General features: G+C 45.5%; 1 protein-coding gene across 1 annotated transcript; it reads right to left on the minus strand.

The window, feature by feature from the left end:
• Positions 1–11,343: 11,343 nt before the first annotated feature.
• KCNJ6 (potassium inwardly rectifying channel subfamily J member 6) lies at positions 11,344–99,068 on the minus strand. The gene is made up of 3 exons (XM_060149086.1): positions 99,041–99,068; positions 97,728–98,648; positions 11,344–11,669 (listed from the first exon to the last, which is right to left on the minus strand). Exons 1-3 carry the CDS (start codon positions 99,066–99,068, stop codon positions 11,344–11,346), a joined length of 1,275 nt encoding a protein of 424 aa, XP_060005069.1.
• Between the last annotated feature and the right edge of the window lie 45,111 nt (positions 99,069–144,179).

A 144,179-nucleotide genomic window follows, 5' to 3' on the forward strand; every position in this document is an offset into this window, starting at 1 on the left:
CCAGACCGGGACACGAACCCGTGTCCCCTGCATCGGCAGGTGGACTGTCAACCACTGCGCCACCAGGGAAGCCCAGTGAACTCCTATTAGAATGGCCAAAATCTAAAACACTGACAATTCCAGATGCTGGCATGGATGTGGAGCAACAAGAATTATCACTCACGGTTGGTGGCAATGCAAAACGGTGCAGCCACTTTTGAAGGCAGTTGGGCAGTTTCTTATGAAACTAAACATAGTTTCATCATATGATCCAGCCTTCATGTTCCTTGGTATTTACCCACATGGAAAAAAAAAAACCTTTGATGTCTACATAAAAAACCTGCACACAAATATCTACAACAGCTTTATTCATCGTTGTCAAAACTTGGAAGCAACCAAGATGTCCTTTGGTACATGAATGGATAAATAAACTATGGTACATCCAGACAATGGAATAGTATTCAGCACTAAAAATAAATGAGCTACCAAGCCACGAAAAGATGTGGAGGAACTTAACATGTGTATTACTAAAGGAAAGAAGCTAATCTGAAAAGGTTATATACTGTATGATTCCAACGATATGACATTATGGAAAAGGCAAAACTATGGAGACAGTAAAAAGACTAGTGGTTGCTAAGGTTTAGGGGGAGGCAGAGCACAGAAGATGTTTAGGCAGTGAAACTATTCTGTATGATTCTACAATAGTGGATACATGTCGTTATACATCACACATTTGTCAAAACTCATAGAATGTACAACACCACGAGTGAACCTTAATGTAAACTATGGACTGTAGGTGATAACGACAATCAAAATAGGTTCATCAATTGTAACAAATGTAGCCACTCTGATGGGGGATGTTGATAACGTGGGAGGTTGTACATGTGCAGGGACAGGGGGTATATGGGAAGTCTCTATATTTTTCGCTCAGTTTTGCTGTGGACCTAAAACTGCTCTAAGAAAATAATGTATATTAATTTTTAAAAAGATGAGAAAACTGTTTCAAAGCAGTTCATTTATTTATCCAAGATCACACGGCCCATCTGGGGATGGAACCAGGACCAGAATCCCAGTCTGCTCAGACTGAATCCAGGTTTCCTACATACCAGTGAAAAAAAGGCTACTTTATGTATGACCCGTTGCCTGTGGCTTCAGGGAAGCATATGGTACATTTCAGAAAGAATATCACAGTGATGGTGAGGGGGGTCCGGGAGGAAGTGATTATTATTGTTATGGCTTTGGCTTTCTGGAAATTCACTTATGTGGACCAGCTCATAACGGATTGGGAAGGATAAGTGTGTGTGTGTGTGTGTGTGTGTGTGTGTGTGTGCGTGCGCGTGCGTGTATATAAGTGCATGTATATTTGTGTATATGTGTGTATGTATTTGTCAGTTGATGTGTTAGTTACAAAAGACTGGAAACTCCCACTGCATTGTGTACGTTTAGCGGAGTCTTTTAGAAAAGGAAAACAAGCATATGAAGATACAAATAGAGAGGAACCACAGGAGAAGAGCCCACACGTCTTGTTGATGCCTGTTGTAATAGAATTAAAAAATAAGATGGAAGTCAAGCTGCTCAGGTTGTGGAAAGTTCTCACTTATTCCCTAACACCCATCTGAACACGGCCAGCTGACCCAATGTAATGCAAACTCTGGGATCTGATCTGGCCTGACTTGTACAGTTTGGGCATGACTTAGAGATTTGAATGTTAAGATCATCTCTCTGAAAGCAGGCCATCATCTTGAGTACCACAATATCCAAAGTTTCCGTGAGGTCAGTGTCCAGCGGGATTGCTGCTGAGACATTCCTGGTTAGCAGAGTTTATTCCAGCCTGATTTATGGGGCCAGACTGAATTGAACTCTAAGAGCTTCAGTGTTAAATTCCACTTCACCTTTCATACCAATGTCAAGGAGTTTTTTTCTCAGTTTCAAAGCCAGATGGAAAATGGCAAGTTCAAGGAGAAATAGTACTGGGGGGACTTTGCATCCTGGCGGCAAAAATGAATATCTCTGATTTGAAATTAGGGCTTCTAAAGGAATTTGTAAGTAAATTTTAAAAATCGCCTTTGTTTGTACTTGAGCTTATTATTGAAACACTATTGTGGACCAATTTTAATCTTTTAAGCAGAGATTAATAAGATGGCAGCTCTTTGGATATCTATTACATCAGATGATGTGAATTTAGTTTTGGTTTTGGAACCTTTTTTTTTTTTTTAAAGGCAAATGTGATTTGGGTGTGAGAGTGTGTGTATGGGGATGCTGGCTTAAAGAATAGCTTTTTTTTTTTTGGCGGTACGTGGGCCTCTCACTGTTGTGGCCTCTCCCGTTACGGAGCACAGGCTCCGGACGCGCAGGCTCAGCGGCCCTGGCTCACGGGCCCAGCCGCTCCACGACATGTGGGATCCTCCCGGACAGGGGCACAAACCCGTGTCCCCTGCATCGGCAGGCGGACTCTCAACCACTGTGCCACCAGGGAAGCCCTTAAAGAATAGCTTTTTAAGGAGGAGTTTGGCCACCTAAGTGCATGCCATCCTAGGAGGAATGGGTAGGAATAGCTCACACCTGGCATGCTGAATGAATACCTATTTATTTGCCTGGGCACTGTCCCATGTGTCCTTGGTTTCCCCCAAGGCTATCTACAGGTGGAGCAGTCCTGGGGGGCCTCAGCCCCCTGGGGCCTCTGCCAATTCTCACCAAAGACTCCATGGAGTGGTCAGTACCAATAGGCTATGGTTGCCATGGCAGCAGCCATGAATGTCCTGGGTAACCAGGCACCACATAGGTGCTGGGTTTTTCCCCAGAGCACAGTCTGTGCAGATGGTGAGGGAGGAAAGGCCACTTTGCACAGGCAGATTTTGGGGTCATTGTTTCAGAATCCTGTACACGCTTGATAGTTCACTGTTGTCCCTGCGTGGCTCTCACTTTAGATGCAGAATCATTGGGTGGAATAAAGATATTCAGGACTATCTTTGGTAAGCTGGCTAACCTAGTCACAAGGACAAGAAAGTTTCCCTGGAAAAATACAGCTGTCTCTTCCGCACAAGACTTCACTGATGTTCTGTTCAGTTATGGGCTGTTGTTAAAATGCCCGACCATCACTCGTGGGCTCTCAATAGCGCATGTTTATGCAGCAGGAGCAAAATATTGTACGTTTTGGTCTCAGGTAGTCAGACTATGAACATAGTATATGCTCAATTAAAACTGGTGGTGGACAATGAAGTGGTAAGAAATAGGACTAGCCCCAATAATAAGTTCTCTGCTACTGCTCAAGAATGGAATGAACATTCAGAGGAAGGTGCCAGGAAAGATGACTGTTAGTGGTTAGCTGAGGGAGGAAATTCAGAAAGAGGAGCAGGGTAGAAGGCTTGGATGACCACCTGAGGTGACGTGAAAGCTGGGTGGGCACCTGGGAATAGCACAAGTTGTGCCTCCAAGAGTTGCAATCCAGAGGCGTTCCTTGCAAATAAAAAGAAAAATCCAAAACATTGCTGCCACATTTGGTGGCTCTGCTAGAGGAAAGAGAAGGGATGTAAAGTTTCTTGACTGGGGCAGCATTTGTTTGGTTGTGGGGTAGATTTGTGGTGACAGATCAAGACCTCTCACTTAACAAGAGGAGACAAGGTCAGACCATCTAGGGAGATGGCTGAAAAGTGAGGATTTCTAGAGGCTGAAGAAAGATATGTAAAGGAAAACAAAGCAGTGAGGTAATCACCATGGGAAATAAGAACTCTGTTGGACTTCCTTACACTTACTTCATTTATGCATTAGTATTGTTTGATTTTGACTTACATATGGGAGGGGCATCCCTGTGCATAAGGGACTCAAAAGGTCTTACTTCAGTTCTTCTAGGGAGAGTCATCATCCCTAAGCCACGTGGGTGCTCTGTGGGGTCGAGTGTGCTGGCCAAGAGAAGCTCAAAAGATACAGGCTTCCCAGCAGACACTGCTGGGGGGTCATTGTCTAAATGGGCAGAAACCAGGGCTGGAGGGAGAGGCCACCCAGAGAGGTGGTGGGTATGAACAAGGCTTCTGGACTACCCAAGGCTGAGCCAATGGACAAGGGAGGGAATAGCTCATGCCCACCACCCCCCCCCCCCATCAGCCAAGCTGAGAGATGATGCCAGAACGGCACCTGCTGTGCCTGGATCTTAGAACAGTGTTTGTCTCCTTCTCTAAGAAGGCTGGCGAAAGACCAAGAGGTTCCAGTCATGCACAGCTGTCGACAGCCCAGCTCTGTGCACTATAGCTGATCCAGTTCCGCTACTTGTGTTTAGTGGTGATAGACCCAATATTGAAATATTCCATAAGGCATTCAGCTTGGACTGGGGTTTTAGTAGCCAAAGAGATCCGATCCTGGACTCCAGGGACGTTTGCTCCTTTGGATGGATATTTTGTGGTTTCCATTAGAATTTTAGAGATGATGATGAATTACATGTTTATTTCACTAGTGCCTGTTGGTAGCAGATATTTACATTGCCTGAGAGAAACAGCCCTTCCTATTCTTATAAAGATTGGCTGGTTGATATCACAGTATTCATGATCCCTGTTAATACAACGGGTATGTAGCCTTAATCTTGAAATGGTCAATTACGCTTTGTTAGTAGGAAGATTTAGTTCTCTGAAATCAAGCTCTGTTGCTTGTGTGGTCACAAATCTCTAGCTGACCACAGGGCACGTTAGGATTGATGTCTAGGGAGGGTAGTGTCTAAAATTAACTTTACAAATACCATTTTCACTGGTGGTAAATCTCAATCACTTAGTCATGCTGACTACTTCAATTAGCTATTCTCTGAGTGCTAAAGTATTTTGTCCTCTTTCCCCTACGACTCTCCTATTTGAATTAGGTGGATGCATGAAGCTTTCTTTCACCAAGGTAATGAGGCCAAGTAACAGTTTGACTCCTTTTAACATTTATTTAAGTTTTATGGTGTTGAACTTTGAGATTTTTTCCCCTCCCACTTAGTTATGCCGTTCCATGCAGTTGCAAGATCGCAAGCTTTTTGCACGATTGCAGATACCATCAACTACTTAGTTTCAGACACAGGACCAAATTCATCTCAATTTCCATCATTTATCTGTCAGCAATACAACATCACAATGATTTATTACAAAATTTTTTCTTTTCCACCTAACTTCCAGGAAAGCACTCATAAGAGAACTTGATATATTTTTCAATAGAACTAAAGAGATAAAAAACGTAACTTGGCTGACCTATGTCTGGATTTGGAAATGCTTCCTTAGAATACAAGTGAGTTCAGCTTAGTGATACTAAAGAATGTCATTTAGTATTGATTTATCTCAAAACTCCATGGTCTGAATTTCTTTGATCCAATTGGTAACTACAGAGTTACCAATTTTTATCTTGTGCTTCAGATTCAGGAAGCAGCAAACAATGCAATAACCCTTTACTATGCTTCTGTTTCTTCCTGAGCTCTTTCACAGAACCGGTTTGTTTTCTAAGAGAAGCATTTAGTTTTTATTTGCATGTTAAACTTTTAGCTGAGTACCTAGAGGGAGCCAGAACAAGTACAACTAAACAGGAGTGGTGGTTTAAGATTCTTCTTATCACGCTGATCAATTGTGAGCTAGAGGAAACTAGCAAGGGAAGATGGAGAGACAGCTCAGCAGTCTAGTTAGTTCTATTCCAGGAAAAAATTAGAAGGAAGGCATGTAGGGGAGGGGAATTTGTTTGGATGTGTGACAACTACTGCAAGTCTAGTTCATCCCACTCAGCAGAGGCCCAGGCCCCAGCTGTCTACATATTTAAATACCTATGCATGTCAGCGAAGCAATAGCTCAGTCCCTGGAATTCCCATTTTTTAAAATTGTTCATTAATGAGTAGTTGTACCACATCACTTTCTGAGCTGGCCACTGGCTCTTGCCTGACTGTTTACTCTATTTACCACTCTTGGGGGAATGGTTATGAAAAGAAAGGAGCTTTTCTTTGAGACTCAACTCAAAGTCCTGTGAAGCAGTTGTCTCTCTTACAAAAAAATGAGTTATTTTTCCTTGAACAAACCTAAGCACAATACTGGAAAATAGAGTTATACTGGAAAAGAATGTCATCATTCTAATTTGCCCAGGAATATTTTAATAGTACAGTACAATATGTAATAGTACTTAATGGTATTAATAGTAGTTAATAGCACAGTACTGGGGTTGGCAAACTTTTCCTGTAAAGGGTCAGAGAGTAAATAGTCTTCTGGCTATGTGACCTCTGTTTTAATTACTCAACTCTGCTGTGTATTGTGAAAGCAGTCATAGAAACAGATAAACCAATGGGTGTGCCTGTGTTCCAATAAAACTTTATTTATGGACACAGAAATTTGAATTTGATATAATTTTCGCATGTCACCAAGTATCCTTCTCTTGTTTCTTTTTTTTTTCTTTTTCCCAGTCATTTAAAAATGTAAAATCAGTCTTAGCTCGCAAGTGGTGCAAAAACAGGCAGTGGGCCAGATTCTGTGCGCAGATTTGGTTTGCTGACCCTTTTTGTAGTAAAAAGAGCCCATGGTTTTAGCCTCAGCACCTGGATTTGAGACCAGGATCTGTGATTGACTTGCCTTGTAGCCTTGGGGAAGTTACTAAGTTTGCCCAAACCCTAGTTTTCCGTCTATAAAACGTAAATTATAATACTCAAGCTCTGATGGTGGATTAAAATTAAATGAGAAAACTTGTGCAAGTACTCTGAATGCTCCAAAACACCACACAACGTAGGGTGGAATATTGTTTGGTTATTATTGTACATACTGTGCTTTGTCAAAATCAAATAGTAGCCTGACAGAGCTTGGACTGCTAGATGACATTCTACATCAAAAGCTCTCCAAGACGTTGAGGGCAGAGATATTAGGAAGAGGTATGCTTTACTCAATTTTAAATTAAAGGATAACATTTTCTTAAATGCGGGGTGGCCATAGAGTCTAGAAACAAGGTCTTATTAGTTGATTATATTGTAATGCAATATCAATGAATCGTCTATTATGTATATGTTGCCTATGTTTTTTGACTTTATAGCCATCCATTGAAATGAAACCATAGAGGGTAATGTTTACCATCTATGTAGGACATTTAATCTTCAACTACCCTTATGACTCTTCTGAATCACATAGAGTATCACCCAAGTCAAGGAAAGAAAGACTGTAAAGTAGTCAGACCCTTGGCAAACTGTTTTGGAAATGACTATGAATATATATATATATATATATATATATATATATATATATATATATATATATATATATATATAAAATTTAAAATCTTGTATCACTTAGCTAAGCAAATGATTTCACATTATTTTGCTGAGTTAAAGTAGTTTTCTAATGGAATTTTTAGAGTCTCTTTCTCTGTCCACCAGCTCCCATATTTATAAACAGTTTCTGAACATCCCAAAGATACTGGCTTCAATCTAAATAAAAAAGCAAAGGGGAAAAAGTAAGAAACCTGAAATGGAAGAAAATGTAGGAAGGGAAAACATAAGAATGTTGCTTGGAGACTTCAAAACTTAGGCTTTTAAATGACGTCATAAATAATTTTTAAATTAGAGTATAATGAAAAACAGACATTTCAGAGCCCTAGTTTGGTTAAACCAGCAAGAGAAAATTGTGCTTAAGAAATAGATTGACCTTTTTAGAAACAGTAGCTGGATTTCTGTTAGGGAACATAAGATATTGAACTAAATCAATGGAACTGGAACTGGAGAACTAGGGAAAGAGAAAAAGAGAGGGACAGATGGAGGAAGGGAGTGGGGAAAGAGAGGTTTCCTTCTCCTGGACATAGAGTGTCTATGTATTGGACCAACCAAGCTAAAAGGCCATATTTCGAAGGGATGGAAAAGTAATGACCTGACATTACAGTGATTGCAAAGGTGTTAATCCAAAAGAGTATAGTTTGCGCATGGGACATCCAAGGACATAAACAATTTTATCAGTTACATAAAGCTGACATAAATAAATAGGTACTCTTCCAGTTGGAAAGCATGTTGAGGTGGGTGGAAATGACAATCTGAGGGTCTTGTCAGCCCTTGGGGAGGTCATGCTCCCAGCTGAGTCTGCCCTTTCCTCCAAACTGGAGTCAATTGTGGCAAACTGTAACCCTTTAGCCCAAAGTTCTTATCTGGCTAATGGATACTGCCATGCTTTTATGGGAAAGGGACTCAAATACACCATCAAACAGACCAAAATATCAAGTTGAGTGTGATCCTCATTCATTATGAGTATTGGTGCATTAAAATAGGCTTATTTATTTCCATAGCTCTGGATTTGCTAACAAAGCGACTGAGTGATTGGAGCCTGGATATGGTGGAATAGAATGGGTAGAAATTGTAGGGTCATCTTTGCTGAACTGTTAATGAAAAACACCATTCAATACTTGCTACTTAGAAAATTCAGTCTTAATGAGCTTTTTTCAGTTCCAAATTTTAACAGTTGACACAAAATACACTGTTAAACTGTGTTATCAATAATTGTAGAAAAATAGACATGTTTGATAAGGACATTCTAATAAAAGGTTCTTCTGGAGCATCCTCATTTAAAGATTCAGAGGCTCACATTACAAAAATGAGATTTGGTTCATGTTCCATCTCCAACCACATTGACACCAAAGACAGTGAGAAATAGGGAAAGACCTCATACCTGGGTGCCCTGTCACAGATACAGAACTGACGTGTGTGTCTGACCAAAGGGTTGTCAAGGCTCTTCATTCAGTTGTGCTCAAGGGCCCCCAACTGCTCTTCCAACCAGACAACAGGGTGTGTGTTGTCCTTTAAGCCTTAGTAATGGACTTAGAAAAGCCCACTGAGTCTTTAGGAGCTAAATTAGCAGACTTTTTGCAACCCCAGCTGATCTTGCTTTGTGCTACCATGCCTGGCCCTGCAACTCTGGTGAGGCTGCAGGGATAGCGCCCCCAAGGCAAGAGGGCCCTTCCTAAGGCTACACTGAGGTAAGGCCACAGTACCTCCCCACAGCCTGGCAAGAAGTGTATGGGGCTCCCTCCTCCTCCTCAACTACAACCTCCTCTTTGGAGTATGTGGAATGAATAAATGATTCAACAAATATTCAATGCGAAAAGTGAAATGTTGGCAAAAGGAAAGAGTTATGGCCAACAGTTTTGTTTTCCATACCGTCAGTACCAAGAAGCAGTTGTCTTGATACAAGGTGTCAGAAGTGGGAGAAGAGAGACCCACCCCCCATATCAAATTGAGGAGTTACTTTCCTTATCTCTGGGACATGCTTTTTAGTAGACAAGGTCCCCAAACTACAGTGTGAAGGCCTGTGATATCTGGTCAGGGAAGGCAAGGGCAGCAGGGAGGGACAGCTAGTTTGAGCTCTTTGACCTCCATGGTGCAAAGCCTCAAACTGAGCACAGCTGTAGAAGTTGAAAATGAACTTGGATCCAGTCAATGAATATTTATGATGGATGATTATGTTAGGGAACAAACAGTTTATAAATGCCAACTTAATGTGAAAGATCTGTTTCAGTGCAAAATCTCCACCTGCCCTTGAGGTTTTGTCTAAGATTCTCTTCCTTTTCTTATTTTTTCATTTGAAAATTTTTTCATTTTGAAAATTAGATTTTCAGTACAAAATACTATTCCTTCCTTCCCTCCTCCTCTCCTCTCCTTCCTTCCTTTCTTTCTTTCTTTCTTTCTTTCTTTCTTTCTTTCTTTCTTTCTTTCTTTCTTTCTTTCTTTCTTCTTTCTTTTTATCTTTGCAGATTAAAATGAATTAAGGCTGTAGTTTTTTGTTTTCTTTGATTGGGAGACACTTTGGATTTGATTTCTAACCTGTGGCATACTCTAGAAATATTTCTTAGACAGTCACCAAGATTGTTGATCTAATCTTTAAATATTGAACTCTGGAAATTTCATAATAATAAACTAATAATAATAATAATAATAATAATAATAATAAAAAATACCAATGCAAGGAATGCTGATGGATAAGCCCCCCAGGTATAGGAAGAGTGCCAGATGGAGTCAAGGTGTGTGAGATCAGTGACTACAGTATACTTCGCCCATTACATGCCATTATGAATTTCATGACTTTAGACCCAAACCACCTTTTACTAATTTAACATGTCTCATTTTTTAACTGTGATTATAGAGTGAAAATAGTTGGAGAGTCAATGGTTTTGTAGAAAAAAGTTTCTCAAACTGTGGTACTACAAAGGGTGAGAGCTAACTTGAAAAGCATAAACACATAATTCCCGTCATTGGTGGGAATTCCCTGGTGGTCCAGTGGTTAGGAGTTGGCACTCTCACTGCTGGGGCCTTAGGTTTGATCCCTGGTCAGGGAACTAAGATCCTATAAGCTACGAGGTGTGGCAGAAAACAAAAACAAAACAAAACCAAAAAACACACATCATTGGTGACATGCCAGAGCATGTCCTCCTCCTGAAATTCTGCCCCAGGCTAGTCAGTGAGGTCTTGTTACTTAAAAAAGAGACCTCAGTTTTGTAAACATTTCACAGTATATCAGCATACTGGTGGTGTGTTTTGCCATCTACTGAACCTCCAAACTTCTCCCAGACCTATGGCTTATTAGATTCAATTAAAGGGAACAGTGAGGTACCCAAACGGCTGCCAGTCTGGGACACAGAGCAAGGGCCATGCACTAAAGGGCCAGCGGTCAATGGGACCAAAGAAATCCAGAAAACAGGACATCAGAACAGAAATGCCTACTGTACTTTGGGAATCCTTTTTTTTTCTTTTAATCTTATTTCTAAAGTTATATATCTAAACCTACATTAATTTTACATCTATGTACATTATTTAGAAGTTTTGTTCTACAGTACTTTTGTACATGCTGGGTTTTATTACTAACTGCAAAAGAAAATAATTACATAAGGCATATATATGTACAGTATTTTGTCATTACCTCACCTGGGTCCTGTAAATGCAATGCCCGCAGAGGGCAAGCACCTCGCCCTGTAGATGAAATTTATTGAGATGTATAAAACTGAGGGCTCAACTCTATGTCTCACTGCATGAATGAATAGGCACCAGAGACCTTCCTCATCATATCCCAGGTAAACTCTTTGATGCACTCTTTTGAGTGATCTGGTATTGTACAACACATGCAGGTAAGTAGCAGAAATCTCTAGGACTTGGATGTGTCGTATTCAGGGAGGAGACCAGGCTTGGGTCACAAATGAGGGCACATGACACCTTAACCCAATCTGAATCTGCCTTGTCAATCTGAATAGCTGAGAGGGCAGGTAGATATTTTACACCTTGAAGATTTGTTTTCTGGTAATGCCAAACTTCAATATAAGGAAAGAACAAAGTAAGAGAGACAGAAAAGAAAGAGAATGAGAGACAAGGGAAGGTTGTGGGCGGAGAGGAGAAGGGGTGGCCCAGCCAGGGGACTAAACTTTGGATTCGTTCTCTAGATTCGCCACATCACCATTCCTCTCCGTCTGCTCCTCAGGGTTCTTTTCTTCCTCCTCAGTCTCCAGTTCTGCGTGTTGGTTGAGTTTGCTGGAGACGGACCAGCTCAGGGGCAGCTCAGCCCTGCTGGCTAACTCGGCCAGCTCTTTGGCACTGAGAGATGGGGTGCTGGTCTCGTAGGTCTCGTGGAAGCTGTTGTAGTCGACTTCGTAGAACCCGTCCTCCAGCGTCAGAACAGGGGTGAACCGGTACCCCCAGAGGATCTCACTAGTGATGTAGGAGCTTCGAGCTTGGCATGTCATCCCTGCAGAGAGGAGAACAGAGGCTTTAGTGTGTGTGTCTGTGGGCTTTGTATCGCCCAGGGGACTCAGGGAGACAGGCAGGACTGCTGCATGTGATGTTGAGACTGTGACCCACATAGGCTGCTATAATAGGGAAGAACAGAATCTGACTCCATATTAAATCTGCTTCTTTTACTTTAACCTTGTATTCAATTGCTTTTGCTACAAGTTAAGAATGTTGCCTATAGCCTGAAATATACAGGATAGCCCATTCTCAAAACTCTGACCTTTAAAGGTATAACACTTTCCCATTCATATAGAGGTAAAAAGTTGCAGAACAGAGGATAACATTTGTCTTGTTGGAGGTTTACAGGGGCATTATGACCTGACCTACATGGACAGCTGCAAGAACAAAGGATTCTGACACCAAGAAGTCTGCAACAACCAGCCACACCCCCTCCTCTTTTAGTATAAAAGAAGCCCGAATTCTAACTCAGGTAAGATGGTTCTTTGGGACACTAGTCCACCATCTTCTCAGTCTGCTGGCTTTCGAATAAAGTTGCTATTTCTTGCCTCAATGACTCATCTCTTGATTTATTGGCCTGACGTGAGGTGAGCAGTACAAGTTTGGACTTGGTAACACTGTCACAACTACAAGGAGGTGTCTTTCTTGTTGTAGACATGTGCTACCATGCAGGAGGGCATGTGGTGGAGATACCAGGCTTCCGCATGGAATCCCAGGGAGCAACGTGAAAGTTCTGGCTCACACCAGGCACTTGCAGGCACTTGCCTGCAAGGTCAGGCACACACACAGGAAAGCATGTGTGCACATGCACACAGGTGCACACTCATGTGGTTGTGCCTTGTCCACTTTTTACTCCAGGATCATCTGAGTCATGATTTTGTCTCACACTGCTTTTAGAGGTTTTGCCTGAGCCCTGCTGGGATTTGAGTCTTGGTTTTGGCCACAGACTTAGAATGAAATTTGACATTTTAAACTAAACTTATGCTGCCTTTCAGCTGGAGGCCACGGATTTGTGTTACCCTCCCATTGCCGTGACACAGAGGCAGCTACTGTGGTCACCCAGATGAGGTTGGAAGGGATGCTGATCTGAATGTGTACTTTCCCCAGGACCAGTGGAGATGGTTGTTCAGATCGTGTGATAATATAATACTTTAACGTCGCCCCCCATCTCACCCGCCCTTCCTGCTTATAGACAAGAAGACTTTTTCTAATTTGCACAAAAATGCCATATGAGCTACTGGCAGCCCAGGAGCCAGGGATAGCTTCCTTTTAAATGTGAAAAGGCAGAACAAGGGAAATCCCACCCACCTCCTTAGAAAAGGAAACTAGGCAACAGGCTTGGTGTAAAATACGGGGAAGCCATTGGTGCATTTTTTTTCTGAGGTCGAAGAATTCTCTTATGAAACTTCTCAGGAAATGGAAGCGTTCATTCAGCCATTCCTTCAGGGCTGATTTTCCATTAGCTCAGTAGGTCCAGTACCAAGGGCCCACAGTGCTTTTAGGGGCCCATCGTAAAGTATATTACATATTACATAAGGTAGATTATATACTTATTATATTATATAATTATATAAAAATATAATTAGAAAATTTTTAAATGGAATAAAGGGCCCGCAAAGGTAAAACCACGTAGGACTCACCATAGTCCTACTGCAGCCCTGTATTCATTCATCCAGGGAAGCAGCCAGCCAGTCAGTCAATATATTATTCCTTAGGACAGCCTATAATATATATTAGGCAATTGCTTTATGCTGAATGCAGGTGTGGTAAGGAGAAGAGGGCACATGTAGGTTTTACACAGAAGGTTTTACACAGTAGGTTTTTCAGATCTACAAAATATTCCCACAGCAGTGCACCTGTTCCTCGTGGCTAGAAGAAGAATGTTGGGGCCCAGGGACTGAAGTGACTGACCCACTGCAGCTGGCAGAGTCTGAGCCCATACAGCCCTCATTCACATTCTGCTCTTCCTCTGAACCTCAAAACTGAATGCTACCCTTCTTCAATGTTTCCCTGATTACCCAATTATTTGGTCTGCCCACCTCTGAAACAAGTAGAGCAGGGTTACTGGGCATTGCAAAGCAAAGAACAACAGCATCTTGCTTTTATTTCTCAACGTTTCTCTTCTGAGTTACCAACTCTTTATCTGTGTTTGGGAGTGATGGGGGAAGACAGGTGATGACAGGGTTCTGTGGGCTCAGAGTGAGGCACAAACAGGAAGTCAAAAAGAAAAGGTGATAAAATGACTTTCAAATTTTTCTTCCCATTGAGGAAGCATATGTTTATTGTGACATGACTAGAAAACAGAGACAGGCATATAAAATAAAATTCACCTAGATTTTGATTTCTGGCTATGTAAATGGCCAAATGGAACTAGAAATTAAAAATACAATTATTAAAATTAAAATCTATATGGAGGTTTAACATCCAATTGGAATTGACTGAAGAGAGAATTAGAAACTTGGGACACAGGTATGAAGAAACAACACAGGATGAAGCCAAGAGGTTGTCATTGGGACTGCTGGAGAAAGGACCTCTGAAAACCCTCTCCTCCATGAAAGCAATGAGAACGCTGGCAGAAACGGACAAAGCAAACTCTTTTAGAACTCTGTAAATGAACTCCAGGAGTGTTTGCTCAAGAAAAATGGCTGAATTGCAGTAAGAACCCTGAGCTTTGGGAAATTTAAATTTTCCCCCTGCTCAGCTTTACGTTAGCCTTAAAAATCAACAGCCTGCAATCATGGTGCAAAAGAGCAGTCTAGCAACTGCTGGAGGGGTCAGAACAGGATTGGAGCTCTTTCAAAGCCTCATGCTCAGAATTGTCATCAGTTGAAGTTTCTAGCAGTTCCCTAGAAAATCCCATTTACAAGGCTTGTCTCTTTGTGACTTGGGACAGAGTTTGCCCAATGCAAATAACTTGTTCCCTTGGGCTGTTTGTCAAAAACAAACAGTGGTTAAACTTTGTACTCTCCCCCAGCCCAAATTCCTATGTTGTTCTAACCCCCAGTACCTCAGACTGTGACTTGTTTGAGAGAGGGTCTTTAAAGAGGTAATTAAGTTAAAATGAGGTCATTGGGAGGGGGTCCTAATTCAATATGACTGGTGTTGTTATAAGAAGAGGAGATAAGTTACACAGACATGTGTAGAGGAAATACCGTGTGAGGACATAGGGAGAAGATGGTCATCTCCATCTGTAAGCCGGGGAGAGAGCAACCAACCCTGCCAACACCTTGATCTTGAACTTCCAGCCTCCAGAATTAGGAGACAATAAATTCCTGTTTAAGCCGCCCAAGTCTGTGGTACTTTGTTATGGCAGCCCTAGCAAATGAATGTGCTTATTGAATTCCACAGGGATAGTAAAATACCTTTTCATAGTACCACTTTAATAGGATTAATTTATGTAATTAAAAATGAATAAGAGAGATTTAAACAAATGTTTGTGGATGCTTTCCCAATTTTTATTCACCTTTGGTGTCCTGATTCATTTGAAAAGAGATGAAAAGAATATTAATATATTTGTCTAACAATATCGAAAAGTATTTCTAGTATAAGCTGATAATTTCCATTTTCTTCAGAAAGATTCCTGTCTTACATGTTGACATTGGTCCCAGTCCATTCTTAGAAAAATTGTGATTTTTACTGATGTTGAAAAAGTAACAAAATAAAACCAACTAAGGTGCAGCCACCAAAATTACATCAGTGTGTGACAGTGGAGCCCTTGTGATTTTCGATGTCACTTAACTCACTGAAGTGTGACCGTGACTCTGAGACCAATTTTTCACGGATTGTGTTTCAGGCTTTGAAATGAGTGTGAGCTGAGGATGCAGAATTTTCTTTGCTTAATAAAAAAGATTAAAAATGAAAAACATGAAAATATCCACAACACTAATAATGGAAAACAGGAATGACACATGTATATTTACCACGCACATAAAAGTTTAGATACTACCTGTCTATGTATGTACAGAAATATAAAGTAAAAGGAGACCGCCTGGTCATCAGAAAAAAAAAAAAGATTCAATCAGTGTGTATGCAAGTTGTGTTTGTTTTTCATATCAGAAAGATCATTACGGTGTCCTGAGGTAGGTTTTTTATTTTTAAATTAATTAATTAATTAATTTTTGGCTGCACTGGGTCTTTGTTGCTGTGCGCATGTCTTCTCTTGTTGCGGCGAGCGGGGGTTACTCTTTGTTGCGGTGCGTGTGCTTCTCATTGCAGTGGCTTCTCTTACTGTGAAGCACGAGCTCTTAGGCACATGAGCTTCAGAAGCTGTGGCTCGCGGGCTCTAGAGTGCAGGCTCAGTAGCTGTGGCGCAGGGGCTTAGCTGCTCCATGGTATGTGGGATTTTCCCGGACCAGGGCTCGAACCCGTGTCCCCTGCACTGGCAGGTGGATTCTTAACCACTGCATCACCAAGGAAGCCACTGAGGTAGGTTTTTGAAGTGAGTGAAGTAATCTCTGGAAAAAGAGAAGCTCCTTTTGTAGAGATGAATAAAACCTGAAAAATCTGATCTCCAAGTTCAGATCACAGCCTTTACTCTGAGCATGCTGGCTGTCTTGCCATTTGCATTTATATTTTTATGACTGTATGTATGCTATTTGCTTTATCTTGAATGCCCTTCCCCCGGTGGACTCCTGTTCATCTTTCAAGAGCTGATTTATTATCTCCTTTCTAAAGCCCTCTGTGACCGACCCCACTTGAGTTGGAACTAGGAGCCCACGGCTATCAGGACATTTCAGTGACACCCCATCACGGCCTTCTCACAACCTTTGCAGCTCATGCTAAGTGTCTGGTTTCCTTGTTGGACTGTGGATGCCTCAAAGTTCGTTTATCTTCTTTATTTCCATATTCCTAGCATTTACATAGTGCTTCAACATTGGAGGTTCCCCCCAAATACCTGTTGTTAAGTGAAGAGAATGGACCTAAGGAACTATAGAGAAATGTTGACTGGAAATGTCTGACATGTATTATTAAATTAAAAGATGGCTTGTGGTTCTTAGAAAAGAAAGTGGGAGATTTCTGTTTCTGCGTCATGTCAGATTACCTAGGAATGACCCTCAGCTAAAATACAAGCTAGACACTGGAAAGTTACAAACTCCCGAATTTTAATCAAAAATAAGTTCAATAACAAGTAAGGGATGGAACTTCTGGGCTTGGTGAAGATGGAGTCAGTGCAGCCTTTGTCTCCCGTTGCTTACAATGAAGACTTCTAGACAAAACACAAAATGCAACAACCTGCAGACTCTGAAAAGTTACCACTAGTGGGAAGATTGGGGAGGGGTACCAAAACTTGAAGAATGACTTGTTTGGGGGTAAATTTCTTGTTTTTTTTTTCTCTCTTTTATCATCTGGCTTTAACCTGAGAGTGGTCCCTATGCAGAACTGGGCTGTGGTGCTGCAACAAAATCTCAGAGAGAAACCCTGTCTTTCTGGCCAAAGGACCAGGACAAGGTCCCCTCTGGGCTGGAGAATGGGGGTGGGGAGCTCTCATTAATTTTGTATCTCTGCACCCAGCTCTCAGTGCTGCGTAGTCCAGAGCTGTGAGAAAATCTTTCTGGCCAGAGGACTGGGAAAAGAGGTCTCTGTGGACCAAAGAGTTTGTGGCTGCATTTTCCTCTCTTCTCACTGCCTTACTCGGAGAATGAACTCTGAGCCTGTGAAACCGGGCAGCAGTATGGGTGGCCAACACATGGAGAGAAATCCTGTCTTCACAGACAGAGAAGAGGGGGTCTGGGAGCTGAAAAGGATGGGGAATCTCACAGAGGACAAAACTGAAGAAGAGTATCCCCTAATTCTGTGTATGAATCGATGCAAACCATGAATAAAAAGAAACGATGAATGAAAAGAAACTACTATGTGTTTCATAACATATAATCATACTTTGAAACGACTTCAATGAAGAAACTCTAATGGGAGTTCAATAATACTTAGAAATGAATGATACTGAAATGTAGAATGTCAAGATTGTGGGATACATGGAGCGTAAGAAACATGTATAGACCTAAATGCTTATATTAGAAAAGAAGAAAGTCTGTGCAGAATATCCAACTTAAGAAATTAGTAAAAGAACAACAGGATGAATCCATGGGAAATAGGTAATAAACATCAGTGTATAAATGAATAAATTAGAAAACATAATATTGAGTGAAAAAGCAAGTTGTATAGAATATACAAAATGATACCATTTGTACAAAGCTAAAAGTAAGCATAAGTAATATATCATTCAGGGGCACATTCAAAATTATTTTTTTAAAGAAATTAAGAGAATGATAAAAATAAGTAGTTACATTAGGGTGGAGAAGGAATACAGAAGGAGATATAGCAGTAATGTTCTAGCTCTTAAATCGAACAGTCAAATTGGAAGTGTTTTCTTATACCCTGGAATGTAATACGTGACATGCATTATTTTGTACTTACCAAGTGCTATACTTTAAAAGCTTGCTAATTCCATTTGTTGTTACAGTATTAGCCTGCTTATCTTTTGTGCAAAGGCTCCTCTTGTTCTGTGTTTTCAGAACTGTTTTTTCTTCTTTTTTTAATTGAAGTATAGTTATTTACAATGTTTCAGGTATACAGCAAAGTGGTTCAGTTATACATACATATATATATATATATATATATATTCTTTTTCAGATTCTTTTCCATTATGGTTTATTACAAGATATTGAATATAGTTCCCTGTGCTATGCAGTAGGTCCTTGTTGTTTATACAAACTTATATTTTTATGTAAAGAATTGGAAACAATAAAAAAGAATTGTGACATAATCTAATCTATATAATTCTGCTTTGTACCATCATTTAAATGTTTCCAAACATCTGTTGGCTCAAAATAGCTATAATGTCTTTTCTTAAAGTTACCCTGTGATAAGAACTGTTAACCACTCATTTATTCGGGTCATGTTTATTAAATGGAATCCATGTGCTAGGTAATGAGTTCCCAGCCTCAGGGAGCTTACAGTCCGTCTTCTCATTCCTGTAGAAGCTCAGAATCAGGAATTCTGACTGGGACTTCCAGAAATGAGGACCCTTGCCTGTGTGCCCTAATGACCAAGGGTTCACGATAACTGACATCCAACTGGGTGCCTGGGGTCTTCGGAATGTATGGTGGGGGCAGGGGAAGGAGGGAGGCTCAGTGCATCTGGGGCGTAAACTCCATCCATGGTCTCCTTGGCTCTGTGACCCAGCTAGTGGGGTTAAACAGAAATACATGATTGTGTTTCTCACCCTTCAACTAGTTTTTCATGCATTTTTATTTCCTTGATGGTGAGTCAGAAACTGGGTCTCTGTAGAGTAGGATGCTGTCTACTTAGCCTCCTTGACTGCTTTCTGTGCAAATAACCACAGGAAATTCCACAACTGAGAGTCAGCTTAGAGGTGGGCAAGACAAAATCGGGGAGGAGGACGTGACATGTGAGACCTGTGCTATAAATGATAGTCCCCGTTTCTTCTCATTCCTCATTATCACGTCACTGTCATCTTCATGGAATATTCCCAAGTAGTTACTGTGAGCTGGGGATTCCCTAAGCCCTTTACCTTGTCTATTTCATTTAATCCTTACAACAACCCCATGAGCATGTGCTATGATTCTATCCCTGTTCTACAAATGAGGAAACTGAGGTGTGGAGACCACTCATGTCACATCCCTGGGGAATCTGGCCTCACAATCTCGAAAGAAACAGGTGGACACTGACATTGCAAGACAGCATTGAGGCCAGTGGGGTTAGAGGAGGAATGGCCTGTTGGTGTGTTCGTGGGTCAGTCATGCCTTTGACTTTGTGTTTGAGGAGCCTGCTTGATTTCCATAGCAGCGTTGTCTGGTCTAAGTTATTTCCCCAAAGCCCAAAGGCACGTGCGCATGTGTGTGTGTGTATGTGTGTGTGTGTGTGTGTGTGTGTGTGTGTGTGTCTTAAAAAGAATTATTGCACTTCATAATTTCTCCACTGAGAGCTTCTCTGGTTAATCTTCCAAGAGTTTAACTCACTTGAAAGTGAATAGAAATAGCCCATCTTTTTGGTGGTGTTTCATTCCTTGAGTAAGAGTACGTTAGAATAAGGAGTGGTGAAGGAGGGACTGCTTGTCATTGGTGGTGAACAAAAAGCCCAGGAAGCCGGGAAGCCAGACTGAGGCCCAGTTGAGGGATCTAACAGGCACTGAGCAAACACAGGTCAGACCCTGCAAGATGGAGATTTAACAGGCAAAGCATTATTTTTAGATTCGCGGCGAAAAATGATGACTGGAGATGTTTTGTGCAGAATACCAATATGATGAAAGCCATCCTCAAGAGAGAGCCCTCTGGATAAAGCTGGAAGTATGCACTCAGTAGATAGAAAATGCATCAAAATTGCCTGGAGAATGTGATTCCAATAAAATAAGATGGAATAAACCACCCTCACCACTTTGGAATTCTGTAAAATTAACCTATATTGCCAATATTCAGAAACAAAGAATTGACTGCAGGCGTTTTGTCTTTTTATTTCAAATACCAGGCTACATGATGTAATGTTTTCCTTTACTCTTTGTTCTCATTCTCAATAAAAACTGCACTGAATTAGTGCAGTAATAAAGTGTTCTGCACTAATGTTTATAAGTCTTTGTGAGGGAGAACGATCTTGGTGATTTTCCAAGCCCAGTGTCAAAAAGAAGCAGTATAGAGTAATCTCTGCCATAATGTAATGGTAATTTTAATTCATTAGGCTCAGCCAACTGCTGATCATTTAAACAACAACAAGCCCTGTCTTATGCTCAGGTTAAGAATACCTTCAATAAACAGTTGTACTTCTTCTGTTACTGAAATTTTGGGTGGCCAGTGAGGTTCACCTTTAGCTACACAAAAAAAATATTGAAAAGTGTATTTTTTTTAATGTTTAGAAAAAGGCATTCTACGTGTGTACTCCCAATTGTACTCTCACCAAAGTAACTGATAAATTCATAAATCAAGTATTGAATTAAGTAATACACATTATTTATTAAGTGTTTATTGTATGCCTGGCACCAAATGCTTTATGTGTGTCAACCAACTAACAACACCTTACAACAGCCCTCATAGGTGGGTGATGCTACGATATCTACTTAACATATAAGCAAACTAAGACAAAGAGAGGTTAAGTAAATGTTCTGGGTCACACAGTTTTATGGACTGAATTGTGTGCCTCCACAATTCCTATATTGAACCCTAACCCCCTCATGTGACTGTATGTGGAAGTAGGAACTTTAGGGAGGGAATTAAGGTTAAACAAAGTCACCTAATCCAGTAGGACCATTGTCCTTGTAGAGGAAGAGGTACTAGAGGGCTTTCTCTCTTTCCACGTGCCACATGAGGACAAAGCCAGAAGGTGGCTCTCTACAAGCCAAGAAGAGAGGCCCTACTGGAAACCAGTGCTGATGGTGCCTTGCTATTGGACTTCTAGCCTCCAGAATGGTGAGAAAATAATTTCTGTTGGTTAAGCCATCCAGTCTGCGGCATTTTGCTATGACAGCCCTAGCAGACTAAGAGTAAGAGTGGAACTAGGGTTCTAATTTAGGGAGTCTGTCTCTAGACCTATGTCCTCAACTGCCACACTATTATATCTATTTTTGAAAACAGGGATCATGTGTTCATTGTGACCTTTGTAACTCCTGTAAGTGCCTTATACTTATATTTACAAAATAAAATGGAGAGTAGATGAATCATCATGGCCCAAGGGATGTTGCCACTGGGTGTTGTAACTTGACTGCCAAATAATACCTGCTCACCATTTGTCTTTCCCATCATATCTACCATTTGTTCCCCACCAGCTCTCCTAAGCCTGTCCATTCTTACCTTGTCTACCATACAAATGTACTTATTCTCTACTCAATCTGGAGCAGTGGCTACCAGATTCAGAACGTTGCTTGGAGACACTAAAAACCTTGATTCTTTTTGAAAGAAATCATGAGATAGCCTCAAATCAAATCATAAACTGCAGGATTCTTCTTCAACCTCTCCCATTCTATATTCGTTTCTCTCTTCTCCAACAGTTCCGGGTTCCCAAAAATCTATACACTTATCATTGGCTCTATCCTACGAGCACACAAAGCAGCTTTAGAATTATCACACCTATAAGTCTACTGAAGAATTGTTTGTACAAGACTCAGACCTCACAGCAGAGGACCAGATATGCTTCTAGTTGAAACAGGAAAGCCCCTGTGACTTTACAAGAAAGCCCCAGTATGTACCAGTAAATAGTGAGCCACCGACTGCCAAATGCACTTGAAAGCCAATTAGAACACTTCCCTGCTTCCAAAAATTCTATAATAGAACACTCACCAATCAAAGACTCTCTTAACACTTCCTCCTTTTACTCTGTAAGTCCTGTGAGTTTCTACCGAAGGAAAGAGATAGTAGCAAACTATCTCGTATGATCTGAATAAGCAACCTTTTGTTAATAGTACAGGTGCTCTGTGTACTTTTGAAACCATCATCCGCAAACCTATGAGGTAAAATTAAAAATTGAAATTCTTTTTAATCTTAGACGATTCCCACTGAGGTAGTGCAATCTAAGTACTGAGTTCCAAAGTTATTGGATTCATCCTTTTCTCTATGCAGCCTTGTTATCTGTTTTATATCTAGTTAGGTTCATTTGTTTCTAATTGTATTTCCTTTTAGGATTTGCTTTTGTGGTCCTTTTTTTTTTTAAAAGAAATTTTAAACCACTTAAATAGTTCAAAAATTAAGTCAGCATAAAAAGATATATTCAGAAAGGTCTCATTCCCACCTCTTCTTCTATCCTGTTTCTGCCCACCTCCTGTATGTGGCCATTTTCATTTGTTTCTGCTTTACCCTGTGTTTCCTTTTGTAAAATAAGCAAACTTAGATGCACACACATTCTTATTTCTCATTTTGACCCTGCAGAGGGAATATATTTCAGGATAGGAAGCTGTATGATGATTTTCTTCTGCTAAAGCAATTTGAAATCTCTGGAGGTGCTCATTTCCTTTTATCATAGAATCCATAGGCTTATCAATGATACAGTGGAGCTGAACAGTGGGAGCTGGAAGCAGACTGGCCCAGGTTTAAATCTGGGCTGCCCAGAGCCACAGTGTGGCCTGGATAGGCTACTTAGCTTCTCTTATTCCTCATCTGTCATAGCTGGGAAAATAATGACCAGAGTAGAGAAACGATCTACAAGAAATTTCACAGGTGAAAGCCTTGACCTAGGGCTCTGTTTGAGGACATCACTGGCAATTCTCTTAGTGCCATTCCTTCCCTTGGTCAAGCATAAAAGCTGACCTTTCTTGTAGAATTAGCAGCATTGATCAATAACATTTTCCTCCCTTACATCAAGTGTTTGGTTGCTTGTTGATTTTTTTCAAAAGGAATAAAAACCATTCAGAGAAAGATCTGGAGACATCATGTTTCATCTTCCTGTTGATGTCAGGGTTTACTTTATGCCTTACTATTCTTTGAACATTTCGAAATACCCTTTGGTGCCTGATATTTGAAGAGTCACTCGTCTCTTCATTGTCCCCCATTATTCTGCATTTTCCAGGCAGTGGTTCTTAACTTTTTTTGGTCAAGGACCCTTTTGGGAATCTTATGAAGTTCATGGATCCTCTCTTCTTAAAATATACAAACATACAACAGTTTGCAAAGGTTCAAGGGCTCAGGAACTCACTGAAATTTGTGGGATCCTAGGTTCAAACAAAACAAAGAGAAGCAAAACCAAAAGAACAAAACAATTCTGCTTTAGTAGAAGGTGTGTGTGTGCATGTGAGGAGGAAGAGGTTTAAGGGAAAATAGAGAAGAGAGGGTTTCGTTAAACTGCAACTGGGTTATGGGCAGGTCATGTGCTTTCTCAGTGGCCAGTGCTCACCCTACCAGAATCTTCCTCACCAAATTGCAATTGTCAATATTTGTTCCTACATTTTCAAGTCTGGGGATGGGGGTTCCTGTGGGCAGGAGTTCTGTCTTGGCCACTACTTTATCTCTGTCCCCTGCTATAGTGTTTGGCAATGGTGTTTGATAATATGCCCAGTAAGTATTTGTTAATGGCTAAAGGAATAAAAGGGCCCAGGTGATAATAATTCATTTATTCATTCATCATATAATATTTATTGAGGACCTACTGTGTGTCTGGCATTTTGACGAATTCTGGGCATCAAAAGATGACATGGTCCCTGGGTTCATCGGATTTATAGTCTTCTAAGAATGGAATAAACATCTAAATGAATGTAAAATTATAACTGTAATAAATGCAATGAAGAAAAGGTGGATTCTTCTATAAAACATAACATGGAAATCACACTTGGGTTCACGTGGGAATTAGTGAAAGTGTCCCTGAGGATGTGGCATTTGGGTTAAGACTTTAAGGATGAGCAATGGAATGAGTGAGGTAGGGGTAAGTGGACTATATCAAGGAAGCATTTCTGGCAGAAGGAGGCTCTGTTGGAGGAGGGTCCCTGAGATGTCCAAGAAACTGAAAGACTAGTGTGTTTGGGGTAGGGGTGAGGGGAACTAAATAAAATATTGCTCTGGCTACAGAGGGAAAAATGACTTGGAGGAGGGCAAAGTGTGTGTGGGGAGAAGAGTGAGGAAGCTACTTCAATAGTACAAAGAAGAAATTATAGTTATCAGAAGCAGAAGAGAACCAGTGGAGATGGGAGACTAAAATGGACTGAAGATGTATTTAGGAGGCCAAATGGATAGACCTCTGTAATGAATTATTCATGGGGGTGAGTTAGAAGGAAGAGCCAAGAATGATGCCCAGATTTCTGGCTCAGGCAATGGGCTGGATGGTGGTGCCACTGCGAATCTTGAGTGCAGGAAAATTACATGTTTGGTTTTGGGAATGTTAATTTTATTGTGACTTTGAGATATGCAAGGATATTGAATAGGTCCTTGGGATAACCAAGTCTCAAATCCACAGAAGAGGTCTGGATTGGGTATATACTTGGGCTGTCAGTGGCATGTGGATGGAATTGAAGCCTGGGGGCGGATGAAATTGCCAAGGGAAGGGTTTGTGATGAGAAAAACTGAGGGTGAGACTATTGTGAAAATTTAACATTTGAAGGTGGGGAAGGATGAGCTTGCCCAGCATGTTGAGAGAGAGAGAGGGTGGCTAGAGAGATAGGAAGAAAGACAGAAGAGTGGAGGGTGACACAAGCCACGAGACAGGAGTGTTCAAGAAAGGCAGGTGGTTAACAGTGCCAAGAACCGGTGAGAGAAAATTGCCCCAAACTGAAAAGTATACACTGGATTTCAGACATGGTGGTCATTATCAACTTAGTGAGAGCTGATGGGTAAAGGAGTCAGTGAAGTGGTAAGAGAAGTGGGTTTGGGGTGAGGAAATGGGGTGAGTGAATTTAGGAAAGTTTTTCAAGAACTTGACTATGAAGATGAGGAGAGAAGGCGATAGTTAGCAAGGGACATGGGATCGAGTGAGTTTTTAAAGACGTGGGACACCTGCCCACGTTCAAATACTGATGCAAAAGGCTCTGGTTGAGTGGGAAGGGCTCCATGTTATGTAGGAGAAGATGTAATCAGTAGCTTATGGTTCTGGAGAGACGGGTAAAGCTAGGAAATCAAGGTGGCAGAAGGAGGCTCTGTCCTTATAAACCGTGGGCGTTGGTCCAGGTAGATTTGTGATATGGGGCAGAGTTGAGCGAATTTCTGCCTGAAAGTGCCTATTTTCTTATTGAAGTAGGAGGTGGGTGGGGGAAGATTTGAAATTTTCGGTGGAGAGTGGGACAGCAGACTGATCAGAGAAACAAAGAAGGATTAAGACAGGAAGATAATCATGAACTTGCAATGAATACTTGTTGCTTATATTCCTTCTTCCTAAAGGTACTCAGAGTTTTATAGGTGCACCCCCTCCACTATAGCCCATGAACTTTGGGGTCCCACTGGGCTTAAGCTTGTTGATACATTTCATTTTCTTGGCCACGGTCATTGGTTCCAGAAGACATATGATGTTCCTTCAGTGGTTCTTCGTTCAGGATGAATTTCAAACCATTGCATAAAGTGATGGGCAGAAGTAAGCTCTCCTCATGATTGTGAACCAGGGCACATATAGCCCTGCTGGCTGCTGGTGGCCATATTGGGGCTGTGAAAGCAGAGAGATAGGAACAGATGACTGGGAGCAGACACCTTATCTGTCCATGGACTTTGCACTTGTGAGAGGCAACAAACCCCTAAGTGTTCTAGCCTGGTTGTCAACAGCATCCTAAAACAATCTGTCTGACCCTGGCACCAGTTCGCCCTGATGTGTGTTAACCTTCTCTCTAGCCAGACTGCTGCCAGACTGCAGATCAATGGACATGGGTCCATTGATCTGCCAACTAGACCAAAACCAAATGAAGACTAACGTATTCATTTTTTTCAGTAAGAATTTATTGAATACCTTCAAAGTGCCATATATATTCTGTGCTTGGTGATGGGGATTCAGTGATGACCTTGACCTCATAAAGTTGACCATCCAGTGGAGGGCTGCAGTAGGGCCAATGACCCAGCACCACTGATGATAAATTCTCATCAAATTTCAGTAAATGAATGTGAATGAGTTTCTCATTATCACTACAGCAGTTCAGGGTGATTGGCCATATTCTCCTGAATGGCATATTGCCTTAAAAGGTCCCCCAAACTTCAATTCCTTCAATTCAACAAACTTCAAAGCTGCTCTTGATGTTCATTTCAATCTACTTTTTCTCATCAAAAATACTAATTTTAAGGGGATGGGCAAGGAGACGGTGGGAATTTTCTCTGGGTCTAGACCTACATAGAGATGTTATCAAATGTGCTAAGCAATAAACCGGTCCTGATGCTGACGTCCAAAGCACACACACATACACACACCCACTCACTCTGGGGCCCACCCCACGCTGCTGCCAGACACTCCCCTGTCGGTGCTTGTCCCACGCTGGCCACCAGCCTTTCAGTTTTCACCGTGCTCTCTGTTGGTCGAGGAAGCATCACTTTAGAGCCGATTCCTGCAGTGGGGATTTCCCTGGAGGGACCCATGAACATGCAGAGGGAAAGTCTTTTGGAAAGTTCATGAATGCAGTCTTCTTCCTGATGACCCCAGGTTATTCCTGGCTGCCCTGTGTCTTCCCACTCATGGTGTGAATGCTTTTCACGGCTTCGTGGGGTGGGTGGAGAGGCGCCAGCTCTCAGCTTTGACACACTATAAGTTACACTTTGAGTCCAAAGTTGCACCAGTGGCCTGGACAGCAGGGCTTTCATTGACAAGAGCAAAACTTTGTGGAGAGAAAATAAAAAGGACTTGGGAGTTCCAGAAGCCACAGCTAAGAGAATTGAAATCTTCCTGTGCCATTCAGGAAAGTGAGACCAGCTGGGAAGAGGGGGGACCGGGTGGAGGTGTTGGGGATGTGACTAGGGTTTGCACACTGCCCGGGTTTCCAGGAAATGGCTCAGGACCCCCTGCCTTGGGCCTGACTTAGGCGTGGGAAGAGGCCAAGACAAAAGGCCCTAAAGAGTTTGAAGTGGAATCAGAAATCGTCAGGACTCAGTGCCTTTTCCGTGGCCCCGGAGGATTTCAGACGTCATGGAGCAGGATAGGTTCGGCCCAGCTTCTGTGAGGCTGGCTGCCAGCACCGACAGGGGAGTGTCTGGTAGCAGCGTGGGGCGGGCCCCAGAGTGAGCGGGTGTGTGTATGTGTGTGCATGTGAGTGCACTGTGCCTGTTTGTGTGTAGGTGGGTGCGTTTTGCCCTTGTGCAAGCTCCCCTCGTGTGTGTGCAAGTGCGTGTGTTCCAGAGTGTGTACGCGGGAGTGTGTGTGTGTGTTCCCACATCGCTCCACCGAGAGGGTGGATCCACTGGCAGGCCCAGTGGGGAGAGATGCCCAGAAACTTCTACCCAGGAGCCTTGGCACCTGCATCCGACACAGGGACACCATGGGATACCCTCGAAGACCTTGGGGGGAGTAGCAACGAGACAGGATGTACTTAAGCCACACCCCTCTATCCCTCGTGCCAAAATGATGTATAACCCACCCCAATTCAGAGTGCTCCTAGGATGGCGGCGGGGGACATCTCAAATGACAGTTTAGATCTGAGTTAACCCCATTTAAAGTTGGAAGTGAGGGAATTCCCTGGTGGTCCAGTGGTTAGGACACTGTGCTTTCACTGCCGAGGGCGCAGGTTCGATCCCTGGTCAGGGAACTAAGATCCCACAAGCCACAAGGTGTGGCCAAAAAAAAAAGAATGTGCAAAAAAAAAAAAAGTTGGAAGTGATTGTCACCTTTTAATTCCCAAATTTAAGGTTTCTTTTTTCTAGGAGGAAACAAAAAGGGAGCTTAAGAGAAGAGTTAATTTCAGTCGCAGAGAAAGTCAGTTCTATCTGTACTTATCTGAGTGTTGTCTATAAAATTATAAACTCCCCTTGAACATGTTTTTAAAAGTTGGCTTAAAATCTTTAGAACTCCTTCTCAAATAAGACATAAAATGACATTTATAACTAAAATGCCTTTGTCTTGGAGGGAAAAATCAGAGTCTGTGAGCCTGAGGATGCCCTCTGCTGAGTTTACAAAACTTGGGAAAACTTATGTGATCCTATTACTCTTTGTAGAGTTCAACATAAACATCCTATTTCAACTGGCTTTAAGATTCTAGTAAAACCAGTTTTGAGTTTGATAATTAGAACAATATAGACATTTGGGTGTGGGGCTCAGTTTTTTTCCAAAGACTTAGGATCTTTTTGATGGGTAAAGATGTACAGATGGACCATTTCTATGGACCTGTGGGCTCCTGTCCAGTACATTGATTCATCGGTGTTAAAAGCATGTACTGTGGTTTTGAGAAGAGTAAAACGTACATGAACTACTGCCTACATTGTTTTTGTGGCAATTGAGAGTTAAAAATGTTGAGGGAAACTCTAGATGATGACCTCATCCCACCTATCTAGCTTTTTATAAAACCCCAAACTCAGGTGAACCTGCGGGCAGGCAACAGACGGGTGATCATATCCTGCAAAAATCAGTTACATGATTGTGGAGCTCCTACTATGTGCAAGCTCACTGGATTGGCTCTGCAGCTGACCATGCCGGTCCTCTTGGCCATCAGGGCCCTCTTCTGGGGCTTCGGGGTCCTCTGTCTACACTCTCTCCCTGGATGACCTCATTCACTCATGTGATTTCATGTGCTGCTGGCTTTCGAACCTCCAGCCTGACCCTCATGTCTGATCTCCAGACCCAGACATTCACCTGCCCACTGGGCACCTTCCCTCCAATGTCTCATTAAATGCTCCTGATGGGACACGTGCAGCCACTTTCCCTCCAAGCCTGCACCTCACCCCAGGTTTCTGATTCCAGGTACCATTACCACCAGCCAGCCAGAATTCTCTCCTCCCCCCAGCATCCACTCCCTGAACACATCTGGTCGATTCTGCCTCTGAAATATTGCTGGGATCTCTGCTGTTCCCTCGCCTCATGGCCACCACGGTGACCTGTATCACCTCCAGCAGCAACTCCAGCCTTCAGCCTTTCTGCTCTCCTCTCTTTTCTCCTCCTGCCACCAGGGTGACCTTGGAACAAAGCAGATCTGATTCTAGCTGTGTCTGGCTTAGAGTCTTTCAGTGACTCCCTAACACTCCTCGAATAAAACCCCCAATCCTTAGAGCCTTCTCTCCGGGTCTCTGCTCCCACTACCTGAAGTCCATCCTCCTCTTGCCTGGCTGGCTTGAGACCTTCCTCGGGGACCATATTGCCCTCTCCAGGGGGTCTTTCCTGACCCCTGCACTGAGTTAGACCTCCCTGTCACTCTCACCCATCACACCCGCCTGTTCCCTTTGAGACTCTCACTGCAATTCTTGACAAAATGCCTGTATTCCCCGATAGAACATAAATGCTGCGACAGCAGGGACTGTTCCTGTTTTATGTTTCTGGAACCGTGCCCAGAGTGGGACACGGTAAGTGCCCAATAGAGACCTGGGGAACTAAAGAAATGAGAGGAAATGACAAAGCATAACCAGCATTTCTTTCACTGATAACCCTTACAATAGCACAAATCCAGTTGGAGAGGGAACGCCTTCACCTGGGAAAAAGATAATGGGTAGTTAGAGGCTGCATGTGGTCAAACCTAAATGAGCAGCCCAGGGAGTGTTTCCAAGTTTAAAGGCTGAGGGAGTCTCTCTGGGTTGGGGCCAGCTGGGAAGGCTCTGGACCAGGATGCCTTTAGCTGGGCCCTGAAGACCTCGCAGGATGGGGCTTCAGGTTAGCAGAACCCTTGTGCCTTGAAGTTCCCATCTGTTACTTGCAAACAAGCTCTGGGCTAAGGTGCTACCATTGAGAACTAGACACTTCAACAAAGGCTCAATTTGGCATCTTGTGGATACCGTTGGCATCCCAGTGGGTGACCTAGGTCTCTAGACCACCCCTTGCCACAAATTTGCACCTGGGCAGTTGTGTAGAAAGCTGAAAGTGAAGAGAAGGGTCTCAGCAAAGGTGACACGGTTACCAGAGAAAAAGAACATCAACTGATTTGCATTTGATTTGGCCAAGAATACGAAGCCAGGAACACCTATCAAAACAACTTTTAGTTCTCCAGCCGGAGGTTTGTCTCTGCCTGTAAGAGGCATGTGTACAGCCCTCGATTTTTTTAGGGGTGATTTACTTGTGGGAAGGGAACAGAATGGGGGGACCCCCCCTCCTGATTTTCCTTTAGGTCTATGAATCTGTCCTATCTCTCAGAAGTGTACGAAAACTGGAGACACTTCACTGAAAATTAAGTATAGTTTAAGCCTGGCCTAGACATAGTTCACTTTTATTGCCTTTTCATAATTGTTTATGTTTTCATTAATTTTACACCTTGGGAGCCACTGTTGGATCAATTTGCAGAGATACAGTTTCTGTGTCTCAGAGGACCCATTTGTACTCTGCCTTGTTAATAGCCCGTCAGAAGGAAATGGCTTGAGAAAGACGAATACTGTATGATCTCACTTATATTTGAAAAAAACCAAAAAGCCGTCAAACTCAGAGAAAAAGAGACCAGATTTGTGGTTACCAGAGGTGGGGGGGTGGGGAAGGGAAACTGGAGGAAAGTGGTCCAAAGGTACAAACTTCCAGTTATAAGAGAAATAAGTCCTAGGGATGTAATGTACAACATGATGACCATAGTTAATACCACCGTATGGTATATTTCAAACTTGTTAAGTGAATAGATCCTGAGAGCTCATCACAAAGAAAAAACACCTTCATTTCTTTTTTTGGTATCTGTATGAGATGATGGATGTTAACTAATAGTGATATTAGTGATAGTCATAGTGTATTGTGATAGTCATTTCACAATACATGTAAGTCAAATCATTAGGCTGTACACCTTAAACTTACACAGTGTTGTGTGTCAATTGTATCTCAATAAAATTGAAGAAAAAGAAGGAAATGCTTTGAGCATATTTTAAATTCTTCTTAAAGTTAGGGGCATACCTGCAAAACAATAGCCAAACTTCCTACCCTCCCTCCTTTCCTCAAAATCATTTTCTGGAAGATTCAAAGGTGCCCTTCCCCTAGGGGGAGGGAAAGTGATGGGCAAGGGAAGAAGCAGCAAGTGTGGGAAACACCAACTGCAAGAAAGCCAGTGTTTTTCTTTTGAAAAAATGAACAAACAAACAAAAAACCCCAATAAAACCAGACCCTAAAGGATTTTTTAACCACAAGCAACAGATTTTTAAAAACAAAGAAGACCTTTACAGACTGACTTACAAATCTAGTGACATTCTTGTGATCTGTTGGAATTTCCTTGTTGTTCAACTAATGGTGAACAGTTAACGAACTTGGGGTCACTCCTACTTATGATTCTATTCTGCTCCCTTTCTTCAAATTTGGATTCTTTCCTGACATGCGGAAAATTGGGTTTGGCTTGTAGCGTGTGAGGCAAGCCTTTCGAATGAGCACATCCTCGTAAACGTGCGTCGTACTGTTAGAAAGGAGGCATCATCCTGTTAGCCTCCTTAAGCTAAATTCTGTGTTGAAGCCTTGATTTCAAGTACATGTATCAACTAATCTCTACATTCCTCATTCCAAACCATTTATGGTGAAAAGTGTAACCCAGGAGGGTAGGACGTTTCAAATACAGGGTTTTGATGTTAAGTGAGAATCAAACATTTCTAAGGATCGAAAGGAAACTTGGTGTGGCGAGATAAACCCTCACCACGCTTCATCCTTGGGCTCCGAATCGCCACCCAGGTGTCTGGGTTCTCGCCCGCCTGAGCTCCGGGCAGTGACGGGACCATCCCTTTGCTTTCTATTCTCACTTCTTGCTTGTTATTATCCTGGCATGATACCATGTTCTGGGAGCCTCATCATTTACTTGGCTCTGCCTTTTAAGGCAAGAAGGGTCCGTATAACGACACTGTGTTCCTCTTCGGGCTAATCTCTGCCATCTCATCTCACTGTTCCTCCGGGAGGGATGCTGCGATGTTCCAGCCGGTGTGCCGGAGGTGCTGAGCAGAGTTCCCCAGAGACAGGAACAGCAAATGCCTGGATTCTAGGCCACGGTGTATCTGCGATCAGCTCAGACTCTTTGCGACAGGGGCACTTGCGCAGCGTGGCGCAGATTGTGTGCGCGGGTCAGACTGCAGGCGGGGGGGATCCCCTCCTCTGTCCCAGTGGGAGGAAGACAAATCATATGTCAGATGGAATAATGCACGAGTATCTAGCACGGTGCCGAGCCCTTAACGCGTTCCTAGTCAATGGCACCATCTATTAAGCTTAGGCTGTTATGTTATGCTTATTGTATCCTCAATGTACTGGTGATTCTTTTTAGCTCATTTCCTTGCACCCCATGATTTTTGGGGTCTTTCTAAGAGTGCTTTATGAAGTGTAAAGACCTGGCCGAGGGGCGTGTATGTTTTTAGGGTCAGAGTGGGCTGGGGGAGCAGGATTTTGTGGCTGTTTCGTGGCTTGGTTCTGAGTTAATGTACTAACCATGTCTTTTATTTTCTGTGTTCTGATGCTTTGACACCTGGGGCCTTGCTGACCCTGGAGGGACTGTCCCTCCCAGGGTTAGCCAATCCCTGCACATATTGATTGATAGTAAACAGCTTGCCCGTGAGAGAAAGTTTTGAGTACAAACTGACCAATCCAGAGTCGACGCTCCGAACCAATCCCTCAACGAGGTTTTCCCACTTCTGGGCCACTGTTCACCTGCCCTAATCACCCCCAGGCCAGGTGTCAGACAGCCAGGGGCAGCTCCTAAGCTCGGAGTCCGCTAAAATCATCCAAACCAGCCCATTCAGTCTTGCCCCTCCCTCCTGTGAAAATGGCTAAAGGAAACCTCACTGAAAATGGAGCCGGGAAGCCCTGAAACGTACAGACCCGGGCAGGAAGAAAGGTTTCCTCTGATCCTCCAATGCAAGCTGCCCGCCGCCGTCTGCAACTAATGGCAAACCCCACGGCCTGCCCCGATTCCCTGCTTTCAAGCTGCCTCCTCTGTTCTCTGGACTTGCCTATGGTTCACCATAGTTGGCTGGTCCCGAACCGCAATTTTTTGCTATTCCTGAATAAACTCATTTTCCTGGTAAAATACGTGGGTTTTTTGTTTTTTTTGTGTGTGTTTTTAGGTCAACACTCCCCACAGAAGCCACAATAAAAGCTTTTCCCATCGTTTCCCCTTTCCCTCTGCCTCCTGGCCAATCCCAATACTTCTTCCCATCACACACCCCCGCCACGGCGTGGCGTGCCATGGGATCTGTAACAAGTCGTCTTTGCAATGGCAATCACCTCCTGATCTGCTGGCCTTACGGAACCTCAACTTTTCTACTGATACATTGAAACGTTGTTTCTCTATTTTAAAACAGTTAACCCCTGGAGGAAACGAAGGGCAGGGTCTGTGGCTTGGTTGACAGCAGTGTAGCTGGGGAGGAGGTAACAGCACCGCTAACAGTGATTGTGTTTCCTGAACCTCAGATCGGGAGCCGTGATCTGAGCCAGCACCATGTCTCAGGTGTTACGGGCATTATCTGTTCTGGACTGGAGTAGCCAGGACAGGGTGGCTGCTGCCACAGATGCTCTTTAGACAGTCCTGGGGGGATGTCAGGAGCTCATGGAAGAGGCAGCTTTGAGCATGACCTCTGCCTTTCGCTTTCAAGAATTGAAATGCTCCCCAGGGCTTCCCCGGTGGCGCAGTGGTTGGGAGTCCACCTGCCGATGCAGGGGACGTGGGTGCGTGCCCCGGTCCGGGAAGATCCCACGTGCCGCGAGCGGCTGGGCTCGTGAGCCATGGCCGCTGAGCCTGCGCGTCCGGAGCCTGTGCTCCGCAACGGGAGAGGCCACAACGGTGAGAGGCCCGCGTAACGCAAAAAAAAAAAAAAAAAAAAAAAGTGCTCCCCAAAAGAGCTAGGACTTGGGGATCAAGGCCCGGAAGGGGCCCACAGGGGAAGAGGCTCTGCCTGAGAGGGTGGAGGCTGGCATCGTTGAGGCCGGCTGCTCTGTGTGCAGAGTTTGGGGCCATAGTCTTGCAAGTAGTGGCTTCCTTGCTGCCACCTGCTTGCCGAGCTCTTAGAATGTTCCTCAGGGGAGCCATGGGGAAGGCTGCCTGGCCTTTCCTCTGGGAACTGCTCATGCACACGTGGTGGGCATCAACCTGGAGAGCTGGTCCATGGCCTCAGGGGGATGGATGTCATCCGGTTAATATTTAGATTGGGGGGATGAAAACCAGAATTGTTTATTTTCCTTTCTGGATAATCTAACTTCACTCCTTTAGCATTTTCTTCTAACCAAACTGTCAGTAGGTACACGTTTTCTGCTCCTGGAAGAGAGGGTCTTGATTTCACTGTGCTACTTCCTGGACCATAGATGGCACAGGACCTTTCTCAGCCTGACGAGATGATGGAAACTAGCCTTCTCCCCTGTTTTTTGTTATTTCCCGGGGTCCATCATTTCTAGAGCCACATTCTACTGGATTTATTATGCTGGGGTTTTAAAGTTTTTTTTTTTAAAGAACTTGTAATGTTAAAATCAACGTGTTTCTCTTTTCTCTCCCTTTGACTTCTATTTAATTTTTTTTCAAATCCCTTGTCAATTTTTATTAAAAATTTTTTTAAAATAAATTTATTTCTTTTATTTATTTATTGTTGGCTGCATTGGGTCTTTGTAGCTGTGCGGGCTTTCTCTAGTTACGGTGAGCGGGGGCTACTCTTCGTTGCGGCGCGTGGGCTTCTCGTTGCGGTGGTTCCTCTTGTTGCAGAGCAGGTGCTCTAGGCACGTGGGCTTCAGTGGTTGTGGCACGTGGGCTCAGTAGTTGTGGCACGTGGGCTCAGTAGCTGTGGCTTGCAGGCTCTAGAGCACAGGCTCAGTAGTTGTGACGTCCGGGCCTAGCTGCTCCATGGCACGTGGGATCTTCCCGGACCAGGGCTTGAACACGTGTCCCCTGCATTGTCCACTGCACCACCAGGGAAGCACCTCTATTTAATTTTTGCAATTAAAATGTCCATGAGCTATGGTGGAAGAGACCTGAGAAGTTTCGACCCGAGGAATCCTAGCACTTATATTCCTAGAAGGAGGATGAGATACCTTTTCTAGTCTGGCCACTCCTTCAGTTTCCTCTAATTGTTCAGTATTGTTCCACAGACTCAGAATTCATTACAACTCTATAACTTCTCAATACAAGTTATTAAGGAATATAGAATGAGAAATTGAAGGAAACTTATAGAGAGGAATATTTTTGTAGGTTGCAAAAGCCCTCCATGACAGTCTCATGATGAAATCAATTGGAAACTAGGGTTTCCGTGGTGGGAAGCTGTGGGGATGACAATAGTCTTTTGCCAGGGGCTGTCTGCACCATCTACAGAGATGTAGCCATGAACCTCAGATTGCCTTTGGTGGGCTGTCTGTTGCTGAGGTTTCAAAAGGCGCTGCTTCCAAATGAAGTAGCCTGGGTTCTGATTTAGTGACATTTGTATCTCGTATGTTTATTCTACGTCACTGAATAGAAGGTGACCACATGGCATAAACCTGATTCAGTGAGCATCTTCTATACGCGCCAGGGACATGCCCCTGCCAAGCATGGGCGATGCAGCCCTGCTTCCCTTGGACGGCCTTGGTGGCTTTGTTTTTTTTTTTGCAGTACACAGGCCTCTCACTGTTGTGGCCTCTCCCGTTACGGAGCACAGGCTCCGGACGTGCAGGCTCACTGGCCATGGCTCACGGGCCCAGCCGCTCCGCGGCATGCGGGATCTTCCCGGACCGGGGCACAAACCCGTGTCCCCTGCATCGGCAGGCGGACTCTCAACCGCTGAGCCACCAGGGAAGCCCGGTGGTTTTGTTTTACGTCCCCTTGGTGGCCTTTTTGGTGGAGAAGGGTTTGGGGAATATCTCTCAGTTCATTGGAGGCCGTGTATGTCACTTTACAACTCACAGCACTTCATAAGGACTCCTTTACTGTGAAAATACTGATCGTGAGTGTACACCAATGAGTGTGAAAGTAATAACTTATGACTTGATCTACATTAATCAGAAAATGTATAGTGGAAGACCAACTTTAAAGAACGCTAAAATGTTTGCATAAAAGGGTGTCAGGTGGAATTATTAAGACAGAGAAGGGGTGCAGAGACAATGCCAAGAGGGAGAGCATCCCTAGTGATTAGTACCAGCCGAGGCAAAGGCCCAAAACACAGAAGACTGAGCTGGGCCCCCTGCATCCCAGCTCATTTCCTGTTTGAACCATAGCTATTTGCATATCTGTCTCCCTTTCCCTTTCCCTATTCAGGAGTAAGCTTTCTACCTAATGCAGTATTTACCCAGTGCCTTGCAAATAGCAGGTGCTCAATAAATCAATGGATGGATGGAATCATGAAAGAACAAAATGAGACAGATAATCAAGGAATGGGCCACTGAGGTCTGGATGGAGGTGAGTTTGCGCTGGTCTGCACGTGGGCCCAAGGGATTTAGGCAGAGAGTGTGGGAGAGGGGTCAATAGGAGATGAAACTGCGGGTCCTTCTACAGGTACTTCTCCACAGCCCTGGCCCCAGCAGCGGTGCACAGATAGGCTCCATCCTCTCCAGGCTTCAGGGAGCCTTCCTGCCTGCAGGGGGCGCCAAATCATCCAGCACCATCTCATTTGGTGCATTCACTTTTGCAAAGGCTTTCTCAGCTCTCTGAGGGATGGTTTTAGTCTGTGGAGGTTCTGCGTGGTTTGACACGTTTACATTGGGCACAGCGCTCCCTTTCTGCCCTCCCTTGTACATTTCTAGCTCTGCTTTTAAATGAAGAGGTGGAGTAGACTTGTGGTTGCCTTACTTTTCACCTGACCATTTTATAGGGTCTTTCCTCGGCGACACGTTTGGGGCAAAATCTTCACTTTTTTTTTCTTAAGTTAAATGTTTGACTCTGAACTATACATGCATTCCTCCCTTATAAGTTGGAATCTGCCTTTTAGCTGGAAGTCCTTCAAATATAATTTTAAGATTTTTATTAACAATCTGACTTGGGAGCTCCCTGTACCTCACTGATTCAGTGATCTGATAAGAAGTTTGTATTTCACAAAAGTGACAGTGTTACTCTAATAGAAGAAATGGAAGAAAGACCCTCCCTGGGTCAGGGAGAACACCCAGTAGCTTGCTTGCTTTCCTCTCTCTCTGTCTGTCACTCTCTGTCTGTCTGTCTGTTTCTCTTTCTAGGTCCCTGGAGACTAGTTCAGCCCTGGACTCTTATAAGGATTGAATATCCTCAAACCTCTACATAAAGCACAAAGATTCATGGCAGAGTATGAGAGAGACAAATGTCTATTTATCTCTTTTTGGACTTGATAAACAAAAGGATGTCCTCATTTGTGGAAATAACAAGGAACTCTCATTCCAGCTCTTAAAACAATCTGTCTGGCGTGTCTGCATTCTAGAAAAGTAGTGCACTAAGATGTGGCTTTGATCCTGCCTGGCCCACTTGAGGCTGATTCAGAATGTCTGGGGCCAGTTCCCTCTTGTCCTCTGTGAGCAATCAGCCCTGACAAGGTGGGTCTGGGCAGGAAGGAGGCAGCCCACAGTCGTTGTTGGGAGTAGGCCACGCTTGTCTTCCTGTCACTCGCTGTGTGACTTGGGGCAAGTTGCTTTGTCTTTCTGAGCCTCAGTTTCCTTATCTGTAAAAGAAGAATAATAATACTTTCCAGGTTGCTGTGAGGTGTACTACACAAGGCATGCAGGGAATCTTACCTGATCCACTGTAAGCTCTCCATAAAGAGAACAGCTGGAGGGCAGCAGCCTCCACACCTTTGTGCCATTCCTCCCTTCTGGAATACTCTTTCTCCTCCTCTGCCTGTCAGAGTCCCATCTAATGCCATGAGGAGGCCTCTCTGAGCATCCCAGCCAGCTTTATTCTCAGGAATTCTGATTCATTTATTGTCTGTACCACTCGCTAGGGTCTTTTCATGTTCTGTCTATTGTTTTTCCCTTGACCATTTTTAAGGGTTTTATTTATCACTATTATAAAAAAGTTAAGTGTGAATCTTAGTTCCTCAACTAGGCGGTAAGTCCATGGAGTTTACTTTTCATTTTTATTTATTTATTTATTTTTGGCTGCGTTGGGTCTTCTCTGTTGTGCGTGGGCTTTTCTGTAGTTCCGGCGAGCGGGGGCTACTCTTTGCTGTGGTGCACGGGCTTCTCATTGCAGTGGCTTCTTTTGTTGCAGAGCACGGGCTCTAGACACACGGGCTTCAGTAGTTGTGGTGCACAGGTTCAGTAGTTGTGGCATGCGGGCTCAGTAGTTGTGGCGCACGGGCTTAGTTGCTCTGTGGCACATGGGATCTTCCCAGACCAGGGCTCGAACCGGCGTCCCCTGCATTGGCAGGTGGATTCTTAACCACTGCGCCACCAGGGAAGCCCAGTCCATGGAGTTTAGTGAATGTATTTTTGCACCTCCAACCTCATCCCTTAATCAGATAACCTGAAGAGAATTTTGTATCTTTTGCATAAGCTCACTAAATACTTGAAGATAATATCTAAATAATATCCCTAGAGTGGGTTACTTGATTCATTCTACTGGCACTACACAAAGCTTTTGTTCTTTTGAAGTGGGTGCTCACTCCTGCAGCCAGCCTGGATCAGGTGTCACGTACATAAATAAAAATCATTCAGTAATTCAGCAAGTGTGGACGCCTATTATACGAGTCAGGCACTGTGTTGGTTATGGGATACACTAATGAATAACACCAGACACAAATCCTGTTCTCTTGAAACTTGTGGTTTGGGCGGGGTGATGAACATTGATCAGTGTATAAAAGCTGTGATGAGTTTTATGTAAGAAAAAGGTATAGAAGGCTATGGCTGAAGATAAGGGTGGGGACGTGGTATAAACTGGTGAGTAGAGAAGGCTGTCTTGGTGTCAGAATTAACATTACCCACGTGAAGGGGAATGTGGAGAGAAGGGAGTTATTGGACTGGTGAGCCAGCACCCTGTGGTGGGAGAGTGTGGGCTGGCCATAATGGGAAACGGGGCTAGAGCGGTGGGCAGGGGCCCACGTGCAGGCTGTGGTCATATCAATAACTCAGCCTTTCCTCTGAAAGCAATAAGAGGTCACTGGGGGCGTTTTGAGGAGGAACCAGAAAGGACCTGATCTGCATTTTCATTGAAAAGGGCTGCAGTGTGGACAGTGGGCTGGAGGACAGTACACGTGGTCACAGGAGGGCAGCTAGAGGCCTTCCTGATGGTCTGGGTGATTGGAGCAGCTGCAGAGAGGGAGAGAGTGGATGGATTCAAGAGGTAGGAGTTGAAATGGGCTGAGCTTGAAGCTGGATTGGAGAGGGGCATGGGGAAGATGCAGGGGCCTGATGTCTCCTGGGTTTCTGGAATGAGCATCTGGAAGGATGGAGGTGCTGTATGCCAACATGTGGACTCCTGGGAGAGGACCGGGCTTAGGGGGTATTTGTGAATTTAGTTTGGTTGTGTTGCGTTATGGTGCCTTTGAAACCCAAGCTCCAAGAGGAGCTTTCACGGCGGCCGTTGGATGAAGCATTCAGGAACTCTAAGGACAGGTCTGGGTTAGGGGTAAGCTTAAGAGTCACTGGTGTGGGGTAACTGAAGTTGTGGGTGGGAATGAGAATTGGAGACAGGATAGAATGAGGGAGAAGAGGGCTTAGATTGAACCTTGAGAAACTCTGACATTCGTGGCTGGTTACAGGAGTATGAGCTTGAACAAGAGCCTGAGGGATGGACAGAGGGGAAGAAAAACCACGGAGGTTAGATGTCATAGGAGCCCAGGGAAGAGAGCAGAGCCAGAGAGAAAGTGTGGTCAACATCAGAAATGGCTGGAAGGACAAATAAAATGAAGATTGGAACTGGCTCATTGGATCTGGAGACTAGACGTCATTGAGGAGCTGAGTGAGAGATGTGTTGCTGGACCAGTAGGGTCAGACCCCAGTGGGAGGTGTGGATGGGCAAAGAGAAGAGGGAGGAGGGAAGTATAGACAATTCTTAATTTGCTTGTGTGGGGAGAGAGAAAGAGAGCAATGGGGAGCTGTGGAAACAGGGAAGAATTTCTTTATCTTTGTTAGTTGTTTTTTTTTTAAATTAATTAATTAATTTATTTTTGGCTGTGTTGGGTCTTCGTTTCTGTGCGAGGGCTTTCTCTAGTTGTGGTGAGCAGGGGCCACTCTTCATAGCGGTGCGTGGGCCTCTCACTGTCGCGGCCTCTCTTGTTGCGGAGCACAGGCTCCAGACGCGCAGGCTCAGTAGTTGTGGCTCACGGGCCCAGTTGCTCCACGGCATGTGGGATCTTCCCGGACCAGGGCTCGAACCCGTGTCCCCTGCATTGGCAGGTGGATTCTCAACCACTGCACCACCAGGAAAGCCCCCTTTGTTAGGTTTTTAATAAGAGAGACTTGAGTACAATTACAGACCAATGCAAAGTATTCACTGGCAAGGGAGAGGCTGAATATTCAGGAGAAAGAGGATCTTACCTAGAGTGTTTTAGGGTGAGTGGCTGTCCTTGTTTGCCCAGGACAGAGGGGTGTCCTGGGACCCAGGACTTTCAGTGCAAAACCCAGAACAGTCTTAGGTTAACTGGGATGTTTGGTCACCTGAGTTTTTAGAGAAGGTGAGAGGCGATGAGATCCAAAGCATAGGAATAGGAACCTACTTCTGCAGGAGGAGGGCCACCTTCTCTCTTGCAATGGAGGAAAGGAAAGGATGAACTGAGGTGGAGGGAGGTTCATAGGCTTGTTCTGCAGAGGAATCGAAGGGTGCTCATCTGATGTTTTTAATTTCCTTTAGGAAGTTAAGGGGTATGATTATTTGCTGAGGGGGGATGAGTGGAGAAAGTTTCAAATGCTTCTCATGGAGCCTGGAAGAGCAAGTTGACCAGAGAAATATAGTGGTATTACTGGGTGGTGGTGAAGGGCCATGTGAGGTTGGGTGCCATGAATTTATAACAATGCTCATTTGCCCGTCACGTGTATGGGATTATCCAGCAGAGATCAGCTGCTCAAGGGCAGCTTAGAGATGGTGGATTGTTGGCTTCCTGCAGGGCTGACATTTTTCCAGCTGGTGCAACTATTCTAGCAACAGAACAAAAGGGTGAAAGGAAAAATTTAATGTACTGCCAAGAATTTTATTAAAGTGGTGGAAGACAGAACTTAGGCTGCATAAAGAAAAAGTGAAGAACTTAGGCTGGAGAAAGGAAGAAGTGATGATGGATTTGGAGTAAAATCAATGGATTGGTAAGGTTGGCGTTAAGGCTGTGAGCCCAGGGTGGAGGCTGTGGTTGAGCTAGAGGTGGGAAGTTGTCACCAAGCATGCCAGAGGGCACAGGGCATGAGGCTCAGAGGGTGCTGGCTGGGATCTGTGAATGTACATTCTCTTCACGGGACGTTATAACAAAGGAAGGGAGGGACAAAAATACTCTAGGGGGAAGTAGGGTGAGTGATTGATGGTAGAGGCAAGCTTCTAAATGTGTTGAAAAAAATAAAGCAAATGCATTTAAATGCTTTAGGGAAACTACCATTATCAACTGGTCTTTGATTCTAGGATGAATGGTGTTATGGGTTGAATTGTGTCCCCCTAAAATTCGTATGTTGAGGTCCTAACCCCCGTGTCTTCAAATGTGACCTTATTTGGAAATAGGGTCATTGCAGATATAATTAGTCAAGTTAAAATGTGGTCATTGGGGTAGCCCTAATCCAATAGGACTGGTGTCCTTATAAAAAAGGGGAAATCTGGACACACATACTCACACACACACACACACACAGAGCACCACGTGAAAATGAAGGCAGAGATCAGGGTAATACATGTGTAATACAAGGATGCCAAAGATTGCCAGCAAACCACCAGAAATTAGGAGAGAGACCTGGAACAGATCCTTCCCTCAGCCCCCAGAAGGAACCAACTCTTTCGACACCTTGATCTTGGACTTTTGGGTCCAGACTGTGAGACTAGATTTCTGTTGATTAAGCCTCTCAGTCTGCGGTACTCTGTTATGGCAGGAAACTAATACATTTTGGGATTATGAGACTTCAGTCAGTGTTTTATACACTCTCCTCTTTCATAGTTTTTCCCTATCCTGTCTCTAGTTCTGATGTAATTCTAATTTGGTGTCTGAACAAATGTATTCCTCTAATTATCTTGCCTCTCTTACTCTCTTATGTAATATTTTTAATCTTTAACAGGCTACCCTAGGTAAGAATTTATGACCTGTGTTAGGGGCTTGAAATGCTTTCCACAGAAAGTTGGAGACACAGTCTCAGTTATAACAACTTCCAGAAAAATTAGGTAAGATGACTCCGTACTCTAAAGGACAGTCCTCAAAGTGTGAAGCCACCCCGCTCCAGCACAGACCCCGTGACGACAAGGAGGCTCAGGCATGGAGACCCCAAAAGGGTCTGGAGCCGTGTGCAAGAGATGCCCATGCAGGAAGCTGGTGGTCTCTGGGCAACTTTCACCATCTCTTAGAAGCTGACATTCTGCCTCGTGGTAGCTTTACGAGCACTGGGGACCACGGACGTAAAAGCATCCTGCACACTTTGTCAGCTTGCCGCCCATCTCCTCAATGTTTTCATTCATTCATTCCTGGGGCCAGCGAGCCGATATCCCTCAGGGCTGCTGTGTCCGAGGCACTGGGATCGTGGAGCATGCAGCATGGCCCTCAGCGCTGGGCAGACAGAAGCCACTGTCAGCTCTCTGGCTGGTCTCCTGTCTTCCTGGTGCAACAGTCCCCTGTATTGACCAGTGGGAAATAAAGTTTCCGTGTCTCCTGATAACTCCTCCCAGCTCGCTCTCGTTCAGTGGCAATCCCAGATCCCCTTCCCATAGTCCCTGTAGACAGCAAGTGCAGGAGAAAGGGCACCGGCCAGCGGGGGGTCAGAGCCCTGACTGTGCCCTCGGGCAGGGCCTGTCCCCCCCTCCCTCCCACGCCCACTGGCCTCCTTTGATCTTCTCAAGCGCTCTGTGAAGCAGCGGGGGCAGTCGCTGCTGCCATTCCCGTTTGACCGATGAGCAAATTTACGATTAAGTGACCTGCAGGAAGCAGAGGCGAATTCCTGGAGGAGCCTCGATGTGGTGGGTATTTGGGGTTCTCCTCCCCAGCAACTGCTTCCTCATCCTCTCTGCACAGCGCCTGGCTGTGTTTGGGGACACAGATGTTTTCCTGGGCTCCGGTGAGGACCCCGTGTCCAGGTCAGTGCCAACACGTGTGGACCTTCCTGAGGCCACGTGGGACCCAAGTCAATCACAGTGATTCTCAGAACTTACGGGGCTACAGGAAAGGACCTTAGCCCTTCCCCTTTGAATTTGAACCTGAGAGGTGTGAGAGAGGCTGACTGAGACAGAGGCAACACAGAGAGAAGGAGGAAGGGAAGGTCCCATGACATCGTTTGAACTCTTGGGTCAAACTGTATCTTAGTTAGTCCTGCCTGGGCTTGTGACACTGGTCTTTGTGCTCCAGCTTGTGTGTGTGTGTGTGTGTGTGTGTGTATGCACACATGTGTGTTACTGGCACTGAAGAGGGTAACTGATACCCAGTGCTACGATGTGAAACCCTGAACCCCCAGACCAACCCCCACCCCCAGTGGTAGCCACATTGCTTTCTGAAATAATTACGCTTTCAGAGATGACATCTCTGAATGTGACATGCAGATCAAAGCTGCTGTTTTTTGTAAAGAAGCCGAATGAGCTCACGGGCTGTTTTTTACAAGAATTTCAACAGACTCTTTATTCCAAGGAAGAAGCGATTCTAGATTTTATGTGGACCTCTGTGCAGGCTGTGATTGTGTGTGTGAGTGAGTGTGTGAAAGTGTATGAGGGGGAAGGTGGGACATAGGTGGGGGAGGATGGACGAGAACAATGATGGGAAAATTCTTTGCAAAGTTAAAGAAAGGTCTTGTTCAAATATGATGTGACCTTCCATGATTGTTCAGTTGATTCTTGGCCTCTGAAAGCTCCATGATTAGTGCAGCACCTTCCCTTGATTCTTCCTGATGACCCGGGAGCTCCTGGCGGTGATGACTCACACCGGTGGGCTAGTATTTCTTCCTTAGAGACCATGACCTGGAGCCCAGCCTCGAGATGGAAGAGAAGGGAGCAGAGGCAAAAAGGAGGCCAGGCCAGCAGGTGCTGTGCTGGGGACGGGTTCTAGAGGCACATCCTCCCCTGGTCCCGCTTCTGGTGCTGTCACCACCTTCTCCTCTCCTGTGTCTGGAGTTGGTTGATGCCACTACTGGGACGCATGCAGCCCAGCCCCGGGGGCATTGCATGGACACAGTGTCACACCACCACCTTTGTCCCGTGGTTTCTCTCCACGTTCCCATAACACACGGGACCCCCGTGGGCTTAGGGATCGCGCCGATGGTGGTCACTGATCATCCTGGCCCAGCCGATGGGGACCCGGGCGGGCATAGCATGCTTGCATATTGCATTCACAGCAGCAATGCTGTTTTTGTTGTTGTCACTATATATTCTATTTTTCATTTGAAATATTGTTAGTGCCTACCCTAGGTCCAGCCTTTTTCCAGGTGGGAAAATTCAAAAGCAAGGGACATAGGGAGAGGCAAATACCCTTGGGATGAGTGAAGTATTCAGCACCCTCTCCCCTTATACTCTCCCTTGGGATCCAGCCTTCTCTGCAGATGGAATAACAGACCCACCTCACTTCTCAGACCTTCTCTTACCAATTCACTCTCAAGATTTCAGCTAGGCTCCAGGCTTTTAAATGCACACAGCCTGAAAGACGTAGCTCCTGGATCCATGGATCATTTATGGCTCAGTGTAAGCACATTTTCAATGGGTTTGAACGGAGCAGAGCACCTGTGGGGACTGGGCTTGAGAGGCCATGTTTCCTGGGTGCAATGTGATGTGCTGTGCCCCCCCAAAGTGATGCACCCCTGCTCCTCAGACTGGCGTCTGCTGCCCACCACCACCTCCTCCTTGCCTAGCATTACGGGCACTGTGTTTGCTCCTGGAGACCGGCACCTTCATCACATTGCTTGGGGCTCCTTCCGTGGTGTGTCCAGGGTCTAGGCTGGATAACTCCTCCCTGGAAGATACATGCTGGGTTTGAGCCCATGGGCTTCAGATCCCTCTTGACTGCTAAGGGGCCTGCCTCAACATCCCCAGCAGCTCACCTGTCTCTGCTGGTCCCTCTGAAGGCGCAGCTGCAGACTCGGCTGGGTTTGTGGTGTAGACGATGGCTTGCGGCTTGGTTTGTGGTGTAGACGATGGCTTGCGGCTGGGTTTGTGGTGTAGACGATGGCTTGGTGGCCCTTGTCCTGGACTGGCTTCTGGCCCCCGGTGCCCCCACCTCGAGGGGGGCGGCCAGCGCCTCTCAGCCCCCAGGCTGCGCAGAGCTGCAGGGAGTGAGCTGGGTGGAGCTCCTGGAGCTGGGAGCTGGCATCTGATCCAAATGCAGTTTTCATTTCTGTTCTCACCCAGCCTGCCCGCTTGGACGGCGCCCTGGAGAACAGACCCTTGGTCTGGCTTCTGGCCAGGATGCTGTGCTGGTTGGGTGTGGGCTGAGGACAGAGGTGGTGGTCATGCATGACTTGGCCCCCAGGGCTCTCTTCTCTGGAAGGTCCTGGAAACCACTGGAAAGAATGGGGGATGCTTGCTCCTCCTTCATCCCTGGGGGGTGTCGTGGCACTTGTGCTTCCTTCTGACCTGGAGAGAGGTTCCAGGTGCGTCCCTGTGCTGCTCCACTGGGGAGGGGAGGGGAGGGGCTTGCCCTAGGGTGGAGGGGGAGTTCGGGGTGCCCCTGCCCTGGGGCCTGCACCGGCCTCGCTCCCCGGGACGAGGAGTCCCCTCCTCCACTGCCACCAAGCCCCAGGTGTCTGGGACCCGGGAATGCCCTCCCGCAAGCAGCTCCAATCTTATTCCAAGGCCCACGGCCAGAGTCACAGAGTTGGCTGTGTGGGCACCCCTAGGCCTGAGGGGCTGCAGGAGACCTTGGACATACCTGCTAGGGTGAACCCACATAGGTCCCAAGGACCCCCGCTGGACCAGTTGGGAGATGGGGACTAGAGAGAAGAGGTGTGTGCCCTGGGGGGGCACCTCTGCGCTTGCTCTGGCCCCATGAAGCACAGCCAGTGGGAGCCCAGGGGGGAGGAGCTGGTCCTGAGATGGGCGGGGATCTGCCCCACCATCCCCAGGAAGAGCCCCACTTCTCCATCTGCAGCAGGAGCGCCTGCCCGAGCTCCATGGGGAGCATTGGACCCTCTTCCCCGCCTTCCTCTCTTCTCCTTCCTTTAAAGGGACACTGTCACTGGCTACATAAGTTGTGGGGTCTGACGCAAAGTGAAAATGTAGGCTTCTTACTCACAACTGTTTAGAATATTAAGACTGTGACAGTGGAGCATTAAACTAAGTCAGGGCCCTGTGTACAGGTTGCTGGCTCATAACGCTGACCCCGAGCCTTTATAATTTTTATTAACCTAATTTTTCTTTTTTTTTTGCGTTACGCGGGCCTCTCACTGTTGCGGCCTCTCCCGTTGTGGAGCACAGGCTCCGGACGCGCAGGCTCAGCAGCCACGGCTCACGGGCCCAGCCGCTCCGCGGCATGTGGGATCCTCCCGGACCGGGGCACGAACCCGTGTCCCCTGCATCGGCAGGCGGACTCTCAACCACTGTGCCACCAGGGAAGCCCCTGACCTAATCTTTTACTGAGGTATAGTTGATTTACAATATTATATTAGCTCAGGTAGTATAACACAGTGACTCAAAATTTTTATGGATTATACTCCATTTAAAGTAATTATAAAATATTAGCTATAAAAAATAAAGGGACTCTCCACTGGGAGAGGGTCCATCGGGATGACCGCAGTGAACCAGAGGGGCTCCCCTGATTTTCTGGACTTGGTGGAAACCACACTCCTCCAGTTTTGCCATATCATTCCTCATAGAAAGACAAGTAAATAAAGTGGTGATTTCTCAAAACTGACCCATCTGGGCCACCACCTGGTTTGGAAAAGTCCCTGCAACGTGAAGCACCTTTTCAGGGGAAATGGCACACTGTGTTCTCTGGCAGTGTCTTTCCCGTGGTTGTCTTGCAGGCTGGTGAAGTGGTGAGTGCGGGATTTGAACTCAGGTCCGTTGGCCATTCAAGTTCATCACACCATGCCTGACTGGACTCAAGCTCTGAGACTCATGTTTCTGACTAGGATGTTTTCTTCTAAAACAAGGCTCCTGTTTCTGTAAATATTTATCGATCACTTTGTTACACATGGAACGGAATTTCTTTGAGTGAGGTGGGGGCAGGGGACATGGCCATCTGCAGAAAGGGCCCAATTAACTGATTTCATGCCAGCCACAGCCTGATGGAGACACTCATTTTAGTGACTAAGTTGAAAATAAAAGTGAGATCAGAGCATCGCAAGCATGTAGCAGGAACGCACAGTGAATTCAAGGGAGAGACGGAAGATTTGGACCCTGAAGACAAGCATGACATTGCAGTTTAGTTTGGGTGAGAAAACTGAGATCTCTTGGAAATGCCTCTGCACGTGTGCGAGTGTCTCTATCAGGTTTCTGCTGCTGTGCGGCCCTTTAACATTGGTCCTAAAATATCCTCAGTGCAGAACATTTGAAATGAGCTTTTCATTTGCTAAAATGTTGCAGCGAGCAGGCAGAAGTGATGCTTGTGTGCAACTTTCTGATGGTTTAAAAAGCCTTGCAGAAATGGGGGGTGGTGATAGTTTTTCTTTTTTTTTTTTTTGGCTTGTCTACAGAATGAGTGGAAAGAGAAAATGTACCCAAATACTGTGCTCATTCCCAAGGGCACACCAGGCAATGCAAACACCAGAGGCAGGACTGATGGGAGGGAAAGGGATGCTGAGGCCAAAAGAACTCTCTGTGGCACAGATCCTGCCTCGTCAGGTCTGGAAAGGACACCAGAGGCCATCCCCGCCCCGCTCCTGTGGCAGGTGGGAAGACAGAGGCAGCGACCGCTTGCTCCGGGCGGCCCAGCCGGCTAGTGGCAGAGCCTGGGGCTCACCTAGACCCTCCATTCCCCAGGCCAATCCTCTTTCCATTCTGCCTCCCCCAAACATTATCTGTCTAGAAATGTTGGCTCCCACACTTCAAAACAGAAATCTCCTTGTTCTCTCTCCCCATGTGAGTAATTTGTTTTCAGTGTTTACATTAGCTGGAAACAGAGCTGGGAATACTCCTCACTCTGTTTTCAAATGAGATGTATTTTGATCAAGTTTCCTGGCCTCAAATGCTTCTCTGCTTTGTCAGGGCTTGTTGGTTAGAACTTGGTTCGTGGAAGTTCTCAGAGCGGCGGGTGGAGCTCGGAGGAAGAGTTCCAGGTTGTCCCTGGGTTTTGTTTTTTTCCAGGCACGGCTGGAACCTGCAGTACAGTCAGATCACACTGTTCCACATAAGAAATGTGCTGTGAGGTCGCATTCCTGACCATGAACTTGGCACCAAATGAGTCATAGAAGTGAAACCAAAAGGTGTGACCAAGGGTGGGTAGATGACCCTTGAAGACCGAGCCCCGGCTTTCAGCTGCCACCCCATCACACCTGGGGCAGATCTCTTGTGACCCCAACTGCTGGAGATGCTATAAGCGTCCAGGTAGGTCTGAGATGCAGCAGAGAAGATGAGAATGGAAAAAGGGAAGCTTGAGAAAGAGAAAGAGGCAGGAATAAAAGAGGGGAAGAGCACAGGAAGATGCAGCCGGAGGGCAGGGGAGCTTGTGCTCACCACGGCCCGGGACCTCCCTGCCGTCCCTCAGCTTCCTCACTGTGGAGGGTACTCACATGAGCCAGTGGTCTCCAGCCCAACCCAGTGGAAGGACCACAGTCCACAGGTGGGGGCTGTCAGGGACAGGGTGACGCTTGGTCAAGTTTGCGACTTCAGGATTAGGTCTGGTACACTCCTGGCTTTTTCTGGCCTTCCTTACCGGGTAGAGATTCAAAACCTTTTGTAAAACTACCCAAGCACTTCTGCGTCTAGCTGTGTAGGCAACCAGAAAACTGTCCCCTTCAGAACTACTTAAAATGCCACCGACACACGATAAAAACGTAGGTGTTGGTACAGATGAAGCTGGGAGGAAAGGCCAGTCCCAAGAGGCAGGAAGAGGGAACGGGAGGGGAAGTGGAGATGGCTAGGGGCCACCGCGGTGAGGTTGCTCTGGGTCCACCTGGGTGGCAGGCTCTGCCTGGAGGGCTCAGCACAGCATCACCTGCAGAGCCTAACCATCTGGGGAGCCTTTCCCGAACGCGTCCACCTGGCACACACCTGCAGTTTCTTTTCCCCGTTTTTATTTTTTTGTGATTTGTCCCCTTGCACTTGACCGAGAGTGGCCACGTTTCACCAGCATCAGTGCCCCAGAGTGCAAGGACCTCCCGAGGCCCCAAAGGGGCAATAGGAAATATCAGAGCCGGTGGACACGCTTTTAATTGGGCACCACTCTGGGTCTTGCACGTCCTGCCCTGGGCGGGGAACACTGGACACAGGTGTTCTGGCCCAGCTGCGATGCTCTGAACCCAGGTGAGCTGCAGAGCGGGCTAGCACACGGGGCACTACTCTCCCTTTAGCCACCTTGTCCCTTTCATCTCCTACTATGGCCACAGCATGTATTGTTCCCACGAGGACAAAACAAAGACTCTTGGATGGTTATGTCTCCTGTCACCCAAGCAGCAAACACACACACACACACGCACACATGCACACACACACAGGACCCCACGCCTTGTCTGCTTCCCTGTGTTAGAAATATCTGGGCTTGGGACAAGGCTTGCTGGAAAGGCCCATCGGCCTCCGAACACCCTCTCTGCCTGTTTTCCACCTCGAGACAGAAAGAGCTTACTGCATGCAGGCCTGGCACCAGGAATTGCACACTTTGCTTTATTAACCGCATTGATCTTGGGGAGCCCTGTCTTATGCTGGTGTCTCACTCCGTGGACTGTCACATGATTTTAAGGACGAGAAAGTGAGACTGTCCGCTTCTAGCAGGTCATTATGACATCTTTGAGAGAAGGCAGCATGTATTAGTGGTAAGATAGTGTTTTAGAGTTTCTTCAACATTATTCAGACTCACAGGGCAAAGATTTGCATTAAATTTTGCCACAACTTTAATTACTGACTGAATGCCCTATTCAACTTTACCATTGAAAAGGTCTATTGAAATGAGTATTTCTAGTTTTCTAAAATTTTTGTAGAATAGGCTAAAAGATATGCCTCTAACTACAAGAGTAACCAGCATGATTAACTTTGATTATTTTGATTATTATATAATTAATTGGATACTGGTTAATAGTATTAGATACTCTTGGTAATAGTCTTGATAACCCCTCCACACCCACACTCTGTATAACTCTTTGAAACTGAGAATGTGATTGACTGTAATGATTAGAATGTGACTAGAACGTGATTGACTAGTAATGTAATAGGGAAGAACAAATCTGATGCCATGTTGGATCTGTTTCTTTTACTTTAACCTTTGTATTCTATTGCTTTTGCTACAAGTTAAGAATGTTGCCTATAGCCTGAAATATACAGGATAGCCCATTCTCAAGGCTCTGACCTTTAAAGGTATAACATTTTCCCATTCATACAGAGATAAAAAGTTGCAGAACAGAGAATAACATTTGTCTTGTTGGAGGTTTACAGGGGTATCATGACCTGACCTACATGGACAGCTGCAAGAACAAAGGATTCTGACCCCAAGAAGTCTGCAACAACAAACTACACCCCTCCCTTTTTAGTATAAAAGAAGCCTGAATTCTAACTCGAGTAAGGTGGTTCTTTGGGACGCAAGTCCACCATCTTCTCGGTCTGCTGGCTTTCCGAATAAAGTCGCCATTTATTGCCCCAACAACTCATCTCTTGATTTAATGGCCTGTTGTGCGGTGAGCAGTACAAGCCTGGACTCGGTAAGAGTAACAAACCCTTTTGTAAGTAGCTTGTTTCTAAGGATATGCTTTTAACAAAACTAAAACAGGGGACTTCCCTGGTGGTCCAGTGGTTAAGACTTCACTTTCCAATGCAAGGGTGCAGGCTCGAGCCCTGGTCAGGGAGCTAAGATCCCTCATGCCTCACGGCCAAAAAATCAAAAGATAAAACAGAAGGAACATTGTAACTAATTCAGTAAAGACTTTAAAAATGGTCTACATTGGGCTTCCCTGGTGGTGCAGTAGTTGAGAGTCTGCCTGCCGATGCAGGGGATATGGGTTCGTGCCCTGGTCTGGGAAGATCCCACATGCCGCGGAGCGGCTGGGCCTGTGAGCCATGGCCACTGAGCCTGCGCGTCCGGAGCCTGTGCTCCGCAACGGGAGAGGTCACAACAGTGAGAGGCCCGCATACCACAAACAAACAAACAACAAAAAACAAACAACAAAAAAAACCTAAAACAGGACCTAATTCATGTCTCAGCATGTGGATCATTTAAAATATTTTTTGATGATTAATCAATATGTAATTTTTAAAGCAAATTATTCCAAAGAAGTTCAAAGAACTGAGTGGCAAGCTATAGTGATACGCATTCTACCCCATTTATGTATTTATAGGAATAATACTTATCAGTACTTGTAGCTAAACAAATAATAAATCAGAATGAAAATAATGCTCATCCCTGTCTCAGACTACCAATAAGTAATAGTATCTACAGCTACATGTGAAAAATAAAAACTCCACCCAAATCTTTAAGAGATGTATATCTAATAAAATTTTTCTGTTTGTACTTAATAATTATTTACCCAAAATTAATACATTATTTATTTATTTATGACTGTGCCACATTGCTTGTGGGATCTCAGTTCTCTAACCAGGGATTGAACCCAGATCATAGCAGTGAAATTCTGGAATCCTAACAACTAGGCCACCAGGGAACTCCCTTTAATGTTTTTTTTTTAATATATTCATATTTTGATTATTTGTGTTCTACTTATGTTGTAATGATATCTATGTAGAAGAAAGCAGTTTAATCCTTGAAGCTTTATGATTACAAGAATTTTTTTTCAAATTTAAATTTGTATATGTATTCTTGTTGCAAAGAAGTCTGACATTGTAATCAAAAGATCTGGAAGCACAAAAATGTAACACACTACAATAGAATTCTCTGGGGGAGGTGAAATGAAAATACAAGTTCAAGGGAAAAAAAGACACTGTAAAATGTCAGATGTTTAAAGAAAAGCTTGTCTTGTGTTTTTAAAATAGATGATAACTATTAAATTGCTATATATTTATATTTCATAAAATATATTTAAGTGAACTATGTAATCATTTTATAGTTAATGTCAGTATTTACAGTATGCCAAAATATCTTTTGCAGTTACTTAAACTTATGATAAACATGTTAGATGTCAAATTAAACCTCTGTGAGAGGCCTGTTTGCCCAAATTTTTAAGGAGTATGTGAACAGAAAAGTTGTATAAACCCCCCTTAGACCTCTGGCGTACAGCACTCAGCTAATTCCCTAGTAAAAAGACAAAGATGGTTCCACTGAATTTTTAAAGAATCCAACAGCATCCTATTTATAAGAGGCAGTCCATCAAGACAGTATGGTACTGGCACAAAAATAGAAACATAGATCAACGGAACAGCGTAGAAAGTCCAGAGATAAACCCACGCACTTATGGTCACCTAATCTATGCAAAGGAGGCAAGAATATACTATTGAGAAAAGACAGTCTCTTCAGTAAGTGGTGCTGGGAAAACTGGACAGCTACATGTAACAGAATGAAATTAGAACACATCCTAACACCATATACAAAAATGAACCCAAAATGGGTTAAAGACCTAAATGTAAGGCCGGATACTATAAACCTTTTAGAGGAAAACATAGGGAGAACACTCTCTGATATAAATCGCAGCAAGATCTTTTTTGATCCATCTCCTACAGGAATGAAAATAAAAACAAAAATAAACAAATGGAAAAACCTTTTAGAGGAAAGGTTAAACCTTTTAGAGGAAAACATAGGGAGAACACTCTCTGATATAAATCGCAGCAAGATCTTTTTCGATCCATCTCCTACAGGAATGAAAATAAAAACAAAAATAAACAAATGGGACCTAATTAAACTTCAAAGCTTTTGCACAGCAAAGGAAACCATAAACAAAACGAAAAGAAAACCCTCAGAATTGGAGAAAATATTTGCAAATAAAGCAACTGACAAGGGATTAATCTCCAAAATATACCAACAACTTATGCAGCTCAATATCAAAAAAACAAAACCCAATCAAAAAATGGGCAGAAGATCTAAATAGACATTACTCCAAAGAAGACATACAGATGGTTAAAAAGCACCTGAAAAGATGCTCAACATCACTAATTATTAGAGACATGCAAATCAAAACTACAATGAAGTATCACTTCTCACCCGTCAGAATGGCCATCATCAAAAAATCTACAAACAATAAATGCTGGAGAGGGTGTGGAGAGAAGGGAACCCTCCTACACTGTTGGTGGGAATGAAAACTGGTACAGTCACTATGGAGAACAGTATGGAGGTTCCTTAAAAAACTGAAAATAGAGCTATTGTATGATCCAGCAGTATATGCTACTCCTGGGCATACACCTGGAGAAAACCATAATTTGAAAAGATACATGCACCCCAATGTTCATTGCCTTATTCACCGTAGCCAGGACATGGAAGCAACCTAAATGTCCATCAACAGAGGAATGGATAAAGAAGATGTGTACATATATACAATGGAATATTACTCAGCCATAAAAAGAACAAAATAATGCCATTTGCAGCAACATGAATGGACCTAGAGATTCTCATATTGAGTGAAGTAAGTCAGACAGAGAAAGATAAATATCATATGATACTGCTTATATGTGGAATCTAAAAAAAAGTCTACAAATGAACTTGTCTACAAAACTGAAGTAGAGTTACATATGTAGAAAATAAATTTATGGTTACCAGGGGTTAAGGGGCAAAGGGATAAATTGGAAGATTGGGATTAACACATACACACTACGATATAAAAAATAGATAACTAATAGGTACCTACTGTATAGCACAGGGAACTCTACTCAGTACTCTGTAATGGCCTATATGGGAAAAGAGTCTAAAAAAAGTGTGGATATATGTATTTCTATAATAGATTCACTTTGCTGTACACCTGAAACTAACACAACATTGTAAATCAATTATACCCCAATAAAAATAAAAAGAGGCATTCATAGAACAGAAGAGTACAGAAAGTTTGAAGAAAAATAACAATAAGAGGTATATCAGGCAAATAGTAACCAGAAGAACACTTGTGTAGCTATATTAATATGTGACAAAATGGACTAGGGCTAAAATTATTGCAAGAGATGAAAGGATCACTTCATAATGATAAAAGTTTCTAGTCGTCAGAAGATATAAACATGCTAAATTTATGTACATCTAATAACATGTCTCAAAATAGAACAAGAAGAAATGGACACATTCACCAATGTAATGAAGGCTCTATCAGTAACAGATAGATTAAACAGACAAGAAATCAGTAAGAACACATGTATCTATACAAAGAACACAATTAACAAGCTTAATTCATATCGTGAACACCTGTCAGACACTGCATCCAAGGGCTGGGATCACATTCTTTTTAAGGACATACAGAGTATTTATTAAATTGACTATGTACAACATCAGCAACCAAGACTTGATAAACTCCAAAGAACTATCATTCAGTTCACATTCTCCAGCCATAACGAAATTAAATTAGAAGTCAATAACAAGGAAGATTAATAAGATGCCATGCTTTTGGAAACAAAGTCATGTCTAAATAATTTATCTGTTAATGAGCCAAGATCATAGAAACTGGATAACTCTTGGAATTGAACCATAATTTAAAAACTACATATTAAAACTTGTGGGATGAAACGAAAGGGACTCTTAGAAAATTAACTCTAAATTATATTAGAAAAGAAAAAGAGGACAGAAAATGAATGAGTGAAACACCCACTTTAAGAGAAAAAAGTAACAGAAATAATCCAAAGAAAAAGAGGTCAAGAGACAATAAAGATAAAAGCAGAAAATAATGAAAGAGAAAACAATAATGTAATGGAAAGGATTAAGTCGATTCTTTGGAGGCTAATGAAATTGACCCACCCCTAATGAGATGAGCACAGTGGGAAAAAAGATAATTTGAATAAACAGTATTAGGAATTAATGAGTGTACATACTAAAGATGCCTTGAGATGTAAAAATGTAACAAGAAATATGAATTTATACCAGTAAATTTGAAAATTGAGATGAAATAGACAAATTTCTAAAACATATGTAACTTCCAAAAACTGACTCAACTAGAAATAGAAAGACCTGAAGAGTCCTATAACTATTAAAGAAACTAAATTGGTAGTTAAAAGACTTCATAAAAAAGAAATACTAGATGCAAAAACTGAAGTGGTTTTACTGTGGGCTCTTTTAAACATATAAAGGATAGATGACTGATTGTACAGAGATTGGAAAAAGGAAATATTCCTTTTATAAATTTAAAAATTTTAACGAACTAATTATTTAATTAATTTTAAATTGAAGTAGAGTTAATTTACAATGTTGTGTTAGTTTCAAGTGTATAGCAAAATGATTCAGTTATATGTATATACATATATGCATATAGGTATATATAATATATATATTCTTTTTCAGATTCTTTTCCATTATAGGTTATTACAAAACACTGAGTACAGTTCCCTGTGCTATACAGTAGATTCTTGTTGTTTACTTATTTTATATATAGCAGTGTGCACATGTTAATCCCAAATTCCCAGCTTATCTCCCCCCGCCCCCAACACCCCTCTATCCCCTTTGGTAACCATAAGTTTGTTTTCTATGTCTGTGAGTCTACTTCTGTTTTGTAAATAAGTTCACTTGTATCCTTTTTTTTTAGATTCCACATATAAGTGATATCGTATAGTATTTGCCTTCCTTTGAAGGCTTGGTTTAGTCGTCTGTTGAATGGGATAGCAACAGTACAAGCCTTTTGGGATCCTTGTGAGGATTAGAGGAGATAATGAATGGAAGTCACTTGGGGGAATAGTCATTAAATAAACAGTAACTATTATTATTATTATGGATCACACAACAGTAAAACAGAGCATTAACATGGGGAGGTTGTCGCCGAGAGACCCTAGCTGACAAGGCCATCCATGGTAGGGGATGTGGTAATCTTTGCAAGAGTCACTTCTCCAGGGAAGGGGTAATCATTACTCACTCTGGTTTCACAATAAACATTTAGCAATTGGCAGGATGCAGATTCATGGCAATCGGAAGTAGTTCTGAATCGTAAAAGGAAACAGAGCAAGATCAGGTGGAGAAGTAATTTTTAATTATTCCACCTAATTTCAAGGGGGGGAGATTGCCACCTTGGTGCCAGTAAGAGTTAGAGCTGGGATTCACACAGCTCTGTCTAGGAGCATAGCCCCTCCTGCCTCTTTCAGTGGTTCAAGGCAGACGAATAAGACTAAAATAGGGTTTTAGGTGGATCCAGGGTGTGTTGGGTGAAATCGTTCATCCCTCCACCAAGCATCACAGAAAATTTTGTACTTGAAAGTTTACTCCCTTTTAGTAATTTAAAGTGTATCTGAGAAACAAAATACCCTGACGGAGAGTTGAACAGCAGTAGGGGGTGTTGTGTGAATGCGTGCTAGAGATTTGGTGGTTTAGTTATTTGGAGAAGGGAGTGTCAGACGTGGTTAGGGAAGGCTTCCTGGAAGACACATTATGGAAGCCAGAGAACGGATGGGATGTGGGTAGAAGGAGGAAACGAGCACACATGCTACGATGCCCAGGAAATTTGCTAGTTGTTTTTGACGTGTGATCTCATTTTATACTGCACGGCCACCCTGAGAACCTGAGAGCAAGATACTGTTACTCCACATTTTGTAGGTGAGAAGGCTGTGGCCTGCACTGGTGAAATGATTTTCCATAAACCAAACGACCAGGTGTGGGGGTATTCTAACCAGGGTGGGAGCTCAGAGGAGAGGGGAGAAGATGGAGTATGACGGAGAGACTGGGGAATGGGCAAGGTCAGCTTCTGTCGACACAAGAGTACCCTAGTCCTGGCTTCCTGTTGGGTATTGCCGAGTCCCCAGCCTGGATCCTTTGGGCCAAACCTCGGCTGAACTGGACCCTCATGGTCTGGGCAGGATGGCATGACTCGGGTGCTGCTATATGATGATGGGAATGAGCTGCTAAGAAGGCTGCTGGCATCATGGGGAAGAGCCTTTGCATTCTATTACAAGTTAATCACCAAAGGGATGTTGCCTATAAACTTAAATTATACATATTGAGCATTACGTTAAAATACCTTTGTTTAGCTCACAGGAAACACCCTGACCAGGTCCACCTGTGAATGGCCACAGGAAGGAAAAAAGTCACACATCCCCTCAGGAGGCTGACCGGGACCAGGAAATGTTTGACTTTACTCCCTCCCCTTTTACTACAAAAAGAAGCTTGAATTCTACTTCAGGCAAGGTGGTTCTTTGGCACACAAGTCCATCATCTTCTCGGTCAGCTGGCTTTCTGAATAAAGTCCCTATTCCTTGCCCCAAACACTCTTTTCTAGATTCACTGGCCTGTACTGCAGCGAGAAGTATGAGCTTGGACTTGGTAACACCGGGACATCCACCTCTATCAGCACTGCTGTGTCATTTCAGGCAGGTGCCCCTACCTTTCCGAGATGTACTTTCCTCATCTGTAAAATGGGAATCCAATGCTAGTACCTCTTTCATTGTTTTCCCCTTAGGAATCAAATGAGACGACAGGGGCAAAGCACCCAGACCAGAGCTGGGTGTGTAACAATAAGTGCCAACGAGTGTGAGTTCCTTCTGGCTCACCACCTGTATCTCTAGGTCAGCGTTTCTCAACAGCACACCGTGGGTACTTTGATCTGGATAATTCTTTTCTGTGGGAGTGCTTGGCAGCTCTTTGCTCTCAGCACATAGAGCCCCAAGCTATGCGCATCCCGTCTGGACCAGGAAGTCCAGCCCAGCCTAGGGTCAGCCCGCAGAGCGCTGGCAGAGCTCAACAGGAAGAGGCAGTAGGGGTTCTTGGATCAGCGTGGTTGGATGTCAAGTAGCAACCCCACTTTTCTCCAGCATCTCTCATCCCCTGTTGTGACAACCAAGATGTCTACAAACATTGCCAGGTGTCTCTTGGGGACAAACTTGCCGCTGACTGAGAACCACCGTTCCAGGTCCGTCTCATGCAGTGGGGCCATATCCAAATGGGGCTTGGGCACAGGGCAATAAGCACTCCTGCTAGGGAAGTGGTTCTTGCCCCTGAGTGCACATCAGAGATCCTGGGAGCTTCTCAAAAGAACCGGTGCCTGGGCTCCACCCTGAGATTCTGCTGTCATTGCCTGCATGTGGTATTGGCTCAAAGCTCACCAGATGGTTCTGATGCAGCCATAGCTGAGGACCACCGGTGACAGGCTCCCTGGGGACCGGAACCCTCGCTCCTGGTGGCCTGACCTCGGCTGCAGGAATGCTGGCAGTTCTGTGCATGCTGAAAGCACGATGAGCACCTACCATTGTAAGATGCTCCTGAGAGCCGGGGCCTGCTTCACTCACTGCTGTGTCCACACTGCCTAGAACACTGCATAGTATGTGCTCAGTTAATGACGAATGAATGAATGAATGCATAAAATCCAGACAACTTGCTCCATTGGGGTGGCCAAGGAGGGGCAAGGGTGGCTCTCCCCAGGCAGCCCCCCAACGCCCAGCCTCCCAGGTGGGCTCAGGCTGCCCTGCTTGGAGCTGCCAGGTGCCCTGGGCTTAACTCAGCAGACGTCCTTCACATCATGCTCTACGTGTCTTGCTTGGACTGAGCCCAGGGGCCTCAACTGTGTTTTATTTACTGTCCTATTACTGTGTCTGGTCTAGGGTCAGTGCAAACCCCACAGCCCTTTCCTTTCATTATCTGGAGTTTCAGAGGTGATGGCTATACCTCAGAGATATGAATGCGCACAGAATAAGCCTCAGTGGTGTTTTCCAGCGGCTGACTGCGCTGGTTTTAGAAACTGTCCGCCAGCCCCATGGACACCTCGGCTGCGCTGTGTGGCCTCTGCACCACCAGGTGGCGCGCACACTCGCGCGTCTTTCAGGGATGGTCAGACGGCCCAGGTTGCTTTCGGTCGCCGCTGACTGCGCTGGGGAAAGAGCACCGGGCTGTCACCGCGAACGCCATGTAGGAAAGGTGCTGTCTCAGGGAAACCTCGGGCTGCACCTCGGGTCCTCGGGACCCCACCACCTCTGGGAGGAGCTGTTCTCTGATCTCTCCTTGGTCCCGGGATTTGGGAGGGGACAGCTGCAGTGATGAATTTAGCCCCGGGTGCCTTAGTCTTAGGCCGCCTCCTCTCTGCCCCAACCTGAGCAGAAGTTTCCAGCCCCAAGGAGAGGGTGTGTGATAAGAGAGGAGGCCTTGACCTCTAGACTCAGACCCTGGAGGCTGTCACTAGAGGCCTTTGCTTCTTCTAGAAGCAATAGCAGACCAGTAAGCTGACTCTTACACGATTTCCGTGTACCGGAGAAGAAGAATTTGGAGGTCTGCCCCCGAAAAGTCTGTCAGTGTTACCCCCATCCCCAAATTCCTGTTGCTAGAGTCATCTTTAGGGCGGACGCCCCTGCAGTCCCCATGTCCATGGGAGGCGGTGCACTAACCCTGCCCGAGGCATCTGTCAGATTTCCTAACTGTGGCTTGGACCACCACCCCTCACGTGTGGTCCCCACGACTAGCAGTGGCAGCATCCCCTGGGAGCTGGTTGGAATGCAGAACCCAGACCTACTAAGTCGGAATCTGCCTGTCAACACCATCCCCAGGAGACTTGTGGGCATCTGAAAGCTTGACCTGTGCTGGGAGAGGCTGGATGCAGGGCCCGTGATCTGAGGGCGGTAAGCAAGGTTGGCGATGGCTGCAGCCTGGAGAGCTGACCGCTGGGTCAGAGGCTGAGAGAGGGCTGTGGGCCCTTCTTCCAGGAGGTGGTCCTGCCATGGGTCAGGCATGTGTCCTGTGACCCCAAGGAGCTCATAGTCGGGTGGCAGATGGGCTCTAAGCTCCCCAGGGCAGGCCTTGTCCTCTGGCCACCATTGTATCCTGCTACCAGCTGACACCTGATAAATCACTGTGGAACGAAGCATGAACACGGAGGAACAATCCCAGGGCCCAGTGGAAGGGCCCCCGCGGGCTGTGGGCATGTGCACAGGGTCCTGGGCGTCTGGAGGACACTGGCATGTTAGTGAGGGGCTGTGCCCATGGTGGGCCTGTAGGGAGGTGACAAGTGAATGAACGAAACAACAGGAAAGCAGAGGGGTCGACCTTCCTGCCTGATCAGTCGTTCTCAGTGGGTAGCTTTGCCCACCCCCAGTGACACTGGCCACTTCTGGAGGCACTTCTGATGGTTACAACTGGGGGAGAGCTGCTACAGGCAGCTAGAAGGTAGAGGCCGGGGACGCTGCTGCAAAACGCCCTCCAACGCACAGGATGGCTCCACAACCAAAAGCCTTGGATGTGAGCAGCGTCAAGGTGGAGGAACCGTGCAAGAGAGCGGAGGGCCTCTGTCCACATCGCTGGAGATTTCCTGTCTCACAGTGGCTCTGCGTCTCCCTCACGAGCTCCACTTTCTCCAGCGCTGTGGCCTGAGACCTTAAGAGGAGTGACTGCAGCTCTGGTCCCAGTTGACTGTAAGGGTAGGGCTCTTGGCTAGGCTGAGGCTGTCCCCGGGAGGTCTATCTGTTCAGTGGCTGAAATCCATCATTGGTTCTAGACACTTTCCCCAGATGCCAGCATGCCGGCAGTGCCCACCACCCTGCTGGCCTTGGACAGTTGCCTCTGACTGCAGGACCCATCCCTCCTGTGGCTTAAGGCAAGCTCCAACCTGCTGCTCTGGGACAGCCTGGGGGCTGGGAAGGAAGAGGACTTCTGTAAACACAGCCCGGGGACAATGTCTTTTCCATGGCAACAGCTCAGCGCTGGGTCTGCTCACAGGCACGTGGGGCATATGCAGCCTGAGTCCTACCCAGAGAGCAAGTTGGCCAAGAGAGTTTATTTTCAATCCTTTGGGGGAAAAACAATAATATTGCTCAAGAGAATGAAATCCTTGCGTTTGTGAAATAGTGGTGATTTTATTTGCCCTTTCATTTCTTCTCCTGTCCTTCTCCTGTTTTTTCCTCCCCTTTTGTTGTTGTTTGTATTAAAATTTTACACTTTGTTTTTCATATGGTTTTATCCTGATTAGGCTATTTTCCATAACATTTTTCTTTAGTAAATTTCCTAGAATACATATTAATAGTTAATCTTATTTTTATATGACTGTTATAAGCTCCATGAGATCAGGAGCTGTGTCTCTCCATCCAGCCATTCACCCATCCATCTCCCCATATACCTACCAACCTAACCATTCATACATCCAATCATTTATCCAACCATCATCCATCCATCCATCCATCCACTCATTTATCTCCCCACCCCCCCCCCATCAATTTATCAACCCATTCATTTGCTCACCCATCCATCAACTCATTCATCCAGGCAGCCAACTGTCCAACCATTCGTCTGTCCGTCCATCTACTCATCAGCAAACATTTGGAGTGCCTGCTGTCTGCACGGCCCACACAAATATCCTTCTAGTGGAGGGTATAAATTCACAATACAATGTGTTAAATGCAACCTGGGTGGTATGTACAAAGTCCTATGGGGCCAGAGAGAAGTTGCTGGCTAACTTGGCGGGTAGTCAGAAAGATCTCAGAGAAGAGAGATTTATGAGGAATGCCTTGGAGGATAAATGGAGAGCAGTGGAACCAGCATTTAGGTAGAGGGAACAGCACTTAGTGAGTGGTTCATTGGGGCTGAGGCATGGGTTGCTGAAGTGAAGGTGAGGGCAGAGATGATACTGGACAGGTAAGTTAGGTGTACATTGCGAAGGGCCTTCGGTGACATACCAGGGAACTTGCACTGAATCCTATAGACAGTGGGGAGCTATTGAAGATCTGAGGAAGTGAGTGACGTGGTCAGCACTGTGCTTTAGATAGATACCTCTGGGTGCAGGGAATAATAGTTGGGAATTATGGCTTCTCCACAGCAAAGTCAGAGAGAGGTGGGGAGTGCTCTCCTAAGTGACTAAAAATTCTCTGGGAGGTTTAGAAACCTCTGTTCTAGGGTCCTAGGATTGCTTGTTGCACAATTCCCAGCAACACATAGAAAGCCACTATGATAGGTGGTGGTGCCTGGACCTGGAAGGGAGTATAACAGGACCAGCTACAGAGTTTTGCATGTGTGGTTGAGAGACCCATGTTATCCAGTAAACTTAGGGATGATGACCATAACCGTGAAGTACATGGCCTTTGGAGCCAGACTGAGTGATCCAGACCGTAGCTCCAACATTTACATGCTTTGCTCTTCCCCCTTCAAGAGTTGGAGCCTAATTTCCCTCCCCATAAGTGTGAGCTGGACTTAGTAACTCATTTCTAGTGAAGAAGTGATGATGTGTGACTTCAGAGATGAGGTCATGCAAGGCACTGAGGTTTCTCTCTGTCTTTTTTGGACCACCAGCTTTGGGGAAAACTATCTGTGATGTTGTGAGGACACTCAAGCAGCCTATAGAGAGACCCACAAGGCAAGGAACTGAAGCCAACAGCCAACAGCCACGTGGAAGCGGATGCTCCGGCCCCGTCAAGCCCCCGGGAGACTGCAGCCCTGGCTTATCTGCAATCCCATGAAAAACCCTGAGCCAGAACCATTCAGCTAAGCAGCTCTTGGTTCTCGATGTACAGAAACTGTGAGACACACCTACTTGTTGTTTCAGCCACTAAATTTTGGGGTACGTTGTTGTGCCGCAATAGAGGACCAGTACAGAAGCCCTGTGCCCTTGGACAAGTGAATTAAATCTCTGCTTCCTCACCCACAGAATTAGGGTGATAATAACAGTGTTTCCATCATAGAGGGTCAATAACAATTCTGTGAGTTAGTCCATATAAAGTACTTAGCACAGTGCCCGGCATGCAGTAATTGCTCAATCAGTGGTGGTTAGTTTTAACTATTACTGGTAGTCATTGCATGAATTTTGGGCAAAAGTGGAAGACTGTGCAAGAGGGAGGAGATATGGGAATACATGTATATGTATAGATTCACTTTGTTATACAGCAGAAATTAACACACCATTGTAAAGCAATTACACTCCAATAAAGACGTTAAAAAAAAAACTTAAAAAAAAAAGGTGGAAGAGTGGGGAAGAAAGAGAGTTCTTGCTAGATGAATAGAAGGGAATTGACACTCATCCTAACTAGTTGGTGAGCTCTGCCAACCCAAACGCATCACAAGGGTGAGGATGTCCACAGGCCAATGAGGGAGTGAATGAAGGGGAGTGACCGTCACCATGGGAGGAGCCTCTGTGCTCTGGGGGTTGTGCTGAGCCCTACGCCCTCTTTGTCTCAGGAAACTCTCCTGCTGCCTTTTGCAGTGATTCAGCATATCATACTGTCTCCCCTTCTAGACTTGGTTGAAAGAACCCTATCTACTGACCTGAAAAATCTTTATCAAACATCCTCATTACTCATATTGTTGAAGTAACTGTGTATCTGTGAGCATCAGTTCCTAGGGAAACCCTGAGTCAGCAGAAGGGCCAGTTACTGTTGTGACAACTTTTATTAAAATTCTTATTTGACTCTAGCTAGATATTTGTATATAAGTAAATGGTCTACAGCAAATCTTTTTTTTTTTTTTTCCTCTGATACAAAAGCTAGATGTGTAGATCCCATTCACTTGCTCTCAACTGGTTTCCCCAACTGGCCAGGAGTATATATAAATAACGGTCCATTCTTACTTGTTCTTTTTTTTTTACTTTTCTTTTTTTTTAACATCTTTATTGCAGTGTAATTGCTTTACATTTCTTACTTGTTCTTTACTCATTCTTTTCCCCTTTTGGAGTGAAAAGAGCATATGAAGATTCCAACTGGGTGCAGAAGTTCCTGAGGAAGAAAGCCCTCTGGGGACAGATCAGAGTGAAAGATGTGCCCAAGAATGATGTGAGTGAAGGTAAAGCGAAACTCTGCTCATCACAGACTGTGACCCTGGTCTAGTCAGCCAGGGCCTCAGTGAGCAACTGACTGCGAATTTCTAAGGGCTCTTGCAGGAAGGTCAAACCAGCATGCATGGCGACTCTGTCTCTGCTGGCTTCCAGAATATTTGGCTGCTGGCAAGGGCACGCCCATTTCAGCCCTGTGATGGGACTGTTTCTCAGAGCTGTGCTTCCTGTGACCACCTAGCATGTTTCACACACACCCCCTCCCGCCCCCCCCCACAAAACCAACAGTTCTGAGACTGCACCAGTCTCCAAGGGTGCTCACTGTCTGAGCCACAGAGTGGCTGACCAGCCAACTCTGGGCCCCACGTGGCTGCCGTTGAAACCTGGGGTATCCATACTGTGACGGTTCCTTGTATGTGTCAATGTGATGGGGCCGCCAGCTGCCCAGGTCGAACATTATTCTGGGTGTGTCTGTGAAGGTGTTTCTGGGTAGGGTTCATATTTGAATTGTTGGACTAAGCAGAACAGAGTGCCCTCCGCAACGTGGGGAGGTCATCCAATCCATTAAAGTCCTGGATAGAACAAAAAGGTGGAGGAAGAGAGGGTTTGTTTCCTCTGCTTGACCGAGCTGGGACATTGGTCTTCTCCTGTCTTTGGATCTGGACTCGGGCTGGAACTACACCATGGGCTCTCCTGGGTGTCCAGCTTGCCAACTGCAGATCCGGGGACTTTTCAGCCTCCATGGCTATGTGGGCCGATTCCTTATAATAAGTCTCTTTATCTGTCATCTATCTATATCCACCTGTTAGCTATTATCTCTCTATCTGTCATCTATGGATCTTTACCCCATTGGTTCTGTTTCTCTGGAGAGTCCTTACTAATACGCATACTGAACAGAACGCCGCAGCCAGAACCTCCATGACCCTTCGTGGGGTTTTTTTAACCCACACCTCTGGGACCTCAGGGCTCACTGAAGAATCCCTTCTCCAGAGCAGGCAGCATTCACTGTCTGCGGCAGATCTGGTGTTTCTGCAGAGGTTCCCATCAAGGGCACTGGGATGAGGATTATGCCAGTTGTGGAGGGAGCTATGACCCTAGAGCTGACTGCAAGATTTCTAAGTAACCTCAAGAAATCTGTCTGTTAGGTATCAAGGAGTAAAAAGCTTAGTCCCATGGCCCCGGTCAGAAATAACAATGCCGAGGTTGAGATTTCCTCTTGTCTTTCTAACTTTCCAGGGGTTGAGAGTTTTCAATGCTTGACTTTTCCTGGCATTTTTCATGTGATGCAACAATGTGAAACTCTCAGAGGAGGGGAGGAAATTCCCAAAGTGTCGGCACGGATGATATGATCCAAGTGAAGGATGATCTAGAAAGAGCCAGACGGTAATTTGATAACTCGCCAAGCTTCTCTGATTGCGCCTGTCTCTTCATCTTCTCTGGACTGTTCCTGTGTTGGTTTCAGTCCGAGAGGAGAGTGACAGGTGCTTGTCGATGAATTTAGCACAGGATCCTGCGCTGTCCTGAGCAGAATAGAAACCTGTAACTTGGTCAGGAGCTTCTGAAAAGTGTGTGCACAAGCCTGCTGGTTTCACTCTGATCCATCCCCCAAGGGCTTGCTTCCTTAGGATGTCTGCACTCAGATTCTTAATAACCTTTTTTGAAAAAGGGAAAACATGAGCAATGTTTTCTCATCTTGCTGTTCATGAAACGTTCTCTCTCTGAATGTATATGTGGCTGGTGAATTATGCTAGTGAAGTCAGCTGGCAACAAAAAATAAGAAAAAGAAGGGAAGGTAGAAAGGGCGTTTTCTGGAAGGTCAGGGCTCTGGGCAGCCACCCAGACGGTGGCCAACTGAGACCACCGTCCCTGGAGCCCCCGTGTAATCTGAGGTCAGGGTGTGTGATTGGGATGCTGGCCTAGGCTGGCTGATGAAGGTGTTGGGTACGTGTTTCTCTATTTCTTTATCGGGGCGAAAGAGGTCTGGCGTGCCCACGTGTTGGGGGGCTGGCCTGGACCTGACACTTTTCTGTCTTGTCCATTTCTTTATTCCACAAATATTATCTACTTAGATGGTCTGTGAGGAGATAGCAGAAGGTGAGAGATTACTTGGAAGGATGGAGCGTTTGTTTCCCATGGCTGCCATGGCAAATCATCCCAAACCGGGCGGCTTTGAAACAACAGAAATGGAGTCTCTTGTAGATCTGGAGGCCAGAAGTCTGAAATCAAGGTGTCAGCAGGGCTGTGCTCCCTCTGGAGGCTCTGGGGGAGGGTCCTTCCTGCTTCTTCCAGCCTCTGGTGGCTCCAGTTGTCCCTTGGCTTGTGGCCACATCGCTCCAATCTCTGCCTCCGTCTTCACGTGGCCTTTTCCTCTGTGTCTGTGTCCTTGTCTCTTCTATCTCTTATAAGGGCATTTGTCACAGGATTTAGGATGACCTCATCTTGAAATTCTTAGCTTACTTACATTTTCAAAGACCCTTTTTCCAAGAAAGTCACATTCAGAGACACTGGAGCTTAGGGTATAAACATCTTCTGTGGGGCGGGTCACCATTCAACCCCCTACATATCAGTTGGTGCCCAAGCAGTGACAGAGTGGTCCTCTGTTGACCCGAGAACTACTGAAGGGGGCTCCATCTGACCCTGCAGCCTGCTGGGAAGGTGCTGCAAACCCAGCAGCTTTCAAGAGCCCTGGAGCCACAGGGAGCAAAGGCAGGGATGCTTCAGGGAACAGCAGACCCTTGGGAACAGTGCTCAGGCTAAACCAGATCGCCAACATCCACGCTCACCTTTCCGAGTAGATCCAGCCTGCTTCCACCCACGCTGCCTCTCATCTCTGAGGGAAGCATTCCTGGAAAAGCGTGTCTTCTGAATCATATTACCATCCTGATTTACATTATAATTTCTTCAGCTGTGCGTTCCCAGAGGGAGGAAATCAGCTACAAGCCATCACCCAAAATTCACATATAAGCACAAAGCAATCCCGAAAGAAAAGTCGTGTTTGCAGAAAAAGACGGGGCCAGTGTCGCAAAGGTGGATTCCCCGGTGACAGACGTGGCTGTGGACTTCAGTGTGATGTGACCGTTGAGAAACCCCCATTTCTGGAAGCATTTTCACGGTTCTTGCTTTTTTAAAAAACAGCATTTAACGAGAGTAGCTTTGAATAAATCCTTCCTCAGGGTTCCCTGAAAGGATCATCCTTTCCCTCCCATCCCCCTTCCTTCGCTTAGCCCCCTGGCTTTTCTACAGTTTTAGGAGCACATTGTCGATAATATTTCTCAGCAGAGGAAACACAGATGCACTGTCTCTTCAATGGTCGGAATGGTCTGTTTGCCCAGCTCAGCATGTTTGTTTGTTTCCAGGAAGAGGGAAGGAAAGCTCAGAGCCTGGCAGGTGGTAGGAGGGGAGATGACGGGAAGGAAGCCAAGGCCAGGGCAGGAGTGGGCAGAGTTCTGCTGGGAGCGGAGCGTGACCGGGTATGGGGAGGGGGCTGCCTCACCATAGCAGATTGCTGGTCTGGACCCTGGGCCCAGCTCTTTCCTGATATACTGCAGGGGAGGAACCCTTACTTGGGTAGGCGGAGGGAGAGGGCGTGGCTTTTGCAGTCTGATGAGCTGGCTGCTTGCAGCATCAAACTGTGCAGGGCGGGTGGGAGTGAGGCCCAGAGTGCCTCTCACTGATGGCCTGAGATGGAGAATGACCACATCTGTGTGAGGCCGATCTGCACAGAGGGGAGATGTTCCCCATGGAACCTTCTCCAACAGCAAATGAACTGGTCTCCAGCCATAAGTAAGAAGTCAAAACGTTCCCTCTGATTGTTGTATTCGTTTGCTAGGGTTGCCATAAGGACATGCCACAGACTAGGGGCTTCAACAACAGAAAGCTGCTGTCTCCCAGGTCCGGAGGCCGGAGTCTGCGAACAAGGTGTGCGCAGTTTGGTTTCTTCTGAGGGTGGTGATGGAAGGTCTGTTCCAGGCCTCCCTCCTGGCTTCTGGGGCTTTGCTGGCAATCACTGGTGAACCTGGGCTTGAAGTTGCACCACCCCTATGTCTGCCCTCATATTTATGTGACATTTTCCCTGAGCACGTGTCTGTGTCCAAATTTCCCCTTTTTATAAGGACAGCAGTCATTTTGCCGTAGGGTCCAGCCTACTGTAGTATGACCTCATCTTAACTAATTACATCCACGATGACCCTATTTCCAAATAAGCACGCATTCTTAGATCCTGGGGGTTAGGACATTACTGTATGGATTTTGGGGGATACAGTTCAATAATAACAATTGTAAAAAGTCGTGTTGGCATAAGCAGCTTAGCGGAGCTTAGATTGATACTTGAAACAGTCACCCGAAGATCAGGAATATTTACTATGGACTTGGGTTTTCTTTTGCTGAAGAGGGTCAGGAAAAATCATAAAGGGCAAAGCTGATAAGCACTCAACTCAGCTGAGAGAAAAATGGATTTTTCAATGGACAGTGTTTGGACAATCAGCTGGTCATTCAGAGCAAAATGCAAGCTGGCTCCCTAGCTGAGTCCAGTTGGATCCAAGATCTCGGTCTAAAAGTTAAACTGTTGAAAGGACTATGGGAAAACAAAGCAGAGTTATTTTATGCTAATAATATAGGAATAGGGAAGGCCTATTCCTATGTTCCTAAAATATAAGCATGCCTATGACATAAAGCTGAGATCTTATTAAAAAAAAAGTGATGTTTCACTACATAAAATAAAAATATTATAAAAATACCCAGGCTAAAGAGAAAAAAATACCATTAACAGAGAAAGCCATGAGACAAAGGATAGATTGTGAAAAGCACGTATGTGTAAAACATGTAACTGGCAGAGGGCTAATTTTCTTTATATAAAGCAAGGCTTTCCAAATCAATAAGAAAACGCTAAAAACCCATTGGAAAAAATGGGCAAAGGGCAGAAAAAGCAACACCAGGAAATATATAAAAAGATGCTCAGCTCCACTCTAAGAAATGTAAATGACACCTAGTTTTCACTTACCCTGCTGGCAAAGACCAAGGAGCTGCTTATATCCAGCGTGGGTGAAAATCTGTTTACTCAGGCACGAGCCCCTCTGGAGGCAGGCTTTTAAATCAACACAACCTCTTGCGGGCAATTTGGCAGTATCTTTAAAAGCAAAACATGCATATCCCCTTTTCTCCCATCAATCTCACTTCTAAGAATCTATTTTATGGAAATCAAAGAGTTTCCTTGTAGTGTGTTTGTAATAGAAAAAAATGTAGGAAGCCATCTAAATATTCATAAGTAGAGGACTAGCTCTATACATGATCACACATCCATAAAACAGACTATTATTTTGCAGCTTAAAAGAATACGTGATTTCCTTCGCTGTGCAAAAGCTTTTAAGTTTCATTAGGTCCCATTTGTTTATTTTTGTTTCTATTTCTATTCCTCTGGGAGACGGGTCAAAAAGGATCTTGCTGTGATTGCAGCTGTATTTACAATAGCCAGGAGATGGAAGCAACCTAAGTGTCCATTGACAGATGAATGGATAAAGAAGATGTGGCACATATATACAATGGAATATTACTCAGTCATAAAAAGAAACGAAATTGAGTTATTTGTAGTGAGGTGGGTGGACCTAGAGACTGTCATACAGAGTGAAGTAAGTCAGAAAGTGAAAATCAAATACCATATGCTACACATATATATGGAATAAAAAAAATAGCTCTGAAGAACCTAGTGGCAGGACAGGAATAAAGACACAGACATAGAGAATGGACTTGAGGACGTGGGGAGGAGGCAGGGTAAGCTGAGATGAAGTGAGAGAGTGGCATGGACTTATATATACTAACAACTGTAAAATAGATAGCTAGTGGGAAGTAGCCGCATAGCACAGGGAGATCAGCTCCGTGCTTTGTGACCACCTAGAGGGGTGGGACAGGGAGGGTGGGAGGGAGATGCAAGAGGGAGGAGATGTGGGGATATGTGTATATGTATAATTGATTCACTTCGTTATAAAGCAGAAACTAACACACCATTGTAAAGCAATTATACTCCAATAAAGATGTAAAAAAAAAAAGATCTATTAAAATAAATAAATAAAACAATAAAACAAACAAACAGAAAGAATACTTGAATCCGTACATAGATTACATTGTGAAAAAGCAATTAACCAGGAGCAAAAACGTATGCTTCCACTTGTGTAACAAAATATAAATATGTATTAATGCATGTGGACGTATGCTTGAATAAATATGGAATATTTCTGGAAGGCATACAAGTGGCTGTGAACCGTTCTCTCCCGGTAGAGGCACCAGAAAAGAGGGGGTGGGCGGGGGATGTATTTTTCATTACACATTCTTTTATGCTATTGGAATTTCTTACCGTGTACCACTATTACTTGTAATGTAAAAACATCGAAATCAAAATGACTAAAAAATTGAGGAGCCAGACATTGATCCTTCTTTGGCAATCAAATGGTTTTGCTCTGATGACTCTTATGTGTAGAGCTGAGGACAGTGGCAGGTAAAATTTAAATGCTTTAGACTGAAGCAAATAAAGAGAGATTCATTACCCAAATCAAGCTGGCTATGTAGGTGGTGGATCAGGGTGTCTGTTGTGTGGGAGGAAAAGAGCTCCTATGATTTAAAAAACAGGCATTGGATTTCCCTGGCAGTCCAGTGACTAAGACTCTGCGCTTCCACTGCAGGGGGCGCAGGTTCCATCCCTGGTCAGGGAACCAAGATCCCACATGCCGCGTGGTGCAGCAGCGAAGAAAACAAAAGAAAAACCAGGCATTGAATCTGGTGGTCTGACCTCCACATGCCCCCTTCCTTGCGTTAGATGCTCCCAGGATACAAGGGTAGACGGGGGCCGAGGTATTTGGTCACAGACCTCAGACTCCTGGGCACCTAGGTGCCAGGACACAGACATGATGGGGAGGGAGGGGATAAAGGAAAAAATGAGGGCTGGGGGCAGGAGGAGAGAGGGGGCCTGCAGCAAAACCCGGAGCACGCACCCTCCCTAAAGGCAGGCAAATTCAAGCTCCTAAGAATACTTGGTCAAATAAATGAGGAAAGTGAGGCCCAGAGTGGCTCACGTGGCTGCCCCAGCGGGCTGGTCCCCTAGTCCACGCCGTCCTCTCACATGGAGCATCTAAGGCCCCCAGAGGGCAGGGTACCTTCTAGGACACAGGGAAGCCCCTTAGGGTGGAGGGCGTCATCCACACAGACCGCCAGGGCCCTTAGAAGTGCTTTAGGTGCTGGCTTGGGTTAGAACAGTGTGACAGGGGCGTCCTCACTTGGGACAGGCTGGGCTGGAGACCTGGGCTGCTGGGAGCCTGGAAGGTTCATACCTGGCTGGGCCCCAGCCACTGGCTCAGCCACGTGGGATTGCACGCCGCAGGATGGATATTCCAGACGACAGAGCTTTTCCCCTTAAATGGCAATGTAAATAAACAAACGCTTCTCGGTTGAAGCCAGAATTCTTTCGGCAGTGTGGCGAACACTCCCCTTTCTTTGCAAGCGGACGATGCCCGAGTGTCATCTAAGCATGTTCTCATGTCCCCGTGCCATGTTGCTGAAACCTTAAATACCGTGCTGCCCTTCAGTGCAGACCTGATCTCAGGAGACTGGAAGGTGTAGGAACGTGGGCTTCTCTCCTGAATAGTTCCAACGGCTGCATGTTCGGGCTCTTTCTCTTTGGTGTAGGGCTCTGGGCTTTCCTCACTTGCTGCCAGACCCAACTCTCACTGCTTTCCACATGCCAGCTGTTTGCAAACCCATTTCCTCCCTTTATTTACTGCGTCCGGTCTGCTCTGGTCTGGGAATCCTGTCAACTGACCTTAGGATTTCTTATTAGAAAAAAGAAAGAAACAGGCTCTGCTTATCTGCACGTCAGCCTTAGATACTGTGCTAAAATGCACGAGGTTTAATCAGTGGATACTCTGATGTCTTTTGTGGTTGCATTTCTCCCCTCACTTTTGGGTTCTTAGTTGGATTCCGGAATCTAGATGGATCAAGTTGCTGGATAAACAAGTGTCAGATGACTGACATTTTTTTAGTGCTCTTTAGACCATATTCAATGATTCTGAATGATTTAAAATTTCTTGTTCTTGTTCACTGAGTCCTAGCATCCAAGATGGAAGGCATCCCTCTCGTCTGACCTGGTTCAGGTATAGAACACCTGATGAGAAACAGGCAGCTCTCCAGTTCTTAGTTTAGCTGATATTTTTGCTAAGGGCTTGGCAGACAGGTTTTTTTCCCCTATAAAGATAATTTTAGAGCTAACGTGTTCTAAAGTTACCTGAATTATATGTGATGGAATTCCCAGCTCATCCTGCTGAGATTCAACCTAAGAAAGAATTACCAGCTAATAAGGAGGATGAGTGCTTTTTCTAACCTGACATTTTTAGGTGTTTGAACTATCTGTCATTTTACAGGTGAGTTAGAGCCTCAGAGCACTAGAGAGATACCAGTATTTAAAAAGCAAGATTTTTTTTTCTCGGTTGTCTGCAATATTTCAGATTCTATGCTAAGCTCTTTTATGTAATCTCATTTAAGCCAGGCAGGTTATTATCCCCTCTCATCAGGTAAAGGAACTGGGGGTCCGGGTACACCAGGTATCTGGGTCAAGGACAGGGTAGGGTCAAGACGTGAATGCACCTTCTGGTCACAAGAGGTCACTGCTCTCCCTGGTGAATTGCACCGTCTTGGTCAGCCTAGTGGAGTGTGTAACACAACCCACTGCTGGTGACAAAGACTCTCCCTGACCTGACTTTAGGGAGGCTCCTCAGAACCCTCTCTCCAATGAGGCCTTGACTTCGGGACTTATGTGTCTGTCTTTGCATTGCCCAATTTTAGCAAAAGTCCTGCTAAGTCGGTTTAGCCAGAACCCCCATTCCCCCTTCCTTGATATCTGATCACCCTCAGTATCTGATCTGGTTCTTAGTCCTCACCACTCCCTAGATGATCACCCTGGCCCGCCTTCAGTAAGAGTCCTATTAGGTTGGTTTAGTCAGAATGTTCTCTTTTTTTTGCGGTACGCGGGCCTTTCACTGTTGTGGCCTCTCCCGTTGCGGAGCACAGGCTCCAGACGCGCGGGCTCAGCGGCCATGGCTCACGGGTGCAGCCGCTCCGCGGCATGTGGGATCTTCCTGGACCGGGGCACGAACCCGTGTCCCCTGCATCGGCAGGCGGACTCTCAACCACTGAGCCACCAGGGAAGCCCCAGAATGTTCTTTTACCCCAACTGTTTCCTCTTAGTAGTTTTCCATCCACCGACAACTTCTCCCTCCACCACCTTGGCTAAAAGTCCCTGCTTGTCCACACTGTATTTGGAATTGAGCCCAGTTCTACACTGAGATTTTGTTTCCCCTATTGTAATAGTGCCTGATTAAAATCTCCTTTTACTGCTTTAACTACTCTCAGGCTCTGGTTTTTCTTGGACGCTGGCAAGGCTTGTTCTGGGATACTGAATTCCAGTGGCCAAACAGGTGGGGAAGAGGGATGCAGGTGTCAGATAAGATACCTGAGATTATTCATTACTGAGACCTGTCTGTACTGATACGTGGCTGGAAACCAGACTTGGGTGCTTAGTAAATATTTTCTCTTAGTCCTACAGTTTTAGAAAAGGTATTTAATAGACACAGTGACATTATGGGTGGAAGTGTTGGCTAAAATATCAGATCCAAAGAGAGCATGCTGGAGGTCAAATGGAGGATTCTTTGAATATATTCTGAACTAATGTATTGTGTTGGCCAAAAAGTTCATTTGGGTTTTTCCCTAAGATGTTATGAACTTTTTGGCCAACGCAATAATTCAATTGTAGTGAAGGTATCATTAAATATATGCATATATATATATACATAATGTGTATATATGTATATGTATATTTATGTACATATATGTATGCATATGTATATAATATATATAATAATATATTATATTATTATATATTATAATATAATATATAATCTATTATATATAATATATATTATATATAATATAATATAATATATTATTATATTATATATAATATACATATATAATATATATAATAGATATTATTATATAATATCTATTATAATATATATTATTATATATTATATTATATATATTATAATATAATAATATTATATGTTGCATTATAATATATATTATTATATATTACAATATACATATATTCTTGAAAGTACAGTTAAAGTGCAGGAGAGAGTAAGAAGTACCATTTAGGAAAGAACTTTCAGGGTCTACAGCTTTTAAAAAGTGATCCTTTTCTGGTTGACTGAGCCCAAGTAAGGAAGAGAATGATCTCTCCTACCCTCCACTGTCCTTCATGAGATGAAATTTTGATGAATTTCCTACACTGGAATCACCTCAAAATCACGAATTTTAGAAGGTCTGCTGGGTTATAAAGGAGAAGGGTGACAAGAAAAATTGGTAGGCAAAGTGCATATTCCTTTTCTTCTCACTCCCCCTTCAAAGGGGTTCCACCTTGTTTTTCTCTTTCCTTTTAAGGGGCTCGGTGTTCACATTCTGTTTCTTTGTTATCAAAGCCTCCCAAGAAGAAGGCGTTGAGTTTTTCAGAGTGTTACTTATCTATCTTCTATCCAACCACAGTCCCTAGTTCTTAGTACTTAGTAAGCATTCAATAAATCCCCATCCTCCTTCCCTTCCTCCTTTCTTCCCTCTCAGGAATTAACAATCTATTGGTAATAGGAGAAAACAGTTGCCACGGAGTGTCAGAACACATGACATGTCATGCTGGGCTATTTGTATGTTGAATCTCACATTGATTGTGAAAGACAAGGCTTAGTCTCTTATCTCCTGTCAGGCATCAGCAGTGGGTGGGGAGCTTGGGTGACCTGAAAATCCTTTCCTCACACCATTTAGTTCACATCAGGGAAGCAGTGTCTCCTCACCATCATCCAGGCTGGTTTGGGTCCCAGGCTAAGAATCAAAGGTTGGGTCTCAGATGGCCAAGGCACCAGCTTTTTCATCATCAATGGCCCAAGCTGCTGTATCCTTAGTGAACTTAATTTTGGATTGAGGATTTAGAAAGATGAAAGACATCCACTGCAATCAACTAGAGACTGTCCTTATAAAAACCCTTGCCTTCTCAGTATAGCATTATGTAATTAAAATTGACAAACAATCAACACATGATATAATTACTTAAAAATTACTATTACTTTCATTGTGGTCATCATTATGAACTATTCTATGTCCAGAGGTTTATCATTTAATTTTTTTTTTTAACATTTAGGTGCTTCCACTCTATAGCATACACCTGGCAGTAACCATTTCCGCTTGAATCTTGTTTAAATTTATAAAATTCAAGGACTGTCGACTACAAGACTTTTAATAAAATGTGGGTGTAAATTTTTGACTTCAGCCACTGTCTGCTGGGCAGCTACACACCTTTACAGCTGTAACAGGCATTGGTGGGATACGAGGTCTTTGTTGTGGGAACCTTAGGAAACCTCAAGGTTTTTAAATTTGCCAATGCCCTGTGAATATTTTGCTCAGTTCTGGGGACCTGGTTACCAAAGATGGCACGTGGCCCGGATAATAGCCTATGGCCACAGTCAAGGCAAAAACATGAATTAAAAAAAAAATCCATAGAGTCCTTTCTTTTCCAAACAGAAGATGGATCAGAAGCAGGCAGAGATCAGAGTAACATACACAGCCATTAGAACTCCGTGGACCCTGCAGGACCTGTTAAGTTAAAACAGGGGCACAGATATGAATGTATTCATTCATTCAACATGCTTTTGCTGTGATCCACCACCGTGGATCAAATATGTCTTCTGAGATGTTTTGCTATGTAATTAAAAGAAAATTTCTCTACCCTCAGCTGATTGCCCACTTATTACAAGCAATCCCTGACATAGTTGAATTCTAACGCACTTTGATAGTCACTTGGGGTTGATGGCAATGGAATTTGATATCTGTGTCCACTTCCAGAGGTTAAAGAGCATTGAGAGCCGCCCACATTCCCACTTAACTTTTGTGTTTCAACTTCCTCTCCCTCTCCCTTTGAGAAATAAATGCAATTTATTTTTTTCCCTTTCAGAATAATTTCCAAGGAGCTGCATATGGGGTTCAAATTGTGTTTAAAGCTCATGGGTTTAAAGTAGACAAGATCAAGTATAACCTCTTCAGCTGTATCAACCCCAATTCCTGCACTTACATTAAGAATAATGCCCCATCCTTGTTTTCCATTTTAGTAAAAAGATCAGGAAAATGATGCGAATGTGGGGGCCAATATAAGCCATGTCTTGGTTGGACGTACTATGTCCTCTTGGTTCAGAGAGGACTTCGGGGTCCAGGGCTTGAGCCCTTCTCTCTCCCTGAAATAGAGTTTAGGCCCTGGCTTCACAGTGAATCAGGAAGACAGGAGAGTACTTATAATTCACTTTCAGAGAGTCAGAGTATTGACAGTTTGACATTCTCCAAGAAACAGATCTCCCATTGAGAGCCACAATTGCCTGGCAATATGCCAAGGAAATATCTATTTAGCCCAAATTTCTAAAATCACTTCCCTCAACTAAATGGTTATTTAGTTAAAGTTAGAATAAAAGGGATGGATTAGATATGTTAAGTTTTACTTTTAATATAGAAGGGGTAGCTTTTCATACGTATCTTTTTTTGTATTGTAAATAACAACAACAAAACAGATTCTGTGAGCAACCTTGTAAGAACAGTCTCATTAATGACTAGCTATACTCTGTTTATGTTCCATTTTGCTTTCCGGCTTCTATTAAAAAGTGTTAATGATCGGGCTTCCCTGGGGGCATAGTGGTTGAGACTCCGCCTGCTGATGCAGGGGACACGGGTTCGTGTCCCGGTCCGGGAGGATCCCACATGCCGTGGAGCAGCTGGGCCCGTGAGCCGTGGCCGCTGAGCCTGCGCATCCGGAGCCTGTGCTCCGCAACGGGAGAGGCCACAACAGTGAGAGGCCCGCATATAGCAAAAAAAAAAAAAAGTGTTAATGATCAACAGATGAATGGATAAAGAAGATGTGGTACATATATACAATGGAATATTATTCAGCCATTAAAAAGAATGAAATAATGCCATTTGCAGCAACATGGATGCAACTAGAGATTATCATCTTAAGTGAAGTAAGTCAGAAAGAGAAAGACAAATACCCTATGATATCACTTATATGTGGAATCTAAAATATGACACAAATGAACCTAGCTAGGAAACAGAAACAGACTCACAGACACAGAGAACAGACTTGTGGTTGCCAAGGGGGAGGGGTGTGGAGTGGGAGGGTGGGGTTAGCAGATGGAAGCTATTATATACAGGATGGATAAATGACAAGGTCCTACTGTATAGCACAGGGGACTATATTCAGTATCCTGTGATAAACTATATTGGAAAAGAATATAAAAAAGAATACATATATATATGTACGTATGTATGTATAACTGAATCACTTTGCTGTACAGCAGAAATTAGCCCAACATTGTAAATCAATTAAAGAAAAGGGTTAATGGGTAGGGAGAAACATTCCTGTGATACTCTCTGTTGTGACAGCAGGAAATTAATAACACTAATCCAATTTGGAATTCTATCAGATCAACTATTTAAATGTGATAATCTTTCCTTCTGAAATTGATGGTGCCAAGTGCTATGTCATAGGTATTTTCTTGCTTCTTGACGACAGAATCGATGTTTCAGGCAGCACTCCAGTAATGACTAGTTCAATGACATCTAAGCAGGGGTGGGGTGTAAATACTGTGGTCTCTTGATGAATGTCACCGACTGGGGGGTGGTGTCTCAAATGCCTCTTTCACAAGGAGGGGGCCCCGGGTCGGTACCTGAGCTGGAGGTGAAGGAGCATGTAGGTCTGGGCTGTGATGGATGAGTCCTCAAGACAGAATCCTGGGTGATGGCTTGGACCTGACAGCCGCGGTCCAAATGGCTAAATCCCGTGGGCAAGAAGCAGGTGTGAGGCGAGGCGCGCTGTGTGGCTCTTGGGCAGGACGGGGGAGGCCGGGGCAGCCATACGCAGGGTGCAGGAGCTGTGCACAGAGCCTTGGGCCTCTCTGCTGGGCAGACCTGCTTCCCTGAGCCCCTCAGGCAATTGTAAGCAGGAGGGATCCGGGGAGGGTGGATGCCACAGCACAGCTGATAATTCAAAATGAATCGATCGGCGATTTGGGAAGAAAAGCAGAAACCTTATCACGCGAGCTGAAACAGAGCTCCCAGAGCCACAGATGAACCCTGTTGGGCCAGCTGCTGGGCCAGCAGCACCCTTCCTGCCAGAGGGACTTGGAAGGGAAGTGTAGGGAAGGTTCCGGAGGGAGAAATCTCCAAGCTGGGAGGCAGATGTGGCAAGTCCAGGACTAGAGCCTCAGGTAGCCGTGTGCCCTCAGGCTTTCCCTTTCTGAGACAAGGCCGACTGGATCCACGGATGCCCTGCTGTGTGTTTACCCTGGTAGTTCTCACCTTCCCACTCCGATGGCTCTTTCAGCACCTATGAGCTCACGTTCCACCAAAGAGGGAAGGGTTGTGGGGTGTTCTGGGCAAGGGATGATGGGGCACTGTAAGGACTTTTCCATACTGTCTGATTATAGAATAAGGAGCCAAGTTTTAGTGGATTTTGCTGTATATAATTTTAGATAAAGCACAACCGATCAAGTGGCAGGAGTGTCAGGGTCTGTGTTCTAGGTGTCAGTGCAATAAAGGTTGCAGACTGTTAGTGAGGATGCAAACACTGTGTCCCTTTATTATCACTCTGACGTGGTCCACAAGGATAGAAGCAGCTTACATGGTGTTATGGCCTCAGCTGTGTCCCCTCCCCCCAAATTCACGTTGAAGCCCCAAACCCCAACGTGCCTGTACTTGGAGGTGGGTCCTATTCGGAGGAAAAAAAGGTTCAATGTGGTCATAAGCATGAGGCCTTAATCCCACAGGATTGGTGTCTTTTTAAGAAGAGGGAGGGAGTCCTCGCTTCCAGCACAAAGAAGAAAGGCCCTTTGAGGACACAAGGAGAAGGTGGCCATCTGCAAATCAGGAAGAGAGCTCTCACTAGAAACCGAATCTGCCACCACCAGCCCCATCTGGGATTTCCAGCCTCCAGAACTGTGAGAAAATAAATGTCTGTTGTTGAAGCTGCCCAGCCTGTGGTATTTTTAATGGCAGCTCTACACCACTAATACGTGTAGCCTATATATACATAGCACCATCATGCTGGGGGTGATGCTACGGAGAGAAAGCCACCTAAGATGGGGTCATAAAAAGCACCAGGAATGAGGCATCATGAAAACGCACACCACAACCGCATGCAGCCTTGCTACACGCACCCCAAATTTGGTTCTAGGCATTATGGCAACCACAAGGGAGACCTGGCTAGATACAGAACTTACAGCACCCATCACATAAAAGGAAATCAATTCTTGAGCAAAAGTCCAGCTATTCTTAGTGCTGTGACATGAAGAAATGTCTCCTGAGAGCTTGCAACAAACTGGTGGGACTGCGAACTCGAGTCAACATCGCCTTCTAGGAGACACAAGGTCCATTTCACGGGGCTGGTTATACTTCACGCAGCTCAGTAAAACCCTTTTGCAGTGGACTTCTAAGTCCAGGGTTATTCTGTGTTTCTCTGGTAGGTGCAAAAGCTGGGTTATAGACCTTCTGGAAGAATGTGGGGTCTGCATAGCTTCAGGCAGGCCTCCCCATATGCTTCACTCCAGACCAACTTTCTGATAAATATTGGAGGGAGTGAGCTTGAGATTTCTCCCTGACAATTTTCTGGAGTGCAGAGTTTCTGAACTCCTGGTTTAGTTCAGAAACATTCATTTAGCAGCCAGCGGAGTTGGGGTAGAATTGACATTTTCCTTTGTAATAGGAGGAGCCTAATATGGCTATCTGTTCTGCACACCTAGTGCCCAAGTCTTGGTGCTAAAGACCATACTCTACTAAACAGAAAAAAATCTTTGGAGAAATGTCTGATTCCATAGCAGGGACTGGAAAAACTCAAATGTGAGCCTGGAGCATCTTTTTGTGCCATAAAGGAAGAAAGCACAAGAGAATTATGGGGAAATGTTCAAAGGATAAGAAGCCTGCCAGTAGGGGGTCCCATTGGCCAAATCTCAAATACCTGGAGCATCACAAATAATTAATGGTAGAAGCAGATTGTAATCCATTGGATAAAATAAGACTCAGTGAGTCCATACTGATATAGGTAGGCAGGTAGATAGATAGATAGCTAGGTAATGCAGGGAGAAAAGCTCTTCCTTAGTGTTGAAAGCCAACACCTAAATGTAGAAAAAATCATGGAGTTAGAAAATTGCCATTTGATAGCCATCCTAGTAATAGTTGATTTGGGTAAGAATCATCAACGGATGCTAAAATGAAAGTTTGTCGAGGAACAGGATATTTATGCGGTCTCGAAGTGTCTATCCGCAAGATGCTTTTTACAAAGTGAAAAGCAATAACTTTACAATGAAGAAGCCTGGTAGGCACCCCTACCCAACATCACGTGCCTCCTGATCTGATGTACAGAGAGGGGCCCGGCTTCACTTCTATTGTATTCTTGTCAAAAATGCAAAACCTGAATCTAACCACAAGGCAACATGAGAAAAATCCATATTAAGGGACGTTTTACAAAGTAAAGGGGCCTCTACTCTTCTGAAAAAGTCAGTGTTTGGAAAGTTAAAGACACACAGAGGAGCTCCACTAGGTCACAGGAGATTGAGACATGACAACAAAGTACGGCCTGTGACTTTCTTTGATAATAAGAGAAATTATTTGGAAAATTGGCAAAAGCTGAATCGTCTTTAGATTAGATAATAACCTTGTATCAATATCAATTTTCTGATTTTGATGATTAGACTGTGGTTTTGTAAGACTGTCTTTGCATTTACAAAATATACACTGAAGAATTTAGGGTTAAAGTGGCAGCTTGTCTACAGTTTACTTTCAAATGATTTAAAAAATCTCAAATTCACATACATGCGTAAGTGCATGGATCTATGTTGATACCTGTATGTAGATTGAGCAAATGTGGTAAAATGTGGAAGACGGTTCCTGCTGTTCCTGACTCGTGATATATAGCACGGCTAACGGGATCAACGTGGGGATCCGAAATGGGTGAGGGATACTGAGGGTCTATAACTGACCTCATAACAGATTCTGGCCCCGACACTTGTCAAATTGTTAGCAAAGAACTCCTGGCATGTTTGGGATCCATAGGGGCAGCTCAGGAGGTACCCTTGACAGGTCCCCGAGCTATCACCAATGGGCACTGTGGTCTCCTATGCTCAGTATGGTGTAACGGGGACCAGAGAGAGAGAAGACAAGAAGCTTAGGGTCCACTTGGGAGATGACAATGACACTTGGAAAAGGAGGGGACATTACAGGACCTGGTTAGGGGTGAGGCTGTGTCATGTGAAGGCCTTGCAGAGGAAGGGGTGTTTGTTGGACTTTACAGGGTGTGGAGAATTCAGAATGGGAGGAAAAGAAGCCACAGAAAGCAGTGTGGGGAAGATGGGGAACAAAAGCGAACCAGGAGAGAAGCTGAGGCTTTCCCGTGTGGGTTTTCCAGTGAAAATCCATTCTAGGGAAAATGATTTTTGTCAAGGCAAGTTCCAATGTGCAACTGTTTTTCAAGCGTTTGTTATGATTATTCTGAACCAAGCTCCTGTGAGTAGGTAGCAATACAGCCAAAGCAGGTTGTGGTCTTGGTGAGGTCTTCCTCCCACCATATTTGGTTGGGTCAATGGCAGTTGTGTTGACAGCAAGTTGTTTGATTGAGGCATTTCCAATGAATTTGTTAAGGACAACTTTCTTTGTGGACTGAGTCCCATAATCGCCTGATAGAGGGCGGGGTTGTGTGGATGTGTAACTCATAGCAAAAGTTGAGTGTCTTCATTGATGGCTAATCGCTATACGACCCCCTCAGCCTCCTAAGAAAATGGGAGTGCGAGTGGTAGGGGACAGAGGGGAGTTGGGACCGAGAAAGGCTCTTTCGGGGTGGAATGGAGTTTAGGACCTTCAACCTCCAAATGAATTGATGTTAAGAATAAATGTTGACGTAGAAAACAAACTTCTAGTTACCAAAGGGGAACAGGTGCGGGGGAGGGATAAATTAGGAATTTGCGATTAACAGATACATACTCCTATATATGACATAGATAAACAACAAAGACCTACTATAAAGCACAGGGAACTATATTCAATATCTTATAATAATGTGTAATAGAAAAGAATCTGTATAACTGATTCACTTTGCTATACACCAGAAACATTGTATATTAACCATACGTCAATAAAAAATAAATTAATAAATACATATTTTAACTTAACAAAAGAACAAATGTTGCTGGGAGAGAGTTGTATAACTTTAAGTAGGGGGAGTAATTTTCAGCCAAAGAAAAACAGAGCAAGCACAAAAGGAAGTGTCAGTGCGAACCCTCCCGAAACAAAGACACTCATATTCTTTAATTTTTTTCCCTTTAAACCATGATGTTAATAATAGCACTGTTTACCGATGAATCTCTGCTTTTGAACAGAAGTTCAATTTTAGCTCTCTCTCAAAGGTCAGGAACCCTCTGCCCCCCATTATCTTCTCCTTCTGGGGGATTGCAAATGCAAAGAGCAAATGTAAGTGATTTCCTCTCTCCTGGGTTCTGGCCGCTCCCCCTTCTCCCTGGAGGTGCCTTGCTTGCTGCTGTCACTGGTACTTATTATGTGGCACACATCTGAAGTGGGATTCTGGCTGGGAGTACAAGAGCAGAGCTCCTGTACCCGCTGGTGCACCTCCCCATTAAAAATGTTCTCTGTATATACATTATTCCATTTTGTGTAGTAACTTGTTTTTATGTCCAGTCCCATTGCCTAGAACAGGAGAGAGCTAAAAGCAGTTTTGGCATTTTTAAATGGTTGGAAAATACCCCAAAGGAGAATAATATTTTATGACACGTGAAAATTATGTGTCCATAAATAAAATTTTATTAGGACACAGCCACGGTCCTCTGGAAACATATTGCCTGTGGCTGCTTGAACTCCAAGGCAGCAGAGTTGAGTAGTTGTAATAGAGACATCACAGAGTCTGAAGTATTTACTACCTGGCCCTTTACAGAAAACATTTTGCCACCCTCCTGCTCTAAAATGTGAGTTCCCTCAGGGCAGGACTGTGTTTGTCTAACGTTGCCCAATGCCAGGTCCATGGGAGGTTCTGGAAAATCCCTGCCTGCAGACTGAGTATGCCTCAGCCTCAGACACGTTGCCTGTAGAGTTCTTACCTTCAGAAAGCCCGCTTAGGATGCTTCAGGTGTGGGCTGGCGTGTCCTGATCTAGCACCTACCCTCATCCTTCATCACTGCAGAAGGTGAGGGTTATATAGTGAGAGACCCTTTATTTACTTATGGATTAGAAACTTGGGTAAAGGAATCTCCCTTTCCCATGATTTGCTCTTCTGAGCTCTCTGCTTGGTCCTTTGGCAGAGTGAGGAGATTTGTGAGCAGAGCCAGACAACATCAGAGGGAAATATCCATGCGTGGGATGACGGGGAATGAAAGTAATGAGGGACTCTTGTTATGGGAGCCCCATCTCCTGTCCCCACTGAGCCTCCAGTGGACTAGACCTACTTTAGAAAGGGGACCAGAGATAGGTCTTCTTGGAAGAGCCCCTTGTGTCATTTAAGACCAAATTCTGGGACAAGTTTGCCTTTTGGACCTCTGCTTTAAACTATCTGTATTTACATTGGATGGACTTTATAAGATGCCTGGTGAATATTGGATGGGGAAAGGATCTTGTAAAATAAACAGGCTCGTTAAATAAAAAGTCTTTAATTTTTATTTATTTATTTATTTATTATTTATTTATTTTTTTGCGGTACGCGGGCCTCTCACTGCTGTGGTCTCTCCTGTTGCGGAGCACAGGCTCTGGACGCGCAGGTTCAGCGGCCACGGCTCACGGGTCCAGCCGCTCCACGGCATGTGGGATCTTCCCGGACCGGGGCACGAACCCGTGTCCCCTGCATCGGCAGGTGGACTCTCAACCACTGCGCCACCAGGGAAGCCCTAATTTTTAAATTAAATGATATAACAGCCTCATTGGGAAGGCAGATGTAGTCCTTGGCTCTCAGTAGAGTTGAGATAAGATGGTGCCAGGTGGAAAGGAAATGCTGCCAGGAGTCTAAGACACATTTAGAAAGGCCAGACCTTGCTTTTTACAAAACCATCAATGTATTCATTCTTTTTATTGAACACCTACCATGTGGCAAATTGTGCTAGTTGTTGGGGTAGAAAAAAAGGGCATAATCTTTATCCTCAAAATATAGAGTCTGTTGGGGACACCCAGCCATGTGATCAGTCATCCACAATGCAGTCAGATATCATGGAGATTTGTAGAAGTGCAGGGGAAGCAGAGAGGGAGGATGCCAGAGTTTGCCAAGCAGTCAGGAAGGTTTCACAGGAGGCAGCATTTGAAGGGAGATTTGGTGGGTGAGTAGGGGTTATTGGGAAGATAAATGGAGGAGGATATTCTAGGCAGAGATAATGTCAGCGCATGTGCAGGCCAGAGGCAAAATAACCCATGGTGCGTTCAGGAATTTCAGTAGCACAAGCAGGTAGTGGGGAAAGTGACAGGGCTCCTGGACAGGTGGCAAGACTGTGACATGCAAACGAGATTGGACTTGATTCTTTACCCAGAAACTACTGAGAATGTTTGAGCTGGGGAGTGAGGAGATGGGATCTGTAAGTTACAAAGTTTACTCTACTAATTGCAAGGAGGGTAATTGTAGAAATGAGAGTCTATAATTAGGGAAGTCAGTATGGAAGCAGTGTAATAGCCCAGAGGGAGGGAGTGGTGTTGTGAACCAATGCAGTGGCCAAGATGCTGGAGAGGAGAGGACGTTTGGATACTAGACAGGGGTATGAGATGGAATGGATAAGTTTAGCTCGGGCCAGCACATACGGTTGTGCAGGTTGTACACTGCACAACTCACTAAATCTAAGTGGTACAGATATATTTATGACACAAATTTCCCAGCAGATGGCAGTAGAGTTGAGGAGGGATGGCTTTTCCTCATTTGCACAAAGGAGCCCTGTGGGCTTGGGGAAATGGTTGGGAGAGAGAAGACTGCAGTGCCCAGGGGAGGGGACAGCATAAATGACAACCACGTTTCTGACCTGGGCCACGAAAGACTATTGGTTAACACACAAGTCCACAGGATACCATCAGCTGGTGACACGTTCTGCACCGAGTGACAGAGGCACAGTGATGGGAGCCGGTTTCTATCTGGTGGGCAGAGAAGACCTCCCTGTACAAGAGCTCTGTGCTCAGAACGGAGAGCCCACGCGGCTGCAGCGTGGTGAGCTGGGTGGGAAAGTGGCTGGAGGTGAGAGCAGACAAGCGTGCTGGAGCCAGGCCAGAAGGGCCTTGTTGGCCATGGCAGGGAATCTGGATTTTCCAAGTGCAGCCAGAATCCATGGGAGGGTTTTAAGCACGGGAATGACTTGCTCTGGTTTACATTTTTCTTAACATCACTCTGGCTGCTGTGTGCAAAACGGATTTGCGTAGGGTGGTCACAGTTAAACAGGGAGACCCAGTTGAATGCCGTGGGCTCCACATTATGACAGTCTGTGGCAGTAGCCACAGAGATAGACATATTCTGGAAGTCACATCTATAGGACTTCTGGACGATAAGGGCAAGAGATGAATCAAGGATGCTCCCGAAGTTTCTGATGTAAGTCATTACATGTTTGATGATGGTATTTATGAACATGGGGAAGATGGAGAGGGAAGCAGATTCTAAGGGATGCTAGGATATCTAGTTTCTGCTTTGGTCACATTAGTTGTACAAGCATCTAAATAGGGATGCCAAGTAGACAGCTGGATCTTTGAATTCAGAGCTCAGGGGAGAGGTTAGGACCAGAGATAGAAATTTGATGTCACATGCAAAAAAGATGGTGATTAAAGCCAAGGTCCTGGCTGAAATAACAGAAAAGGATAATTAATGGAGGCTAGGACTCTGGATGGAATGGGCCCTGAGATTTTGGGGAAAAGGAGAAATAGCTTGAAGATGAGGATGGAAAGGAGCTTTCACTGAAGAAGGAGGGAAAGCAGAAGTAGTGGTGAACGCTGGGGAAGAAAGGCTGGAGAAGGAGGAAGTGGTCAGCATGTTGATGCGAAGAGGCCAAGCAAGACGGGAATAGAGGGGTGGCCTCTGGAGCTAGCAGGATGGATGTTGTTGGTGTGTGCCAGTGGTGTGCTAGGAATGGTAGCTCATTTGGAAAGGGAAGTAAACCAGTGGTGATGGAGATGCAGACAATTCTTGCTAGAAGTAATGTGGGAAAGAGCGTTGAGTAGTGGGACAGTACTGGAAAGGGACACGGTACCAGGAGAAGTCTAGCTTTGCTTTTGTTTGTTCTCAAAAATGATAGATATTAGGAAATATTTTTATGTTGTCGGAAATAAACTATTAAGAAAAAAATTGATGATGGGGGAAAGAAGATGGTGTAGTCTAAAAGTCTTTGAGAGGGCTGAAGGGATGCGGTCCAGGTTTGGCCCGGGTTGGACAGGGCTCCGGACAGGGGTGAAAGGCCCAGGTGGCGGAGGCGGGGGTGTGGCGGTGAGATAGGGACCGGTGGAAAGGCCAGGGTTCCAGTCTGACTGCTTCTGTTTTCTCAACGAAGTGTGAAGCCAGGTTGTTATCTAAGAGGGAGTGATGTTGCAGGATTGAAGAGAGAGGAGGATGTGGGGCTCATGATTTTGGTGGATGGGAAAATAAAGAGACTACGCATTTAAACGTAAATGCATATGCCTCGGGTCCATCTGTGGATTTTGTTTCATCATAAGAAGACACCCCAGACTTCCCTGGTGGTGCAGTGGTTAAGAATCCGCCTGCCAATACAGGGGACACGGGTTCGGACCCTGGTCCGGGAAGATCCCACATGCCGCGGAGCAGCTAAGCCCGTGAGCCACAACTACTGAGCCTGCGCTCTAGAGCCCGTAAGCCACAACTACTGAAGCCCACGTGCCTAGAGCCTGTGCTCCTCAACAACAGAAGCCACCACAATGAGAAGCCCGCGCACCACAATAAAAAGTAGCCCCCGCTCGCCACAACTAGAGAAAGCCTGCACGCAGCAACGAAGACCCAATGCAGCCAGAAATAAATAAATAAATACATTTAATAAAAAAAAAAAAAAAAAGGAAGACACCCCAGGGCGGGGCCCGTGAGAAACACTGAAGGCCACGGCACATTTTTGCCTAACATCTTCCCCGTCTCCTGTCTACTAGGCCATCTCCTGCCCAGGTTACAGATGTTCCTTGTTCATGAGTTGCCCCCTTCCACCTGGGTGAACATGTATTGGAGTGAACTCAAGGAAAGGAGTGCCACTGCGTCATTCCACCCTTCGACGTGGCAATAGAGGACACTTTGCTTTGCTGACACGGGAGCTCCAAGTGCACCAGCTAGTCTCTTTGATGTCAGGAGTGAGCATTTCTGGTCACAGGTGAGGCTTATGCAAAGTCATGCACCAAACACAGGGGGTGACTCTGTGCCAGGTCCCCCCAGCAGCAGAGGCTTTGAGGTGGTACTGGAGACATCCCTGCCCTTCCTTGTTCTTGGCCTGGTTTGCTGATGGCCAGTGAAGCTGCCAGCCTCCTCCCAGGTAGCCGTGACCCATCTGTTTTTAGCTTCATGAATGTGGCTTCTTTCTTCCCCCAGTCTTGGGGGCTGACACAGGGTCTGCAGGCGAGGCTGGACCTGCTGAGGTCCCTCTGGGTGAACATAAAGGACTCATGCTGTAAAGACCCAGGGAGGTGTTTGGAAATCTTTCTTGCCCCATGTTGGACCTTGTGGGTTCTTAAGCGTTTCTGTAAGAATCATAGACATTTTTGTTTTGCAGCATCATTTTTGTTCTCCTTAGGTTGTACACCTTTTCCAACTTTGGGGAGAGAGACAACATATATAACCAAGTATCTAAAGCAAATACTTTATGGCTAATACTCTGTTACTACTTTAGCTCTCTGAGTTGTATTAAAGATACTTCATTGAGGGCCGATGTGAATGTAGCATTAGTTCCTTTCAGGCTCAACATTCAGTCTTGTCTCCTTGGAGCTCCATGCTGTGTGCTCTTCTCTAACATCATTACCCACCAGCCTCTCCTTTATCCAACAGCTTTCACAGATTTCTATTAATATTCACCCTATAGAAACTATGCTTGAGAAAACGTAAAAGAAAATGTATTTACTTCGCAAATGTTGAATTAAAATCGTCTAAGGATGGCCTCAGTGACAAGAGAAAAATTAGCATCCTCCTCAAACCCCCAAAAGGGTCTTATTGGATGTTTTGCAGTGAAATGGAAACCCCAGCAGGGTTTACTTGGGCTGGTCAAAGCCTAAATCGTTTTATTATTGTGATTTCTGGCAGGAAGCTCAGCGTCAAAATGGATTCTTCCCTTTCAGTGTTAAACTTTCTTTTTTTCTCCCCTAAGGGTTTTGGCACTGACTGCTTGGTTGCACTTTGGGTTATACTTGGCACGGCACCAGGCTCTTTTAGATGGGGTTGGCCCAGTGTCAAGTGGCATGGTTGCCTGATAACGTAGAACTGGGCAGAATCTGAGAGTATGAACAAGTAGGTACCCTTTCAAGAGACTCAGTGCCAACTGTTATGAAAGAGCAGATTGCCCGTACCTGCCTCCCGCGGTCTGGTGAGGGGAGCCTGATAGGGAAGCCAAGGCCAGTAATCAAAAGGGAATATATCACTGAGCGATAATCGTCCACACGCTAATGACTTTTAATCAATAACCACGACTTTCAGTGTGCTGTTGTGTACTATGCCTTCCCTGGAGAGGCACAAGGGAGACAGACTGGGAAGGTGGGCAGCCCTGAGATGGAATCTTGCCTTACTACTTCACCAGTTGTGTGACCTCGGGCAAGTTACTCTCCCCAACTCCCTACTCCAGAATCAACCTCCTCATTTGTTAAATGGGGATGGTATCTACCTTTCAGAATTGCTTTGAGGATTGAAAATAATATATGGAAAGCATCTAATAAAGCAATTGGCATTCAATAGGCATCTAATGAATGATGGATGAGAATAGTATGATTTACAGAATCATAGATTCACTCTCTAAATTTATTGAGCACATACTATGGTCCCATGATGAATGACTTGCCTGTATTATCTCATGGAATCTCCTTATAAATATAAGTATCATTCCCATTTTTCAGAACGGAAAAAGGTTTGGTGAAGTTAAGGAAAGTGATGCGCCCAATCACATGGACAGTTGGGAGTGGAGGCAGAATTTGAATTCAGCCTGTCTGACCTCAGAGTCTTAAGCAGTGAACAGAGAGTTTAAAGGAGGGAGGAGAAGCTTTGCAAAGTAGCTAGACAAAAATTCATTTCATGGCAAGTCTGGGGCTATGAGCAGTATACAACAGCCAACCTGTCAAAATGTTTGCATGAAATTTTGTGTCAGGCCAAAGAGGTTAGTTAATATTGTGGTAACAGACAACCCAAATTTCAGTGGCTGAACCCAACCTAAGGTTATTTCTCAGTCATGCTACAAGTCCCAAGTGAGCTGGCAAGGGTCTTCTCTTCAAAGCCGGTCAAGGGTCCAGAATGATGGAAACTTCACTGTGACATGTGCTTCCATGAGAACTACAGAAGTAGGAAGGGAATTATCCTATTTAGCTTGTAGGGTTTCCAGCGGCGTGATACACATGACATATGCATATACTGTTGGGACAAATGTAAGTCACATGACCGTGTCCAACAGAAACAGGGAAATGTGATCCTGACATGTGTTTAGAAGGACGAAAGCTGGACATATTTCACAAACAACACGAATGACTACCGCACATTTTAAATCCTAACTTGCAAAAAGTTTTTAACTCAGTCTAGGGGTTTTCAAAACCACTTGGGTACCTGTGGTAGATTGTATTATTTTGTTCTGAATTATTTATTCCAAGTCCCTGTGAGAGAATTACATTTCCCCATTCCATGGACATCAGGCACTGCCATACGACTTGCTATGACTAATAAATGGCAAGCAGAAGCGAGGTGTTTCGTCATTTCTTTTTTCTCCCTGCCATGAGAATGGCATGTCCTAAGTAGGGCTGCTCCTTTCGTCTGTATCTTGGAGTCAACAGGATGTGAACAGAGTTGCAACTGACATGTAATAGGAATGAGAACTAAACCTTTGTGCTTTAAGCCCTTGGAGGTATTTGTTACTGCAACATGCCTAGTCAAACCAGACTGTACAGTATCTTTTTTCATTCTCAGTAAATAGAGAACAGTGGAATTGGCCATATAGAAATTCACATTTACTGTCCACTTTGTTGAAGGATATCTATACTTTCACGCAGAAGTATCTCTAAGGGCTTATTATGTAAATAAATATTCTTCAGTTGAATTAACAGCACAAAAATACATTCTCCAAATTGGGGCATCAGCTGACACCAGAGCATTCTTATAAAAACCTAGGAGGGGGATTGGGGACATAGAAATCTTGTTTTCAAATGCAGACTCTTGGTCCTGTCCTCCCTGAGCAGCTGCCTTAGAAGACTTGAGAATAATCTATATTCATGTCCCCTTTGGGCAGAAATTATAATGATGAAATGTTACTATCTATAGGAATGCAAAGTCTATTCTGAGCCCAGTGATCCTCATTAATTCAGAGCTCATCATTCGTGGTAGGTAACTGGGAAGAGGCCAGGCTGGCATTTACTCTCACGTTGTGAGTGTGCATTTCTTGCACTGGCTATCGCAGGTTGACATTTGCCATTTTGACTGTTCAGAGTGCCTTCTGAGGAGAGTCAGTTGTCATCGTGTGGAGACGCTAGCTGCACAGTCCCTGGAAACAGCGGAGCCAGTCCCTGGGACTGACCCTCCCAAATGCCTGGCTTCCCTCCTCCCTACTGCATTTCCCCTGTGCAGTCTATGGGGGAAGGAATGATCTGATCTAACAGAATCCGTGAAGCTGAAAGGTCACCAACGATGTGGGTGCCGTTGTTGTTCCCATTTTAGAGAGGCAAAAGTGAGGCCTTAGAGAAGTTAAGCAAGACAGTGAATACAGCAACTGTGGTTTGAACCCAGGATTGCCTGACAGTATAAATGACACAAAGAAGTACAGATAAGCTGAGCTATGGCCAAGAGAGACTACTTTTAAAAAAGAGGAGTACTAAATAATTAATAGAACAAACAAACTCACTTACAAAGTGAGTTGGTGTAAGTGAGTTGGTGTAAAACACAGGAGCAAGGGCATGCTTAACTGGGGAAGAAGCCCCTCTGGCTTCTGGCTGTTTAGCTATTTAGCAGAGGGGTGTGTGTGTGTGTGTGTGTGTGTGTGTGTATGTGTGTGTGTTTGCATGTGTGAATAAGTTATATGGTTTTCCCCAATGATCCTCTTCTGGTCATTAGAAATTGTCAGGTAGAACTGCTTCACTGGCACCATGCTGTCAGCACTCATATTACTGAATGCCCTGGGAAATAATAAAGCTCGATTTATTTAAGGATGCACTAATTAGAGGCTTCCCACTCTCTGATACTCATCTCTTAATCTGAATGGTGCAGTTTCTTCCCAACATGAGTACTGACTTCAGAGTTTGAGTCAGAGCTAACTTTTACATGCTAGTCTATTTTTTACCTTGGGTTTGAACTTTAAATTGTATATATTGTGCGGCCATTCCTGACTTCTACTGAACATCTATTTTATGAGCTCCTCACAGCCCATTTGGAGAAGGAAGAACAATGGATTTTCTGCTATTGATGTTTTAATAATGAAAAGTTTGATAATTATCCAGTATTTTTGTCTTTTCAACCACAATAGTCTGTGGTGACCTCAATACACTGCTATCTAAGTTATGAGATCCTAAGTGCCTTCTAAATTAGGAGAAATGTTTAACAGAGGTATAATGTTTAACAGAGGCATAACGTTTAACAGGGTTACAGTATCTTTCTACAGTATCTAGAGGGGCGGTGGAAAAGTATAAAATTCTATGTGTGCTCTACTGCATCCAGCCTCAGATTGTTAGGACCAGAACAGTGTCCCCAAACTGCTTAGAATCACAAAAAGTTTACCATATTTAGGGAGCAGGTATTATCAATTTTTATCCAGTCTCTGACACTACTTAGGTGTATTATATTGAGGTAGGCATTTGGGAGGAAGCCCTGAATACATCACCTGAACCTAATGCTCGAAGAAGAAGGATGGTTGGATTTCTTGATGTTGATGAGTGGTAGACTTCCATCCAGGAAAAATAAATTCACATGTCTTTGCATTTTTTAAATTGTGCCTTATAGAGATTTACCACGAGATTTTCACCCAAGATCTTAGCATTCCAGATCTTATCAGTTAACTCTTTTCCTAGGCTAGGTAGTTGGGGTTACAACGCTTAAAAGAAAAATGGTAAATCTGGAGATAATGACTTGCCAGTGGAGAGACTAGCAGCTACTTATCTAAAGGGGAAAATAAGATTTGAAAAATACAATGGCTATGAAATATCATTAGTAGGAACAGCTTAAAAGTACTGGGATGCTAACCCTCAACCACCTTAGCTGAGAAATGCCACCTGTTCAAACTCTGTGATCTCATATTCTCCTCTGTTATAGAGAAGTGGCATTTTGACTATGGCAAAGGAAAGCGGTTCTTGGAAATCAGATTTGACAGAACATTATATTCTTCCAGGAGTATTTTTGTAGACGGTGCTTATTGAATTTTGATTTCAGAACAGTTTTGTGGCAGATCTCATTTTAATATATGCTTGTTAAAAATTCATGTGAATGTAATAAAGAATTTTAAAATGAACTGATAACATTGGAGACCGAAAGAGAAGCCTTAAAGAAAAAGAGCTAAGGATGGGAGAAAAGAGAGCCTGTCTGCACGTTAAATACCAGTCATCTTTTTGGGTGCATGCTCTGCAGAATCTTCACGAACCAACAGCATTCATGATGCAAAGAGCACTGAACTTGGAGGCTGGACATCATCCGTGGTTTAGGGTTTCAAGGTCTTGCTCTGCCCGTAACTATCGCACCTTAGCCAACTCGCTAGTTTTGCTGGGCATCCATTTCCTCACCTGTAAAGTAATTAAGAGTAGGGCGAAGACTCTTGCAACTCAAAAATCCTGTGATGTGATTTATGTGACTAAGCTCTCCTCATGTGAATAAAGAACTGAGCTTTCCTGTGGGGAAGGATGGCTTGCCCTCACCTACTTCCGGTTTGCTTGCCTACTTCTGACACACACTCCCCCTCCTCCTTGGTAACCCGTAGATACTGACGTCTGGACAGTCAGCCCTGCTTCCTCATCTACAAAGTGTTATCTAGTATATCTTCACTAAGTTGGCTTCCTCCCACCCTCCACTTTCCCTAGCTTTCTTCGTAGTATATAAATATTTCAGAAACTCTTCTTTGAGAAAAACTTGAAAGATAAAAACCCCACAGGGATGGAAGGGGAGCTCATAGACTAAGGCTTGGAAGAGATCTCAGCCGATAACAGTGTGCTAACCTGATTTGGATTCAAACAGCAGATTTAAACAAAACTTAAAAAGACATTTATGAGACAAATGGAAGTCAGAGCATTTAGTAGATATTGGATCTTAAGAAATGATCATTAATTGTTTTAGGTGTCATAACAGTGTTATAGTTATGTTTTTTAAATTAATTAATTTAATTTTATTTATTTTTGGCAGCATTGGGTCTTCGTTGCTGCACACGGGCTTTCTCTAGTTGCAGGAGGTGGGGCTACTCTTTGTTGCGGTACGCAGCCTTCTCATCGCGGTGGCTTCTCTTGTTGTGGGGCCACGGGCTCTAGGCACATGGGCTTCAGCAGTTGTGGCACATGGGCTCAGTAGTTGTGGCTCATGGGCTAGAGCACAGGCTCAGTTGTTGTGGCGCACGGGCTTAGTTGCTCCGCAGCATGTGGGATCTTCTGGGACCAGGGCTCGAACCCGTGTCCCCTGCATTGGCAGGCGGATTCTTAACCACTGCGCCACCGGGAAGCCCTACAGTTATGTTTTTAAAAGAGTCCTTATCTTTTAGAGACATATTGATATATTTGCAGATAAAATATGATGCTGGAGGGGCAGTTAGTGAGTGGGTGACACAGATGAAACAAGTTTGGCCATGAATTGACAATTATAGAAATTGAATGATGGGTACATGGGAGTTGATTATAGGATTTGGTCTACTTTTATATAAGTTTTATAGTTTCCATAATAAAAATGCAAAAAAAAAGCTTACAACAGATAATCAGCAAGGACCTACTGTATAGCACAGGAAACTCTACTCAATATTCTATAATAAACTATATGGAAAAAGAATCTGAAAAAGAAGAGGTATATGTATATGTATAACTGAATCACTTTGCCATACACCTGAAACTAACACAACACTGTGAATTGACTATACTCCGATATAAAATAAAAATTAAAAAAAAGCTTAATGGGATTCATTCTAAGGAGACATATTTGCTGAGGTGTTGGAAAGGGCTGCCTGTCATAGTTGCATAATCGTTGGGGGTAAATATGGAAGTTCATCAATCAGAAAGCCTATAGTGAGGAGCTGGCTGGCACTGGGCCCAGCTCTGTGTGGCTGTCATCTAGCCTCTATGCCAATTTGCCCTCTATAAATAACAGTCTATATGAATGCTTTACTATTTAAGGCTCACTTGCCACAGCTGCTCGGCATGTTTGTTTACGTAGCTATGAACCCTTCTGTAAACATCACTATCTCCAAATTGCCCCTGTGTCAGGAACATAAAGGGCCCCCTTTAAAAATATATTTATGGGATGAGACACGGCCAGTTCCCAGATGTCTGGGTGGCTGGTGTCAGAATTTTCCAGGGTTTGATTCATTTTCCAAAATAGAACCACATGATTGGAAGGTTCTTGAGAGGTGACACATCCCCCTGACTTGGGGCAGGACCAGACCGAAACCATCCACCAAGAACGTGGGTCTGTCTTTTGTGGGTGTGAGTCTGTCTTTTATGAGGCCAGAGAACTCACTGAATGAAGGACTGGGGCCAGGACCTGCAGAACATCAAAGGTGGGCAAGACTCACCTCCTGCCTTCAAGGAGCTTACTCCCGTTTTCTAAAGACGAGCCTGACCCTGAGTGATGTGACGAAGCAGGCTTGGGGCAGCACAACTGGGGTGGGCATATTATGTGTCAACCAGCTGGCCTGTGAGGAGCCTGAGCACCCAGTGGACTAAAGGGCCTGCCGGGTCAGCCTGCTGCGTGGTAGCTCGGATCCCCAGAAAATACCACGTCGGGGTCGCTGTGTGCCCACAGCATGCAAGACAGAAAGAGGGAGGGCATCGCATGGAGGTTGCAGTGGTGGCGATGGTGAGGCTCGTCCTTGAAAGAGGCATCCTAACTGAGGTCACTGAGAGTAGTTTCAGGTCAACTAAGACATACTTGAAAGAAAGCATGAGTCAAGCAGAGGCCCCTTTGTGTCAGCTTGCGGTTTTCATGGCTCCTGATTTCCCATCTAGCCTTCCAATGCATAATTAGATCCTTGTGAATCTGTTTTCCTCAGGGTGCATTTGGTCCACATCTATTTTTTTCCTGTGGCTTTGATTCATTGAAACATGCCCCCCACCCCAAGGGCCTACTTAATACCCATAAATCCCAACTGTGCTTTTCATTCACAAAGAAAAAAAGTGTGCCTCATTAAATTAAGAGATGAGATGTGCTGGAAAGACTGAACTCTATGAATCCTATCAGGAAAGGATCAAGACGTGTCCAGCTTCCAGACAAACCCAGAACTTTCTAGAACACTCTTTCCTCCACTTCCCAAAAATTAGAAAATTATTATTATTACTTTTAGAAAGTTAATAGTGGTTGCCTTTGATTCTCTTTTTGCTGGCAAGTACCCAGTTTTCTCTATGAAAGCAGTAGAAAGGCCACTGAATGCTCAGAGGTATCACTATTAACTACCAACAAAAGGATGTTCCCCTATTTGGAAAGGCTCAGTCATTACAAGCTATCTTCAGAAAGACAGGGTCTGCCCCAGGGAGAATTCCGACTCAGAGACATCACAAAGGTAAGTTGCTTATTCCCGACTGACTTATTTTTAGAGCTTGGGTTTTGATTTGAGGGAACACAGCTCCTGCAATTTGAAGCTCAGATTAACACCAGTAAACAGAGGGTACGTCTCCACTGGCTTTTGCTTCTTGAGCTCAGAGACGGAAGGAGAACAAGGCTTGTCCACTCCCCTCCTTTCTGTCCTATCCGGAGAGTTTATAGCGAGAAATCTAATATTAAAAGCGCATCATAAGTGGTCAGTTTATGCTTCCAGAGACTGTATCTCAGTGGTTACCACTAGGGGGACCCAGAGTCCAGGTGCTTGGCCGAGGTGGGAGTAGTTTCTGGTCTGTGGGAAAATGACGGAGCTCTCTTATTGACTAGGTTTCTCCCCGCCCTCCTCCCCCCTCCTTCCTCCTCCCTCCCCTCACACAACTATTGGCTCACGAGGGCACCCCAAAGTCAGGCTCAGGGTACAGATAGCCCAGTGCACATGTGCAGCACTTATTTATAATTTCACAATGATTATTTTTGTTTTAGATGTTCCTTTTGCCTTATGCAAAGGATCACACTTCATGCAAAGCCTTTTACTCACATTTTCATTGTTCGCTGCATTTTAAAAAACGATTGCAAAAGTTTTTACCACTATAAGAGAAATTTGTTAGAGGTAATGGCTGTTGGGTCCAGGGAGGCTGAGACATGGGAGCAATGACTTTCATTTGACGGATGACTGAGGTCAGGTTATGGGTGGATGAAGAGTCTGGGGTCTGGCTGGTGGCCGTGCATTTTCAGATTGTGTAAACCTACTTGAGCCTCAAGTTGAAGACCTCAAAGCACAGAAGGGCAGATTGTATAACTAAAGAGGATCCCAAGACTAATGACTCAGAAGAATAGTAAAGCAAAGCTTGAATTAGTGTTCTAGTTTATACTTTTCCCACAGGCACTATTGTTAGCTTAAGGCAGAGTTTATGGCTCTATTTCATAGAAAGTTACTGATAAATACAGGCAGAACCTCCTTTGCTCCTGGGATGTGTAACACGTATGGAAAGATATGAGTGAAGACTTCAATAAAAACAGACCAGTTCTCTATTTTTAGAACAGATCATCTTTGTTAAAATACACCAGTAGTTAGCTGTTCAAAGCAGATGGGTCAATAGGATTACGATGAGTGGATATCAATATTTTTTCTTTCCTGTTAGAGTTATTTACTGGGTCTGCATTATTATATCTACAGGGGATTTGGCAGGTAGAGTATAGGGAAAAGATACCAAGTGCTCAACTGATATAAAAGAAAAAGCAAGGCTATGGGTCTTGCAAATGGCTCCCAAAGAACGGGCAAAATTGTATTTTTATTAAAGCAATTTGTCAGGCTTCCTTTGAAAGGCTTAACTTCTTCCTCCTGGCTTGGCAATAAATAACCTCAAGTATTTAATTTAAACAATGCTTTAAAACAATCTAAAAATTGCTTTAGAGAGAGATCAAATTTTAATTTAAGTAAATATTTGAAAATTTAAAATATATTAAGAGGTGTTTTAAAAAATTGTTTGTTAATTTATTTTCCCAAGGGCTTTTAAAAAGCTAAATTGTTAGACTTTGTGGTGGACATACTTAAGGTTATAGGCCACATACTACTTCATGAATAAAGAGGTGGCGTCAATAGTGAGTGAGGTTCAGTTTTCCATATTTTGTCAAAAATAAGAATGTGAGGTTCAGTTTAAAATGAGCATTGATCCCACAGATACCCCCGGATGGAGCACACCTTACCTGTAGCTTCCACCATGCCTTCTAGGATGACTACGATTTCCAGTTCCTCTTTGGGCAGCTGGGCTTTGGAGATCTCCCAGAAAGGACTCTGTTGGTTAATTTCATGGCTAATGATGAGTGGTGACACCAGAAAGAGACGGTCATCGCCAGTGTAATACCCTACGTTGATATCCGTCTGGTTCAAGGGGATGAACTCCCCCTCTGAGGTCTGTTTGGATTTGATCAACTTAGCTCTGATGGAAGCCTCCACGATGTGGGAATTCCTCAGATCCCCTACGCGAAACATCAGGCACAGTTTCCCATCCCTCATGGAAATCACCGCATGGGTGGAAAAAACCAGGGTCTCTGCCCTCTTCTTGGGTTGAGATATTTTTACAAACATGCATCCCACCATGAATGCATTGACAATGGACCCCAAAACAGATTGGATTAAGAGGAGAATAATTCCCTCTGGGCACTTGTCCGTGATGACCCGATAGCCATAACCAATGGTGGTTTCTGTCTCTATGGAGAATAAAAAAGCAGAGACGAACCCATTGAGGTTGGTGACGCAAGGAGTCCATGAAGGGTCCTCTATGTGGTCCATGTCTCCTCGGATGTATGCAATTAGCCACCAGATCATTCCAAAAAAGAGCCATGTCACTGTGTAAACCATGACGAAAATCAACAGGTTGAATCTCCACTTGAGGTCTACTAAGGTGGTGAAGATATCGGTCAGGTAGCGATAGGTCTCCCTCACGTTGCCATGGTGGACGTTGCACTTTCCATCTTTCCGCACATACCTCTGGATTTTCCTTTTGGTCCGGTCTCGGCTGATGTGTCTTGGCAGGTCGTCCCTGGCCTGCTTAGGCAACTTTGGCTGGTGAATGGCCACAGGGCTCTCGACATCCTGGTCCATGGAGTCACCCTCCAGGACGTTAGCTGGTGGTTTGGAAAAAAGAAAAGAAAAACTGAATGAAAAGCTGGCTCTTTGGAGGTCATGGAAATCCCACTGTGGATGGAATATGGTAGGAAACCACCATTTGACCATTTGTGTAGCTATTAACAGTGTAGATGAAGTATTTTTTGGGGGGTGTCATCTGAATGGGTTGCCTTGGACTCCTGGCCTCTGTGATCTAGCTTGTGTAAGGACTTCACCACCCTTCTCACAGGGACAGAGCTTAACTGCTGTGAAATTGTGTCCCTGCCAGCAAGTTCTAAGAGTCAGCTTTTACAGTGGGATGTGTCCGCACTCTCTCTGAGATGCTGTGGTATGTGAGAGGCAGTGCACTCTGGATAAAGAAATGTTTAGATTCAGACAGTATTGGGTCTACCACTCAGCAACTGTGGGCTCCTGGTCATGCTATCGGTTATGGACCAAACTGCACCTCCACTCCACCCCCAAATATGTTGAAGCCCTAACCCCCAGTGTGACTGTATTTGGAGAGGGGGCTTTGAGGACATAATTAAGGTTAAATGAGGTCAGAAGGGTGGAGCCCTGATCCAAGAGGATGAGACACCAGGGGTGTGCACACAGAGGAAAGGCCACGTGAGGACACAGTGAGAATACAGCTGTCTGTAAGCCAGGAAGAAAGGTCCTTCCAAACCAACCGAGGTCACCAGAAACCAACCTTGTTGGCACCTTGATCTTAAACTTCCAGCCCCCAGAACGGTGAGAAAATAAATTGCTGCTGTTTAAGCCCCCCAGTCTGTAGTATTCTGTTATGGCAGCCTGAGTAGAACAATAGACTCTTAAAATTCACTGATTGATCCTCAGTTTTCACATTTACAAAATGGTAATCATGATAGCCAATTCATAGGGTTGTTATAAAGTTAACATGTGCATTATATGTGCCTGCATGGAACAGACATGTCATAAACATTCTTTTGTAATAAATTGTTCCTTTGCCACTCTCCTTATATTTAGGGGCAAGAATTTTGAGGGAACTCTTTAAGGTGTCAGTCAAATTTCAGTTTAAAAAAAATTCTGGGTTTTATTGGTAAGTATGCATGCATATTACCCTAATGGTTGACGCAATGCCAAGGTTAAAAAACGTGTGGGGGAAATGTTCTCTCTCTTTCTATGTGTTTACACATTTCATTTGGTTTCTGCCTCAACATTTAACATCTGCAGTTTTGGCTTGCGGTTATTTTATTCCTCACGGCCTTCATGATTAATGCATCGGTACAATCATTTGATGACGAAGCATTAGGAAAACTCTCCCGGAATCCGAGTGCAAAGGGACATTTGGAACTGATGCTGCTGTGAAATACATATAAACCACTGTATGAAATTACTTGTTTAGCCAATAATTTCAAAGCTTTCTGAAAGTTTTATCAGCAGTTTCTTCCCCTCAGGCTTTTATTCTGTGTCATTTGACTTTGCTGTGCATTTTCTCCCTTTGGTTAAGGGAGAAACACAGTCCGTTGAGAAAAAACGTTTATCTGAATAAGAAAACAGCTGGGGATGGGACTTGAGTGGTACCAACTTAACTTCTGGATTAACCTTGCTCATGGTTGGATAGTTTCCTTCATTATCAATCCCATAGATCCGGTTTTAGACTTCAGCACAAGGAAGAGGCAGCATTTGGTCTGCAAGCTTGATGTTTGGTCCGATAGCTTTGACTTTAGATCGCTACCCTCAGTAACTCTTCATTTGTAAATAAAACCTTGCTTTAATTTCAAAGCAGATACCAGGACAGGAGTCGAAGGAAGCAGCTGAGAGTGGGACAGGATGGAGGGGGTTGGGGTATCTCGATGGAGGTCACGGAGAACGTCCCTGCTCACTGCAGGCACCCCTGGCAAGGTGGGATGTTTGTGGCCCGGGGGGCCGCATGTCCGAGCTCTCGCTGCTAAGTTCGCCCTGAGAGGGAATCTCTAAGTGTGACTTCACGTGGGCTGAATTCAGCTCAGGATCGACCAGCGTGGAGCGGCCTTGTCTGCAGAGCTGCAGTGTGGTCTGGCTCTGGCCCAGGTGAGGAGCTCGCTGCCTGTGCAGAATCACCCTGGGTTCTTGTTTCCACGGGGTGGGAAGTGGAAGAGGGGGGTTTGTCTGAATAGCTGACTCCCAACAGTCTTCTGCCATTTTCCATGCTTTAACACTTCATGGAGGCAACCTACACATACCCCAGCCCCCGGTATGAAGCTGTTTTCTGCATTTTCTGGCTCAGTTGTAACCTTCCTGTCTGAAGGGTTAATGGAGGAGTAGAGATAAGTGCTCTGGACAGTCTCGGGAGCCTGCCAGTTGATCCTCCAAATCCATTTTTTTCCCTTTTCCTAGCTCAGGACTGGACCACATTTCCTGGCCTGCTTTCCATTGAGGAGTGGCCACGTGCCGAGTCCTGGCCCATCAGGAGTGGGTGTGCCCTTCTGGACCAAGGCCTGAAATAGTGGGTGTGTCCCCTCCTATGCCCTTGCCCCTTCTACGAGGGATGATGGAGTCATGAGGTGGAGGGGCCTGGGTTCCCAGCTGGTGGCAGAGAGCTGCCATCCAACTAGAAACAAGAAAAAAAAAATTGTGTTTGAGCAGCTATGTATTTTGTGTCTGTTATCAAATTGAGCCTTCTGTCTAATTTTATGGGCAGCAGTATTGACACGGATAAGCAGACAGAAGAGTTCTCAGGGGGCTAGTGTGGGAAAGAGCAGGGAGAGGGGAAGAGAGTGAAGATGGGGTGTTTGGGTTTGGTGTTGTTGAAAAGAAACAGGGATCCAAAAATGGAGTCACTTGTGCTAAGCTCTACGTCAGTCAATGGGGACTGAATACCTATCCAGGTTCGGTCCCTCCCAGGGATGTGACCTTTTACCAGTCACTCTGGAATTTTCTGGCCACAGATGAGGTAGCCTACCACACAGACCCCTGCCTTCCCCCAAGGCAAGTGACCTTGCTTGAAATAATCCTCAATTGTTTATGACTTCCTGTCCCATCCCCTTTAGGCCTTTAGAAACCATCCATTTTGTACAGGACCCCTCCTGTCTGTTTGCTAGATGGGATGCTGCCTGATTCATGAATTGTTGAATAAAGCCAATTTTTTCTTCAAATGTACTCAGTTGAATTTTGTTTTCTAACATTGTCTTTTGAGAAATAAAACATTGCCAGCCATATCAGTAAACAAAGGATGTCAGAGTCATCAGCAATTGCAGCCCTCCAATGGTGAGCTGGTGAGCCCTGAGGGAACTCAGGGAGGAAACAAAGAATACCTGCCATCTAGCAGCCAGCAGACTGTGGCCACTCCCCATGGTGAGCCTTGAGGAAAGTGTGGGTGTGAAAACACAGGGTATTGGCCCCATAGCTGAGGTTCATATCAAAAGAATGGTTTCAGTGAGCCTAGACTCTTGCATTTTCCTATGCATAGAAAAGCACTAAATTCCTTAATTTGAGATACCTAACTTTCTTTTATTAACAGTAATCTTTTGTTCCTACTACCCGCCCTTTGCTGTAAAACTCCTGTATCTCCTAGCGCCCCCCTCACCTCCTCAGAGCAGTTGTCTGAGGGTTACTTGAGATGCTGCCTCCCAGGCTTGAAGTCCTCAGTGTATCTGCTGAATAAAACATAACTCTCAACTCTTAGGTGTGCATATACTTTTTTTTTAGCCGACACTAATGAACTAGCATGTGGTTAATTGAATGTCTGTGTTTTGTGTCAGGGAAAAAATATCAATGTATATGCTACTTAAGTGCCTTTTAAAAACAAACAAAAATGGAAGCAAACAAAGAAAGCTGAAGGTCCCAGGGAGTATGGTGGAAAGGTGTCTTTGGAGTGGGGGAGAACAATGACTCTATATGGGATCTGTTTCTTTTACTTTAACCTTTGTATTCTGGTGCTTTTGCTACAAGTTAAGAATGTTGCCTATAGCCTGAAATATACAGGATAGCCCATTCTCAAGGCTCTGACCTTTAAAAGTGTAACACTTTTCCATTCATGAGATAAAAAGTTGCAGAACAGAGGATAACTGTCTTGTTGGAGGTTTATAGGAACATCATGACTGGACCTACCTGAATAGCTGCAATAACAAAGGCTTCCGACACCAAGAAGTCTGCAACAACCAACTACACCCCCTCCCTCTTTAGTACAAAAGAAGCCTGAATTCTAACTTGGGTAGGACTGTTCTTTGGGACACTAGTCCGCCATCTTCTCAGTCTGCTGGCTTTCTGAATAAAGTCGTTATTCATTGCCCCAACAGCTCAGCTCTTGATTTATCAGCCTGTCCTGCGGCAAGCAGTACGAGCTTGGACTTGGTAACAGCCTCAGAGGCACCACTGCAGGTGAGGCAGTGGGTGCACGTGAGATGCATCCAAGGGAAGATGGGGAGGTAAGCTGGGCCTCCCACTTGACAGTGGCTGGTGGGGAACAGGCAGAGTTGAGAAACCAAAAAAGCCAATGAAATGTGAGAGTACCTGGAGAGTAGAGGAGACTGAAGTAGGAGTCTCAAGGCGTAGAAGAGGTGAGGCCAGTGAGGAGAAGAGGTGGGGTGTGGAGTGGGCAGAAGAAGGCAGCACAGCCTCCAGGCCTTGCCCAGAGCAGTCTCAGGGAGCCCTGGACTGGGGAGAGGGCCATTCCAGGTCTGAGCTGTGAGCGTGCTTCAGCACCCGAGCAGGAATGCAAATGCGCGTGCGGGGTGTGTGTGTGTGTGTGTGTGTGTGTGTGTGTGTGTGTGTGTGTGTGTGTGGAAATACAGAAGGGAATGTTGATTCTCTAGCTCTTAACGTTTCTTTCTTTCTTGGAATCCCAGGTGTGAATTTGACCGGGTGATGTGAATTGCATTTGCAAGAGCATTTGAGCTGCTCGGCGTGGGGAGCTGCAGCTGCTGTTGGGAAAGCAGACAAACCTACCTGCCTTCCGGCACAGCTGGGGACACAAACGACTTCCCACCCCACCCCCTCTCGACCCCCACCGCCTCTCAGGAGCTTGCCCTGGGCCCCCAGCCAAGCGCATGTGCATCAGAGTCCCGGTGAGACCCGCCACCCTGGTCCTTCAGCATCGTGCACGTGGCTTGACCAGAGATAATGTATAGGAACTCTCTGCCAACTGTGAAGTGCTGTACAGCGTGCAAAAGCACGGGAGGAACGGCGCCAAGGATCTTGATGATTTACTTAACCTGAGTTATTTTGGTTTAGAGTAAATGTGACTCTGTGTGAAAAAGCCGCTCTCCCGCCCCCCTCCACCCCCATGTTCTTTTTCTTTCTATTAGAAAGATGACCAATTTACATAAAACTAGGTAAGGTGCAAAATAGCCTGGTGTTGAACTTTAACCTCAAAGAAATAACATGTGACTGAGTTACATACTGGAAAGGACCTGATCCCAGAATTACCGGAAGCACCTCGAATTTGGGGGGCACCGCTTGTGGAGAGAAGGCTGCCGTGAATAGATGCTCTCCTGATGGGAAATTCTACATTGAAAATTGTATACGAATTCTATGGGGGAAACTTACAGTGTCTAAGAAAATGTCCGAAGAGCACTTCAAGAATTTTTAGTATCGTGGGGGAAAAACCCAATGGAAAAACGGGATGGATCTCAAACGCACAGGAAAAATCAAAGACTGGAAGGAAATGCACACATGTTAATAGGGAACTTCTGAGAGGGGGGCTATGGGTGCTTTTAATTTTCCTCTTAAACATTCTGATTTTTCCAAATTTTCCAGAATGACTTTATATTCCTTTTACCATCATAAAGAAAAAAAGATATTTTCTAACAAAACCTTGAGACTCTCCTGGCATGTGATCGATGGAATTTAGCACATAGAAGCTAAATAATTATCAAGTACTTGATCTGAAGGTGTTCCGTCCCATATATCTGGTAACTTAGAAATGGAGAGATTTGTTTCACATGACTCTAAGAAAATCATAAGTAACCCCCATGGGGTGCTTGTGGGCAGAGGAGTGGTGGGCGTATACAGAATGCCTGCAGGTCTGAGACCACTGGAGGCCCCCAGTGGAGTGTAGATTAGAGGCAAGGTTCTGCAAACTTTTTCTGCAAAGAGCCGATAGTAAACAGTTTAGACTTTGCAAGCAAGCAACACGTCTCTGTTGCATACTCTTTTGTTTTTTGAAAGACTTTTTACAATGCTTTAAAAATGTAAAATTATTCTTAGCTCATGGGCAGCACAGAAGGAGGCTGCAGCCTGGATCTGACTCCCTGGGCTGTCATTTGCTGACCTCTGGGTTAGAGGCATGCTGGTAAGAAGAAATGGCTAGCTGCTGGATTAAGGGAGGGTGAAGAGGGGGCAGTGGATTGGGGGCTGAATAAGAAGCAAAACTAAAATAATTTGGAGATTAGAGACTGCGGAGGGGTGTGGGCAGGAGAATGGGGGATGGCAGGATGGTTGAGACCAGAAGGCAGAGGATGATGTGGTGTGGGCAGGTTTAGTTTCAAGTGTCTGCTCTCTCCTATGGGCTGAAGCTTATCAGTGACCTGGACCGAGCTCTAGATTTGGAGGTTGTTAGCACACGTGCATGGAAGTGTAACTATGGGCATGGGTGAAAGTTCTTCTGGAGGCTGTGGAGTAAGTAGAGGATATAGAAGACAGGATTCTGGAAAACAATTACAATATGAAGCCAGAAGTAGAGAACCCAGAGCGGGTGCTGAGGAAGGAATGAGAGATGTGAGGAGAAGAGGGAGGGCAGGCAGGTAGCCAGGTGGCAGGTGGAACTGGAGTCTTAGGGGGGCAAAGGGGGCATTTGGCACACACTGTAGGGACAACTGGAAGAAAAATGATGCATCCCTTCCCTCTTCCTTATATCAGAATAAATTCCAAGTGGATCAAAGATCTAAGTACAAAAAAATAAAAACTACAGAAGGAGTAGAAGATTTGAATGTTTTTATAGTTCTCCGAGTTGAGAAAGCCTTTCTAATCATAAGAGGAATCCAGAAACTATCTTGGAATGCTGGTATTTTTGTCAATATAAAAATTATAAATGTTTGTAAAAAAAAAAGCAAGAAGACAAACCACAAAAAATATTTTCACACATCACATATATATTTCTGATTTACAAAAGCAATAAATACCCCCGTAGAAAAAACCGATCAAAGGAAATGAATATGGAGTTTATAAGAGAAGAAATACTCGGAGCTGAAAAGCATATGCTCAACCATGGCAAAGTAAAAGCAGTGCAAATATAATAACATTTTTTTACTCTAAAGTTAGTAACATTAAAAATAAACCATAAATACAGCATGTGGAGTATATGTGTTGGGGGGCAGTGGAATTGTGAACGTGCATGTATTATCAGATGTGTAAACTGGCAAAGTCTTCCTGGAGGAGAGAGTGACAGTAGGTCTCACAATTTAGAAATGATTAGATGCCTCGTATTAGCAATTCTGGATCTAGACATTTATCTTAAGAAAATAATTTTACCAACATTTATCTATTGTAGGCAGGGGATATTGCAGCCTCAGTTATAATAGTTAAAAATTAGAAACAACTTAAATGTCTATCCACAGAGCACTAGTTAAACATATTGTTGCAGCTCTAATCAATGGAATATTGTGCAGTTATTAAATATGATTTCCCAATGTTTTGGGGTCTTCAACTCTTTGTGGAAGAATCACCTTCTTAATGAGGACATTTCCCTCCTCTTAAAAATCTCAGTCACTTCCTTCAGGTCCTCACATCTCTCTTCCTTATGCTACTGTTTACTTTTTCTGTAGCACTTTTCACCTTCCAGCATGAAAGAGTTTACTTATTGTGTTAATTTTTTATTGTCTGTTGCCACTGTCAGAAAGGAAGTTCCTGGGTAGAGATCTCTATGTGTTTTATCTACTGATGGATCTCAGGCTCTGGAAAAAGTGCCTGACACAGAGCAAGCCCCAGCACCTATTTATTGAATGAATGAATATGTGTTTGTCAACCTGGCAGGTTGTCCATGCCATAGCGTTAAGTGAAAAAACAGAATAAAACATATAGTTTACTTTGCATATATTGCCTTTTTGCATTAGTGAGTGTGTGTAGAAGAATGTCCTCCAAAATGATAATTGAGATCAATCTCTGAGCTGTAAGTTTGTTGGTGTTTTTGCTTTCTTTCAATTTTTTTATGTTTAAACTTTCCGTTAATAGTTCTATCATCTAAAAAATCAGTAGGCAATATAAAGCTATTTCTGTTCTAAATAAACAAAACAAATTCTGCGTACAGCTACTGAGTCATGTCCACTGGGCTTGGCACCTGGGATTTACTAGTGTAGTGTGCTGAACCTTGTCCCACCCCCAAATTCATGTCCACCGGAACCTCAGAATGTGACCTTATTTGGCAGTAGAGTCTTTGCAGATGTAATTAAGATAAGGATCAAGATGAGATCATACTGGAGTAGGGTGTGCCCCAAATCCAGTTAAAACATCTTCGTATGACACAGAAAAGGACAGACAGAGACACAGAGAAGGCCATGTGATGGCAAAGGCAGGGAGTGGAGTGATGTGGTCACAAGCCAATGAACACCTGGAACCCCTGGAAGCTGAGAGGCAAGGCAGGATTCTTCCCTAGAGCTTTTGAAGGGAGAATGGTCCTGCTGAAGCCTTAATTTCAGACTCTGACCTCCAGAACTGTGAGAGGACACACTTCTGTTGTTTTAAGCCCCCCACTTTGTGGCAACTTGTTGTGACAGCCAAGGAAACTAAAACAGTTGGTGACTTTGAACCTGGGGAGTTTTTAGCACCTTTGCATCCTGAGAAGAAGCTGAAGCGGAGAGGCTGACCCAACAAGGAAGGGGGGAGTGTGGGAGTGAGGGGTCTGGTGGAATGGAAGTCAACACATAGTGCTGTCAAGAGCAAGGGTGGGGGGATGGGCACGTACAGAAAAAGGGATGAAGCTTCCTCCTGAAAGGTTAAGTGTGGTATGAGGAGGAAAGGAGAAAGATGGGAAGGGAATATTGGTGACATCTGTCTCAGGCTCTGTGTCATGGAGGAGCTTCAGATGGGCTCATTTTCCAGTGTGAATTGCAAGAAATCTGTACTTCAGCAGACTCATTGAATTGAATCTGCATCTCACAATGCAAATAACTGAACTGCGTAATCACAGATCAGCCAAAGTTGTCCCCATCCTTACTGGTCAAGAAAAGCACATGTAAACAGATACCTGTACACTCCTGTTCACAGCAGCATTAGTCACAATAGCCCAAAGGTGGAAGACATCTAAGTGTCCATCAACAGATGAATAGATAAGCAAAATGTGGTCTATACATACAATGAAACATTATTCAGCCTTAAAAAGGCTACAACATGGATAAACCTTGAGGACATTATGTGAAGTGAAATAAAGTCACAAAAGGACAAATATTGTATGATTTCACTTATATGAGGTCCCTTGAGTAGTCAAATCCTTAGAGACAGAAATACGAATGGCGGTTACCAGGGGCTGGGGGAGGAGGGAATGGGGAGTTAGGGTTTAATAGGTATGGAGTTTCAGTTTGGGAAGATCATGAGCTCTGTAGATGGATGATGGTGTTGGTTGCGCAACAATATGAATGTACTTAATGCCACAGAACTGTAGATTCTACAGAATGGTTGGAACGGTAAATTCTATGTTATATGCATTTTACCACAATAAAAAAGTAAATTGTGTTAACAAAAAGAAAAGCATGTCTATATGTCTATTTTCTTTTTTTTTGCGGTACGCGGGTCTCTCACTGTTGTGGCCTCTCCCGTTGCGGAGCACAGGCTCGGGACGCGCAGGCTCAGTGGCCATGGCTCACGGCCTAGCCGCTCCACGGCATGTGGGATCTTCCCGGACCAGGGCACGAACCCGTGTCCCCTGCATCGGCAGGCGGACTCTCAACCACTGCGCCACCAGGGAAGCCCAGCGTATCTATTTTCTAAACGAGAGGGGAAGATTAGCTTCTAAGATGCTTTCTTGACTTACTTCAGGAAAAAGTTTACAAACAGCAGTAATGAATTACAGGTGATGATGCTCCAGACAGAGGACAGGGTGGGGTTTTCCTGTTATATTCATGCCTGCATTTTCCCACTGAGGCTCCCATTGACAACTGGAACACATTTGAGAGAAAATTCAGAGCTGTAGTTACAAGTGGTGCTTAAAGCTCAAAGTCAATAGTTTGCCTCTGGCCCCTTGTCCTGATGCTTGTCGTTTTGCATAAGTCCTTGTGTGAAGGGTCTCCTTCCTTGGGGGCTGGTGGTGATGCCTGCCACTGATGTCTGATGTGTCGTAGGGAGGTGAAGTCGCTTTTATTTGTCCTGTACCTTGAGCTGTTGTAACTATGGGAGACCATTATAATAATCAGAAATTCTGACAGACTGGAAAGTTTAAAGTCATAGGTGTGTGTGTGTGGCAGAACGGCTACTACGTTCCACTGGGAATATGTGACAGAAACTAAAGGGCAAATGTTCCTATTAAAAATCGTAGCTTGGGGGCTCCACAACATGAACCTAAATTTAGAATGTCTAGTACCCACTGCCAGGTCAGAGGACTAACCCTGGCTGCTGTGCACGTGGATATGACTTTGTACAATGTGCAAGTTCAGTGCTCAAAGGAGGGAAATGACAGGTCACTTTGGACAGATCAGAGGAGACCAACATTCAATACCATGATTTCTCTTCTCATTGGATTTCAAGAATCTGAACCTTGGATAGTGAGAACCAGTAAGAACCTCTCAGGACCACTGCATACAGTTGTGTAGGTTGTGCACTGCACAAAGGTGCCCAGAGGAGGGGAGCAAGATGACTGAGATCCAGTCAGTGATTTGCGTGCCTAGCTAGCACTTCTGGAACTCTGGGCATCATTTATTTTGTCCTCCTCCTTTTTAAATTAAAATTTTTTTATTGAAGTATAGTTGATGTATAGTATTCTGTAAGTCACAGATGTGCAATATAATGATTCACATTTTTTAAAGGTTATATTCCAGTTATTATAAAATATTGGCTATATTCCTTGTGTTGTACAATATATCCTTGTAACTTATACCTAATAGTTTGTACCTGTTAATCCTCTACCCGTATGTTGCTCCTCCCCGCCTTTCCTCTCCCCACTGGTAACCACTGGTTTGTTCTCTATGTCTGTGAGTTTGCTTCTTTTCTGTTATATTCACTAGTTTGTTGTATTTTTTAGATTCCACATATAAGTGATACCATACAGCATTTGTCGTTCTCTTTCTGACTTATTTCACTTAATATAATGTTCTTCAAGTCCATCCATGTTGCTGCAAATGGCAAAATTTCATTCTCTTTTCATTACACAGGAAGAAAGTGAGGCCCCAGGAAGCCAACTGACTTGCAAGGAGGCAGAGCCAGAGTGAGCTCTGAGTCCATGGATTCCAGTCTAAGTTTTCCCACCTTCCCTGTTCTCTGAAGACGGGGCTGCCTCAGGTTTTCCCCTTCTTCAGAGACCTTGGACTTGGAGGTTCCCTTCTGGAGTGAGAATTCCTCTACTGTTTCTCTCCTGATGAGTCCAGTGCGTGCCTTAGCCTCAGCCAGACCTGAGGCATCTCTGTTGGGCTGCTCACCAGCTGGGGGACTTCAAGCTACAGGTTCTTTATTTGTAAAATGGCCTTGCTGGGTTGATGGGAGAATGAAATGACATAATTGCATTGGGCAGTGTGGCCTGGGACAAGGCACTGGGCTTTGGCAGCAGGCAGGCCTGTCTGGGACACTGCTTTCCCACCTCCAATCCGTGTGCATTTGCTCAGGGTGCTTCAGTCTCTGAGTGTCCGTTTCCTCAGTTATAAAATGAGAATCATAAGACCTACTTTGCTGGGTTACTGTGAAAAAGAAATAAATCACCTGGTCCGTAGCAGACATTGAACAAATGGTTACAAGTTATGGTAGTGTCTGGGTTGAAGAAGATACCCAATTTGTAGCTATATTAATCACAATTTTTATAAGCTCAACACTGTCTTGGAAACTGTGAGAAATTCAGATGCAATCCAAGACACAGATGGGTAGACCCATCTGGAAGCGAAGAACCTGCTTGGTGATGTGAGATGCACACACTGTCCCATATCAATGTGAGTTGCACTCTACACGGTGGATGAGAGACTAAGAATTTGTCAGCATGTCAGAGACAGGGGTAGGCCGTGGCTGGGCTAATTAGCAAAGGCATCTTAAAGAAGGTGGGAAATGAAAGCCAACCTTTAATGAGCATATACTATGTGCCACATACTGGGTGGGGCACCATAGCCACCAGGAAATGTTGACCCACCCTGCAGGGGAGGCAATGAAGATCTGTCAGGTTGAGTGACCTGCTGAAGCTTATGCATCTAAAATGGGGCCGGAATAGGACTCTCCGTCAGGTTGGCCTGATCCTGAAACTCATATTCTTTCCCTTCGGCTACTGTGGAGAGATGTGAGGATGTGTGTGCGTATGTGCATGTGTGTGTGAGCAACACAAGGGAAAGTGCGGCAGTGAGAAGGATCTTGCCTCACTTGGGTGCCCTTCGAGTGAATTACCCCGTAGAGTGGAAGAGATGGAAATAAAAGAATGATGGATTTGTGGGGTTGTGTCTGGGGTAAGGGTCACTCTAGAGTGGGAAAGGTGGAGGAGAAGGGAAAACGTTGCAAAAAAAAAAAGACCTTCTAGGACTTCGTGTGCCCAAAACTAGTGTGGTAAGTGGGAAAATTCAGGTGTCTTTTATAAAATTTTAAATTGGGAAGGGGTCTGGCCGTTGGAAGGCAGGGTGAATATTTATCGAATCCCTCCTATGGGTCAGTGTTGAGCTCTGTGGCTTCACCTGCTGTTTCAGCTCATTCTCATCTTTCAGGAATCGGTGTGGCAGACTTGAATCACTGATTCAAGAAAGGCTGAAGTCTTCGCCCGAGGTTACACGGCTAAAACTGTGTTTGGTCGAGGGTGCTGGCTGCGTGTCTAGGGCTCTTTCCATTAATCAAACAGCACAGAGATGCGCAACGCCCCAGCCCAGTGGTGTTGAGGGCGATGGGCGAGCTGTCCCAGAACATGAGAGCATAGAGGGACCACAAAAGAATCGAGACCATAGGTACCCAGGGGGTATCGACAGAGAGTGGTCTGAGGAGGGAGTGAGAGAGGGAGTTAGCAGAGGGGAGAAGGCTCTGCTGAGGGGAGGGTCCAGGTCAGGGAAGCCAAGGCCCCATATTTAGCAGAGGAGAGGTCATTGGGTTTGGCAGCCAGGAGACCACTGGCGACTCTGAATAGACCGGTCAGAATGCAAGTCAGGCTGCAGGGGAAGAGGGTGATGATGGGCTGAAGAGGCAGGAGACATTTTGTCTGTAGGTGGAGGGAGGGGGCAGGGTGGCCGGGAACAATAAGCATGAGACCTGGATTTTCAAACGAGGGGAGGGGGGAGCTGGTGGAAACGGAGCAATGGGGAATTCTGGACGAAAGCACTGGCATGGGAGTGAATAAGATACCCCGGGGTTGGGAAGGGGTGGAATTCAAGCATCGCCCGCAGAGAGAGGACCACCCCTTCCTGTCTGCTGAAGCCACCGTGCCTGACACAGGAAGGATGACAAGCTGTGTCCAGCTCAGAACGGGGACAGCCGTTCCAGTCCTTTCTTCTTCCTGTCCCTGGACTGCGGTCCTCCATCCTGGAGAGCGAACAGAATAGATCTGACTTTCCAGCCTTGAGGAGGGACAAGGAGGGGCCGGGAGAGGTGAGAAAGTAGTTTCTTAGCTCTGCAGTAGAGCTGAGCCCCAAGACAACCTCCCGAAGATTCTAGAACTGTGAGGTGCCCAATTTTCTATGAAGGGTTTGGTAAGCTCTAGGGTGAGGACAGGGGAAGCTGTTTCAGAATATCCAGTCCCTCCCTGACTGATGGGCATAACGTTTCTGTCAATTTTCTGGGGCAGGACAGGCAGAGCCTAGTAAGGCCCCACCACATCGCGGGTTTTCACAGTGGAGGAAGGACTTCAGCCCTCACGTTAGTCAGAGTTCCAATTTTGGACAATTGTTTCAGCTCACTGCTTCCCACAGACCCCTTGCTGTTAAGAATTCTAGCAAGTGGAAAACTGAATTTTGTTTCCTCTGCTGCCCCTTTCCTGGGAGCGACAATAATTGGGTTTCAGGAGAAGGGTCCTGGCAGTTCATTCTGAGCAGTGACGAGGTAATTGAGGGCTCAGGATAACTGGTCCCCACCATGAAACACCTGTTGGGAGACTCCACCTGCTACCAGCAAAAAAATTGGGGGTGGGGGATGGAGAGCAGGATTCAGGGTATTTTCTCTGCTCTAACAAGGTATGTTTAATTTTACAAGAAAACAGTTATTTCCCTGCATCATTTCCCCCCTCAACTTCACCTTTACTGCACGATCTATAGGCATCCTGTCGTTTAACTTTGCACTTAAAGTTTAAGCGATAGCATTTCGAGCAGATTAAAGCCGACGGCCTCTTTTCTTATGAAAGCTTGTATCCTCCGAATGTATTTCAGTGATTACACTAATTCCTGCATCAATGAAACTGCATTGCTTTTACTGGAGATGTGGCTTAAATTCCTGGTGAAATTCCGGTTGGAATGCAGAAGGCCTACATTTTGCACTTCATTAAATCTGTGTTGTTCTGGCAAAATCTGCTGTTGGCATTTGAGAGTCTTTTGAAGAGAAGCTTGTTCCATGCAATCATTGCCTTAGCACGCAGGAATGGGTATGTCCTCCGCCAGGGCTTTGCGGAGGGCAAATGCACTGGATTTGGGGTCTGCAGACTCAAGTCCCCAGACAACCACTTGCTTCCTTATCTTGGGCCACTGACCTTACTTCCCCACCTCTCGGTGCCTTTTTTTCCAGAAAAGGTGTCTTTTTGCTGGTAGACAACTTACCCCATCAGCTTTCATCCTGAAAAATATTTCCCATCTACAATTGTTTTTTTTCAGGATGAAATAAGAAATTCCTTTTAAAAGGAAGCTTGAAAAGAATGAAATAATGCCATTTGCAGCAACATAGATGGACCTAGAGATGATCATACTTAGTGAACCAGAGAAAGACAAATATCATATGACATTACTTATATGTGGAATCTAAAATATGACACAAATGAATTTATTTACAAAACAGAAACAGACTCCCAGACATGGAAAACAAATTTATGGTTGCCAAAGGGGAAGGGGGGTGGATAAATGAGGAGTTTGGGATTAACAGATACACACCACTGTATTTAAAATAGATAAACAACAAGGATCAACTGTATAGCACAGGGAACTATATTCAATATCCTGTAATAAACCATAATGGAAAAGAATATGAAAAAGAATATATATATATATATATATATATATATATAAACCGAATCACTTTGCTGTATACCAAAAACTAACACAACATTGTAAATCAACTATACTTCAATTAAAAAAAAAAAGGAAGCTTGATATATTTTTGAATGGTCTCTATCCAATGAAGTACATTGCATCTTATTTTCCCTGGGAAGCAAATAAAATACAATCTTAGCCATATGTTCTCAAAAGACTTCCATGAGGTTTCAGTAGATGTGAGAATCACATCTCACCATTTTTCACACATATGAGGCTTGCATTCCCCCAGGTTTCAAAGAAGAGAACGGCTCTCCTCCACCTGCATCAGACAGGTAGGTGTGGCCATTCCCTCACCTCTGCCCCAACTTCCTGGGCAGCCCACTTTCTGTGAACCTGTACCAGCATTCTGGGTTCTCTTCAAACGGCACTTGACTGACGCAGCCCACCAGGTGACTGGGTAGGCATCAAATCTCACTGTCTTCACTTTTCGCAGTCTCTTGGGCTTTCAATGTTTTTCTCATTTGTTTGAGTCACCGTGTGTTGCCCCCAAGGCTCTGAGGGGCTGGCAAGCAGAACCTGAATCTCTAGGCTGGATGCTGGTTTCTGGTTCTCCATTTGGCCAGGCTCCAGGGATATCATTTTTCTTTTCATAATTAAGTCACTGTCTGGGAACATGTAATAAACAGTGTGGGGTGGGTTTCCTCCCATTAGGGCTGAGACTGGGTGGCTGGGTCAAGGTGTTCCCACTGGGAGGGGTGGAGTGGAACGCACCTCCTCCCTTCCAGTCTGTGCAGAAGGGAAACTGCTGAGGCCTCAAAACGCCCCACAAAGGGGAGCCAGTCCAAGGATTCCACGGAGGAGAGGACAAGACATGGGGAGTCCTCAGACTCCCTGACGCCCCCTCCAAGTCCAGGAGACTCCGTAAATTGGGCTAAGACCACTGTTTTGCTGCTAAAGCAGTTCCACGGGGGGTGGCTGGGAGGGGGGAAGTAAAGCCTTGATCAGAGAGTTTGCCTATTCCTGTGCTGCAAAAACTCCCACCACGGCTGATTCCAACCTATCAACTGTTGACCAGCTCTCAAAATTCCTGAATATGTAACAGTTGCCTCTCATGAGCCGGTATGAACCTACTTCTTCACCCGGCTGGAACAAGTTCTACATCCCAGAGTGAGGGTGAAGGGATCCTGTTTTGAAGGGGAAGGAAAGTGAAGGGATAGTAGGTTTAGGAAATGCTGCCGACTCTGTCTCGCTCTTGGAGTGTTCTGGAACAAGCTAGGCTTGTTCCGAATCATCCTGTTTTATAGATATATAATATTACAATTATTTGTAATTGCTTAAATGTGTTTCTCCCAGAATTCCACATCTAGGTTCCACAGAACAGGTATCTGAAATACAGATTTGCTGGTTCCTGGGGTGCAGTGGGAATTGGAGACCGTCGGGTCCACACTTGGCCTTCTTTGCTGTTTGCTCAGGGCTGCCCCCCACCCCCCCACCCCCCGCTCTCTATCTGGCTGACATGGTTGGCGCTGCAGGCTGCTCTGACTCTCAGTGTACCCACTGTTCTCGGGGCCCATCCACCCATCCTCCCTCCCCTCGACTTGGGAAAGAGAGACTCAGTCACCCGGTGACAGCAAAGACGAGAGTGACATATTATCCAAACAGAGGAAGACTCTCTGACACGCATGGGAGGTTACCTTAGACTCTGTTGCTAGACTCAGAGGGTAGATGGAAATCGAGCTTCTAAAATAGAATCACTTAACCAGAAACAGGTACAGCCCAGGGCTGGGAATCACCTACAGACTCTTTGTGCTGCTTTTTCTGCTTTCACCCAGCGCATTTTCTCCTGTGGGCTTGAAAATGCAATCCTTCTATGTTTAAGTGTGGTACTGCCCCTCATGGCAACAGGGAGACCCCAGACCTCAGCACCCAGGCTTTGGGCATTTTTGTGTATTTATCCCCTCCAGCCCTTCTCCCCAAAGCTCTCGCCTCTGGTGGAGGCTGGTGCCAGGACCAGTGCGGTATCCAGACCAGACCCCATCCCAAAGGGTCAGTGCAAGTCCCGGACCCTCCTCAGAGGCACAGTGTGGGGCAGCCGGGCAGAAGGGGTGCTTAAAACCTCAAGTGACTTAAAGTCCTTGAAGTGACTCATTTGGTGGAAACCCACAGCTGGAGGCAAAAGAGAAAAGGACATCTGCTCTGAAAGAGCCAAAGCAGCCTCGCTGGTGGGGAATGAGGGCAAAGCCCCCATTCCTAGAGCAGCAGCTGCTGCTGTTATTGGAGACCGATGGAATTCTTAGGGGAAAATATGCCACAATCAAATGCCCATCCCTGAAAAATGCTTGCTGTTTCCTGATGTGATATTATCACATCACAGCATCCCATGGACCACCCATGGCTGGGTTTCCAAGGGGAGAGGGAACGGTGTCATGGAGCTCATCTGTGGACATGCCATTTGGGATGCCCTTGGGGTCTGGACTCCATAAAGGAAGGAGGCTTCTCTCCTCCTGGCTCTCATTGGCTTCCCAGCCAGCTTAGGCCTTGGGTGAACTTCACATAGAGTCTAGGGTGAAGTGCAGCTTCAGGGCTCACCTCAAAACAGATGAGCTGAAATATGCATCCCTGACGCCCTAAGTGCAGGCTTAGCGCCCTGTCTCTACCATTTGATCCCATAACTTCAACTGGGAGCCACACGTCACTCACTGGGCTAGGCCCTGGGATAGAGAGATGAATAAAACCTAAATTCCTGCCAGAGGATGCCACGTTTTTTTGTGGCTAGAAACTGGTCTGAGGTCAGGGCAGGAGTGTGGGGAGATATGTTTTTGTAATTAGAGAAGATCTTCCTTTAAAGGTTGTGTTGGAATAGGGGATGTCAGCTTAATGGGCATGGGGTTTCCTTTTGGGGTGATGAGACTGTTTAGGAACTTGATAGAGACGCTGGCTGCACAACTTTATCAGTACACTAAATGCTATTGAAATGTCCTTCAAAAAGATTAGTTTTCGGAATTCCCTGGAGGTCCAGTGGTTAGGACTCAGCACTCTCACTGCAAGGGGGCACGGGTTCAGTCCCTGGTCGGGGAACTAAGAGGCTGCATGCCACAGGATGTGGCCAAAAAAAAAAAAAAAAAGGTTAGTTTTCATGTTATGTGGATTTCACCTAAAAAGAAAAGTTGCATTGGATGGTAAACGTCCAGAAGGTCACGCCTCCCCATCTGCCGAAGCCTGAGAAGCATACGGGCAGCTGGGAGATGGAGCGTGTTAGGATGCCTGCCCGGGGCCGCTGGCCTTGCAGGGAGATGGACAGAGGGTAAGGACTGTCCCCCCAGCTCCTTGTTCATGTACCATTCACCCCTACAGGCTCCGGTGCCGACCATCGTGCCGAAGCCAGCCTAGAACATCTGGCAAGTCATTCATAACCAGTGACTGTGATGAACACCTGCGAGCTTCAACCAACGTTAGCATTTCACTGGATGGGAGGTGCCATCCTTAATCATGTTCTTATGCAAATTAGACACAAGTTGCCACCCCGGGCCATTGCGGTTGACTGGGTGACTGAGCTTTTCTCCTGAGATCAATTTCCCAACCAATCACTTTGGGTGCATCATCTTTTCCTTTTGTGGTGCTGGCATTCCTGGCTTGGCACTAATGTCATGGGGAGAATGGCAGTGTTCTCAGAAAGCATGGCTTGTTCTTTCCTTGAGGGACCCCCCCCTGCCCCGCTCCGTCTGGGCTTGATGCGAAGGGAAGACCTGTTTCATCCTGCCTCACTTTGGGTGTGTTTGCTGGAGACGGAAGTCTCATTTGGGGTTAGAGTGGCCAGAAGTTTGCTGGATTTGTACCTATCATTCATTCGCTCCTTGCGGACGATTCCCCACCTGAACCTGCAATACTTTGTGAATATTCATCAGGCATTGGAGATATTTGCCCTTCCCTTCTTCTCCCAACTCAGGCTGTGTGTTTCTCTTGTGAAATTAAGTGCCTTTGTAAAGTGAAGCAGAGGGAAAGTCGAGACGGCAACTTCTCTGCGATTCTTTGCCAGTTTTGTTTGTTTGTTTTCTGGTCTCATCTTGCTAAAAGGAACAAACAGTTTCCCCAAGCAACAGCCTTGCATTGTGGAACACCTTTGGGCAGCTCTGACCACAGTAGGACTCGAATTGAGTCTTCCATCCTGGGAGGGAAAGAGATCTGGAAAGGGGACTGTTGATTCCTTCCTGTCCATTCACAGCTAGTGAGGGTGGGGCCTAAGTGAGCTCTGGGGATGGGGTCAGAACACCAGCAAAGGCTCTCGGTCCACTAAGCCACAGCTCTGGACTGTTTCTGTATAGAAAATGGCAAATTACTGCGCAATAAAGCTGTTTAGCCCTACATGGCTGTGTCTGGGGACTTAAGGCCATTCTGGTCCTAGGTTTTCAGGTCTACGTTTGAATGAGCTTGGAAGGCTCTGTGGCTGAGGTGTGCTTCTCACAGAAGATGCCTTTGGTAGAAAGGGAGAAAACTCCCACCTTCAGCGAGAGGAAATTCTTGGACTGTGCTCTTGGTCAGCTCTCGGAGAAGCCGGGTGGAGGGATGGGTTTGGCACAGGGGATTCTGGGTTTTTCTGTTGCTGTATGTGTTCAGTGTTCACATCATACTCTTTTTAAACAGTGAGCTCTTTTTGATTCTCTGCTCCCAGTGACAACTGGCGTAAGCCATGGTAACAGGTAGCTCTTGGGGGTAACTATGATGCCGGTTTGGTGTTCTGTATCTCCCGAGACCGACTTATTAACAACCCATAGTTTGCAAAAGGCCTCGCGCTTCCCGTGCCTGGGGTCTGTCTGCTGCAATGCTGTTTGGGTTTCATGCTCTTGGGATATGGTCCTTTTAAAATTGCATTTTCTTCTGCTTCTGTGCTCCTCCCCTGTGTGTTTTGCTCAGCCTCCCACTGAATCACTCTTTCCTTTTGGTTCTCCAGCAAAGGTGTATTTGATTTCTCTAAAGTCACTTGATTGAATTCTGAACACAAGTACATACACTGAAGTAATTACATTTGCTCTTTTTAAAAGGAAAAATAGAAATTGGTGTTCTTCTCTCGATTTGCCTTGCCTGTGGATGTCAACAGTTGCAAATGATATGTCCTTGAAAAGTCATGTTTTATCTAGCTTTGCAAACTTTTGGCTTATATCATAAATCCAGAGATGCTGGCGCTCCTAGCCATAAATCTAATGTTCCTATTTATTTCTTTTTCCCTGAGTCCCAAGAAATATTTTTCAAATAAATGCTCAGGTGGACCAGGAGAGATTTTGTTTGTGTGTTTTGCTTTAATGGACCCTGCGTTGGTTTGGATAATGCTGTTCATCACACATAAGGCATAACGGATTATGTGGCAGCTCTCTCCTTCCTGCACCAGCCGTCCCTAATAACTTCCTTTTTTTAGGTTTTTTTCTTTTCAAAAAATTTTTATTGAAATACAGATGATTTACAATGTTGCATTAGTTTCAGATATACAGCAAAGTGATTCAGTTATACATATATATATATATATATATAATTACAAGCTATTGATTGAATATGGTTCCCTGTGCTATACAGTAGGTCCTTGTTGGTTATCTACTCCATATATAGTAGTGTATATATTTTAATCTCAAACTCCTAATTTATCTCTTCTTCACCTTTGCCCTTTGGTAACCTTGTTTGTTTTCTATGTCTATGAGTTTGTTTCTGTTTTATAAATAAGTTCATTTGTATCATTTTTTTTTAGATTCCACATATGTGATATCAAAGAGTATTTGTCTTTCTCTGTCTGACTTACTTCACTTAGTATGATAATTTCTAATAACTTCCTGATAACATGCAAAACAAAGAGAGCCTTTGTAGCCCACAAGTTCCTCCTTGGATGGGCTGATGGGCTCATTTTTTCTGGGAAGAATGAGTAACTTTTGCTGGAGAGAACCCTGGGGCGGTCACCAGAGGAGGGTCCAGGATCGGCACTAATATGACAGCCACCGGCCACGTTGTCACTACTGGGCATTTGAAATGAGCCTGACCCAAAATGAGATGTGCTGTAGGTGCAATCGCAACAGGGGATTTGAAGACATAATGAGAAAAGTAATAATGCAATAATGTAAAATATCTCATCAACAGTTTTCCTATTGATCGTATTAGAATGATAATACTCTGTATTGTTATATTGGGTTAAATGAAATATATCACTATGTTAATTTTACCTATTTAATTTTCCAGTTAAATGTGCCTCCTGGAAGCTGTAAGGTAGCACGAGGGGCTGGCCGTATGTGTCTACTGGACGGGGTTGCTGTGGAACATCTACTCCTCAGCAACGCCTACTCCTGGCGTGCTGGGACTGGAATTGTTTCAGAGCAGCCAACTCCCTGGCCTAAGGGAGAAGAAAAGGGCTGCTATATGGGAGGAGCAAACTTGGGGGCCCAGGGTTTGGGAAAAAAAATGAATAAGCATTTGGAATTAAGCACAACTAGTCGAAAAAGGGTTAAGAGATTGCTGCTAGTGTGAACCGCTTTCCATCTTTGGAAACAGTGGCCATTTAGCCCATTTGTTCAAGCATGGGCTAGCTTTCTGCACATCAGCAATAACCTAATTTGTGCCTGGATGGAGAAAACAGACATGGAGAGCACCTTACTTTTGTGCTCTGCACAACAAGGGGGCTTGGCAGAGAGGAAGAGCTCTTGGAAAAATGGACACTTGCAAGTGGAAGAAGTGAGATGTGAGGACCAGGTAGTGTGTCTTTTGGTTTAGGCGACTGGATGGCTCATGAATTTATGTGTAATTCTGTGTTCGTTAAAACTTCCTCGGGGATTTTGAAAGAAAAATAACAATAATTACCAAGCACTGATTGGCATCCCGCGCTGAAGGTATGAGTCTCATATTTGAAGCACTGGTGACATCGCCTGTATTGACAATCATGTAGTTTGTCACCCTAATCTTTCCTGCCAAATCAGTTCCTCCAGGGTAGCTTGTTAAACAGGCTTGCTGGGACTACTTTATTTAAAAAATCTTTTTTTATTTTTAATTAATTAACTAATTTTTATTTTTGGCTGTGTTGGGTCTTTGTTGCTGCACATGGGCTTTCTCTAGTTGCAGAGAGTGGGGCTACTCTTCGTTGCGGTGTGCAGGCTTCTCACTGTAATGGTTTCTCTTGTTGCAGAGCACGGGTTCTAGGCACGCGGGCTTCAGTAGTTGTGGCGCACGGGCTTAGTTGCTCCATGGCATGTGAGATCTTCCTGGACCAGGGCTCGAACCCGTGTCCCCTGCATTGGCAGGCAGATTCTTAACGACTGCACCACCAGGGAAGTCCCTTGCTGGGACTACTTTAGAAAATGTGTTCAAGGAAGTGCAAATGCTGTGACTCCCAGTAACTCTTCCCTTATTGCCCTTCCCCCTAGAGTCCTCAAAGACCATGAATTTCAAAAGTTATTTGTGTTTGGTTTGACCTTGTACCTTTGTTTAGATCTTTCCCTAATTTATTGGTAGACCTGACTGCTGAAAAGTATGACTAAAAATCTCATGAACATCCTGATTCTTGTCTCTGCGTCTCTGATCCATTCTCCTTCCCATTGACCTTCCCTGACCCCTTCTTCTGTTTTCCCACCTCAATGTTGGGGTCACCCAGGGTTTGTCCTCAGCCTGCTTCTCTTCTCATCCCTCACTCTTTCTTTGGGAGAGGCCACTTGTGCTGAAACTCTCCTGATATTTAGATGACTTCCACACCCACCTCTCCAACTCAGATCTTTCCATTTCTACGCTGCCATATTGACTTGCTTGCTAGACAGCTCCACCTGCATTTCCCATGGGAACCTCAAAATGAACATTTTCAAGATGGAGCCCATTATCCCCAGGCTGTCTGGGCTAAGTATTCTCTAAGTGCCCCTGCAGAGCTTCCCTGAACCCTTCTTGATTCTTCACATCACAGGAGAATGGCTATTATGGATGTAATGGGTCTCTCATGTCCTCTGGTTTCCTGGTGGGTTTAGCTCATGGGAAGCACTGACAGGAGATGGAAAGGCAGGTGGACAGTGGAGCCTTCCTGTGGGCTCCAGGTTGAATTGAAATGGTTTGAGCTCCTCTTTCTACCACCGCAGTCCCATTCGGTGGCCCTCTCTCCCACAGTTCTCTCTGGTTTCCTTCTTTGGCACCTGTGGACTCCGGGTGGTGATGGCTCCTGCTGTTCCCAGCCCTGAGGCCTCCCCATCCCGGGCTGGTTTCCCCTAGATTTCCCCACACCTCCATAGAGTCTCTCTCCTAACCTCCACACCCCCTCCACCATGTGTGCCTTCGGTGTCCTGTAGACCCTGTCACATACCTCTCCTATGTGTTCCTTCCCTTTACAAGACTCCATGGATGCCACCAGCGTCAGCTCAGAATCCCAAGCCAGAAGCCAGAGGCTTCCTTGCTTCTCTCTCCTTCACCCCACTGACAGTAGACACCAAATCCCATGGCTTCTTCTTCCTAAAAGCTTTTCCTCTTGTCCCCACTTTACTATCCCCCTGTAGCAGAACTGATTGTGTTGTGGAATAAATGAAGACCAACCACATGAGAAAAGCAAAGACTACTAGAGTTTGCTATAGCAAGAGAGTCAGCCATGTGACTTGCATTTTGGCAAAGACTCAAAGGCAGGCAGAGCAGTGGGAAAGCTTCATAGTGGAGAAAAGGGAAGGCTTCAGGTGTGCCCTGATTGGAAGCTATAGGTCTGGAGAAGCTATGGGTGGCCAATGAGTAGGGGGGTATCGTATGTGATTGCTTAGGGGTGCATAGTTAGCTTTCTTTAGTTGGTACTAAGTTGGAAGCAGAGACAAAAATTAGGAAAGCTGTCAGTTAGTAATCACGTCCCGGCCATTTTGAGCCAGTTGTTATGGAAGTCAATATTTAGCTTCCTGGGTTTTACTAGAGATGACAGTCTGGGTTTCTACACCTCCGACTACAGTCTGACCCAGGAAGCAGGCTAGCTTCCTGGGTTGTTTATTGCACATAAGGGGTTGGTTTCCCGGGCAGATGGCTACAGGATATGGGTCAACGTTCTATTTTTATACATGGTCTGGCCATTGCCTATTTGTATATGCAGTCTCTCAGGGTCACTGTCAGTTTTTAATAAGCAGCAAAAACAAAACGGTTTTTTGTTTGTTCTTGCTTATAAAGGTAACACATCCTCATGTAGAAAATTTCAAGCAACCAAGGAAAGTATAAAGAAGCAAGCAAAAAATTCACCCTGTGTCCTGCCACCAGAGGTAACTACTGTTATCATTTTAATGAACATCTTTCCAGGTACCTTTGTGCATCAATACACATTCAAACACGCGTGATCAGCCCATAAATGCTATTCTGCAGCCTCTTATCAGTTTTCATCTGGATTGTTGCAGGTGTCTCCAAGTCTAGATCATGGCTCCAGTCTTTCCTACCTCCACTTCCCTTTTTTTTTTTTAAAAAAAAATTGAGGTATAGTTGATTTAAAGTGTTGTGTTAGTTTCAGGTGTAAACCAGAAATAGACTCCCCTTTCTTTTTCACAGAGCTTCCTCATGGGCTCTTTCCAGTTCAGATCCCATTGTGTTCCTGTCCTGCTTTACGTCATTCAGGGGCCCCACTGGTAAAGTCCAAGCTCCTTGGCAGTGGCTGTCCACGCCACTGATGATGTGACCTTGGTTTTCCCTCTGCCTGAACGTAGAGTTCCCAGGGTGCTCTAAGGCACGATGCTCTTTCACACATGTGTCCTTTCACATGACAATGTCTTTTCACTTCCACTGTCTTCCATGCTCTTTCTTACCCCCTACAACTTACCTGAGTCCTCAGGACTCAGCTCAAACTTCCCCTCCCCGGGGAGCTCCCAAGACTGTTGGTTCCCATCCTCTCCACCCAGTGCCTGCAAAGGATAACACTCAGCACATCGTATGACTATGGCTGGCTTCCATGCCACTCTGCCCTGGAAGACCCTGAACTCTCAAAAGTAAGTGGCTACATCTCACCCACTTTCTCCACATCCCCGTGCCTGTGATAATGTGGGGAACACAGTGCAGGCTCAGTAGACACTGCCTGAATGAGTAAGTTGGTGGATGGATGAAATTATATGAATGTGTGTGTGTGTGTGTGTGTGTGTTTCCACACACATATCTATCTATGAACTGGTCGCATGTCAGGTTGATTTGGGGTATCAAATAGAAAATGCCAACACCTACCTTCTGTGCGGTGACCACTTAAAAATCTCAGTTATTGCCTTTAAATATGCTCAGTACTACTTCTATAAGTTGCCGCCATTTTTATTTCTTCTATCTATAACTCTATAAAGATCTTGTGGGAAGTGAAATGTTATATTCATAAAAACGCTTTGAGCTTTTTGCAGGAAAATTCACTTTTCCCCAAATCAACAAGGGAGCCACACTCCCTTATAAATAGTAGATAGCATGCATCCCTATTTTCCCAGATGAGAGACTTTCAGGAGAGATGACTGGGAAGCAAGGCAGATGATCTATGATTTTCCAGAAACACAAAGAATTAGAGGTCCAACCTGCTGGAAGCACAGATCAGGTGTGGGCTTTATCTAGGGTTTCCCACTCACGAAGCAGTGTCCTCTTGGGAAGGTGGAAGGGGCAAGAAGAGTGGCAGAATCCCCATTCCAGAACCTTTCCCAGAAGGCTATCCTGCACTTACAGTAGTAATTCAAGTAAGACAAGTGAAGATTAAGTGGTTGCTGGACTAAAGGCCATCAAGAAAAAAACTCAAGCACCATAGGATTGGTGTTGTATCTCTTACACAATGTTTTTCAGAATAAGTTCCTGAGATATTCAAGACTAGAGACCAGGCTTACTGAGGGTATGGGTTGTAAAGGATGGCAACAAGAAGAGGGTGTTAGGATTTTGCTGAGTTGTAGGCATCATAAATTAAGATCCAGGTTTATTCAATTTCTCCTTCTATGGCTTGTAGTGGGCAACATAATGCCCCGATGATGTTCACATCCCACTCCCTGAAACCTGTGAATATGTATGTTACACGGCAAAAGGAAATTGAGGTTGAAGATGAAAGAGAGGTTGTTAGTCAGTTGGGAGATTATCCTGAATGCTCTCTGTGGTTTCTTCTTAGAAAGCACTAATTCAATTAATGGGCTTCACCCTCACAATCTAGTTGCCTCCTAAAGATGCCACCTCCAAATACCATCACACTGGGGGTTAGGGCTTTAACGTATGAATTTTGGGGAGACACAATTCAGTCTGTAGCATGTGGGAATGCAGAGATGGTGGACTAATTGTCTGGGATGAGGTGTGAAGGGAAAGGCTGAGGAAAGCAGGGAGTTCTTAAGTGGAAAAGCAGAGGCTTAGGAAAATCCCAGACACAGGGAACAGTTTAAACAAAGCCTGAGATTACAAGAAAGCCACTTCCTTCTTTATACCTGGAAGTCTAGTGATCTGGGATTGTTTTGAGTGTGTTCTGTAAGATGAGAGGGGTGAAGAGGGATATTTATTGAGTTCACTCTATGTGTGCAATTCTGTCTTCTCCCAAATACTGTGAGCAGATGTCATTTGTATTACCATTGTTAAGATACAGGGTGGAGAAGTTACTGGAAAGTTTTGTAGCTTACCCAGGACATCTGACCTCCTGTCTCATGTCAAAGCCCACATCCTCCACGATACTCACTCTACTCTGAGTAATTCCCCTCTGGTTAAACCGTGGAGGAACAAGAGAGAGCACAAGGTTTCCTGTGACCATAAACTTGGTACTTCAAACAAGGCCTTGCATATACTAGGAACTCAATAAATGTTTCTTGAATAGATGAATGAGTCTTTTCCTTTCCTTAAGACTAAACATTTGGAATGGTAGCCTGCAACTTTTTCACGCTCTCCAAATGGTACTTCATTCCCTTTGATTGCTCTATGGCTTGTGTTTTTTAAAATGTTCTAGCACAATATCCAAATAGATCCCAGCAAAAGTTTTAAGCTTTCCAATTGTAGGATTTTGTTGGCTATTGAGATTGGTGGCAAAGCCTTACATTCTTCTATATTTTTGATGATTTTTGAAGCCCTGCCGAGACAAAGCTAAAATCTCTCCCGTGGCATGTGTTGGTGTGAAATCAGTGAATGCTTGAACATGTGTGCGGAGCACTGTGTGAGCTCTGGTGGAAGGTTCAAGAGGATGAGATATGTTCCCAAACCCAAACAAGCGTAATGATAGGAAGAGGCACACTGCAGGCATCGAGCAGACCCAAGAAGGCAATTATCAGAAAGACAGCTGAGAAACCAGCTGTCTTTTCTCCCTCCCTGAAAGGGGCAGGTATTTTCCCCACCTGGAGAAGGCCAGAGAGATTTGTGTCTTGCCTTTGAGGAGTTCTTCAAAGTTCTTTTGTTTTCCAAAGATTTGGCTTCAGGAGACAAAGAGCTGGGTTGCTCTCAAGGGGTGAAGCTTTGAGGTTTAATCAGGAAAAGCTGGTAGAGGCCTTGCTAGGGGCAGGGAGGAATCCCCTAGATCTGAAGAAGGGGGTTGGTTTTGCAAGTGGGAGGGGACACCTGAGCACATTATGCGGGGAAGTGGCAGGATGTCTGATGGAGTGTGTGATAGGCAGGATAACGTCCTCCCAAAGATGCCCATGTCAATTTTTGGAGCCTGTGAATATGTTATGTTACATGGCAAAGGGGAATTAAGCTTGCATGTGGTATTACGGTTGCTAATCGGATGACCTTCAAGTAGAGAGGTTGTCCTGGATTATCCAGGTGGCCCACCGTAATTACAAGGGTCCTTGTATGTGGTGGAGGGAGGTAGAAGAGGGAGAACCAGAGAGATGGCAGCACAAGAAGGACTCGGCCCCATGTTGCTGGTTTTGCAGGTGGAGGAAGAGTCACGTGGGCAGCTTCTAGACAATGCAAAAGTCAAGGAAATGGATTTTCCCCTTGAGCCACAGCAGTGACACAGTCCTGCACAAAACTTGATTTGAGCCCAGTATTTTTTTTTGGGGGGGGGTAACAAGGATATGCCCTCCACAGATTTTATTAGAAATATTTATTAAAAAAGATATCTTTGGGGCTTCCCTGGTGGCGCAGTGGTGGCCGATGCAGGGGACGCGGGTTCGTGCCCCGGTCCAGGAGGATCCCACGTGCCGTGGAGCAGCTGGGCCCTGAGCCATGGCCGCTGAGTCTGCGCATCCGGAGCCTGTGCTCCGCAACGGGAGAGGCCACAGCAGTGAGAGGTCCGCGTATCGCAAAAAAAAAAAAAAAAAAAAAAGATATCTTTGGAGGTTTAAAAGGAGGTAGTGTAATGGGCAGGACAAAGTCTCCAGCCCTTCCCCCTCAGATTCCTCTGGCCAGCTTCTCTGCACATTCTCCAAGTTGCAGGCCTCTTGGCAACAGTCTCCGTGACCTCTCCTGGGTGGTTGCTGACACTCCCTTTCGTCCCACTTGGGTGTCTTTTCCGCCTTCTCATTTGCACAAGGAAGGCGATGCTGGTAACAGGAAAGAGGAGGCGAAAAACCAGAGCTGGGATGTCTCCAGCAGTGAGACAGGAATTCAGGTGGACTGACCCAACGGTCCAGACTTCTAACAGAATTGCCAGATAATGTATTTGTGTTGTTTAAGCCACCAGGTTTGAGGTAGCTACCCACAGCAGCATTCGGAAACTAACACAGGGTGACGTGGGGATGCCTGGAAGCTAAGCCACTCTGCTGAGTCTGTAGCAGGCAGAGAAGGCTTCACTGGATGTAGAGGCATGAACTCCATGCTCACAAGGTCTTGTTCCCTTGAATAGATGGTGCAGAGGTCAGATGACAGCACAGACCAGGACCAGAAATCTTTCCGCAGGGTTTGTGGACTGTGTAAACCGTTTGAGTTACTTATTCAACCCCAGGGAGAGCTGGTGTCCCTCAGGAACAACAGCCACAGGACCACTCCTCCACCCTGGAGGGCGGCAGGTGCTCAGAACTCGGAAAATCTGCGGTTGTAATGGATCTTGCCCCCAAGGGTTGTGAGTGCTCTGCTAATCCAGATGTTTCTAAAAGAATATGGTAATTGTTGCAGAATTGTACTTGTCAGAGCAAGCTCAGAAAAGAGATGGGTTTTCGGCTGTGTTTTGGCCAGGATGGGAGTGGCAGGTGGAGAGGTGGGAACCGGGCTCCACGGCATCAAGGATGGGAGGAGAGAAGACTTCCAGAGATGGATGGCAGGAGTCCATCTCTAGAAATTTCCACAGAGTTTCAGGTTTTCTCAGAGTTCAGTTTTATCTTGGGGAAAATATGACAAAATGAGTGTACTGGTGATAGAAAATGGAAGAATTCGTAAGCAGAGTGTCAAGTCTCAGCAAAAAATTTCAAAGATCCAGTTTCTTTCTTCTTAGACTGGTGTTTTGCTTCTCCCCCTGCCTGTCTGTTAAGTCCCAACATGGTAGGTTGAGATTTGACAGCTGCTCCAGGATCTTGCAGTTTATTTTTATTTTTTATTTTGCAGTACGCGGGCCTCTCACTGTTGTGGCCTCTCCCGTTGCGGAGCACAGGCTCCGGACACGCAGGCTCAGCGTCCATGGCTCACGGGTCCAGCCGCTCCGCGACACGTGGGATCCTCCCGGACCGGGGCACGAACCCGCGTCCCCTGCATCGGCAGGCGGACTCTCAACCACTGCGCCACCAGGGAAGCCCGCAGTTTATTTTTTTTGTTTGCTTTACTCAAATTCATACTCGGCTTTGTACTACAAAGGACAAACCTGTGGGTCTGAGTATCCCCACTGGGGTTTCACTGACCTGAAACTTGGGAGCCCCATGAAGCTGCAATGACAGGAAAAATGTCCAGGGATAAAACTGTGGAAAAACCTGAACATTAGGATTCCAAGATGATCTTTGCCTTGTGCTGTTTTACTAGGTAAGAGCAATCAACCCTGAGTAGACAATGGATATTTAACCCTCAGATTATATGTATCTCTCAACCCTACACACCTGAAGTTACACTTTTTTTTTTTTTTTGCGGTACGCGGGCCTCTCACTGTTGCCTCTTCCGTTGCGGAGCACAGGCTCCGGACGCGCAGGCTCAGCGGCCATGACTCACGGGCCCAGCCGCTCTGTGGCATGTGGGATCGTCCCGGACTGGGGCACGAACCCGTGTCCCCTGCATCGGCAGGCGGACTCTCAACCACTGCGCCACCAGGGAAGCCCTACAGTTACACATTTTGATGGAGGGCACTACTTTTAGAGATGTATAGATTAATTTCTATAATTTCTAGCTTTCGCGTTGCAGCTCGGGTAGTCTAGGTGATAGGAAGGAGGTGGGTTGGGTAACACAACAGCAGGTATGTAGACATCAACTAGCTGGTCAGAAGGAAAGGTGGGTGGGAGCAGGCATTGGCATCCCTTCAAGGAAACTGGGTTTGTTCCAGGAGCAACTTTGCTTGGGAAACAGTTGAGCAGAGAATGAGTATGTGTGGGTGAGACTGGGCAAACACCGACACAACCTGAAGAAACATCCTCTGCCGGTAGACAGAACACTGCACCGTGCCGGGGACCCTGCAGGAGTCGCTTCATAAATAAACTTGGATTTGATTTATCACTAGGCTGTGTGAGATGGAATTTTTATAGCACCCATGCCTAGAACCCAGCTGTAACTCTCTGTGTTGTGGAGACAAAGTAGAGACGTCAGGGCTGTCCTGGCCGCCTTCCAAGAGGACTTAGACTCCAGCTTAAAGGGAGCTTTGTGTTTAAGCCCATCGTATTGCGAGAAACGAGGGAAGTTATGTTTGTGGGTCACGATTCTAAGAAACTTCTGTTAGCTTAAGGATGGAATCTAAAAGATGCTGGACATTAAAAAATGGTCTTAAGTCCTCCTGCTTGTTGTAAGGACATAATCTATTGAGGCGGCATGGGGGGCAGGGCAAACCACTGCCTTTGGAGCCAAAGTGCTGGAGAATGCATGACAATGTCAAGGAGCAATAAGCCCTGCACTGTTGCCAAGGGAGCTCCAAGCCAGTGTGAACTGACGAGCAGTAGGACATTATCTCAGGAGAGGGGGGCCTAGGCTACAAACTCACAGATCTGAACCTTCATCTGTGGGATCAAACATCTGGGTTGATATGTTTTTAAAAACGTACGGTTTTATTTTTAGCAGAGCACAGAAGTCTACATTTATGCAATAGTTTTATTAGAAGCTACAGCTGGTAAGACCTGGGAGCTTGCCTGAAGCTGCGACCTCCTACACACTCCCTAAAGCCCTTGTTATGGGTTTAGGGTTAAGAAACTAACAATAAAGCCCCGGGAATAAGAGAACACTGCTTGTATTTGTGTTCCATGATGTCCTTTTGAAGAAGTCACTAAACAATCGAGGAGAGAACATCCTTGGAGCTCTGAAGGATTAGTCTTTTTGGAGGGAACTGCTTAAGCAAGTCCAAGAGACAGTGGAGAGAGCCGGACACACAGAGAGGATGCAATACCGCTTGCCTTCAACCTCATGAACATTCGCTAAATGTCCAACCTCTCACTGGAATTCTTCATGCCTAAAGTAATTCATGATGTGGCTGGAGTGTGAGTCCTGGGCTGCTGGGCATTTTATTAGGGAAATGTGGACGGCGCTACCTGCTGAACTGCTAAGGAGCTCGGCCTTGACCCCATCTCCCTGGGTGATGCTGGGCCCAGGGAGAGCGGGAGGGAAGTGGGACCTTATTGTTATGATGATGATGTGCCTCTTTTCACACTTACACATTGGAGCCCTCTGGGAGTCAAGTGCAAGGTTGGACATGCCTGTGTTTGGAGTGCATTTGCACTTGTCGAGTAGAATGGGAAATGTGAGGAGCTTCTGTGCTTAGCAGACCCAGCGGACTGGGAGGTTGTAGGGAAGGAGCCCAGCTGTCCAGAGACATTTCAACTCCGAGGATGGGCTCCCGTTCAAATGCAATATTTACGGTGCCACAGAAGGTCCTGACTATAAGCAATTTGGGTTCTGTGTACTGAGTTTAAAAGTGTGATTGTGGCATCTTTTAAAACACTTCCTCCCAGAAGGAAGAATGATGTGGAAAAATGATGAACATTTCACAAACCCATGTACTACTGTAAGCTCTTTTACTGTTATGAGGTCTTTGAAGACAGGAACAACTTTTTTTTTCTTTGATATCTGTACCCTCAGGCCCTAGCACAATACTTGATATATTGGCATTCCTCAGTGCATTCTTGGTAAATGAATGAAGGAAGGAAGGAGAGAGGGAAAGAAGACATTTCCATTGTGTGAACAGAATGCATCAAGTTCAAAAGTGTGTATTAGCACAGTTCAAGAATGGGCAGCAATGGAAAGCTATCCACAACGTACAGTAATCTCGTTCCTTTGCAAATTCAATTTAACCTTCAGTGGCTACTGAAAACCATGTCGTTAAAAGAAAAGCTCTCCAGGAATCTCAAGGATCTGTCATTCATCAAGTGGAAAGTGAAAAAGCACTGTACCTCAAGGCGTACTTCTCTGTGTCCTCATGAGACCTTGGACACCAGAGTCTACCACAGCCGTACCTTCCTTTAGAGGGATTTTCCTGGATAAGCTTCCCTGATTCATGCCAAGAGGCCCTGCTACTCTGCTCACAGCTGATTGGACCAGAGAGGGACACCTGACCAAAAAGGCAGCTGACCACCAGCCAATGGATGACCTGACATGGAGCCCCGCCCAATAGGAGATGACTCTAGTGTCCAGTGGCCGGTCACCCAGTCTCCTCTCTCCCTGGAAAGTGAGCCAGATAGAGAAGTCACAGGCAGCAGCGAAAGCTAAGAGGGATGCAGAGAGAAGGCAAGGAGAGGAAGCTCCGAGGGAGCAGGAAGGAGAGGAGAGCAAAGCCAGGAGCGGAAGTGGAGAAGCTGGGTCCCCACATGGCAGACACGCTGCTATTGGGTCGCCAGAGCTGCCAGAACCCAACGGCGCTGATAAATCCTGGAAACTGATGAGGCTTCAGTTCCCAGGGAACCTGGCTAGGTGGCCACAGGCATTATTTCAACAAAATCCCTGACCCCAGGCAGCCCAGTAGGCTTCCTCAAGAAGCCTCATCCATTTCAACAGTCCAGCTAGTCTAGGAGACGCAGCACTAAAGCTGTGATTCCAGGGTTCTGTGTGCTGTGGGGAACTGGGGGGACCCTAGGAAACTGTAAGGCTTTCCTTCTGCCTGGGAGGGAATTTAATACTTGAGTTGATAACGCAAGAAAAACCCAAGGCGGTGTATATTAAATTCCTTAAGTGAAAGGGAAAATGAAGGTTTCCAGGAGTGAGAAGTGGGTGAGGGCAGCACGGGCCCGGCAGGGAGCAGGGGGAAGGCCTCTGAGAAGGCAACCCCTGAGCTGGGGGACGCCTGCACAGATGCCTACGCGCAAAAGCACACGTGTGCGTGGCAAATGCATGCACTGTGTGCAGCCAGGGTGGGTGAGGGAGGCCACCTGAACCTCTGCAAGCCCAGGAGGCCTCCTAATGCCTAAACGTGGAAGCACGACTCTCTGAACTTCTCAGATGACCAGAGTGAACAGTTAGGGCCCCAGATGGCCTTTCCTGGCTCGGGTGACAGCTGTGATCTTGGCTGTTCCCTAGGGCCCTGTAATCAGGACACTGAGGGCACGTCTGTTTCTTCCTGGGAACCACAGGTTACTGATAGAAGGGAGACCACAACGGGAGAAGCTTCAGCCAGGTGTCAACTGCAAAGGGCCACCGTGTTCTGTTCACACAGTGAGGCTATGTCCCAGTTTCATAAACAAAATAGAAACAGAGGGCTGTGTCTGCAAAGATGGACTGTGGTCTGCCTGGTAACCAGGTAGGAATGTGGCGTTCTCGGAGTTCTCCGCCAGGCTCTGCTCCTGAGGCTGAAAGGGGACTCTGGAGAGGAAGCTGGGAAAGCCCATTCAGACAATGTTAGGGAAGCATGCATTTCAGAGGGCCCTCTGTTCTGTTTTCTCCTGTTTCTTTTCATCATCTGAAATACCTGTTACCAGCAGAACGAAGGGACACTCACTGTGATGTTTTATAGGTGAGCCTTGGAAGAATCCTTAGCACGCTTGGATTGTAATGCAGGGGGCTGGTCTGATCCCTCCCTCTCCTTGGCCTCTGAGGCATCTGATGCCACTGCCTTCACTCCTGTGGGATGCTCTGGACTTCCTTGGCTGGTTTTATTCCACTGGGAACAGGCTGGACCCTGGAGCATGTACTAACTGACTTTGGAGCACAGGGCTGCTCCCTCGTGGGGTCTGAGACCAGAGCCCATATGCCTGTAGGTAGTTGTCATGAATGTGTGAAAACGTCTTGGAGCCTGGATAATACCTGAGATACTGCAATCAATGGAGAATTAAACATGGATGTCATATGCAAGCCCATTCTTTACGTTTTGCACATGAAATAGATGTTACTAGAGGAAGAGAATTGCCAGGGCAAGGAAGGCCCACGCCAGGCAGTTACTGGGGATGCAGATGTGTTCCTGGTGTTTTTGTGTTTTTTTGAGGATAGTGAGTCTTCCCTGAAAGGAGGCCTTCTGGGATCCCAAGACAAAGCATTCTAATTCTCTACTGCTGCTTGCTTGAGCAAAATGAAACTGGCTTTTTAAGAGACCATGAGTCTGTGAGAAGCAGGAGGCCTTTTATCAGGTATCTTCTAATGCCATAGTTTGTGAGCAGAACACAGAACGGGTCACGATGGCTTGAAGCCTGTGGTTTGGACTGATGTGCCTTTCCAGTGCTCGGCAGTTCATAAACACCCGATAAGTGTCATTTTGTTGAATAAATAAATGAAAGAAGAAACACACTATGTCTTTATCTCCTGTGGTTCTGGCTTATCTGTTTTAAACTGTGCCGTAGCAGATGGGACTGGGGCTTAATGCCATCAATTGCCTCAGTTTACTCACCCCCACAATGGGTGTGTGAGGTTCCATTGACGGTGCATGTGGGAGAGCCGTGCCCACCAGGAGATGCAGGAGGGAGTGGGTTGCTGTGGGGTGAAGTATCCAGGCAGGCTTTGCCTCACCCCTAATTGTGGTTCATTTCCAGCTTAGATGTTTGCCATGGTGAAGGAGAGACATGGATTTCTTCCTTCTGGATTGGGAGTGGTGGATTTCCCTTCTAGGGGGCTGTCCCTGGGCCTTTAGCCACATTCTCAGTGCTGAGGGTTATATGGCTGCCAGCCATAGGCTGACATGTGTGAACACATGCTGAGCAACGTGCCGTTGGGATGGGAGCGGCTGAGGTGTCTTAGGGCTTCGAGGGTTCCTGAAGGACTGAGGCTTTGCAACAGGCAGCAAAGTGACAAACTAGCCAATCTGAGATGTGTTCATCACTAAGACATATAGACTGCCAGTCTCCCTGAGAAACAAGTCCTAGTTCCTCAAAGAGCCACATGGAAATCTAAAAAGTCAGTCACTGGCTTAGTTGGTTGAAAGTCAAGATAAATAGAAATATCTAATGTCATGGAAGGAACAGAGATTACAATAAAGAAGGAATATATCAAAAGGAACTTGGCTGACTTTTATAGTCCCTGGTTCCTTATTTCTGAGATATCCATGTTCAGTGGTATCCTGAAAATAAAAAATACAGAAACACACACGCAAAGACCCTCAAAGAAGGCAAGAAAAGGCAGTGCCCCAGGGGTAGAAGGCTCTTTTCTGCGACTTTTTTCTTGGTTATCTAAAAGGCCTGCAAATCTTCAAATGCTACCTGAGAGCTTTTCATCTGTAGTTGAATGTCTTTTTTTAAAAATCAATCCAAAAGAGAAAGCAGGGAGAGGCTAGGTTTTCTTGAAAACAAACACACTGGCTTTACAGATGCAAATCTGTGTGCACTGGTCACCCGTGGCAATCAAATGAAAGAAGGGCCTGAGCTGTCCTTAGTTTAGAAGGTTTAGAGGTTCATAACTGTGAAAGCTAAGGGGCCTCCTCTACCTGCCTTGGACCCGAAAGGTGGCCCAGCCACCTTGAGTTCCTGGTCATAGCGTGAGCAGCTGTGATGGAGTGAGGTAGGTGCTGCCGTGGGGCCTGACAGCGCAGGGAGAGGGACAGAGATGTGGACATGGTGCGAGCCTGGAGGCTGCGTGGAGGCTGCTGGTTCCCTCCAGCCCTCCTCACACGGCACCTGTTAGCCCTTGGTGAAGCCATCAACTTCTGGAATCTTCTGTGTTGGGTGAATGCGTCCTGCAGGATGCATGGACTGTCTGAAGTCTTTATTCAGTGGCTCTAAATGGTCACTTGGTAGAGATTGAGAAGGAAAATAAATAGCCAGTGGGGTTGGTTTCACTGAGATGCTTTTGGATTAGAGCTCTTCTAGGTTTTCTGGAGGGATGGATGGCGTCCCGTTCCCTCATTTGGAAATGGAGCTGGTGGCACAGCTCTGGAATTAGTGAGATAGGTTTGTCAAGCTCCTAGCTCTGGACTCAGTGCCTGTTGGCCTCCTGTATGACTTTGGCAGAACCATCATTAAAAATGAGCAAAAGCAGGGACTTCCCTGGCTGTCCAGTTGTTAAGGCTCTGCACTCCCACTGCAGGGGGAGCGGGTTCCATCCCTGGTCGGGGAACTAAGATCCCACATGCCGTGCGGTGTGGCCAAAAATTAAAAAAGAAAAAAGAGCAGAAGTAGAAAAACTGACTCAAAGGAAACAAACACTACGACAGATAATCATTCATTCCATGTTAGAAATGAAAGGCTGGACCTTGTTTTGTAATAAACACAGGGAACACGAGACCACCACTTGAAGGGACATGGGGGCCACGAGCCCCACGCTCAGGGAATACATCCCAGGAATAGGGCTGGCTGGGGGCCCTGGGAGAAGACAGCTGATGTGCAAAGGGATAGAGGCTCAGTCTGGGGCTGGGGCTCCAGCCTTCAGAGCTGCACTGACATCTTTCTCCATCCTCTGCCCGGGAGGGCAGTCCGCTTGCTGGCATCTGCCACTTCCACCCTGCTTTGTGGCCATCACCAGTGTAAAGCACCCAGGGGAGTGTCTGGCCCATTATGAGTGCTCAACTACAGCACGATAATTCCCTTTATTGTCAAAACCATCATTCCGTGTTATAGTAAAGCGACAGATGACCTTGACTTGGATGCAATCACACATCTGGCAACCGGCTGGCTTGAGCCCAGGTCATCTGAACTGACATCCGATTCTATCGCAAACTGTGTCTCCTAGAAAACGACTCCTGATTAAAACAACAGCTGCAAGAAGGCATGAGAATCTCAGCTCTTGGGATGAGATCAGGTTTTTACCCCTTACCCCTGCATTTGCTCACTGGCTGTGAATGACTGCCTGGCGTTGTCTGGGGAAGTTGCAGGTCCTGGGTCCTGCCTGGGAGGGTGGGGGAGACTGGGAGGGTGGCAAGGAGGAGACCCCCCTTGGTTTTGGGGCCATGTCTCATGTGACCGCAGCAGGGGGGTTTTTGTGGAGGCTGCTCCAACTGTCTTTCCTCTTAAAGCCCCCGTGACATAACTTCCTTGACAGAGTAAGAATGTGAGTGTCCAGAGCAGCGGGGCATCATGGAGGTGGCTGGTCACAGAGGTCTGCAAGGTGGATGCAGTGTGACTTCCCGGAGGTCCTGTAACTCTTCTGTCTTTAGACTCAAAAGGTGTTTGCGGTCATTATGGTTGCGTTGATGAGAATATGTGTGGACGAGTAGCAACTGTTTGGGGAGAAGTTACCGTGTGCCGGGTGCTGTAAATATTTTCTCCTTTTTCAGTTCTGAAAACAAGAACACGTGCAAATGGCAGGCGGAGAAGCCAACAGCCCAGAAAGGGGGGTGGAGAAAAGTCCTGATTTGCAGTGTTTGCCCCACCACTGCTGATTTTAGGCTTATCAGCAGTTTTACAACCAGTTCACAAAATCCCTGAATATTTACCAGGCAGATCTCTTGGGCCAGAGGAGCAGCTCCAGCACATTTGAGGTAATCAGGGATTTTACAGATGTAGGAGGTAAGGATTAGAGATTTTTATTTTATTAATTAATTAATTTATTTTTTTGTGGTACGTGGGCCTCTCCCTGTTGTGGCCTCTCCTGTTGCAGAGCACAGGCCCTGGATGCTCAGGCTCAGTGGGCCCAGCCGCTCCGCGGCATGTGGGATCTTTCCGGACCAGGGCACGACCCCGCATCCCCTGCAACGGCAGGCGGACTCTCAACTACTGCGCCACCAGGGAAGCCCTAGAGATTTTATAGGTAAGGAAATGGAGGCTTGGAGGTCACCTGCCCTCTAACTGTGGGTTGGCAAAAACCATCCGAGCCTTTTTCTTCTCTGCCTCCTGGCCTCCATCAGATCCTCAGCCCAGTGGTGACCTGTCCATGCTCAAGGCTGGGGAGGAGGCTGTCTCTCAATTCCGCTTCCTGCTCCCCCAGGTCAGGTGACACCAGTGGCCTTTGCAGAGCTGACTTTGCCCAGCCACATCCCACGGCCTGTGGCTTGCTCTCTCTTCATCCTCTCTGCCCACTCTAAACTGTCTTGCTGCTGGTGCCTCTGTCTCGCCCTTGATGCCCTTGACCTCTCCTGGTGCCCTCTCCCTCCTTTCAACACTCCTGAATGAGCCACTCTGTAGCAAGCAGTGAGATTGCACTAAGTGGAAGAGCCTTTGAGAACCTGGAAAGACAGGTGAAATGCTGCCTTTCCACCCCTGTTCCGGCAGCGCTCACCCTCAGTCACCGGCTCCAGGCATCCTGGCCTTGCCGATGTTCCGGAGCCCGCCAAGATCCTTCTCTCCGTTGGGCCCTTGAGCTTATGGTTCCATCTACCTGGAATGCCCATCCCTTGGCTATTCCCATTACAGACACACCTCATTTTATTGCACTTCACAGGTATTGTGTTTTTACAGAATGAAAGTTTTTGGCAACCCTCCATTGAACAATTCTATAGGCACCATTTTTCCAACAACATTTGCTCACTTCAGGCCTCTGTGTCACATCTGGTAATTCTTGCAATATTTCAAACCTTTCCATTATTATTATATTTGTTATAATGATCTGTGATCAGTGATCTCTGAAGTCACTATTGCAAAAATATCACAAATCACTGAAGGATCAGATGATGGTTAGCAGTTTTTAGCAATAAAGTGTTTTTCAAATTGAAGTATGTACATTGTTTTTTTTTAAAGACAATGTTATTGCACACTTAATAGACTACAGTCTAGTGTAAACATAACTTATATGCACTGGGAAACTAAAAAATGTGTGTGACTCACATTATCGCAGTGTTTGCTTTATTGCAGTGGTCTGGAAACAAACCCATAATATCTCTGAGGTTTGCCTGTATTGGTTGCTTCTTGTCCTTTAGAAAATGTCTCCAGATCATCCCATCTAAGTCGCTTTTCTGGCCTTCTCTGTATAGCACCCTATTTCTTTCCCTCCTGGCATTCCTATCATCCTTAGTTCTTTGACAGTCCTCCCTTCAAAAAGTAGACCCTGATTTCCCTCCTTTTGAATGTGGGCTGGACTTAGTACTCTCTTCCAATGAATAGAATGTGGATAGAATGAATAGAATAGGAGTGATGGTGTTAGAATTTCTCAGGCTGGGTCATAAAAGGACAGCAGCTGCCTGGCTCTGTCTGTCCCAGATTGCCCTCTCTGGGGTGACCAGACGCCATGTTGAGAGGATGCCCAAGGAGCCCTGCAGGGAAGCCCACGTCAGGATGCCTCCCACCAACAGCCAGCACCAGCTTGCCAGGTGTGTGCGTGAGCCCCCTTGGAAGCCGACCCTCCAGCCAGTTGAGCCTTGAGATGACAGCCCAGCCAACATCAGATGGAACCCCAAATAATCCTGAGACTAACCTGCCCAGCCAAGCAAGCCCCAAAATTCCTGACCCACAGAAAATGCCAGAGATAGTGTTTCCCGCTATTTTAAGCCACGAGGTTCTGGGGTGTTTGTAAAGCAGCAACGGCAAATTAATATGAACATTAAAGTGCTATCACTATCCTCATGTTATGAGTAAGGAAGCTGAGGCACAGAGAGGTTAAATGACGCAACTAAGGCCACACAGGGCCAGAATTCGGACAGTGGTGGTCGGATTCCACAGCCCGTGCTCCTAACCACTACACTATACTATCTCCCCCCAAAATGTTCTTAAACCCTTTTTACTTGTGGACGATGTATCCCAAATGAGGGACAGATTGGGTGGTGGGGAGGCACTGGGCCTTCCCCTCTGCAGTCAGAGGCAAATTCAGGCCCTGCAAACAGGAGAGAGGCCTCTGACTCAGTTTGGTGTCCCACACCACAGGGACTGGGAATCCTGCCTCAGGACCACCAGCCATCCAGCTGTCACGTGCTGCTGCCCCTACTTCTGTGTCTGCTTTGAATTTCAGGTGAGCTTTCCCTGCTCAAGGACTTGTCCTTTCACCCTTATCTGCAATGTGTTGGGGTCCAAGAACCCTCCTCCCTACCTTTCATCAGAGCCTGCCTGGCCCTCTTGTCATCCGGAACAGGAGGCCCAGGATGCAGAGGGCTCACTCTTCTTTTACATTCCTTACCTGTGCTGGGAATGGACCTTCCCACCCCTTCAACACACATTTCTGGAGTCGGGGGGCACTGTGTTAGCCCAGGGTTGATTAGGGGATGGCCAGAGGGCCTTGGGCTGAGTTCCTGGGCTCAAAGGGACACAGCTGGTTCAGACAAAGCCAAGGAGGTGAGGAAGGAGCTGGAAGAAAGACACAGCCTGGGGTCCCGGGGATCTGGGTCCAGGCTCACACAACTGGCTAGGAGGGTTGCCATGGCATATCCCTTGGAGTATAGGCAGGTTTGGGATATGTGTGTGCGTGTGAGGGGTGTGTGTGTGTGTGTGTGGTGTGTGTTTGGTGTGTTTGTGTGCATTGGTGCATGTGTGCTTGCATGTGCATTTACACATGCACACATGCTCACTGCTAAACTTTTTACTCCTTTGACCCCAGAGTCCGATAAAGTCTAGGGAGGAGGGGAGTGAGGTCCACCCATCACGGGTTATGTAGAAATAGCCGACAAGTAGTTAAGATGGTTTGGGGCCAGCCTGGAACCTTGTAGCTCCCTGGGGGCAGGGACGTTTATCTGTGGTTCGCTAGTTTTTCTCAAATGTGCGGGCAAGATTTGACCTGAAGTCTGAGATACCGAATGTGGAAGTCTTCACCGGGTAAGGACATCACACACCCTCTTCCTTTTTCATCAGGAGAATCTGAGGTCCGTTTGAACTCTCTCCCCAACCCCCTATCAGGACAGTGGCCCTGAGGGTATAATGACACCCACAGCAGCCATAAAACACAGGTTGGCAGTCTCTCCGAGCCAGGAGCGCCCAGAACACTCTGATAGGTTGAACTCTTTCAAGGAAACTCCCCTTTTCTCTAGAAAGGATCTGCCCACAGCTGGGACAGAGTGGGCACCCAGCTCTACCTACTGGATGTCACTGTCCACAGCAAGAAGCCCTGCAGCTCTCCTCCCCTCCGCGTCCCAGGCTCTCGCCCAGAGGCCTCACGGAAAGAGCTAAGTATCCAGTGGGAGCTGAAGCGAGAGGGAAAAGCCCATCCACATGGCTTCCCTGCTTTCCCGGGGGCCCTGCTCAGCTTGGTGGCCCTGTGTTGCTGCACTTAGCATCCCTGCCTTGCCCACCAACGCCATGCTTCCAGTGGCTTCCTAGGTGGAGGTAGACACCTGGTCTGTGGAAGGCAACCCATAAAAGGTCTAGTAACCCAAGTTACTAGAAATTAAAACATTTAAGGGCCAAGCTGGCCACAGGGGCTCCAGTTCTAGGTTGATGGACAGGCTGGGCCTGAGCCTTTGCAGGGAGGAAAGAGGTCCCTCTTCCAGGCGTTGGCCATGCAGGACTGCCTGCCCCTTGGCTGGACACCAAGCCAGCCACTCTCATGGGGGCCCCAAATAGGAGGCCACAAGGTCCCCAGCGAGATCCACACTTGCCAGCCACACCCGCAGCCGAGCGCACCCGCTGACCAGAGCTGAGAGGACTGGTCACCAAGATGCAGGCTCCGCCACAGCCTTGGGCAGCAAGAGCCAAGCTCCCTTGGGTCCTTGGGGACCCAGCCAGCTGTACTTTATGATGAGAGCTGCTCAGCTGTGGTCCCTGGCCCTGCTTGCACATTAGGATCCTGGGGAAGATTCTAAGAAATTCCAGCATCTGAGCTCCACCGCAAGTCTCTGGGGTGGGGCCTGGGCAGCTGTTTCTAACAGGCAGCTATGGGTGAGAAGAATGATGTTCCCATCTCATTTCAGCAGGAACTCTTGCCTCCACCAGAATCTGCACCGAGGGATAAACATGGGCAGTTGAGGACAGGCTGCTCTGACTGCTGTGCGTTCCCCGTGGTTCCCCAGCTTCTGAGAAGCCCCGAGTCATCGAAAACCACTGATGGGCGGCATCCACTGGTGGATGGGAATCATGAGAAAGGAATTTTCCAAAGTTCCTGGGAGAACACAAGGCCAGCCCTCACCTACCCCTGGCAGGTGCCAGCCCTGAAGGTCAGAGCCTGCCACCCCACCCTGCCTGGCGCTGCTGCTTGCAGACCCCTTCTCATGCCCCCCAGGACTTGAAAGCAAGGATGAAGCTTCAGGGGGCGAAGAGCGGGGAAAACATCATCTCTGCCTCTCTTCCATCCTCCTGTTCTGCTTCCCACTCCTGATTCCAGAGGGGCCACAGAGCCCATGCCAGCCCCTCTGGCTGCTCCGTGAGGCTCAGCCATGCCAGCGGGGCAGGTGGCTCCATGTGTCATAAGGTCCTGGCCAGGCCCACTTCCGACCTTCTCCACCTACTGGCAGAGGTGGGACTAAGAGGACCCGCCCTTCCCTCCCTTCATCACATCCGGTCCGACTGGGGGATAGTGGAGCCTGCGGTATTGGGCAGCCATGGACTAAGCACTAGTGCAGTGAGGCTGCCCGAGCCCCTGATCCAGGCACCCCGGCCTCTCTGCTGGAGAACATGGCCTTGGAGTGACTCCTGGGCACAGTACCTGCCACCTGCTGCCCACACCTTCTGTGTTCCCTCTGTCGTGTGGAAGAGCCACCCTCTTCATTTTAGATCAGAGCTCGGCTGGGGGCTCACCCCATGGCACCCTTTCTCAGAAGCCATATTCTTCCAGGTGGGGCTGTTGGTCTTCCCCAAGGACAACACCCCCCCCGTCAGTCTCAGACCCCCAAGACTGACAAGGGCAACAGGGGAGTCCTCTGTGTGTGGCATCAGCTGGCTGAGATTTGGGGGCTCTGGTAAATGGGGGCGGTCACCAGGGTTGGGAGGGTAGGGCCGCTGTCCGGTGAAGCTGCTGTTCCCTGTCTGCTCTGTCCCCATGGTCCCTTCCAAGATTTGAATCTGAGCCACAGGGACCCCTGGAGTCCCCGTCCCCTCTAATATTCTCCAGTGACACTAGCTGTGACCCCTGTGCTGGGTGACTCAGAAACGGCTGCTCCCTGGAACCCCTGCCTCCAGACTCCATCACCCTAGACCTTGGACCACACCTGCAGGAGCAGAGGTAGACTGACCCCGTTTCCAGGAAGGAAAGATTTGCAAGTGGTCTCCATGTGCGTGGGTGATGTTTCCTCAGAGTCAACACCCAGGCCAAGACTGAGGCTGTTTCCTCCCCCACCAGCCCCAGATCTTGACAACCTCCTGGACAGAGAGGCTGGCTTTCACTAGGGCATCTGGAATCCGCCTCTGATCTCACCATCTTGCCTGTCCTGGAGACGTTCATGGTCAAGGGTGTGAAGCCTGGTTTCTGGGCCCCGTACTGAACTGCCCAGCCAGGCTGTCTGCACAGGGTCTGCAGGGCATCTGTGGATGAACAGAGACAATCAGGCCCCTCACATGAGCCCAACTTTGCTGTCTCAAGAGGGGAGAGGGCTTCCGGACACCTGCCCAGAGAAGGGGTTTCCCGGTAGCCAAATGCTTGACTTGGCCTCTTGCAGGGACCTGGCAGGTCACCATAATCCCTACACCTGGGGGAAGGCACCCTTTCACCTGCAAAGGCTAGAGGCAGACCCCTGGCTCATCCTCTGCCATAAGATGAGCAGCCACGTTCAGGGTTTTATTTCTCCTGCAGGAAATAAACCAGCCAGATGACAGGCTTTCTCTGGGCACAAGGAAGGCCTCCCTTGTGAGGTATAAGTCTAGACCTGCACAGCCAAATCCAGGCTTCTGAGGCTCCCCTGAGATCCTCCAAGGTCCCGTGAGGAAGGGCAGAGTGGAGGGTCAAAATTCGACCTCAGGACTTCCTGGCTAAACTGCTCTTTTTCTGTAAGTTGCTTAATTAAAGCCTCTCTTGGCAGATATGACACTGAGGGTCTTCCCACGTGCTTTCTGAAATCTTCTCCTTCTCATCACCCTCTGCATTATTTGTGATGATGTTTTGAGAGGTTATTTGAGTGACAACTGGCCCTCCTACTGGAGTGTCAACTGCAGGAGGGGAGGAACAGTGTTTAGATGACACACAGCTGTATCTCTGGTACCTGAACATTGCTTGGCTCATACGGAGAGTAATGAATGCGTCTTAAATAAACGACTGGCCTTTGCTTGTTTGAAAACTGTTGTTTCCCCTCGACTTATGCCGTATATCACTACACACCCAAAGGCCATATTTGACTAGAGTGGAACCAAGTCCTTGATCAGCAGAGTGGATTATTATGGTACAGGTTATGTTTAAATTGAAGTTTCATAAAGCCACTGTGTAAAACAATATGGAGGTTTCTCAAAAAACTAAAAATAGAATTACCCTATGTCTCAGCAATTCCACTCATAGGTATATATCCAAAAAAACCCCAAAACTCTAATTCAGAAAGATACATGCACCCAATGTTCATAGCAGCACTATTTACAATAACCAAGATATGGAAGCAACTTACATGCCCATGGACAGATGAATGGATAAAGAAGAAGAAGATATATATATATATATATGATGTGAGATGTGTACACACACACACACACACACACACACACACACACCATATACAATGGAATATTACTCAGCCATAAAAAAGAATGAAATTCTGCCATTTGCAACAACATGGATGAACTTGGAGGGTATTATGTTAAGTGAAATAATTCAGACAGAGAAAGACAAATACTATATGGTATCTCATATGTGGAATCTGAAAAATACAACAACTAGCGAATATAACAAAAAGAAGCAGACCCACAGATAGAAAGAACAAACTACTGGTTGCCAGTGGGGGAAAGGGAAGTGGGGAGGGGAAAGAGAGGAGCAGGGAATTAAGGGTATAAACTGTTAACGTATAAAATAAGCTGCAAGGATATATTGTACAGCATAGGGAATACAGCCAATAGTTTATAGTAACTATAAATAACCTTTAGAAATTGTGAATCACTATATTGGACACCTGTAACTTATATAATATTGTACAGCAACCAAACTTCAATGAAGAAATGAAGTTGCATTATAGGCCGAATGCCATCTATGGACACTGACAGCTGGTACCAT

This window comes from Lagenorhynchus albirostris, chromosome 5 (genome assembly GCF_949774975.1).
Source record: "Lagenorhynchus albirostris chromosome 5, mLagAlb1.1, whole genome shotgun sequence".
NCBI classification, from domain to species: Eukaryota; Metazoa; Chordata; class Mammalia; order Artiodactyla; family Delphinidae; genus Lagenorhynchus; species Lagenorhynchus albirostris.

Bases quoted from the DNA above. Each gene is read 5' to 3' on its own strand.
- KCNJ6 (XM_060149086.1), bottom strand. From the start codon at position 99,068: ATGACCAGGAGCCCACAGTTGCTGAGTG. The intron at 98,649-99,040 runs GTAGACCCAATA...CCAAACCACCAG, and splicing joins GAGCCCACAGTTGCTGAGTG to CTAACGTCCTGGAGGGTGAC. The intron at 11,670-97,727 runs GTAAGGTGTGCT...TCCTCTCTGCAG, and splicing joins AGGCATGGTGGAAGCTACAG to GGATGACATGCCAAGCTCGA.